At 40.8% G+C, this 121,896-nt stretch overlaps 2 long non-coding RNA genes and 1 pseudogene across 3 annotated transcripts, besides 1 other annotated feature; all 3 read left to right on the top strand.

Annotated features, from left to right (window-relative positions):
• The first annotated feature begins 257 nt into the window (after window positions 1-257).
• On the top strand, window positions 258-95,476 carry LINC00596 (long intergenic non-protein coding RNA 596). Of its 2 annotated transcripts, XR_429343.4 has the most exons (4): window positions 31,260-31,624; window positions 39,274-39,670; window positions 79,440-79,539; window positions 94,799-95,476. It is a non-coding gene; the product is annotated as a long intergenic non-protein coding RNA 596 (long non-coding RNA). The 2 variants fall into 2 exon arrangements; XR_001750659.1 differs by lacking the exons at window positions 79,440-79,539; window positions 94,799-95,476 and adding an exon at window positions 258-452 and having other exon boundaries at window positions 31,487-31,624; window positions 39,274-41,120.
• On the top strand, window positions 4,185-6,285 carry LOC105370411 (uncharacterized). Its single transcript, XR_943618.2, has 2 exons — window positions 4,185-4,993; window positions 6,178-6,285. It is a non-coding gene; the product is annotated as an uncharacterized LOC105370411 (long non-coding RNA).
• Window positions 36,022-36,552: an enhancer, noted in NCBI's record as "NANOG hESC enhancer chr14:24366856-24367386 (GRCh37/hg19 assembly coordinates)". NCBI's record gives its function as "activates a minimal SCP1, AML or CMV promoter by ChIP-STARR-seq in naive H9 embryonic stem cells {active_cell/tissue: H9 hESC(naive)}" and the evidence as "EXISTENCE:reporter gene assay evidence [ECO:0000049][PMID:30033119]".
• Window positions 106,825-107,006, top strand: LOC728667 (dehydrogenase/reductase 4 like 2 pseudogene; annotated as a pseudogene).

Here is a 121,896-nt window from a genome sequence, read left to right as displayed (position 1 = left end):
TTTCACCATGTTGGCCAGACTGGTCTTGAGCTCCTGACTTCAAGTGATCCACCTGCCTTGGCCTCCCAAAGTGCTGGGATTACAGGCATCAGGCCACTCCACTGGGTTTTGAGAATCAGTCAATTTTATGTGTGTTTAGGTTACTTAGCTGCATTCCTAAAGTCTCTGAACCAGTCAGCCAGGAGCTTGGATATCAAGACCTTGGAGGGAGTTTGGTGTCAGTTTTCAGCATCAAACTCCCTCCAAGGTCTTGATATCCAAGCTCCTGGCTGATCTGGGAGCCACAGCAGGGGTCAGGGCCCTGTGATCCCCAGCCTGAAACTGGCAGTCAGATTTCACAGGCTTCAGACCACAGAGGAGCACTAGGACCCCACCAGAGGTGGTCCGGAGGCTGACCTGAAGGCCCTGGGGATGGGCTATGCAAGCTGATTGCTCACTGCGAGTAGCAAGAGGTGAGTGTTGCTGGGACTCTAGAGTTCAGCAGCAAAGCGTTGCTTTCACATGGGGGTAGCATGAGACAAACCTCTGACTGGAGGGGGCAGCAGGGGTGGAAAGGAGATGGGCGGTCAGTTTCTGGTTTGCCTGCTGTTCCCGAAGAGTTAGATGAGAAAGAGACTTTTGGGCTGTTTCCAGGAGGAGCTCTGCTAAATTCCAGCAGTGAGGAGGCCCCCTCCCCACTCAGTATTCTGTTTCTGTCCAATTTTCAAGGTGGGTGGTTCCCATGAAGCATAGCAGGGCAGGATGTGGGGGAGAGCTTTGGCTCATAGTGCACAAGTATTAAATATTTTAAGCTACATGATATTCATACAGTACTTCAACATAAACCTTAACTGTAATTGTTGCAAGGATACACCATTTTCCTCCCAAGCAGATTCTAATTAATCAACAATATGCTGATCAAGCATCTGCAGGAGAAGCAGTGTGCTAAACACTGTAGAAAATTAAAGATTTACAGCATAAACTTCATCTTTGCACTGAAGGAATTTACAAGCTAGCTGAGGAAATAGGACGCATCAGTGAAACACCTAGAAAACAACTGCCAAAAAAAGCACTAAACTAAGTGGGATTCATCAGCACCTCTTTTCCACCCTTCCACTGCATCTCTCCCACAGAGTGGCTCAACCTTGCCCCAGTCGGCAGAACTCTGGGACCACGAGGCAGATCATATGAATCTTCCCTCCAGTGTCCCACTCTTTCTTTATCCCATGGAACATAGTCACTGTTGGTAACTAGTTCCTCTGCACCCCTTCACTCCTTCCCACAGGGCTCAGTGGACTGAGGGTGGGAGAGTGTGAGGGTGATGAGGGGAGAAGCTGGTTTTGTGTGGATATATCCAGAAAATGGACACTGCAAAGGCGATCATGCTAGATAAAAATAGGTTTAATTTCTTCGGTTGTCTTCTGCTAAAATGGAATGGGTCTGGTTAGTTGGAGGGGTCAGATATCTCTTGTTAAATTGATAAGCATCTGCTGTATCTCATTTGTGCAGAAGGAAGATAAAAGGCCATCGGGAGACCTGGGTGTGGCCTTCTTGGGGCTCTTCTGGTTGCCTAGTAGCTTTTCCATGTTTTCTCGCTATGTCTTTATACCCATGTCCTTTCAATATACATTTCTCCCTCGTTGTGCTGATGCTTGTGTGACTGTCATCATTTGTGTACGGTCCTCTGAATTAGACAGGTTCAAGAGAGTGACAAAAGTATTACTGGAACCTACTTTTGCTATTAGGCCAGCCTTTCTCAACAGGATTTCCAGGAAAGAATTAAGGTCTACAGAACATTATTTGAGTGACTGTCTTCTCAGTTTCTCTAGGATGTGACATAATTAGTTCCATTCTAGAAGAACGAGAAATATAAGTTAATTCATTACATAAAATAGATGCCTTTGGGCATTAGGGCTTAGTTTGCTCATGTAGCCCAGATTGAGAAGGGCTGCTCTGGGCCCTCATCCAAGGGTCTCAAGCAACATCAGAGCTCCCTCCTTTTCTTGGCCTGCCTCAGTTGCTGCAACTAACCCATAATGACTTCTTGAGTCATGAGTTTGACAGTGTACACTAAATGTAATTGGAGTTCAAAGGACAGACCAAGGCCCTGTGGGGGGTAATATGTGGAGTTATAATTGTTTAGGCATTCTAAGGTCATCTAATATTAACTTAGAATAGGCAGTGAACTTGGAGAGAGAAGACTTGAAACTTTGCTCTCTCCCTCATTCCTTATCGGGGACTCTGTAAGGCAGGACGGCGAGTAATGACTTCCCTCTGTGGTAAGGGAGTAGAAGTTCTCTGTTCAAAAAACTTTAGATCTTGTAAACAGTGATCTAAATCAGCAGTCCCCAATCTTTTGGCACCAGGGACTGGTTTCGTAGAAGAGTTTTTCCATGGACTGTGGGGTTTGCGGGTGGATAATTTTGGGATGATTCAAGCTCATTACATTTATCGTGCACTTTATTTCTATTATTATTACATTATATATTATATACATATATATATATATGTATATATATATATATATATATATATATATATGTAATTGTACAACTCACCATGATGTAGAATCAGTGGGACCCCTGAGCTTGTTTTCCTGCAACTAGATGGCCCCATCGGGGTGATGGGAGACAGTGACAGATCATCAGGCATTAGATTCTCATAAGGAGTGTGAAACCTAGATCCTTTGCATATGAAGTTCACAATAGGGTTCATGCACCTATGAGAATCTAATGCCTCTGCTGATCTGATAGGAGGTAGGGCTCAGGCGGTAATGCGAGTGATGGGGAGTGGCTGTAAATACAGATGAAGCTTCCCTTGGTCGCCCACCACTCACCTCCTGCTGTGCAGCCTGGTTCCTAACAGGTCATGGACTTGTCTGGTCTGTAGCCCAGGGATTGGGGACCCCTGATCTAAATAGCAAAGCTGAATAAAGTATGCCTATCCCATCTGATATAAATTGAGAGTTGTTAGGATTTGGCATGGCGCATCAGGGTGTTGAGTAATCTGGTGTTCATCAGTATTGACAGGTAGAGAAGATAAGGATGTTTTGAGCTCATCAAGACAGGAGCAGACACCTGTTGGGACAAGAGAGCACAGCAGCAGGCTGGTTCTCCCATCCTCGTACCCTATCATATGATGCTGGTCAGGAGGAGACTGGGGAAATATTGTGATATTATAGGTTAAATCTTTGGGAAAGCATTTTTTGAGTCAGGCTTGGTCTGGACATTGTCTGACTCCCGTGGCTTGGAGGTTGCCAGGGCGATGACACATTCCTTCAAGATTTTGGTTTCTTTCCTGGCCAGATCTAGCAGAGCCAAGTTTTCTTGGGTGCCTGCAGGCTGTCAGAAGAACTCCATCCTTGCTTCTCTGTCACTACTGTGCACTGAATCCTGCCTGAAATCCTCCACTTCCGCCTTTGGCTAGGAACCCTTCCTTTCTTCCCTGCTGGACCCAGGGAGGAGGAGAGGCAACATCACAACTTTCTGTGCTTCCATCATAGCTGTGGGACTGTCTCTGTGTAAAGTCCTGCTGGCCTAGAGTTTCTAGCTTCTAGTGTCACCTGTGGAACTACAAAATTTATCCTTATTCCAGGTTAAGTTCCTCTGCTATGCATTCTCATGTACTTCCTTTTTGAAATAATTATTAACTGAATGAGTGCTTATTTAATATTTATTTTCCTGAGCTAGACTATGAGCTCCATAAGATCTGGAACGAAGTCTGTCTTGGTCACTGCCATATTCCTATTGCCAAGCACAACAAAATCATTGTAGGCATTTCAAAGAGGGAATTTAAAACAGGAAATTGGTTACACGTTGGACTGGGCTGAGAAGCCAAATGGGCTGGTGAAACAACCACATATTAGTGGCAGCGGAAGCTGCTACCATCCTGAGGGCTGGAAGGACACAAGAAAGGAGTGGGGAACAACTTCATTCTGATTAACTTCATTCTGAATTATATGGAATTAAAAAATTTTTCTTCTGGTAGGAGTGCCCACAATACTAGTAAAAATGTAGGCCATTTAACATTACCCTATTTGAAATCCACCATAGCCTTCTTGAGTTTCAAATCTGAAATCTGCAGGGATAATGTTTCTCAAAATGACAAAAGCACCATTTCTGAGGCAAAGATCCAGCCTGTCCTGGGCAGGTTGGCCCTTGGTTAGGATTTCAGGTCACGCTTGCAGATAGATCCATCACGCTTCCATCTCAGATGGGCTGTGACCTTTTGGATGCAGAGAAGGCTGTAATGCCACTTTTGTCCACCAGAGGGCTGCAGGGTCTCCCCTCACAGTCCAAACGGCTGAGATTTGGTGACTCAACCATGCCTTGGCAGGGTGCTGCCTTGAGGGGTCTCCTCTTAAGTACCTCATGTGTTGGAGGAGATCTGGGGGTGCAGAGGCTGCCCTGATTCCAGAAGGGAGGAATTTTGTATTCGGTTCCCTCATTTTCTCTCTCCCGGCTTCATTTTATGTTTCATAACAATTGATTTGAACAATTTAAAAATCGGGAAATCAAAGTGGGGGTGTGTGTGTGTGCATTTTGTGGGCAGGGTAGCAAGAAGTGGGAATAATTCTGGTTACATTAATTCATGCCTGAACTCGCAGCTTAAACATTATTTAATGTTGTAGAAATTCAGAGATGGAAAAGTGACCTTGGAAATAATTTAGCATCCCTTCATTTATAGCCAAAGAAATGAATGCGGCCCTTGCCGCTTGCGAGATGCCTGGAAGGTTCAGAGCCTTTAGGAATGCAGCTAATATGTAAGGTTATTAAAGCGTTTTTGGTAAGATTTTATTTCAGTATTCCAATCTTTCTTCCCTTTTCTTAGACTCAGCCTGAGCCTTAACAGCAGCAACAAAGCACAAAAAGGCATTTTTCAGTTTTCCATTGAAAGTACTTGGCTTTCTTGTTCTAATCCCATAATTAGACTTTGGATTCTTTCCAGACTCCATTGAATCAGAAGATAGAAAGGCCTGACATGGTAGAAAAAAATTATCCGGGAAAATATTGGAGTGAGTAGAAAACCAGTCAAACTCCTAATTGCAAATTCTCTTAAAATTAATTGAAAAATGTTACTAAAGAATTTTCAGCAGTACAGCAAAGACCAGTCACTGAAGTAACTTAAGGGAGAATGCACTAAACTGAAAAAAAATCAATGTGGGTTTTCTAAAAAAGTTTCAAAAAACACCCAATGAGCCCACACAAAAAACTTTATTTTAATTAATCCCAAAGAAAGAAACAACCACAGGGAACCATACACAGAATTCAGAAAATGGCTGGAGCCTCTTTTCAAAGAAATCAAGTGGACATTACATCCTCCCTAGTGAAAGTCAGAATAAAAAAGAATGAAAGTAATGATTATTGCAAAAGACACATTGAAAATCATGTTTAAACTGCACAAAGCAGAAATGGCACTTAAATCAGTAAAGAAACCTGAGCAATAGATCCAGAATTTAAAGAAACTAAATTAAGAAATGAAACACTTCAGGAGGGCAGATCTGGGGAATAGATCTGAGTATTGCAATTTCTGAATAGTTAGACTTCCTGAGTAAGCCAAAGAAAGAAAAGGTCCTAAATCAATAACTAAAGATGCAGGAATACTTTATTCCAGAATCAATAAGAGATTAGACTTGAAATAGAGAAGAGTTACATGGTCTAACAGAATAGTTACGAACATTTAGGAAACAGTTCTCACACTTATACATCTTTTCATTTGATTTTTACAACAATGTGAGGTAGACAGATATTATTAATCTCCCATCTTACAGATAGAAATTAACCTCCAAGAAACTGAGTGATTTGCCCAAGGGATATAACTAGTAAGTGAAGAGTCCAAGTTCAAGTCCAGGTCCTGCTCTCCAAAGTGGGAGGGGTCTTATATATATTTTAAATAATAAGGGAAATACATCTTTGATGACATGCAAAAAGAGAAGATCTCTTAAAAGAATATACATTGGAAACACGATTGGATTTTCTAGTAACATAAAAAGAGCTCAGTGGATATGAAACAATGTTACCAAGGATGAGAGAGAGAGAGAGAGAGAGAGAGAGAGAGAGAGAGAGAGAGAGAGAGAGAATGCATCCCCACCATACTTGACCTTGCCAAACTGCCTTTCATGTGGGGCGCGACAAAGAACTAAAAGCTCTTTGAGGTCCTAGAAATCCAACCAGTCACTCACTCACATTATTCCAACAGGCTCTGAGGACTGCTTCTAACAGAAGTCTGCATTAAACACAGAAACCTAAAGAGAAGACATTGACCTGAGTTATTTATTTATTACAGAAATATATAAACAGAACATCATGAGGAAGCATTTTTTGTTGATAAGTATAATTATTGTATTTGATGGAACAAAAGTAAGATGTGTCCTTATACCTGTATGAGGAATTACAACTGCTCTGACCTTTCTAAGAGAGTTATTTGGCTAAATGTGACATGAAACATTCCTTAGATTCAATACTACCACTCCGGGAACTTGTCCTAAAGCAATAATTCAAAGAAGAAAAAATTATAGATTGTTATACTGATATTTACAATTGTGAAAACTTGGAATAAAAACTGAAGAACTGAGTTTTACCCCAAATGAATATTATGTAGCTGTTAAAAATAATGAAGATGAAATATGTGTAAGAAATTAGCAATGGAAGTAGAACTAAACTTTTAACCATACTATGATTAAAACAATGAAAAATGTGTGTATGTAGATAAAAATTGGGATGCAATGTAGAGAAATGACATGAGTTAATTTAGGGTGGTGGAATCGAAGCTGAATTTTAAAAAATCTTTATATACTATTACATTTACAAATGGTTAGAAAGTTGCCAATGCTGCTGCTGAAACACTGGCAATCCCGCCCAAGTCAGAGGTTCACGGACTATGTCTGGAAGCATAAGAAACTGCTTACAGTTGCTGCCCCTGAGTAGGGGAAGCGGGGGCTTGTGGGCCTGGGGAAGAGGGCTAGGAAGTGACTTAATTTTACTATATGTGCTATATTCGTTGGTGCCTTTTGGATTTTGTATTCTTTGCGTGTGGTGCCAATGAAAACATGATGTCTAGGCACAATAAATCTACATATTTCTGACCTGTAAAATTTCCCCAACGGTCTGATGGTGGGACAGAAGAGTTGAAGTCAGTGTGGTGTTGGAAAATGCAAAACATTTAGTTACTGTGCCATATAAATGGAAAGGCAGAGAGTGGAGACAATGCCAAGGCTAAAAAGAGAACAATAGGTGGGAGTGAGCCTGCCTAGGAGTCCAGATGGAGCAGTGGAGACCAGGTAGAATCTTGGAGCTGTGGCCAAGGGAGCAGAAAACTGCAAAGATGGTGGCACAGACGGCAGAGGAAGAGTGTGAGTGGATGGCAAGGAGAGGAGCCGCAGGGTGGCGCCAAGGCAGGCCAGGACCGCTCACTGTGGTGTAGTGTGGACAGACACTGAGGTATGGTGCATGCAGTGGGTGGCTGCTGTGGCCAGACATGCTGGGTGCATAAAGTTGAGGCACCAGGGAAGCGTGGAGCCGGGGCGCCTCCTGGGATGGCTGCTGAGACCAGTGCGAGTTGGGGAGGAAGCAGACGCACAGGCTGGGCCCAGGGTTGCGGAGCCAGTGGGGTTGGGTTAGCTGCAGATCTTGAAGGCTTCTTCTCTTAAACAACGAGTAGCATGGAAAGAACAGGATTGGCAGTCAGAAGGCCGAGGTTCAAGTCCCGCTTTGAGGACCAGCTCTGTGACCTTCCTCACTATTTTGTCATCCTCAAAATGGGTAATATTAGCCGCCTCGTGGAGGCAAGAGTGAAAACATCTGCAAGAAATAGCAGACATAAGCGCTCTCTGAGCTGTAAACTGTAAAACCAGCATAACTCATCAGAGCAGAGAGGGGCCCAGTCACATTAAGGAGGTGGAGTGACTCCCAGGCCTGAATGAAGGTATTTTGTTAATTAGAACAAGAGCTAAAGACCCACAGACCCCAGGAGGAGGAGAGGCAGGCATACATGCTAGTCTATGCCCCGCTCAGGTGAAGTGCCCAGCCCAAGGCCATGGTGTCTCTGGGTCCAGAAACAGGCATTGTGTTTTTGTGGAAAAGGATGTTTTATGCTACCCTGACCCCCATCAAACACTTGAGTTACAGTAACGCTTTTCCGATTGCATGGTTACCACGTAACCTCTCATAGCGTTATTTGGCTTCCCTTGTAGCCTGCCCCTCAGGGATAGAACTTTCTGTCCTCCAGAAATTCTCATTGTTTACCAAAGTAGTTAAAAGCACTGATTTTGGAACCAGGTTGAGATTCTGGCTCTGCCACTTCCTATCGGTGACCTTGGGCAAATTATATGATGTTCTTTGTATCAGTTTCCTCATCTGTAAAATGGGATACTAAGAGTAGCTTCCTGTTCCTTGTGAGGAATAATGATAAATCATGTAAGGGCCCTCAGTGCCTGGCCTGGTAGGTGCCGTACACACGTTTGTGGGGTTTATGGAAAATCGCTGACTTGGCATTCTGATTCATCCACGGTAGACTCTGTGAACCTGCTCAGGGTGCTGCTGCCTAGAAGTTTGCTAGAGGAAGGGCATTCCAGGTAGAGGGTGTGGTTTGCTTGAGTCTTGGAAGGGTGAACAGGCTATAGGTAGCTGGGGTGGCTGCAACCTGGGCACATGGGGCAGAATGGTGGGAGATGAGACAGAGCAGATTGGGGCCAGATCCCTTGAGTATGGGCAATAACAGTTTGTGCTGTGCTAATACATTCTGATTTCATCCTATAGGCCATGGTGGTCCCCTGGAGAATTTTAGGCAGGTGAGCGACAAAATGGAATTTGTGTTTTAGATTTCAAGGTCCTTGACAGCGGGGCGGGGGCGGGGATGGAATTTGTGTTTTAGATTTCGAGGTCCTTGACAGCGGGGCGGGGGCGGGGGTCTTGTTCATCCTTGTGTCATCAGTAAGTCACCCATCTTTTGACTCATAGTAAGAAATCAATGAGCATTTGTGAAATGAGTGAAAGACAACGCCGGAGACTATGGAGGCCAGAGGGGCATCAGGGAGACAACCCAGGGCCTGTTGCACTAGCCTAGGTGGGAGCAATGAGAGTGTGGACAGAGGCAGCAGGAGGTGCTGGGGGAAGGTCACACTCCCCTCCAACTTGGGAAGGAGGGTCACAGTATTTGGTGACTGATGGGGGAGATGGATGAAGTTAAAGCAAAGATGACTTTATATTTTTAGCTAGGGTGATGGCAAAACTACTAAAAATGAAAGGAAAAGAGGAGGAAGACCAGTGTGCTTAAGTTTAGGACAACAATGCAATGTGAAGTACCCAGTGGATGTCAATGAGTTTTTTCTCTTAATAATTTGCCTGTAAGCAAGGCTGTCATTGCTAACACTTCTGATGAGCTCTCTTGAATCTTTGAGGGGACCAATAATTGCAGTTTCAAGGTGGGATCTGTAAAAAAAATCATGTGAACAGTTTTCACCCATATATGTTAGGTTACATATGTTATGAGACATGTTTGAAAAGGCACGTATAAGCAAATTTGTCTAAATTCAAATGTTACAAACACACAGCTATATACTTGTATACGTTGTGTGTGTATACCCAACTCTATACTGCTGGAAGTTGTGGAGACAAGCAGCACTATCTGACCCTTTCCCTGGGGCCTCTAAGTTGCCTGACAGTGAGCCAGCTCTCAGACTCAATGTCCCTTGGGATGGAGGGCTCCCAAGGTCTCCAAGTTCTGGATGCAGTGACATCTGAGAGACTTTTCCTACACAGTAGACATGTCAGGTTGAAACTGCTTGGTGTGTTATCTAACATGTTTATTCCCCCACGCAAGACTACCTTTATACATACCTCATTAAATGGAAGAATATCAAGGGGTGGAGTTTCCGTGCTGGCATCCCCATGGCACATTTATCCATTTGGCCCAAGCACACTTTTCAACAGGAGGCTGGGAGGGCAGGGACCTAGCTGGGCTGATCCTGCTCTCATGAGTTCCAGCTGCACCAGATGATGCTGGTTGGTGTCTACCCTGAGCCCTTTACACAAATACCAGTGCAGTCTTGTTTTAGATCCTGGGGAATAACAACTGATTTCTGTGGATGAGAAGTTCCACAGAACTTTCCTCTGCTAACTTATCACTTAGCAGAGGAAAATTTATTGTTTCATTTCTTAACGCATGTGTTTTAATTATTTCTGCCATCAGATTTAACAAAGCCCTAAAATGAAATTTGAAGTAGCATGAGGATTTTATGAAGATCTTGTATAATAAATTTCAGCTATATTGCCTTATTCACAGAATCTAAAAGACTGTTATTTGCTTTTCTTATTATTTTCAAGGGGAAAAAATTTCAAACCTTTTTCCCCAGGTCTCTTGAATAATAGTGGTGTATTTTTCTCTGTCATGGCATGGAGAAAGGCTCTCTTCTGCTGAGTTTATGGATTTTTTAAAGTTAATGATAATGGTTTGTTTGAAGTAGATTTTTGTATGTGTGTGTTTGAGGTGAAATTCATGCAAAGAGAGGTGAAATAGTTGTCCGGGTTCTTGCTGTGACCAAGAATGTTTTATCTCTTAATGGGAATGAAAATAACACTTAAAAATCTTAGCTGGCTCTGTCATGTAGTCAAGGATTAAAAAATAACAAAAACCTCATCAATGACATTACCAGATTTTTTGTTGTTGTTTTATTATTATTTTTTTGAGCACCCAGGCTGGGGTGCTGTGGCATGATCTTGGCTCACTGCAACCTCCCCTTTCCAGGACTCAAGCCATCCCCCGACCTCGGACACTTGAGTAGCTGAGACTACAGGTGTGTGCCACCACACCCAGCTAATTTTTATATTTTTTGTGGAGATGGCAGGGGAGGGGTGTCACTATGTTGCCCAAGCTGGTCTCGAGCCCCTGAGCTCAAAGCCATCTGCCCACCTTGGCCTCCCAAAATGCTGGGATTACAGGTGTGGACTACTGTGCCCAGCCTACAGCACTTTGACTTTCTAATTAGTCAGGATACACTCGATACTGGTAACTGCTACCTGCATCAGAGATACCTGAAAGTATCTCTGAATATAGTCTCTTAGGGAAAATGTTTTGAAAAAAGTGAAAAGCTGGGTGAAGAAGTACAGAATCACAAGTCGCATAGAAACAAAACAGAGCCAAAATATAAATAAAGAGTGTGTGTTCATACACACACACACACACACACACACATTTTTATATGCCTTATACTTTCTTTCTTCTACTCTGAAATAGAGAATATTATAATTCTCTTCTTTATATTCAGGAACGCAATAGGTAATTACATATTTTTAGTGATCCCCTAGAAATCTTGATAAAGTCGACCCAAAGTAAGAAACTGTAGTTAAGTTTTGTGTTAGTTTTGGTGGCATAAAATAAGGGAGGACTAGCCCAGGAAACTGTGGGTAGAGTCCACTAGCTACTTCTCTGCCCTGTGGTTCTATGTGGTCCTTGTAAAACCAGTAGATAACAGCAGTAACTAAGGGTGTAGACTCTGGAGATGAATCAGAAGGAAGCCTGGAGACTGTGAAGTGAGTTAGTTAAGAGCTCTACACCCAATAAGACAAGGAAGACAATACTAGCTAGCTCATTTCCTTCTATCTCCAACTTCTAAACATTAAAAAACATTTTTTCAGTATGTGTTTTTCTGGAAGGAATGATTGGAATATCCAAGGACATGAGGGGAGAAGAAAGCGGTAAAATGGCATTTGCTGTAAAAGAGTGGGAAAAAAATTGAATTACTCCAAGGTTCGTTGTGTTCTTCCAGCTCCATCTATGATAAAGAGAATGAACAACTAGGTGTTTTCCTTCTGGACAATGATTATGACACAGATTACTGCTGGGACCAGAAGTATTGCCACTTTGGACAACATGGAATAGAAGGATTATTGAGAATCACTTATAATGAGATGTTACTTCAAATTAGGAAAAATTTGATAAACAAATTTATAATACAAATGATTATAAAAACCTAAAGACCACTCGTGACAGAATTTTTAAAATGATGTGTTAATTATAAATACCAGTATCTTGCTAATTAATGTGCCTTGTTTGGGGCATATCAAGTGTATAGCCTATTAATATAATCTATCTGGACTGAAATGCCTTATTAAGACCCCATTCTGTAAGAGGTATTTTATTCCCTGGTTTTGGTACTTCCTGCCCACTACTAATTTGAATTTTTACTATAGTCATTCCTAGGAAATGTTCAATAAAAATTTTTAGATGAATTGCTCTCAAGCCCAATTCAATGCTTGTTAATTTGTTAAGAAGATAACTAATGAGTCTGCTCATCCAGAAAGGGTATGAAAATGAGGAATTGTGGAGTTGACAAATGATGCTTATGTAGGCAGCTAGTTTTTTTTTTTTTTTTATATCGTCATTCTTTTAGAGGGTCAGTTCAGTTTCTTTTTCTTTTATTTATTATACTTTAAGTTTTAGGGTACATGTGCACATTGTGCAGGTTAGATACATATGTATACATGTGCCATGCTGGTGCACTGCACCCACTAACTCGTCATCTAGCATTACGTATATCTCCCAATGCTATCCCTCCCCCCTCCCCCACCCCACAACAGTCCCCAGAGTGTGATATTCCCCTTCCTGTGTCCATGTGATCTCATTGTTCTATTCCCACCTATGAGTGAGAATATGCGGTGTTTGGTTTTTTGTTCTTGCGATAGTTTACTGAGAATGATGATTTCCAATTTCATCCATGTCCCTACAAAGGACATGAACTCATCATTTTTTATGGCTGCATAGTATTCCATGGTGTATATGTGCCACATTTTCTTAATCCAGTCTATCATTGTTGGACATTTGGGTTGGTTCCAAGTCTTTGCTATTGTGAATAATGCCGCAATAAACATACGTGTGCATGTGTCTTTATAGCAGCACGATTTATAGTCATTTGGGTATATACCCAGTAATGGGATGGCTGGGTCAAATGGTATTTCTAGTTCTAGATCCCTGAGGAATCGCCACACTGACTTCCACAATGGTTGAACTAGTTTACAGTCCCACCAACAGTGTAAAAGTGTTCCTATTTCTCCACATCCTCTCCAGCACCTGTTGTTTCCTGACTTTTTAATGATTGCCATTCTAACTGGTGTGAGATGGTATCTCATAGTGGTTTTGATTTGCATTTCTCTGATGGCCAGTGATGATGAGCATTTTTTCATGTGTTTTTTGGCTGCATAAATGTCTTCTTTTGAGAAGTGTCTGTTCATGTCCTTCGCCCACTTTTTGATGGGGTTGTTTGTTTTTTTCTTGTAAATTTGTTTGAGTTCATCGTAGATTCTGGATATTAGCCCTTTGTCAGATGAGTAGGTTGCGAAAATTTTCTCCCATTTTGTAGGTTGCCTGTTCACTCTGATGGTAATTTCTTTTGCTGTGCAGAAGCTCTTTAGTTTAATTAGATCCCATTTGTCAATTTTGGCTTTTGTTGCCATTGCTTTTGGTGTTTTGGACATGAAGTCCTTGCCCATGCCTATGTCCTGAATGGTAATGCCTAGGTTTTCTTCTAGGGTTTTTATGGTTTTAGGTCTAACGTTTAAATCTTTAATCCATCTTGAATTGATTTTTGTATAAGGTGTAAGGAAGGGATCCAGTTTCAGCTTCCTACATATGGCTATCCAGTTTTCCCAGCACCATTTATTAAATAGGGAATCCTTTCCCCATTGCTTGTTTTTCTCAGGTTTGTCAAAGATCAGATAGTTGTAGGTATGCGGCATTATTTCTGAGGGCTCTGTTCTGTTCCATTGATCTATATCTCTGTTTTGGTACCAGTACCATGCTGTTTTGGTTACTGTAGCCTTGTAGTATAGTTTGAAGTCAGGTAGTGTGATGCCTCCAGCTTTGCTCTTTTGGCTTAGGATTGACTTGGCAATGCGGGCTCTTTTTTGGTTCCATATGAACTTTAAAGTAGTTTTTTCCAATTCTGTGAAGAAAGTCATTGGTAGCTTGATGGGGATGGCATTGAATCTGTAAATTACCTTGGGCAGTATGGCCATTTTCACGATATTGATTCTTCCTACCCATGAGCATGGAATGTTCTTCCATTTGTTTGTATCCTCTTTTATTTCCTTGAGCAGTGGTTTGTAGATCTCCTTGAAGAGGTCCTTCACATCCCTTGTAAGTTGGATTCCTAGGTGTTTTATTCTCTTTGAAGCAATTGTGAATGGGAGTTCACTCATGATTTGGCTCTCTGTTTGTCTGTTGTTGGTGTATAAGAATGCTTGTGATTTTTGTACATCGATTTTGTATCCTGAGACTTTGCTGAAGTTGCTTATCAGCTTAAGGAGATTTTGGGCTGAGACAATGGGGTTTTCTAGATATACAATCATGTCATCTGCAAACAGGGACAATTTGACTTCCTCTTTTCCTAATTGAATACCCTTTATTTCCTTCTCCTGCCTAATTGCCCTGGCCAGAACTTCTAACACTATGTTGAATAGGAGTGGTGAGAGAGGGCACCCCTGTCTTGTGCCAGTTTTCAAAGGGAATGCTTCCAGTTTTTGCCCATTCAGTATGATATTGGCTGTGGGTTTGTCATAGATAGCTCTTATTATTTTGAGATACGTCCCATCAATACCTAATTTATTGAGAGTTTTTAGCATGAAGGGTTGTTGAATTTTGTCAAAGGCTTTTTCTGCATCTATTGAGATAATCATGTGGTTTTTGTCTTTGGCTCTGTTTATATGCTGGATTACATTTATTGATCTGCGTATATTGAACCAGCCTTGCATCCCAGGAAAGATCCAAAATTGACACCCTAACATCACAATTAAAAGAACTAGAAAAGCAAGAGCAAACACATTCAAAAGCTAGCAGAAGGCAAGAAATAACTAAAATCAGAGCAGAACTGAAGGAAATAGAGACACAAAAAACCCTTCAAAAAATCAGTGAATCCAGGGGCTGGTTTTTTGAAAGGATCAACAAAATTGATAGACCGCTAGCAAGACTAATAAAGAAAAAAAGAGAGAAGAATCAAATAGACACAATAAAAAATGATAAAGGGGATATCACCACCGATCCCACAGAAATACAAGCTACCATGAGAGAATACTACAAACACCTCTACGCAAATAAACTAGAAAATCTAGAAGACATGGATAAATTCCTCGATACATACACTCTCCCAAGACTAAACCAGGAAGAAGTTGAATCTCTGAATAGACCAATAACAGGAGCTGAAATTGTGGCAATAATCAATAGTTTAACAACCAAAAAGAGTCCAGGACCAGATGGATTCACAGCCGAATTCTACCAGAGGTACAAGGAGGAACTGGTACCATTCCTTCTGAAACTATTCCAATCAATAGAAAAAGAGGGAATCCTCCCTAACTCATTTTGTGAGGCCAGCATCATTCTGATACCAAAGCCGGGCAGAGACACAACCAAAAAAGAGAATTTTAGACCAATATCCTTGATGAACATTGATGCAAAAATCCTCAATAAAATACTGGCAGACCGAATCCAGCAGCACATCAAAAAGCTTATCCACCATGATCAAGTGGGCAGCTAGTTTTTTAAAGGTATGAAAGTTTAGAGTTCCATTTCAAAGGTTACCAAAACATGGAGTCCACATCAGCTGTTGGGAGGGGAGCCCACGGCAGGACCGTCTGAGGTGGCAGGGGTGCACACTCAGGCCATGGGAAAACACTTCTCAAAAACAAATGAGAAGAGGCTGAAGTGTGGGAATAACAAGATTTTACCCCCCAAGTTATTTTAGGGCTAGTAACAAGAAAGCATCAATCGTATTGAACCCACTGGGGGCTCACTGCTTGGTGCTAGGCAACAAGGTCTGAGTTTTGAGCTGTCCAAAGCCAGTGTTTTTTCTCCAATTTAGACAAATCTTCCCATTTCTTAGTTTTGGGACGAGAATTTTGTTTGTTTCTTCCTTAAACAAAGGATTCTTGGATTTGAAATTAAGAATGACTAAAATAAAATTTAGCATGCATTCTGTTTCAACCCCAGCTGGTCTGACACCACCTGGCATACTACAATTCAGTTCTGGTGGTAACCCCCTGGAGCTAGTGCAGACCCCATCAGTTACAGGCTCAGTCCTCCATAAGACTTCCTTCACTTTAGCTGCCAGCTGCAATTCAGAGGCCCCTAAGCCACCTGCACTTTTGACCAAGTGGCTACAAATTTGGGAGTTCTCACAACCCCATCAGGTTAAAAAATTCACTAGTATGTCTCACAGAGCTTGAGAAAACACTTTTAAAAAAATAATTACAATTTTATTATAAAGGATACAGATCAGGAGCAGCCAAAGGAAGGGATACACAGGGTGAGTTCTGGGAGAGTCCAGAGTGTGGAGCTTCTGTGCCCTCTCCTGTGGAATCAGGATGCTGTCACCCTTCTGACACATCAATGTGTTCACCATCCAGGAAGCTACACTAATATTTGGTGTCCAGAGTTTTTATTGGGGTTTCATTATGTAGGCATAGTTCATTAAATCAGTGGCCAACTGATTGAAGTCAATCTCCACCCTCCTTTCCTCTCCAGAGGTCAGGCTGAGCTAACATCACATTGCTCAGAGTCCCAACCCTCTAATCATGTGGTTGGTCTTTCTGCTGAGTCTTTCTGGTGAACAGCCCCATCCTGAAGCTATCTAGGGGGCTACCATGGGTTTTCTCATTAGCATGAACTCAGCTGGCTCATGAATAATGAAGACACTTCTGTCGCTTGGGAAATTCCAAGGGTTCTAGAAGCTCCATGCCAGGAACCCTGGACTAAGACCAGACAAATTCTTTATTAAACAACACCACAGGAATACAGGTAATGTGGTCATGCTTTCAGAGAATGAACTTTAAATGATGTACAGGGGGTTCTGATTTGTTTTCCAAATGGGCCAGGGTGGTCTTACCAAAACACATGTGTGCTTGAAACCTTTCAGTGGCCTCCCCCTATTCTCAGGGCAAAGAGTAAAATCCCTAACCAGGCCTTCTGGGTCCTGCATGGCCCAGCTCCTCTCCTGTCTGGCCTCATCTGACACAGCCCTTGCTCCTTGCTCTCATGGGCTAGCCCTTCAGTTTCTTGAATGCACTTGCTGTCTTGTCTGGGCCTCTCCCCTTGCTGTTCTGTGCTTGGATCTGTCGTCTCCCTAGCCTTTTGGTCTATGTGTTCCTACAGCACTTTGGCTGCTTTCCTTCATGGTCCTTGCTCTGTCTTCCCTATTAGCTGTAAGCTCCAAGGTCAGCTGTTTGTGCTCATGGTTGTATCCCTGCCCCCAAACTGGTAAGTTCCTAGTACAGAGAGGATGCTCCACATACTTTTGTTGAATGAATTAATGAAGTGGATTCACCCTCACAGGATTGGCAAAAACCCTTACCCAGGGCTGAGAGAATACTGTTTGCTCTGCCGGGACTTCCCTTGTTCTTGTGTTTTCATGTTCTGCTTATTTTTATTCTTGGTGTCTCTTATTATTTTTGCCCCATGTCATTCTGTACAGGGCTCCATCTGATGTCAGGGCCTTTGCTTATGCACTTGCTCAAAGTTTGCCTCTCCAGAGTCGTAATCGGTTGTAATCCCGAGGAGACTCTAATATGTTTTACAAAATCCCTGCTACTAAGTTACTCATCTGGGGAAGGCTTCTGGCTCTCCGTGGTGTGGGGATTCTGCCTGTGCTGCTGCTCTGCTTCAAGCCTTTTTAAAAAGCCTGCTTTCTTTGTACCACATCCTAGCCTGGTCTTTTAACTGCTGTGCTGTTCTAGGTCATTCCTTACCTTCGTTTTTCCTGTTTAACACCATTAAGCCTCTCCTGGGCAGTACCCGCCTGTAAGGTTGTTTCTGTTGAATGGCTTGATGCCCACTTTCAGGTATATTAGTCTTGGTAAGTATAATAATTCTGCTAGAAGGATATAGGAAACAGACACAGAGGAATTAAGTTAACGTTACTTGAGAACATACAGCTAGTTAGCAGAATAACTGGAATTAGAATGCCAAACTCCTGACCTCATATCTAGCTGTTCTTTCCACTCCACCCTGAATTGGCTTACATTTGTGAATTGGCTCACATTTGTGAATTGGCTCACATTTGTGAATAGGAAATTTTGTTGACTATCTTTCCACTTATCAAAATGTTTGGAACCATACCAAGCTACTTGGAATCCATATCGTATCACCTCATGTGATTCTTGGACTGCAGAAACTGGGAGAAGCAATTAATAGCAGTAAGCTCGACTTTTCTCAACTTTCCCCTTCAGATGTTCTGAACAAAGAGAACAAGGAACTCAGATCACAAAAAGCTCCAATTAAAGGGAACTTGACTGCATATCCATTTGTTAAAATTACTACCAACCCTCCAGGTTTCCCTTCAGTGTCTATGTTGTAAAAAATGGATGGAAAATGTATTAATATTAGCCACTGATATGTTCATAGAATAGATGAGAAGAAAACACCTCGGTATTCCCACCTGAGATAAGAAAGTGTTCTAAAAATATCTTGTTGGCTGGGCATGGTGACTCATGCCTATAATCCCAGCACTTTGGGAGGTCAAGGCAGTAGGATTACTTGAGCCCAGGAGTTTGAGACCTGCCTAGCCAACACAGGGAGACCCTGTCTTTATAGAAGTATTAAATTTTAAAAAAAATTTGGCGGGGCACAGTGGCTCACACCTGTAGTCCCAGCACTTTGGGAGGCCGAAGCGGGTGGATCACGAAGTTGGGAGATCGAGACCATCCTGGCTAACACAGTGAAACCCTGTCTCTACTAAAAATACAAAAAATTAGCCAGGCGTGGTGGTGGGTGCCTGTGGTCCCAGCTACTTGGGAGGCTGAGGCAGGAGAATGGCATGAGCCCCAGAGGCAGAGCTTGCAGTGAGCCGAGATCATGCCACGGCACTCCAGCCTGGGTGACAGAGCGAGACTCCATCTCAAAATAAATAAATAAATAAATAAATAAATAAATAAATAAATAAATAAAATAAAATAAAAAATGTATAAAACAATAAAATTTTAAAAATCTGATTATGAATGGCTTGTTTATGGTCATCACAAAGATTCATAAAAGATGAAATGTAGATATAATTTAAAGGAGATAAATTTTAGAGTTTTATGAGATTAAAAAATAAAAAAGGGCCGGGCGCAGTGGCTCACGCCTGTAATCCCAACACTTTGGGAGGTTGAGGTGGGCGGATCCCTTGAGCCTAGAAGTTAGAGACCAGCCTGGGCAACATGGAAAAACCTCATCTCTACAAAGAATACAAAAATTAGCTGGGAGTGTTGGCGTGCACCTGTAGGCCCAGTTACTCAGGAGGCTGAGGTGGGAGGATCACTTGAGCTCGGGAGGTGGAGGGTGCAGTGAGCTGAGATTGCACCACTGCACCCCAGCCTGAGTGACAGAGCCAGACCCTGCCTCATAAACGAATAAATAAATAAAGTAAAACATAAAAGATAAAAAGGTTGCAGAGAAAGAAAGTTTTCAGCTCTTCCAGTGGATCTGACAGGTGCTTGAATTCTGCTTTTGATCATCTTGTTTTTTGCCTGCAGTCCTTGTGTTAAAATGGATAAAATGGAGATGATTAACCCCGGACAGGCAGGTCATCTGATAAATTGGAAGAATAAACACCCGATGAGATGACCTGTCCTTCTAAAATGTGTGCATCTATCTCCTCCAAGGTTTAAGGACATTTTTTGTCTTCCCCATAAAGCGTCTCCAGTGTTATGAGTCCCGGGCCTTCCTGCTGTAGACCCTGCTTCCATAGTCCACACTTCACACAAAGCCACGACACTGTTTCATGATTTAGAAGAGGGTTTCCCTTTCTAAGGAGGATACGATTAGACTTGTTTGTTTGTAAAGCCCAAGTTAATAACCTTTCAAAACGGATCTCAAAATGGAATGGCCCATGCTGACAACTGTAGTCAGAATTCTGGTGCACAGAGTAAGCAGCCCTGTGCATCACAAGGCACTGCACCCCCAGGCATGTTTCTCAATACTTACATGTTGTTTTGTCAACCTTTTCCTGTCACAAATGGAGGAAGATGTTAAAGCAGTTCAGCTCCTTGTCCCTTTCCTCTGTTGGCTCCTGTACTAGGTGTCTTCTCTTTCCTTTCTAGATCCACATTTTACCTGTCCACTCCAGGCCAGGGAGAGAGGCTGGCCCAAATGAACATCATCAACAGACTTATGCTTTCTGGCTTCTAGCTGGGTTTGGCTAAAGGAAGTCATCAGCAGGCACTGGGAGGTGGCGTGCAGAGTGAGTTGGGGAGTTTATTACTGCAGCTCACTCCCTTCCAGTTCAAGAGGGTTAGCTCATCCCACTTCTGGTGGGTGGTCCTTTTCAGTAGCTGCTCTCTCAGGGTGCCCAAAATCTCTCTTCCCTGACAGCCTTCATGCTTAGAGATGGTAACCAAGGAACTACATGACACGTTGTTGGTTTCAGAAGTTCTTCCTACATATTTGTCATAGTCCCTTTATTAAAAATTCCTCAACTAGTCTGTGCACAAGCCATCAGTTTCTTGTGGGGACTCTAATTGATAGTACTTTGTTGTGTTTCTCTCTCACTTTTTCTCCCTCTTTCTTTTTTGTTCTCTTATTCTCCTTTGTCTCACTCCTCTCCTCCAATTTCCTCTCCGTGTCTACCATTTTTTCTTTCTATCCCTGTCTCCTCCATCTGATACTCAATTTTTTCTCTGTTGTTTTAAAGTATTACTATTAAAGTAATACAGCTGGGTGCGGTGGCTCACGCCTGTAATCCCAGCACTTTGGGAGGCCAAGGCAGGCAGATCATGAGGTCAGGAGATTGAGACCATCCTGGCTAACATGGTGAAACCCCGTCTCTACTAAAAATACAAAAAAAAAATTAGCCAGGCATGGTGGCGGGCGCCTGTAGTCCCAGCTACTGGGGAGGCTGAGGCAGGAGAATGGTGTGAACCCAGGAGGCAGAGCTTGCAGTGAGCAGAGATCATGCCACTGCACTCCAGGCTGGGCAACAGAGCAAGACTTCATCTCCAAACAAACAAACAAACAAAAACAAAAACCAAAAACCAAAACCAAAACCAAACAGACAAACAAAAAGTAATACTGCATTTATTTACCTTATTTAGGGATGGAGATGAGCTTCAATTAACGAAAAAAAAATAATTTGAATAACATAAAAACAAGATATGGTGGCTGCTGGGACTGTAAAATGGTACAACCATTTTGGAAAACAGTTTGACAGTTTCTTAAAAAGTAAAATACACATCGACCATGCAATCCAACCATTCCATTCATAGGTATTTATCAAAGAAAATTGAAAGCATATGAGGACTTTTACATGAATGTTCGTAGCAGCTTTATTTTAAAGAGCCAAAAAATGGAAATAATCCAAAAGTCTACTAACAGGTGAGTGCTTAAAATATATCTAAGCAATGGAATACTACTTAGCAACAAAATGGAATGAAATATTGATATACGCAACAGCACGGTTGGGTCTTGATAACTAGGCTGCGCAAAAGAAGCCAGACAAAAAAGAGTACATACTATATGACTCTATTTATACATAAAAGCAACTAATTTATAGTGACAGAAAACAGATCAGCTGTTACCTGGAAGGCAAGGGCTCAGGGAGGACCAAGAGTTACAGATTACGAGGTGTGTAAGTTAACTTTTGAAGATAATGAATATGTTCACTATCTTGACTATGATGATTGTTTCACGCATGTATACATATGTCAAAACTTATCAAATTGTGCAGTTTAAATATGTGCAGCTCATTTAAATATGTCAGTTACACCTCAATAAAGCTGTTAAAAATACACAAAATGGTGGGTTTAAAGATGGTATATTACTTTCCTGTTGCTGCTGTAACAAATTACCACACACTTAGTGGCTTAAAACAATGCAAGTGTATTCTCTCACAGTTCTGCAGGTCAAAGGTCCAACCAAGATCGTCTCACTGGACTCAAGTCAAGGTGTGGGAAGGGCCAATCTCTTCTGCAGCATCTTAGGGGAGAATCTATTGTATTGTTCAACATCTGCTTGCCACCTCTTTTCCTTCTCTGTGGCCTCTTCCTCATCTTCAAACTGAGTTACTTCAATCTCTGCATCACATCACCTTCTTTCCTCTGTGGTAAGATCACCTCCTCTTCTCTTCTCCCTCTTGCAAGTACATTTATTATAACTACATTGTGATTACATTTAGTGCCCACTCAGCCCAGGATAATCTCCCCATCTCCAGATCCTCAACTTAATCACACCTGCAAAGTCCTTTCCGCCACATAAGAAAACATTTGCAAGCTCTGGGGATTAATGTGGATATATTTGGGGCCATTATTCGGTCTACTGTAGATGGTATATTGTTCGCTCTGTGAAAATGCATATTGCTTAGTATCTAGGAAAGGCTTATCTCCTTCTGCTTTGCCCTGAGGTATTTATACGTAGTGTTGGCTCTTGAAGAGAGCGGAACAACTTCCAGGTTGGATACTATATGAAAAAGCTCACTGGGCAGAAGTCATCCACTTCCTGTATGGGATTATAAGGCATCCCCAGTATAGCAGCCTAAACATGTTAAGCCCTTTCTCACATGGGCCATGCTTTTTCTTGAATAAAGGGCTTAGGCAGCTGGGGGAAGGATGACCCTTTAGATGATTGTTACGATTTTGTGCAAAGCTAATCCTTAGCTCGAAGGCGTCAGTCTGCCCTTTGTTAACTCATCTTTAATCATATCTGTGGTCTGACCAGGGAGATGCTGGGAAAATCCTCACCACCTGATTGCTGAAAGCAAACATCAGGGCCTATGTGTGGAGCTACTTCTACGGAAGCCGCTGAGGTGATACTCTCATTCCTAAAGTAGGGTAGACCCTTGAGCTTTGTTGACCCCAGACCTTGACCCTGGTGAACATTCTCAGAAAAGCAGGGTGTCTAGAGATAGGGTGTATTATGATAGGGAACGGGGTCAGAGGGAGATTTTCCTCTTAAGTCCTGCAGGGGTAGCAGATGGAATTGGAGTGACACTGTGACTGCCTACACTCTCTAGAGTGGCTGCCTCTTGTCTGCAGTCTGGCCCACACCGACAGTAGGCCCAATTTGTGGAAGCAGCCTTGCCCAATCCAGAAATGTCTCCAAGACCGGGAATTCTTCAGTGTGATCTCCTTCAAAAGGGAGAGAGTCATAAACAAATGACAAATGCAAGACAAATAGAGACTGGGGATAGCTAGTGGTTGAGCTTTGGGTATCTCTCGCAATGCCTTCGAGGCTCACAGGATGGTTCTTGATCTGTAAATTGACAGGGATAGCCCACATTTACAGAGTACTTTCCTATAGGCAGGGGAGAAGGTCTTATTTGTTCCTATTGTTGCTCTGACAGGCCAGGTTTCCTCCATATAGTTTAGCATCTGGGGACTCTGTCTTTCTAATGCAAAGGACCAGGTGAAGGAGGTGTGGGAGCCTGGGGAGATGGGAATGAGCTCTGTGATTGCGGACAAAGCTGAAGTTCCTTCCCTTGCCTGAAGGGGCCAGCAAAGGCCCAGATAGGGTGGAGACATCTTGACTCCCAGGAGGGAAAAAAAATCCCAGGAGACAGACAGCTCCTATCCAGCAACTGTGTGATTTCTCTGCCTGGACATTGACAGATCCTCCCACAGCGTTCCCTACCTGCCTGGAGATACTTGGGCTGGCCCTAGATGTCGGAGAATGGCAGTCTATGTGGGATTCAGGAGAGGGAGTGCACCCAAGGGCCTGGATGGAAGGGGCCACGAGGGTGTAGAATCTCCCACCGAGTAGCTCTGCCCTCTTGGATATTCCTGGGATGTCTGTGCCCCAGCCAGAGCCTGTGATCAAGCCATCAAAGCTAATAAGATAATTTCTGCATTAAATGAAATTGTGGATGAAGGATAGGGATGCAGGAACAGACTAATGGCTCTAATGTTTTTCCCCAACCTTTCACATCTCAATATAGTGCAGTCATCAGACTCCTTGTTCACGTGCTAGGAAAATGATGACTCCTCGGAGAAGCTGCTGGTAATGATCATTTAGTTTCTCATTCTTTTGTGTTTAGTTGGATGGGGTCAGGCAGGATAAACCATGGTAGAGGAGAACAGTAAATCACAATCTGCTCCATAGATAAGCATCTCTTTTCCCACCCAGTTTCACTGGTTGCCATGTTTTCAACAATCAAGAATATTCTTATTTTTTATTTACAAAAGTAAATTCTTCTTATAAAAAACAGAGAAAAAACAAAAGCCTCCTTTTACTTTACTCCTCCCATCTACACCCTGCCTCAGAAGTATCTATCACTGTTGATTTGGAGAATATCTTTCTCTCTATAGATAGTGTTTTAAAAATATGTCCACAACTATTTGATATGACTTCTTTCAAAAGGTGGAACCCACTCCCCTCACCTTAAGTGCAGGACGGACTTAGTGACTCACATTTAAAGCATAGAATGTGGCAGGAGTGATGATTTATGATGTCTGAGACTAGGATGTAAGTGGTGTTGAGGCTTCCTGTCTTGTTCTCTCCAACCCCTTGTCCTGGGGGAAGCCAGCTACCATGTTGTGAGGACACTCAAGCCAACCCAAGGAGAGTGCTGTGTGTTGAGGAACTGAGGCCTCCCGCCAACAGCCACATGAGTGATCCATAAAGAGATTATTGTAATGGATTCTGCCACCTGTGAGGGCATAGGCTCCCAGATGTCAGAGATACTCTGAAATTCGGGATTCCCAGGTACAGGAAAATGAGCAGAGGACAGAGCACACAATCCCCAGGCACATTTTTATATTGACACACAGTACCTAAGGGTGTATATAACAGGTATGTCTATTTTCAGTAACTTGGGTTTTGTGGTGGTTGCTGATATTTGCTACCCAATCGCCCTTCAGGGTTAGAGGATTTATTATCCCAGCTGCTGGCAGTGCTGCTGGCAGAGAGCCCTCACCCATCAACCTCCTCTGTGATTTCCTAAACTGAAGAGAGCCATCATGCCCAGGGTCATGCCCCTTCCCAGTAGCCCACATCCAGGATTGACTAATGAGTGGTATAGAGCCCAGCTCTTACACCCCAACTCAGGAGAGCTCTGATGGCCACCCCATCTTCGGAACTCTCTGCAGGATTGGCTGAGGCATTCATTGAGACTGCATTGCAGCTGAACTTCATCATCTGCCCATTCCCACGTCCCTCCCTTCCCTTTCACAGGTGTTGATACTCAAAGCACTCCCCAGTGAGCCTCCTGCATGCTAACCTCCATCTCAGAGTCTGCTTCCTGGAAACCTAAACAGGGACAGTGTGTTGTTCCAGGGATGTTCTTGGAAAGCAGATGAGGAGACAGTGTCTTAGAGTGGGATTACCAGCCACCCAGCTGGCATCACTGGTGGTAGATGGGGCATCGATAGCTAGTAGCAGAAGGTGGTGGTGCAGTCGCTCACTGGTGATGAGCTGCGATGGTATACTTGTGGAAGGGAGTGCATTAACTGGAACAAGGTATTAGGCATTTGAGAAATATGGGGGGTGTGGTAACTATACTGACACTCAGGAAAAGGATAATAAAAAGCTGAAAGTAATTAATCAGGTATTACAAGCTAAGTGTTGGCTGGGCATGGTGGCTCACACCTGTAATCCTAGCACTTTGGGAAGCTGAGGCGTTGGGGGGTGGTGTGGATCACTTGCGGTTAGGAGTTCGAGACCAGCCTGGGCAACATGAAGAAACCCTGTATCTACTAAAAACAAAAATTAGCCCGGCATGGTGGCAGGCACCTGTAATCCCAGCTACTGGGGAGGCTGAGGCAGAAGAATTGCTTGAACCCAGGAGGTGGAGGTTGCAGTGAGCTGAGATTGCACCACTGCACTCAAGCCTGGGTGACAGAGCGAGACATCGCTAAAGAAAAAAAAAAAAACTGTCAAAGCTGGAGGACCTTTTAAAAAAGAGTAGAGGAGCTCCAAAGGAGGTTAAACTCCCACATAAGGTGGGTCTGCTATGCCAAGGACAGGGGATCTGGGTGGGAAGAAGTGGGACCCTGACACATATCAGAGTTGATGCCCCCAGATCTTGACTTTCCAGTTTCCCTGGGAACCAAGGGGTAGAAGCAGAAGTGGCTCTGTTTACCATCATGCCCAGTGGCCAACTTGGGGACATCCCCCACCCCGTACCCTGCTGCATTCCTACATCTGTGGACTCTGTTAATTTAGAGGTCTTAGATCTCAAAGGGGAATGCTTTTATTTGGGAATAAGCAAAAGCCTTATTCAGCTATAATCTATGGCTGCCATTTGGTTATTTTGAGCTTCTTGTGACAAAGAACAGCAGGGAAATAGAGAATTCTCATCCTCACAGGACTGAATGACCCTTGTCATTAAGTGGGGTCAGGAAGGAACACATTGAGAAGGCAATATGGGGAATCTCTTCAGGTATACATTGATATAAGTCCTTGACACAGAAATCTACTTTATGGATGTACAGCTAGTCATCTGTATCCATGGGTTCTGCACCCCATGGATTTGACCAATGGCAGGTTGAAAATGTTTTGTTAAAACTTGCATCTGTACTTAATATGTACAGACTTTTTTTCTTGTCATGATTCCCTAAACAATACAGTACAACAACCATTTACATAGCACTTACATTGTATTAGGTATTGTAAGTAATACATAGATGATTTAAAGTATATGGGAGATTGTGCTTAGGTTATATGAGATTTTGGCATTTGCAGGAGGTTAATAACATTTGGAGGTGGAGCCTTTGGGAGGTAATTAAGATTAGAAAAGATCATCAGGGTGGGGCCCCCATGATAAGACTGGTGGTTTCATAAGAAGCAGAAGAGAGACCTGAGCTGGCATACACACTTCCCTCTCACCATGTGATGTCCTCTGCCATGTTATGACATAGTGAGAAGGCCCTCACCACCAGCAGCCTCTCAACCTTGGAACCCCCCGAGAAATGTAAGAAATAAATTTCTCTTCTTTATAGATTACCTAATTTTTGATGTTCTGTTATAGCAAAGAAAATGGACTAAGATAGTGAGTCTGGAGCACTTGGTTATCTGTTAGGAGGAAATGCTCCCACCAGAAAACACAATAAAGGTTACCCTGAATCTAAAGGTATGATTACCCTTTGATTATTTTGGAAATCTCATACTAGTAGAACAACAGAGATATAATTGCCTCTGATCACCATAAAGAAGTTGGATACCTGATACTAAACGGTGACACAGAACAATATATCTGAAATTCAAGGGATCCATTTGGGCATCTGTTGGTGGTCCCATGCCTTGTATTAACCATGAACAGACAATTGCAGGGATGGTGGCCTGACAAAGGAAAGCAAGGGCTCTGATTCATCCAGGTTAAAGGTCTGGTCACCTCCTAGGGCAAGCAAGCCTTGTTACATTAAATTTGAGGTGCTAAGAGACTATACAAGTGGAGATGTAGAGTAAGCAATTGGATACACAATTCTGGAGTTGGGAGAGGTCCAGGTTAGAAGCATATATTTAGGAGTCATCATCATATAGAATAGATGAGTCTACCTAGTAGGTGAGTATAAGTTACAAAAAGAAGACTTGAGGTCTGGGTCACACCAATGTTTAGAGAACATGACCTTTCAGTATTTGTTTGCAGAGGTGAGAGGTGGGAGGAAAATCAGGCATTTGGCATTCTCAAAGCCAAGTGAAGATAGTTTCCAAGGAGGAGAGTTATCAGCTGTGTCAGATGCTGCTGATAGTTGAAGTAAAATGAGGATTGAGTATTGACTCTTGGTTTTTGTGGTGTGAAATTTATTGGCGACCTTGACAAGATAGGTTTCAGTGGAGTGGGAGGGGCACAAAACTTGACTGAACTTGAAAATGGGGAGGAAACAAATAAGAGACAGTAGATGTAGACAACCCTTTCAAAGAGTTGTGTTGTTTTAAAAAATGTGGGAGTTGGGGGAGAATAGGCCAATGAGGAGGATCCCAGTGATCCAGGATAGAGGGTGAGCTGGTCAATGCAGGGGTGCAAGGGTAGACCAGTGAGGAGCTTCCTGGGATAGGCAGAAGGAGATAGGACCAGAATACAGGGTGGGGGTACTTTTAGCCAGGAGCACCTAGAATCTACCTAGAGTCAGTGGAGAGAAGAGAGAGTGAATGGGAAGAGATGTGTTTGGGTGGAGAGATATGTGGTGAGAGCTTGGAAGTTCTCTTCTAATTGCCCAATTTTCTCAGAGAAATAGGAGGAGAGGTCATCAGCGGAGAGTGAGGAGCTAGAGGCTTGAGGAGACATGGGAGGATGCACATAGGCTATATGCAAATAACATACCATTTTATACAGGGGACTTCAGCATCCATGGATGAATCACACAGTTGTCAAGGGAATGGGAGTATGAATGCAGATAAAGTGTGAAGCTGGGCAGCATCAATGGGCCACCCAAAGTTAGGGATTGTGGAGTTGGATTATGGATTTCATGATGTGAATGGGTAAAATATACTTTCACTACCTTGCTGACTGGTCTATATTGGCTCTGAAGAAGTCAGGTAAAAGTTTTATTCTTGGCCTTTATCCAACATATCTTGAAAACTGTGAAAGTGTCACTAAGCAGTTGAGCTTCATCTGTCCAAAGGTGATTTTTCCCCCGGTTAATAACATAACTTATCAGTGAGCGTTGAGAAGAGCTGAAAAGGATTGCACACATTTAAATACCTGGAAAAGCTAGTTGCAGCACTAAATGTTGTGTATCCATGCTATCATTGCTCATCTCTTGTAGAACTTTCCCCATCTGTGTTCCTTGATAAGAGTTGAGGTGTGGAAAGGTGAGGTCCTTAAAGGATAATTGTCAACACATCCACTGCCACATTCCACCATATATCCAAATTCAGAACATCTCAACACAGATTAAAACACTTAATTTCTAATACCAAGCTACACTCTTAACCAAATTAAGATAGGGAAAGATAAGAAGCCCTAAGGCATTAATCATTAAAAAAGGCATCCCAGTAACCAATATTTATAATGGCCTTTCCGTTGGCAACTTGGAGGTTTCTTCACTCGAGTTCACACACCATAGTAAAATAAGGATAGGAGCAGAATAAGACTCTCCTCCTTTTTGAGCTTGGCCAATTAAAAGGGGAGGTAGTAAAGTGAATTTTACATCACCTTGAACACAGGTGCTTTCTCAGGCAGGTTATTAGGAAAGACCACACGTGGAAATTGAAGATCTGAAAACTGATTTCTTGTTTTAAGAAACAACTTTATTGAAGCGTATCATAAAATTTAAGTCTACAATTCAATGATTTTTGTAACTTTACCAAGAGGTGCAACCATCACATTTGGTGAGTTGTAGAGCATTTTCATTGCTCAAATGAGACCCCTCATGCCCTTTACAGTTGATCTCTGTTTCAAGCCCCAGACCCAGGCAACCTTTATCTATTTTGTCTCTATAAATTTTATAAATTTGCTTTTCTGAATCTTTCATACCAATGAAGAAATTGAGTTTTAAAACATATATATGCCTACTTACCTCTCGGAAAGTCGTTGCATATATACTGTTCTATAGCATTCTCTTGCCCAAGGGATGGGACCCCTGTCTCAGGTCTATGGTATTTTTGGAAGAATATCTATTCATATCTCTGTATCTCTATAGATCTATTTATATAAAATATTCAATATACAATCTTCTTACCTTTATGATGAGTCCCAGTTGCTTTGTCTAGGGCACAGAGGGAATCCCAGCAACAGGAGTAGCTCAAGATTGGGCAGGTCCTGGGGTGTCTGGGCAGCTACTGTTCTCTCTCCTCTCTAAGTCAGGGCATCCTTTCCTTTCTCCTCCCCCTAGGACACACCAGGAGGTCTCCCTGCCCTCTTTCCAGACTTCACTTTGTTGAGTCCTCAAAGCCCCAAACCAGGATGGAGGCTTATACTGAAAGACACCAAATCACATTCTGTCCATCATGCAGGGCCTCTTTCACAGATTTGCTTACCGCCACAGTGCACAGGGACCCGTCTGAATCTCTATGGACTGTGCACATCAGCTCCCAGGAACTCTGGTCCTTTCCTTGCATTTTCTATGTTAACATATGGGCCCACTATCCATTCAGTTGTCTAAGCCAGAAACCGCAGTCAGCCAAGATCCTTCTCACTTCTTCCATATGCAATTGTCACCAAGGCCTGCTAATATGATATCTGCTAGCTTTTAGTTGATCTTCTCCTGATTCCTCAGTCACTGCATTTTGTTGGAGTGGTCATCTGTCTTTCCTGGAGTGTAGCTGTAGCTCCTGTTCTGCTCTTACTTCCAAACTAAGCTGGAGGAGTCTTTCCAAGGTGAAAAGCTGATCAAGTTCATCTCATTGTGGAGATTCAATGGCTTTGATGATAAAATGTACATTTCTTGGCTTCCTACACTGGGATTTTGTTGATTTGTCCCTGACTCCTCTCCCTTGCCTTCACAAGCTCCTTCTACTATAAACATAACAATGTTCTTGCATTTCATGCTTGCATCTTCTCATTCCCTGGATTGTTCCTACTCTTCCCTCAGACTCAGCAAAGGCATCCCTACTTCAGGGAAGCCTTATAAATACATCTACTTGGTTTTACATGGCTGTCTCTCCAACCCAACTTTCAGTGTTTCCCCTGCCCCTCCTCCCACTGCCACCAGGCTGACAATATCTTAAGGGCAGAGTTCGTATTTTATACTTCTCCAGAGTCATTGCACGTGATAGACGTCATTCAATATTTGGAGTTTCTTAGTCTCTTAAAAAAACACACCTTTTTTTGGAGAAAGGGAAACATGTACACTGCTGCTTGGAATATAAATTAATTTGGCCAATGTGGAAAGTGGTTTGGTGATTTCTGAAAGAACTTAAAAAACAGAATCACGATTCAACTCAGCAACCTTATTACTAGGTATATACCCAAAGGAATATAAATCATTCTACTATAAAGACACATGCACACGTATGTTTATCACAGGACAATTTATGATAGCAAGGACATGGAATCAACCTAAATGCCTATCAATGGTAGGCTGGAGAGAGCAGCCTGGCCAACATGGTGAAACCCTGTCTCTACAAAAAATACAAAAAAAATTACTGGGCATAGTGGTGGCCGCCTGCAATCCCAGCTACTTGGGAGGCTGAGGCAGGAGAATCGTTTGAACCCTGGAGGCGGAGGTTGCAGTGAGCCAAGATCACGCCATTGCACTTCAGCCTGGGCAACAGGGTGAGATTCTGTCTCAAAAAAAAAAAAAAAAAGGTAGCCTGGATAAAGAAAATGTGGTATGTATACATCATGGAATACTATGCCGCAGTAAAAAGAACAAAATCGTGTCCTTTGCAGCAACATGCATGGAGCTAGAGACAATTATCCTAAGAAAACTAATGCAGGAGTAGAAAACCAAATACTTAATGTTTTCCCTTATAAGTGGGAGCTAAACATTGAGTACATATGGATACAAAGAAGGGAACAACAGACATCAGAGTCTACTTGAGGGCGGAGGATGGGAAGAGGGTGAGGCTGGAAAAACTACTCCTGTGACATGCAATGTACCTACATAACAAACCTGCACATGTACTCCTGAACCTAGAAAAAAAGTCACATCTCTGTCTTAATGTCTGTCCTCTGTAGATGCCTTGAGCCTCTTATGGGATCATGAGGATTGTGTGCTGGGATCCCGGCAGACAAAGCTGAGATTCAGCTGGATAAAGCAGGCTGTAGCACAGCTGATGTTTGTTCTCTGTGGAAATCAGGCTCTTTTCTCCTAAGGTGAGTTCTAGAGCAGTTATTTCTACTATTAGTCCATTTTTTTGGCGTATATTCTATGTGCCTAACTGAGGTTCATTTGGTGTTTTCATCTTCATGCAAGCCCACTGAAGTGGGTGGTACTATCCCTGCTTGACACATAGGAAACTGAGTCATATACAAGTTAAATAACTTGCCCAACAAATATAATCATTATTCATTAACACATAGATTTGTCTTTAAACCCCATGCTCTTAACTTTTTTTTTTTTTTTTTGAGACAGGATCTCACTCTGTTGCCCAGGCTGGAGTGCAGTGATGCCATCTTGGCTCATTGCAGCCTCCGCCTCCCGGGTTCAAGCGATTCTCCCACCTCAGCCTCCTGAGTAGCTGGGACTACAGGCATGCACCACCATGCCAGGCTAATTTTTATAGTTTTTTTTTTTTTTAGAGACAGGGTTTCACCATGATGGCCAGGCTCCCATGCTCTTAACTTCTAAGCCATAATGTTTTATGAATTCAGTTATGAATTGGATACGTGTTGTGAACTAAAATTCAAGCAATTTTGTATTCTAACCCAACATGAACATTGAAGTTAGTGGGGTGCCTAAATGCTGGCTGAGGGTGGGAAACCAAGTTAACTACAGAGCCTCTTGCCTGGTCCTGCCTTCAAGTGCACCTTCCCAGTCTCAGCCTGGGCTGCTCTGAACAGGTTTTCTTGGACTTGTCAGCAAGATACAGGCTTCCATTGACAGTTTTGGAGTCAGGCTTAAATATGTGGAAAATGCCTCTATGTCAGGCAATTTCTTTCCAAAGTATGCTTAACTTCTTCTGGCTTTCATAGTTGTGAATCTATAAATTCTTTTGAGTAGAAAAGTGGTTTGCATCCTTGACAAAGTAGTTGGCATTAGAACCTAGTCTCGTCAGTGTTTGTTTGGCTTTTTGATTTTTAAAATTCAGAACAAATTGTAATGTGACTCAGGTCTTGAACGTATAACTCAGTGTTCCTGCACCAGGAGGGAAGAAGTGTGCTCCTCTTTAGGTAGAGAAGTTCTAGGAATACCACATAAAATTATATATATACACATATACATGAATATACACATACATGTATGTATACATGAATATATATGTGAAAATGTTTTGGCAACTGTAAATTGCTATACAGATGCTGGGTATGTAACTTTGTTAATTTTGTCATTTTGTATATAGCAGCTCTCATACTATTTGCTGTATTTAGCGGTTTTATTTTTCTTAAAATTCCTTGCCTTTTCAAAGCTCTTAATGAGGCATTTTTTCCCTTCTGTTCTTTCCCTGACATGCCCCATCCCCACAATTTGCCCTAAAGAGGAAAACAAAAAATTTTCTTTATGACAATCAGCACTTTCAACACTTCCGTGACCAAACGAGTGGCTTCCCCCAACACTCCCCCACACCAACCAATTCTCCCATTCTTTGGATGCCAGCTGGGCATCCTATAGTTCAATTGTGACACCAACTACCTGGAGTTAGTGTTAGTATAGGTTAAGGGCTCAGTCCCACAAGACTGTCCCTGCTCCAGAAGCCAGTTGCAAGTGCTGAATCCCCAAGTTACCCGCACTTCTGTCAGCCTTCGCTACAAAACCCAGGACCTCCTCTTCAAGTTTGACAATTTGTTGTGTTGGCTCTCAGGACTCAGGGAAACACTTTTGCTGGTTTATTATTAAGGATATGATAGAGGATACATATGAATAGCCAAATGAAAACATATATAGAGCAAGGTCAGCAAGGGTCCTGAATGCAGGGGCTCAGTCCCCGTGGAGTTGGGGTGCACTGCCCTCTGGGCACATGGGTGTGTTCACCAACACAGGAGGTCTCTGAACTCTGTCTTTTAGGGATTTTTATGGAGGCTTCATGTAGGCGTGATCAATTATTAACTCAAACTCTATCTCTTCTCCCCTCCCTAAGGATGGGAGTGGAGCTGAAAGTTCCAAGCTTCTAACCACGGCTTGGTCTTCCTGGAGACCAGCCCTCATTAAGGAGCCCAGCAAGAGTCACCTCATTAGAAGAAAAGATGCTCCTATTACACAGGAAATTCCAAGGCATTTAGGATCTCTGTGTCTGAAACTGGGGTCAAAAATCAAATATTAGAACAAAAGACACTCCTAGCACCTTTATGGCTTAGACAATTACAAAGGTTTTAGGAGCTATGGCCAATAGCTGGGAAAGAAGATCAAAATGTAAATTTCTTATGTCATAATATCACAACTTTTAGTTTCCCCTCTGTGTCTCTGAACATACAATCAGACAGGAACTCATATAATTACATCATTTGGTACGTTTACATAAATGTATTTACATGCTACACATCATTTGTTAACTTGTCTTTTTCATGTTAATGTGTCTCAGATATATTTTTGAATCAGCACATGGTATATTTACCTCATTGAAGAGCAATTCTGCACTTTTTGACGGAAGGCACTCATAAGAATACGGGGAGACTAGCAGCCATGTTTCAATCCTGCAGTGGAGCTGACGCCCGACTGGGCACTAGTGCTCTACTTGTGCAAAACGATGTCATAACAGATCCTGCCTTTTGAGTGGCCTGGGGTCAGTGGTCAGTAGACCTTTGCTCTTCAGAGTCCTCGGGAATCAGAACATGAGCAAACGAGAAGGCACAGAAACCCAAGTCACACTGACACAGTGGTAGTAGGTTCTAGTCCATTCTCAATCTTTCTACTTTGAAGAAATGCTTGAGTTAATTTTCAGGTCTCCGGGAATCCCTGCATAAATATAATTACATCTAAAGCTATGGGTCATTGTTATGAGAGTGAGCTATGGATGTAATAACCTACTATTATTTGTCAGTGTTATTTTTTATAGGGACTGATATTTTTCAGTGGATCTATTTACTGTAGCCAATCTATCAGCCTCCTCTTTTTGTGTGTTCCCCCTCCCCTCTGCCCCACAAAGGATATCCCTTCTACTGCAAGTCAGTAATGTAGGTGAGGAGACTTCAGTTTCTTCTTTTAATAAATTCCTACCTGATTTTTGAAAAATTTTATCCAAGTAGGCTTCAAAGTTTTATCACACATTCATAGTATAAGACACACTAATGAGGTATGGGACATGGTATATGATATATGCAAGAGTAATTATTTCTCCTATTTAAAGCTAACTTTTTTTTAACCAACCTGTGTTGAATAAAATCAGGTAGCTAACGACTGGATAACTTTGAAAAATCCATCTCTTTCTTTTTCATAAATTTTAAAAACCCTTAAGATAAACATAATATATTTCTTCTAAATAACTGGCTTAGCTCTCAAAAAAAAAAAAAAAAAAAAAAAGAAAAACATCCCTCTCCCTCTCCCTCGTCTCCATCTCCCGGTTTCCATGGTCTCCCCCTCTTGCTCTTCTCCGTCTCCCGCTTTCCACGGTCTCCCTCTGTTGCCGAGGCTGGACTGTACTGCCACGATCTCGGCTCACTGCAACCTCCCTGCCTGATTCTCCTGCCTCAGCCTGCCGAGTGCCTGGGATTGCAGGCACGCGCTGCCACGCCTGACTGGTTTTTGTATTTTTTGGTGGAGACGGGGTTTCGCCCTGTTGGCCGGGCGGGTCTCCAGCTCCTGACCTCGAGTGATCTGCCCGCCTCGGCCTCCCGAGGTGCCAGGATTGCAGATGGAGTCTCGCTCACTCAGTGCTCAATGTTGCCCAGGCTGGAGTGCAGTGGCGTGATCTTGGCTCGCTACAACCTCCACCTCCCAGCCGCCTGCCTTGGCCTCCCAAAGTGCTGAGATTGCAGCCTCTGCCCGGCCGCCACCCCCTCTAGGAAGTGAGGAGCGTCTCTGCCTGGCCACCCATCGTCTGGGATGTGAGGAGCCCCTCTGACCGGCCACCCAGTTTGGGAAGTGAGGAGCACCTCTTCCCGGCCGTCATCCTGTCTAGGAAGTGAGGATCGTCTCTGCCTGGCCGCCCATTGTCTGGGATGTGGGGAGCACCTCTGCCCGGCCGCCACCCAGTCTGGGAGGTGAGGAGCGCCTCTGCCCGGCCGCCACCCCATCTGGGAAGTGAGGAGCCCCTCCGACCGGCAGCCACCCCATCTGAGAAGTGAGGAGCCCCTCCGCCCGGCAGCTGCCCCATCTGGGAAGTGAGGAGCCCCTCCGCCCAGCAGCCGCCCCGTCTGAGAAGTGAGGAGTGTCTCCGCCTGGCAGCTGCCCAGTCTGGGAAGTGAGGAGTGCCTCCGACCGGCTGCCCCATCTGGGAGGTGGGGGGCGCCCCCGCCCGGCAGCCACCCCGTCTGGGAGGTGGGGGGGCGCCACGTCTGGGGGGTGGGGGGGGCCCCTCTGCCCTGCCACCACGTCTGGGAAGTGAGGAGCCCCTCTGCCTGGCTGCCACCCCGTCTGGGAGGTGTACCCAACAGCTCATTGAGAACAGGCCGTGATGACCATGGCGGTTTTGTCGAATAGAAAAGCGGGAAATGTGGGGAAAAGAAAGAGAGATCGGATTGTTCCTGTGTCTGTGTAGAGGGAAGTAGACATAGGAGACTCCATTTTGTTCTGTACTAAGAAAAATTCTTCTGCCTTGGGATGCTGTTAATCTATAACCTTACCCCCAACCCCGTGCTCTCTGAAACATATGCTGTGTCAACTCAGGGTTAAATGGATTAAGGGCGGTGCAAGATGTGCTTTGTTAAACAGATGCTTGAAGGCAGCATGCTCGTTAAGAGTCATCACCACTCCCTAATCTCAAGTACCCAGGGACACAAACACTGAGGAAGGCCGCAGGGTCCTCTGCCTGGGAAAACCAGAGACCTTTTTTCACATGTTTATCTGCTGACCTTCTCTCCACTATTGTCCTATGACCCTACCAAATCCCGCTCTCCGAGAAACACCGAAGAATGATCAATAAATACTAAAAAAATTAAAAAAAAAACTACCAGAAAAAAAAAGAAAAACAACAATGCTCTATACATTATATGAATTACATTTCTCTCTTTTTATAATTAATTTTTTATACAACAAATGTACATTTATTGTCTAAAAATTCTAACAGATTCTAACAGTACAGAGGTATACAGGGTACAAAAGTCAAAATCTCAGTTCATCTCTCCTCAGGCCCGATAGGGTTGAGACTCACCACAACATACTTTTTTTTTTCTGAAAACATGTCACGTTCATAAGCACATCATACTTTCTATGGGAAGCAATGATTAGCTGTTCACAGTGGACCCTTCCAGACTTTTTCTATATATCTGTATCTATTTACACATATAGGTGCTATGAATCTTTTATGTTTTTATTACATATGTTGGATTGTATTAAACATATTGTTCTGAAAAAAAAAATAGCTGGCTTAAACCAAAAAGCAAATGAATTTTGAAAAGTCAGCTTGGTAGACTTCTTTAAATAAGGATTATAAATTTATTTTAATTACTGTTATTTACTATATAAAAATTTTTGCAAGTATTGAATAGTAAAGCAATTAATCACAAGCCAAAGCAAAATGAGTAAGAATATAGTTTAAGACATTATTTTATTAAAGATTTGAAGTTTTTTTCACTGAGTGACATGATAAAGGTCAAATAAAGGTCTAGCAGATGCAAAATTATTATGCACATATATTAGTTTCTTGATTTCCTTTATAGGCTTATATGTGCATACAAAGTGTTTTTCTGAGGTTAAAAATATAGAATGAAATTCACATCTTTTATCTAAAACATATCCTTACTTTTTACTGCATAAATACATACTGAATTCTGGGCCAAACTCGTGATAAGCACACATGGATATCATTTTCACCTGAAACGAGGCGACATCTGTCCCAGTTCTTGATGGTTGTTAAACAAAAGAAAGCTTGCTTACACGTGTAAGAAATTAAAAACTTCAGCAGATTGTTCATTGTTTTCTTATGAGTGGTAGGATCCTCTTACAGAAATACAAAACTTTTCTAGGGCAGATCAGGAAATCTCACGTGGTTTACTTCACAAAGTTCTTCCTCTTTCTCAAAGTCAAATTCTTGGGATGAGCAGAATACATAGATTCGGAGACAGGATCCTTATCCTGCAATATGCTTGTGTGGAAAGGAAGGAAAATACTGTTAAATTTTGTTCTGCAGTTTTCCTGATGGTTTTCAATAAGGCTTGAGACTTTCTGTATAATAAATAATTTAACTTTATCCAAAAAGATGTCTGACCACCTTTTTTTTTTCCCCTTTGCTCTCAGCTTCTGGGAGGTGGTCTCTAAGCCCTTAGAATGTCCTGTCTGGTAGGAGTGGCTTTTTAATTGATCTTACAAATGCTTTTTCTGTCTCAATCCTAAAAGGAATAAATTGGAGTTTGCCTTTCTGTGAGAATGATTCCAATTTACATTTACCGAATTGCTATAGGTACTGTCATAAACTGGTGAGAGGAGGTTTGGATTGATGCAGGTTCTGAGTGTAATATTACACTATGTTGATGATATCATGATAATGTCTGAAACTGAAGACCAGGATGGACTGACCTAAATGGGGGATGACACACTTGACCAGCACAGGATTGTTGATAACTCCTGCAAAAGTCAAAGAGCCTGCTCAATTGGTGAAATTCTTAGGAATAACCTGGGTAGGAGCCACCCATGACATTATACAGGTGACTACAAACTGCTGTCAATATCTATTCCTAGATCTAACTAAGAATGTTAGTTATAATCTAGTCCAACTTTTGTGTGGTAGCTTTGAGTTTTGAAGGATGCATATTCTACATTGGGTATATTGCTAGCTTTTGTCCATACAACTACCCCCAAAGAGGGCCATACTTGAATGGGGACCCAAACAAAATCAGGCCATGTCAGAAGTGTGAAAAGTATTTTCTCTCCAGATGCTTTTGGGCCCTTATGTTCCACACTCATACATGATTTTGGAAGTCTCTGTAACATACTTACGTGGACTGGAGGTTACTGTAAAAGCTTATGAGTGCCACCCAGAGGGGGCCAATGGAATTTTGTACTAGAACATTCTTGGATGGCGTGGTAAGATATATGCCAGGAGGGAAACAACTTCTAGTTTGCTATTGGGAATTAATGGAGACTGCCTCTATGACTGAAGGATGTAAAATACTCCTGAAACCTGAAATATCCGTAATGTCTTGGGTGATGTCAGAGAAACACTCTAATAAAGAAGGCAGTGTCTGGAAGTGTTCCATGATAAAATGGAAATGGGTTCTATAGGAACATGTTACTGGGGGAATGCAGAGGGACTCATTGTATCTACAAGCAGGTAGGCTCTTTCCCTCTACCACTGACTTTGGAACTGTTGTCAGTGGGCTGGTTCAGGTTCTTGACTTTGCCACACAAAAGAATTTCAGAATGAGTCCAAAGTAAGTAGGCAAATAAGTTTATTGCAAAGTGAAAGTACACCATGAGTATTCATAAAGTACTGGTGAGGGCAAATATGCAAAGGTGGACCTGCGATTGGCATGTGTGCTCAGTATCTACATGCTCTAACATGGATCACATGTATCATTAGCATATAAAATCTCCACCTAGGGGTGTGTTTTTTACTATCAAAATGAGGAAAAAGCCATTATAAACTAAACCTGAGCCTAGCTGCTCATGCAGGACCCTTGAGAAGTGCCTATTTCCCCTAAGGCAGAAATTTGATTGGCTGGAGATTGGGGAAGCTACATCAGGAATAAGGGGCTTTTGTTCTCTTTCCCAGGCTGTACTGGATATCAGGAACTTGTAACTATCTGGCAGCTGCTGGTATCCTGGAGGACTGCTTATCTTGCACAATATATTAGGTGCTGATGCACGAGTTTGCAAGGGATGCAGAGTCTGCTGTGAAAAAAGCCCACAGGGCTTCACACAGGAGGACAAGTCAGTATGGCCTTCTAACCTTACTTATCCTGCCTCAGAACCACCTGAGAGGCTGCTGGATCCGATCACCACCTGGACAGTGCCCTGTTAACAGATCTGCGTTAACCAACAAATACAGATCTGTATTAACCAAAGAGCTGCTTGGTTTGCAGATGACAGTTCCAAGATGGATGAATGGCATCCTGTCTGGAAGGCCACCACACTAAGACTGGCAGATTGAAAGGCTCTGTTTGAAGAAGGTAACAAATTAACTCAACAGACTTAATTACATGCTGTTTTCCTGGCAGTGATGGGAGAATTGAACAACAATAAAAAAGCCTTTAGGTTTGGGTTTTTACTGACTCATGGGCAGTGGCCAGTGGCGTGGCTATATGGTCAAGTAGATGGGCAATGGAACACTGGTCTATTAAATGGATGCTCACATAGGGCATGACCTTATGGAAATTAGGCAAGTCTCCTCTAAGAAAGACTTGGTCAGAGACCAGGGGGTGGCCAGTATATTAAAATATACCCCTGAGTATTTAAGGAGTGCATTAAAATAGGACATGTTGATGCCCACAAGAAGAGCTCCTTTCTAGGGTCAGAAGGTAATTAGAATTGACAAAAATATATCCTGGTTTGCTGCTTGATGTGGCTACTTGGGTCCCTGAAATGAAAGGATGTGGAAGTATTACAGCAATGCAGAGATGGACTGAATCCAGCCATTTTCCTCTTGCAGAAATTGCCAACAAGATCTGGTCTGGTCTGTGTGCCAATAAAAGAGACAAAGACTGCAGATGGCTATGGGACAGATTTCCTGGGAGAGGGTCCTCCCATAGCTGACAAGTTGATTACAATTCTTCTCCAGATCACCTCATTTTTTTTTTTTCTGTATCATTTCAATTTTCTTTTTTCCTACTTGATGTAGTGATCCCAGCACCAGAGCTGTGACTGCAGATTCAGGAGTCAGGGATGATCCCTAAGCAGGAAACTGTAACTGTACTTTGAAACTTTTAGATCAGAATTCCTAAGATCCTGATGAAATGAATTGTGCCTTCACCCCATCCTGCAGAATTGGGGTTGACAGTGACTGCAACAATATTGCCTAGTGGTAATGATGCCCCACTAGTTCTGTGCCTGTCTAACCCTACCCTATGTCAGCAAGAGTGAGCCGAGGGTGTGACACCTGCTGGACTAATCTTGTTGCTGGACATCTGGATCAGGACAGTGGCTGAACCTCACGTCTCTCAGAGGTGGCAAAGGATGGGTCAAAAGATAAAGGGAGAGAGGAGGAATAGCAGTTGAAGATGAATGAATAAATGAGCTATGTAATGAGGAAAATCCACTATTACATTTGTACCTCAAGAGAGGCTCAAAGCAAGAGATGATATTGTCTCTCTTAGCTCAATCATATCAGATGTCTGAAAGGGTGAGGCCATTTGTTGCCAAGACCACTTCTGCTTTTGGAACCTGACAAACTAGAATAGAAGCCTGCAAACCTGAGTGGCATTGCTCTGGGAGACATTTTGGGCATATGAATTAATGATAAACTGAATCAACTGTTAATGACTGAGTGAGATTCTGGTAATCTACCATTCTGCAAAAACAGTATGACACTGGTATTGCTGGTAAGGTTGTAAACTGATACTGATGATCAATGTATTGGTGTGTCTGGAATTGGTGGGTTCTTGGTCTCATTGACTTCAAGAATGAAGCCACGGACCCTCGCGGTGAGTGTTACAGCTCTTAAGGTGGCGCGTCTGGAGTTTGTTCCTTCTGATGTTCAGATGTGTTCTGAGTTTCTTCCTTCTGGTGGGTTCGTGGTCTCGCTGGCTCAGGAGTGAAGCTGCAGACCTTCGCGGTGAGTGTTACAGCTCTTAAGGCAGCGCGTCTGGAGTTGTTCGTTTGTCCCGTTGGGCTCGTGGTCTCGCTGGGTTCAGGAGTGAAGCTGCAGATCTTCGAGGTGAGTGTTACAGCTCATAAAAGCAGCGTGGACCCAAAGAGTGAGCAGTAGCAAGATTTATTGCAAAAAGCGAAAGAACAAAGCTTCCACAGTGTGGAAGGGGACCCGAGTGGGTTGCCACTGCTGGCTGGGGCAGCCTGCTTTTATTCTCTTATCTGGCCCCACCCACATCCCGCTGATTGGTAGAGCCAAGTGGTCTGTTTTGACAGGGTGCTGATTGGTGCGTTTACAATCCCTGAGCTAGATATAAAGGTTCTCCAAGTCCCCATCAGACTAGTTAGATACAGAGTATAGACACAAAGGTTCTCCAAGGCCCCACTAGAGCAGCTAGACACAGAGTGTTGACTGGTGCATTCACAAACCTTGAGCTAAACACAGGGTGCTGATTGGTGTGTTTACAAACCTTGAGCTAGATACAGAGTGCCAATTGGTGTATTTACAATCCCTGAGCTAGACATAAAGATTCACCAAGGCCCCACCAGAGCAGCTAGATACAGAGTGTCGACTGGTGCATTCACAAACCTTGAGCAAACACAGGGTGCTGATTGGTGTGTTTACAATCCCTGAGCTAGACATAAAGACTCTCCACATCCCCACCAGACTCAGGAGCCCAGCTGGCTTCACCTAGTGGATCCCCCACCAGGGCTGCAGGTGGAGCTGCCTGCCAGTCCCGCGCCGTGTGCTCCTACTCCTCAGCCCTTGAGTGGTTGATGGGACTGGGCGCCGTGGAGCAGGGGGTGGTGCTCGTCGGGGAGGCTCGGGCCGCACAGGAGCCCTTGGAGTGGGTAGGAGGCTCAGGCATGGCGGGCTGCAGGTCCCGAGCCCTGCCCCCACGGGAAGGCAGCTAAGGCTGGGTGAGAAATCGAGGGCAGCGCCGGTGGGTTGGCACTGCTGGGGGACCCAGTACACCCTCCGCAGCCGCTGGCCCGGGTGCTAAGTCCCTCATTGCCCAGGGCCAGCAGGGCTGGCCCGCTGCTCCAAGTGCGGGGCCCGCCAAGCCCACGCCTACCCGGAACTCCAGCTGGCCCGCAAGTGCCGCACGCAGCCCCGGTTCCCGCTCACGCCTCTCCCTCCACACCTCCCTGCAAGCTGAGGGAGTGGGCTCCAGCCTTGGCCAGCCCAGAAAGGGGCTCCCACAGTGCAGTGGTGGGCTGAAGGGCTCCTCAAGTGCCGCCAAAGTGGGAGCCCAGGCAGAGGAGGTGCCGAGAGCAAGCGAGGGCTCTGAGGACTGCCAGCACGCTGTCACCTCTCATTGGGAAATGGGGTTAAAGCTCCTTAGAATGTAATGTTGATGGAAAATGACTGCCTTGTGGAAGAACTGGAGTTAGCTAATCATAAGCTAATTTTTATGTTAAATAGTTCTGCACAAATTTATCACAAGATACAAATAGTGGTAGATGAAGGGGGGAAATGTAACCAAATCAGTATTAATATATCAATTGTATGCAATGGCTTTATAGGATGGATTAACTGTTTCTTGTAATATATTTCTATCCCTTACTGGCTCCTCCAAATATTAAGGTTATATTTGTTTTGCTCTAAGAGAGACTTGGTCAGAGACCAGGGAGTGGCCGGTATATTAAGGGATGTAATCTTGCCCCTCAAATGCCTGTCCTTTGCCTTCAGCTTCTATAATAAACTGTAGTTTGTGAGGGTCCTCTTCCTGATTTGTAGAAGGACACCTTCTTGCTTGTATCCTTGTATGATGGTGAGGAAGAGCAGTCATCTCTCCTGTGCCTGCCTTTCTCCTTTCTCTTTCTTTCTTTCTTTCTTTCTTTCTTTCTTTCTTTCTTTCTTTCTTTCTTTCTTTCTTTCTCTCTTTCTCTCTTTCTCTCTTTCTCTCTTTCTTTCTCTCTTTCTCTTTCTTTCTCTCTTTCTCTCTTTCTTTCTTTCTTTCTCTTTCTTTGTTTCTTTCTTTTTCTTTCTTTCTCTCTCTTTCTTTCTTTGTTTCTTTCTTTCTCTTTTCTTTCTTTCTTTCTTTCTTTCTTTCTTTCTTTCTTTCTCTCTCTCTCTTTCTTTCATCTTTCTTTCTCTCTCTTTATCCCTTCCTTCCTTCCTCTCTCCCTTCCTTCTTTCCCTCCTTCCCTCTCTCTTTCTTTCCTTCTTCTTCTTTTCCTTCCTTCCTTCCTTCCCTCCTTTCTCTCTCTCTCTTTCTTTCTTTCTTCTTCTTATCTTTCTTTTCTTTCTTTCATAAAAAATTAAATAGAAATAGGGTCTCACTATGTTGCCCAGGCTGGTCTTGAGCCCCTGAGCTCAAGTGATCCTCCTGCCTCGGCCTCCCAAAGTGCTAGGATTACAGGCATGAGCCACTGCACCCAGCCAGCTTGTGTCTTTTCTTATAAGGGCAGTAATCCCATTCATGAGAGCTCCACCTTCATGACTTAATTATCTCCCAAAGGTCCCACCTCTAAATACCATCACATTGGGGATTAGAGCTTTCACATATGAATTTTGGGGGCACACAAAATTTAGTTCCTAGCACAACTTTTTGTATTAGTGCACTGAAGTGATCTAGATGACTGCAGTTCTTTCCCATAAATCTTGTCAGCGAGAGAATTACAAGAAATTGAAAGAAGTTCACAGTACATTCACTTCTAGCTTACATAATTCAAATTTTTTTAACATTTAGAAGAGTAAAGCTCTTGTGGGGCAGCTGCTGGGCATGAAAGTTTGCTCCTGATTTTCTATTGCCCCTGTCGAGCATGTTCACTACTGTCAGGGAGTCAGTTGTTTATCAGGGAAGGTTAGGGAGGAAAATCCAGGGGGATATACTGACATCGGCAGCCTACCCTCCCTCCTTTTGTGCAATGCAGTGCTTGCCATTTATCAATACCCTCTTTTATCTTACATTAAATATTGAGAACGGATGCAACCAAATGACCACAGTTCTGCATCTCACTGCCGCACAGGACAGAAAGCTTTCTAAAAAAATTGCCAACGTGGCTGCTCTGTCACTGCCCTTCACTGGAAAACCTCAGTATCACCCAAACTGCAAAGTTCAACAGCTGATTTTTTTCAATCATTTTTTCTTCTCTTATTTTCAAATATTTAATTGACAATTTAGATTGTGTATCTCACATTCGAAGTGTACAATGTGACGATTTTATATATAAATGCATTGTGTAATAATTATCAAAATCAAATTAACACATCTGTCACCACCCATGCTGTATTTTAACTCTCCAGAACTTGTTTATCTTATGACTGAAGGTTTGTCCTCTTCGATCAACATCTCCCTATGTCTCCTTAACCCCCATCGCTGGCAACCATTATTCTACTCTCTGTTTCTATAAGTTCAACTCTTTTAGACTCCACATATAAGTGAGATCATACAGTATATGTCTTTCTGTATCATTTATTTCATTAAACATGTTGTCCTTCAGGTTGATTCATGTTGTCACAAATGGTAGTGTTTCCTTTTTTAATGGCTGAATATTTGTCATACACACACACTCACATATATATAAACACACACCACAATTTCTTTATGCATTTATCCATCGATTGACACTTAGTAGTTTCCAAGTCTTGGCTATTGTGAGTAATGCTGAAATGAACATGGGAGGGCGGGTATTTCATCGAGCTACTGATTTCGTTTCCATTGCATATATACTCAGAAGTGAGATTGCTAGATCATATGGTTATTCTAGCTTTAATTTTTGAGGAAACTCCATACTGTTTTCCATAATGGCCATATCAATTTACATTTCCACTAATAGTGTACCTGTTTCTCTCCATCCTTACTAACATATATCTTTTGTCTATTTTGATAACAGTCATCCTGACATGAGAGGTGACATCTCATTGTGGTTTTTATTTACATTTCCTTGGTGATTAGAGATGTTGAGCACCTGTTCATGTAGCTGTTAGCCACTTGTATGCATTATTTGGAGAAATATCTATTCAGGTTCTTTGCCCATTTTAAAATTGGATTATAAGTTTTTGTTATTAGGTTGTATGACTTCTTTGTATATTTTAGATATTAATCCCTTATCAGATATATGGCTTACAAACATTTTCACCCATTCGGTAAGTTGCCTTTTTGTTTTATTGTTCTTTTTTTTGTGCAGAAACTTTTTAGCTTGATGTAGTTACTTATTTATTTTGCTTTGGTTACTTTTGCTTTTGGTGTCATATCCAAAAAGTAATTGCAATGACTAATGCCAAGCAACTTTTTTTTCTATTTTTTTCTAGAATTGTTATGGTTTCAGATCTTACATTTAAAAGTCTTTAATTCAAATCAAGTTAATTTTTGTGAGTGGTGTAAGATAAAGGCCCAATTTTATTCTTTTGCATGTGGACATTCAGTTTTCCCAGCACCATTTATTGAAGAGATGATCCTTTCCCCATTGTGTGTTCTTAGTACCTTTGTCAAATATTAACTGATTGTATATGTGTGGGTTTATTTCTGGGGTCTTGATTCTGTTCTATTGATCTATTTATCTGTTTTTATGTCAGTACCATACTGTTTTGATTACAATGCTTTTGTAATATACTTTGAAATCAGGAAATGTGATGCCTATAGCTTTGCTCTTCTTTCTCAAGATTACTGTAGCTATTTGGGGTCTTTTGTAGTTCCATACGAATTTTAAAATTGTCCTTTCTATTTCTGTGAAGAATGCAATTGGAATTTTGACAGGAATTTGATTGAATTTGTAGATTGCTTTGGGTAGCGTGAATATTTTCACAATACTAATTTTTCCAATCCATGAACATGGAATATCTTTCCATTTATTTGTATATTCTTCAATTTCTTTCATCAGTATCTTATAGTTTCCAGTGTACAAGTCTTTCACCTCCTTGGTTAAATTTATTCCTAGGTATTTTATTGTTTTCGATGCTATTATAAATGGAATTATTTTCTTTATTTCTTTTTCAGATATTTCATTGTTAGTGTATAGAAATGCAACTAATTTTTTTGGTGTTGATTCTGTAGCTGCAATTTTACTGAATTTGTTGATTAGTCTTAATAGTTTATTGGTGGAGTCTTTAGAGTTTTCTTATATAAAATCATGTCATCTTCAAACAGAGACAATTTTACTTCTTCCTTTCCTATTTTGATTCCTTCCTTCCTTCCTTCATTTCCTCCTCCTCCTCCCTTTCCTCCTCCTCCTCTTCCTTTTCTTTCTTTCTTCCTTTCTATCTCCTTCCTTCCTTCCTTCCTTCCTTCCTTCCTTCCTTCCTTCCTTCTTCATTGCTTGGCTAGGACTTACAGTACTACGTTGAATGGAAATGATGAGAGTGGGCATCTTTGTCTTATTCCTAATCTTAGCAGAAAAGCTTTTGACTTTTCACTGTTGAGTATGATACTAGCTGTGGGCTTGTCATATATGGCCTTTGGTATGTTGAGGCACATTCCCTCTATACCTAATTTGTTAATAGTTTTTACCATGAAAGGATGTTGTGTTTCATCAAATGCATTTTTTTTGCATTTATTGATGTGATCATATGATTTTTAGTTTTCATTCTATTAACATAGTGTATCACATTTGTTGATTGTATGTGTTGAACCATTCTCACATCCCAAGGATAAATCCTTCTTGATCATGGTAAATGATCATTTTAGTAGGCTGTTCAATGTGGTTTGCTAGCATTTTGTTGAGTATTTTTACATCTATGTTCATCAGGGATATGGGTCTGAAATTTTATTTTCTTACAGTGTTTTTATCTGGCTTTGGTGTCAGAGTATTGCTGGTCTTATAAAATGAGTTTGGAAGAGTTTTTTCCTCTTCAATTTTTTGGACAATTTTGAGTAGGATTGGCATTAATTCTTCTTTTAATGTTTGGTAGAATTCACCTGTGACACTAGCTGGTCCTGGAATTCTGTTTGTTGGGAGATTTTTTTTTTTTCAAGAAGTAAGCTTAAATCTCATGTTGGGAGGTTTTATTAAAAATTATTAATTCAGGCTGGGCACAGTGGCTCACGTCTGTAATCCTAGTACTTTGGGAGGCTGAGGTGGGCAGATTACCTGAGGTCAGGAGTTCAAGACCAGCCTGGTCAACATGGCGAAACCCCGTCTCTACTAAAAATACAAAAATTAGCTGGGCGTGGTGGTGCATGCCTGTAATCCCAGCTACTTGGGAGGCTGAGACAGGAGAATTGCTTTAACCTGGGAGGCAGAGGTTGCAGTGAGCCCAGATCGTGCCACTGCACTCCAGCCTAAGCAACAGAGTGAGACTCCATCTCAAACAAAACAAAAAATTATTAATTTAGTCTCCTTTATTTATTTATTACTTACTTGTTCCTGCTCTATTCAGATTTTTAAATTCTTCATGATTCATTCTTGGTAGATTATATAATGCTAGGAATCTATCCATTTCTTTTAGATTATCCAACAGAAGGAAAATTGGAAAATTTACAAATATGTGGAAATTAAACAATGCAACTCCTGACCAATAGGTCAAAGAAGAAATAAAATGGAAAATCAAAAAAATCTTGAGAGAAATGAAAATGGAAACAAAACATGCCAAAACTTTTGGGATGTAGCAAAAGCAGTTCTAAAAGGGAAATTTATAGCTATAAATGCTTACATTAAGAAAAAAGAAATATCTCATATAAGCAATCCAACTTTACATCTCAAAGAACTAAAAAAAGTAGAACAAATGAAGCCCAAAGTTAGCAGAAGGAAGGAAATAATAAATATTAAAGCAGAAATAAGTGAAATAGAAAACAGAAGAAAAAAAGAGAACTTAAATAAATATAATTAAAAAAAATCTTAATCTCTCTCACAACCATGGTAGAGAAAACCAGACTGCGAGATTAATATTACAAGTGTAACCAGTTTTGCCAACTTAATAAAGAAAGCTATTATTTCTCCAGTATTCTCCAAAACCCAAATAATTATGAAGTCTACTTCCCCTGAGGAGTTCCCTTCCCTGATATGTCCAGAAAGCACTTGATAGTTACCTCAAGGCTCAGGACCAGCCTGGGCTGCTCACCAGTATCACTAAGAACTTCCTTGATGTGGAAGGATCCAACAGGCCCTACCAGAATGCCACTGCCCTGGAAGTTGCCTCAGCTGGGCTGCTATGGCTGTTGCCACCAGCACTTCTGCCAGCTCTTCATTTAAAGTCTTCGTTCTGCCTTTAAGTTGCAACTGTCTCAATTACTCTCCTCCTCCCGCTTCACCTCAGTCTAATCAATCCTCTCAGAAAAGCACTTAAGCTTCCAAGTCACAAAATAAAATTTAAAATATTTATTCTCTAGAAGCCATAAAGGAGCAGATTGATAAATTTAACTGTGTTAAAATTTAAAACTTCTGTTTGGCAAAAGACAAGACAGACTGAAAATGTAATTGCAGAACATATGATAAAATGGCTAATTGCCTTAATTTGCAAAATAACTCATGCAAATGAATGAGAAAGTAAAACAACTCAGAAGAAAATAGACATGTTATAAGAACAGACAGTTCACAGGAAAAATATAAATGGCCTGTAAAATTATGGAAATATACTTAGTCTTGCACGTATTTAAAATATGGAGATAAAAACATCAGTAAGATAGAATCTTTCAACTTATAGATTGGTAAAAAATTTAAAAAACCTTTATACTATCTAGAGCTGGAAAAAGTATGGAGCAATAGGTACTTTCAGATTTTTTGATGAGATTTTGTATTGTTGCAACCTTTGGGAAGGCAATTTGGTAACATCTATCAAATATTTAAGTGTATGTGTATTTTGACTGTTTTGACTGAGAAATTTCATTGCTTGGGATTTACATTGTGAATATGCTTGATAAAATTTCCTATTAGTGTATGTGCAAGAATATTTGCAGAGGCATTGTTTTAAAGGAAACAAAAATGTTATTCCCAAATATACATTTTAGATGTATTTTAAGATGGTTATTCAGAGGGCCTGCAGACAAGAATAGCCCAGAAAAGCTGCCTTTTCTGGAGGAGATTTCATCTGTAGAGAAAAATCTACATTAGTGAAATAAAGCTAGGCTTTCTCTGAGGCACCCTTTTTTAGTCCAGATCTAGGAAATATTAACTCAAGCGCAGGCTACCGTCTACTCTTTCTGAGAGCTGCTACCTGCGAGGTTTCATCTACCTAATAAGACTGCCTTTGGTAGCCATGCCTTTCCTCTTCTCTACCTCCCATAACCTGTATTGCGGTGCTCCAAGCTCTTTTCTTTCTGTAACCTCAAGATGGTATAAAAGCATCAACAATCTGGCTCTTTGAGTTTTATATTTTGTATGACTCCTGTGAATACATGCGCATGTTAATACATTTTGTATGCCCTTCCTCCCTTAAGTCTGCCTTTTGTCAGTTGATTTTCAGTGAACCTTCAGAGGGCAAAGGGGAAGTTTTCCCTTGGTCCCTACGGTTTAATAGTGTGATCTGAGAGCCCAAAATAAATGCCCCTTTATCAACTAAGATAGACTCTAAGGTTAAGGAAACAAAGTTACCTACGAGTGGAGCATTCAGAGCCCAGCTGGCACGGCAAATTTCTAAATTCCCAGGACTCTAAACTTCCTAACAATAGCAGCCATTGGACCTCTCCTAAATCTGATTTATAACCCAGACTACTGTAATTCTGATTGGACAGAGGACTGGCCTTACAAACACTCTTTTCTGATAAGCTACTGTAAACATTAAGCCAGTTTCAGTCAGCTTATAGAGGCTGTGGACAAACGGTCTTTGTGCCGTACGGTTAACCTTTTGATGTAAAGAGCCAAATTCCACCTCATTTCAGTGCTAAAACCCTGTTTCAAAGTAAACTTGAGATGTATGTAACGTGTGTTTACTCGTTGCTCATTTGCTCAGCTCCCCTCATAAATATGTATAGCTTTTCCCCAAACCTGCTGAATATGTATGGCTCTATTGTGTAACACAGACCCATGAGGAGTAAAACCCAAGCTGTTCCCTCCCCCTACAAAGAGAGACCACCGTCAGTCCGTGCTGGTTTGCTGGTTTCTCTTCCCAACTTACAAACCAATATCACCAATAAAGCTCTCCTTTCTGCTATTTAACCATCGTGGTGGTCTTTTGAATGGCAACAGCGAACAATTTAAAAAGCAAACTCGTTTAATAGCAAGCAACTTAAAAAGCCAAGCTTAAGTATCTATTGATAGGAAAATTAAATTGGAGTATATAAAAATAATACAGCTGTTTAAAAGTGAGGTAGATTTGTAAGTGCTGAAAGGGAAAGATGTCCAAAGTATATTATGAAACATAAAGAACAGGGTACAGAGTAATATGATGTAAATGAGAATTACATGGCCATAAAGACATGCTAGTAGATGCATTCAGCATTTTTCTAGGAAATGTACAACACACACACACACACACACACACACACACACACACACATTAACAGCAGTTGCCATGGAGAAAAAAGCCATGGAGGAATATTTTATTTGAGCTTTTTCTTCTTTTGGACATACAGGGTTGGGTTAAACACAGTCTTCAGTTCATGGCATGCCCCGTCATTGGTTTAGACAGGCCCCTTAGAGAATGACAGGCCTCATTCTCCACTTTCATTTGCCTCCTTCTCCTTTAAAGAAAACCCTTCTGTTTAATGTATGTGGTATTACTTGCATGTATTCTTGTAAAATGTGTATTGTCTGTTTGGTATGTTGTATTCATTTTTATAACTGATATGTGCGATGGATCCTATTTTTTCACTCAGCATAATGCATGACACTCTGGGTGTGTGTAGTCGTTGCTTCTAACTGCTGATGGTACTCCACATTTTTCCTATCTGCTTTATTCTAGATAGATATCTGGGTCACTTTCAGTTCCTCTCCATCACAGTGTGAATAAACATCCTCATACAGGTACTCAAGTAAGCTACAGTGTGAGGTTTTTTTTTTTTTTTTTTTTTCCAGTACACATCCAAAAGTGGATCTTGATGGTCATGAAGCACAATGATATAGAACTAAGAACTGTCAGATTGCTCTTTAGGGTGGCTGCGCCTGTCTACATGCCCACCAGTAACATAAGAGGACACTTCTGTCCTCACATTTCTGCTAATACTTGGCATTGTTCAGCTTTATAATTTTTGCCAGCATAATAAAGTAATGTCGTGTTATTTTAAAAAGTTGAATTATTCTCATAGCCAGTTTGGGCCTCTCCTTATATACTTGCCAGCCTATTTGATTTCCTCTTTTTGCAAATTGTTTATTTCCTTTGTTCATTTTTCTTTTGGATTTTCTGCTTTTTAATCTTAATTTTAATAGCTTCTTGTATATCTTAGATACTGTGTTAGTTTTTAAAAAACATTAGGGATAGCAAATAACACAAAATTTGTCACCTGTTTGTTAACTTTGATCATGTTGTACTTCCTTGAATAAATTTTCTTAGTTTGATGCAATTGACTTAATCAGCTTTGGCCTTATGATTTGTTCTTCTGCTGTTCTTTAGAAGTCCTTCCCTGCCTGGTATTGTTAGGAAGATATTAACCCACAATATTTACCATTGACTTATAATCTTTTGCCTTGAAGTCTTTAATCCTTCTAGAGATTTCCTTGTATATATACTCTGGTAAGTAGGGATCCAGTTTGATTTTTTACCTCTAATGAGACAGTTTTTCCAACATCATCTCGTAAACAATTTGTCCTTTTGTCAATCAACTGTGATGCAAGATTTACTGTATATCAAGTTCTTATTATGGGTACAAACTTTTTCTCAGTTCTTTGTTATATTCCATTGTCCATGTTTTGTCCTTGTGCCAGTATCATACATTATTTAATTTTTTATCATGAGATATAAGACAAAGAAAAATGCACAAAACATAAATCTCCCACTTAGTGATTCAAAATGAGCGCCTAGCTCATTACCACTCAGGTTAAGAAAGCACACTGCCAAGAACCCAGAAGCCCCTGTGTGTTGCTCAATTTCTGATGCCTTTCCATTATCTTAAGGCAATCATCCTCCCAAAGTAACTAGCACCCTGACATTTATGATGATTAATTTCCCACTTAAAAATACTTTATTAAGCATATATTTATAAACCCTACACTTTAGTTCTGCCTGTTTTTGAACTTTATATAAAAGGAATTATACAGTATGCATTCTGTGTAGCCTGGCTTATTTCACTCAACATTATTGATGAGATTCATCCATGTTGTTATGTGTAGTAGCAGGTTATTGTTTTTCACTTCAATCCCAGTTTTCAGTGGTAGATTAAAGAAACACTCACAGTCCTTCACTCTTTCCAATACCCATGCCTTTTGCAATGTGACTTTAGAGCTCCTCCCATGAAGAAATGGGGTCTAGTTCTCTTCCCTGGAATCTGGGCTGGCATTGTGGCTTCCTTTGGCCAATAGAATATGGTCAGGGTGACCACACGCCTATTCTGAGCATAGGCCTCCAGCAGCCTGTGTGCTTCTGCTCTGTATTTCAGGACTCCTGCCTCAGCCACATGAAAAAGGCTGGGCTAGACTGCTGGAGAATGATGTATGTGGAACACAGCTGAGTAAGCTTGGTTGTGTGGGCTAAGCCCTCAGAAATTAAAAGAATCTCACAGATGCATGAGGCAGCTCAGTTGAGACCAGAACTCCCCAGCTGAATTCAGTCTAAATTGCTGATCCATAAAATTGTGAACTCAATGAAAAGTCACTAAGTTTTGGGGTAGTATGATAGACAACCAATACATATTTCATTGATGTCTGTACCACAATTGATCCATTCTACTGTTGATAGAAATGTAACTTGTTCCAGTTATATAAATTGCACTTCTATAAATTGTGCTGCTATAAAACATTCTTATCATGCCTCCTAGGGCATATGTGCATGCAGTTCTATTGGGCATATATCCAGAATTGAAATTTCCTAAATTTTTTTTTTTTTTTTTTTGAGATGGAGTCTCGCTCTGTCGCCCAGGCTGGAGTGCAGCGGCACCATCTCGGCTCACTGCAAGCTCCACCTCCTGGGTTCACGCCATTCTCCTGTCTCAGCCTCCCAAGTAGCTGGGACTACAGGCACCTGCCACCACACCCAGCTTATTTTTTGTATTTTTAGTAGAGATGAGGTTTCACTGTGTTAGCCAGGATGGTTTCAATCTACTGACCTTGTGATCCACCTGCCTCAGCCTCCCAAAGTGCTGGGATTACAGGCGTGAGCCACCGCGCTGGGCCAAAAAATTTTTTATAGCTACATAATAGTTTTACATATTTATGGGGTTTGATATTTTGATACAAACATACATTGTATAATGATCAAATCAGGGTAATTGGGGTGTCCATCACCTCAAGCATTTATCATTTATTTGTGTTAGGAACATTCCAATTTCACTCCTCTAGTTATTTCAAAATATACAAAAATTACTATTAACTATAGTTGCCCTATTGTGTTACCACTGGATCTTACTCCTTCTATCTAACTGTATTTTTGTACCTGTTAGCCAACCCCTCTTCATCCTCTAATCACCTCCACAGTTCCCAGCTCCTGGTAACCATCAACCTACTCTCTATTTCCATTAGATCGACTCTTTAGCTCCCATATATGAGTGAGAACATGTGATATTTGTCTTCCTGTGTCTGGCTTATTTCACTTAATATAATGTCCTCCAGTTCCATCCATGTTGTTGCAAATGACAGGATTTCATTACTTTTTATGGCTGAATAATATTTCATTGTTGTATGTGTACCACCATTCGTCCAATGATGGTTACTTAGGTTGATTCCATATCTTTGCTATTTGTGAATAAACATGGAAGTGCAGATATCTCTTTGATACACTGATTTCCCTTTTTTTTTTTTTTGGATATATAGCCATCAGTGGGATTTGCTGGATCATATGGTAGCTTAATTTTTAGTTTTTTGAGGAACCCCCATATTGTTTTCCGAAATGGCTGTACTAATTTATATTCCTACCAATAGCGTATGAGCATTCCCCTTTCCCCACATCCTCACTGGCACCTGTTGTTTTATTGTCTTTTTGATAAAAGTCATTTTAACTGGGTTTAGATGATATATCACTGTGGTTTTGGTTTGCATTTCTCTGATGATTAATGATGTTGCACATTTTCTTCACATACCTGTTGGCCATTTGTATATCTTCTTTCAAGAAAGGTCTGTTCACATCTTTTGCCCATTAAAAAAATTGGATTACTTGTTTTCTTGCTGTTGAGTGGTTTGAGTTCCCTATATATTCTGGTTATTAATCCCTTGCCAGTTGAATAGTTTGCAATTTTTTTCCCATTCTATAAGTTGTTTCTTCACTTTGCTATTCGTTTCCTTTGCTGTGAAGAAGCTTTTTAGTTTGATGTGATCCCGTTTGCCCATTCTTACTTTGGTTGCCTGTGGTTTTCAGGTCTTACTCAAGAAGCCTTTGCCCAGACCAATGTCTTGGACAATTTCCCCAATGTTTTCTTCTAGTAGTTTTATAGTTTCCGGCCGAATTGGAATTTTTAGCTCATAGAGTATTATATCTTTACCTTTAATAGTTAATGACTTTATTTATAAAATAGCTGTATGAATTTATACTTCTATCATCAGCATATAAGAGTTCTCATTGCTTCACATTCTGTGCCAACACATGGAATTGAAGAAACATTGAAAAGTTTGCCTTTGAGTTCAGGAACAAGACAAAAATGCCCACAAATACTACACCTTTTCAGTGTTATACTGGAAATCCTACCCAGTGTAGTAATTCAAGAGAATGAGTAAAAGGCATAAATATTGGAAAGGAAGAAATAAGGTGTTATCATTCATGGATCATCTGATGATTGGATATTTAGAAAATCCGAAAGACTCTATAGATAAATTATCAAAATTAATACATTTAACAAGTTGACAGAACAAACTTCATATTTGAAAATAATTTACATTATTATATATTAGCAGCAAAGAGGTAGAAAACAAAATAAAAAGAAAGATGCTATTAATAATAGCATAAAATATTAAATAATTAAGAATAAATAAAGCACAACATGTGCAAGCCTTTTGTGCAGAAGTCTATTTAAATTACAAATCTTACTTAATGGAGGGAGGTATTATGTCTGTGGTTGGATGACTCAGTATTATATACATTTTCCTTAAGTTTGTCTACAGATTCAATGCAATACTAACAGGTTTGTTGAATTGTTTCTAATGCGAATATACTATAATTCTCTTTAAAAACCTTTGTATGTAATATTTCTTTTAGCTCTGACTGCCTCCATGATTTCCTTATTATCTTTGATACACAGAAGTTTGAATGTCATCTATCTAGGGGTAAGTGTGTGTGTGTGTGTGTGTGTGTGTGTGTGTGTGTGGTTTTATTTGTTTTTATTTTGCTTGAGGTTCTCTAAGTTTCTTGTACCTCTGGTTTGATATCTTTATTGATTTCAAAAACTTCTTGGCTGTTATGCGTTAACTATTTCTCTTCTGCTCTATTGTCTGTCTTCTCATTTTGGCCAATTACACATATGTTAGACAGATTATATTGTCCCACTACTTGTGGATGTTCTGTTCTTTTTTTTTTTTTCTTTTTTTGAGACAGAGTCTCACTCTGTCTCCCAGGCTAGGGTGCAGTGGTGTGATCTTGGCTCACTGCAACCTCCACCTCCTGGGTTCAAGTGATTCTGCCTCAGCCTTCCAAGTAGCTGGGATTACAGGCACACGCCACCACGCCTGGATAATTTTTGTATTTTTAGTAGAGATGGGGTTTCATCATGTTGGCCAGGCTGGTCTCAAACTCCTGACCTCAGATGACCCACCCACCTTGGCCTACCAAAGTGCTAGGATTACAGGTGTGAGCCACTGCGCCTAGCATGAATTCTTCATCTTTGATGTCATGTTTTCATTTCTAACATTTCTACTGGACTCTTGAGGATAGTTTCCATCTCTCTGCTGAAATTCCCCATCTACTCATGCATGCTAGCTACTTTTTCCAATAGGCCTTAAAAAAGTATTAGTCACAGTTATTTTGAAGCACTTGTCTCATAGTTTCAACATCTAGGTCATCTCTGAGTTTGGTTCTGTTGATTGCTTTATCTCCTTGCAATGAATTATTTAAATTGACATATGTGTGTCTCATAGTTCTTGATTGCATGGTGAACATAATGTGTAGAACAGTAGACACTAAGTTAAATAGTATTTATGTATGGAAATAGACATGCCTTTTCTTCTGTTAGACAGTGTGGGAGGTTGAGTCAATCTCGTCAGAAATGGAGGTAGGCTTGGGTTTTTGTTTTGTTTTGAGACAGAATCTCACTCTGTCTCACAGGCTGGACTGCAGTGGCGTGGTCTTGGCTCACTGCAACCTCCACCTCTGGGTTCAAGTGATTTTTGTGCCTTAGCCTCCGGAGTAGCTGGGATTACAGATGAACATCACAACACCTAGCTAGTTAAGCTTGGGTTTTATTGTTGCTCTCTTTACTTTTTTTATACCACTGAGTTAAATCCCTCTAGTGCTGTGCTTTTGTTGCCTTCTGCTTAAGGTTGAAGCTGAGGTCAGAGGATTTTTCTCGGTTTCCATACTTCACCTTCAGCATTTAGCCATCCCTATATGCTCGTGCAAAAGAGGGTTTTCTTTTCATTCTCTTTCCCCTTTCCTAGTGGCAGACTACTACAGTTTATTATTTTGTGCTACGCTTGTGGTGAGGGCAGGGGAAATTATCTGTTGTCCTGGTTCTGTTTCAGTCTTGGGTACGCCCTCTCTGTGTGCTTGGGCCTTAATGATGGGGCTTTCTCAGCATTGCTGTTCTTCCTTGTGGCAACCAAACTCAGATTTAGATCTAAGGTTGGTCTTGGGCAGGAGTTTCCCACTCCTCCCATAGTAATAGCAAATATGTTTTTTTGTTTGTTTTTTAGATCGGATTTCACTGTGTTGCCCAGGCTGAGTGCAGTGACATGATCATAGCTCATGGTAATATCAAACCTCTGGGCTCAAGCAATCCTCCTGAGTAGCTAGAACTCAGACTCCTGAGTGGCTAGGACTACAGGCATGGGCCACTGAAATTTTTTTTCAGGGGTGGGGTCTTGCTATGTTGCCCAGGCTGGTATTGAACTCCTGACCTCAGGCAATTCTCTCCTGCCTTAGCCTTCCAAAGTGCTGGGATTACATTCATGAACCACCATGCCTGGCCATAGCAGATCTGCTATGTTGGGAGCATGGGCTTCGCTCTCAGTAGCTCTGTGGAGTGCCGAGGGCTTGGAAACCAAGCACACAAGCCCCAGGCACATTCTTATCCTGACAAAGAGCCCTTATAGGTTTATACAACTGTCATGTCAAGTTTCATGAGCTCATGCTCTAAACAATGTAACCAACACACTAAGATGTCAACCCAAATTCTGTCTTTAAAACAGAGCAGCTGGATAGCAAAGCCTCAAGCCCATGGAAAACATTTATAAACCTCCATGACAAGCCATCTCCACAAACCCCGAAATAGAACTGGTGACAAATCCCCAACAGCTACAAGACCTGCATGGTAGTAACATCTGTGTGAAAAGAAGACAGAAGTAATGGGGCAGTGTCAATGAAGGATCTGAGAAGAGAGAATTCCAAAGAGCTGACAATAGTTCACCGGCAAGCACAGTGGACATCTTTGGAAACAGCTGATGAAACTGGGAGGGGCTTTGTTCAGCCCAGTGTTGGGTGACTGCGAGGAGTGCCTGGTAGACTATGAAGGGGCTGGCATTGTCCAGACCCTGTGAACTTTGAAAAGGACCTGCACAGGTTTGTTTCTAGGGCAGAGTCCCACATTGAGGAGAGATTGCCAGGAGTGGAGGCAAAATTGAGCCGGGCGGGGGCAACATGGATGAAGAAAGAGAGGGCCAGGTAAAAGTAGGGCAATGAGAATAGAGCCGGGACATTTTAAGGGACTATTTTATTTTTAAATAATGCATAAAACCATGGACTATGGGGCAGTTTGAACTTATACAGTTTATCATGAACGATGTTTCCTTCTAAAAATTCAGGAAAACAAAATTCACATAAAATTAGTATAGGAAAAGATCACAGTCAAATGTCATTTAAAGTTATTATTCAAAAACATAAAGAAAATGTGATACACATACGCCATGGAATACAATGTAACCATAAAAAGGAATTAAATCATGTTGTTTGCAGCAATGTGGATGCAGCTGGAGGCCATTATCCTAAGGGAATTAATGCAGAAACAGAAAACCAAGTATTGCGTGTTCTTACTTATAAGTGGAAACTAAACATTGGGTACGTATGGACATAAAGATGGAAACAATAGACATTGGTGACTCTAAAAGAGGTGACGACAGGAGGGGGGAGAATTGCTGACAAACTTCCTTTTGGGTACTGTGTTCACTCTTTGAGCAACAGGATCAATAGAAGCCCAAACGTCACAGCATCACACAACATACCCTTCTAACAAACCTGCACGTGTACCTCCTGAATCTAAAAGTAAAAAAATATAGTTATTATCCAAAAAGATATGTGGGGGAGAATAACATCCCCACATATAGTTATGCTTCATTTACACAAAGAAAGAAAATGTGAACAAAGGGTTTCATATCCAGTGATACTGACTTTCAAGTAGTCATGCTTCACTTTATTGTTTTTCACAGATACTGTGTTTTTCACAAATGGAAGGTTTGTGGCAACCCTGCATCTAGCAAGTCTGTCGGAGCCATTTTCCCAACAACGTGTACTCATTTCATATCTCTGTTGTATTTTGGTAATTGTCACAATATTTCAAACTTTTTCATTATTTATTACATCTATTATGGTGATCTCTGATCAGTGATCTTTGGTCCTGTTGAAATTGTCCTGGGGATCCACAAACTGCACTCATGTAATACAGCAAACTTAAAAAAATTTTAAATGGTAAGTTCAGGGGTACAAGTTCAGGTTTGTTACATAGGTAAACTTGTGTCATGGTGGTTTGTTATACAGATTATTTCATCACCCAGGTATTAAGCCTAGTACCCATTAGTTATTTTTCATGATCCTCTCCCTCCTCCCACCCTCTACTCTCAGAAAGGCCCCAGCACGTGTTGTTTCCCTTTATGTATCCATGTGTTCTCATCATTTAGCTCCCACTTAGAAGTGAGAACATGCGGTAATACAGCAAACTTAATTGATAAAGTGTACATTCAGACTGCTCCAGTCACTGGCTGTTCTCTTGTCTCTCTCCCTTTCCTCAGGCCACCCCAATCTCTGAGACAAAACAATATTGAAATTAAGCCAATTAATAACCTTACAGTGACCTCTAAGTGTTCAAGTGAAAGCAAGAATTGCATGTTCTTACTTTAAATCAAAAGCTAGAAATAATTAAGCTTAGTGAGGAAAACATGTCGAAAGCCAAGATAGACTGAAAGCTAGGCCTCTTGCGCCAAACAGCCAAGTTGTAAACACAAAGGAAAAATTCTTGAAGGAAATTAAAAGTGCTACTTCAGTGAACACACGAATGGTAAGAAAGCAAAACAGACTTATTGCTGATATGCAAAAAGTTCTAGTGGTCTGGATAGGAGATCAAACCAGCCACAATATTCCCTTAAGCCAAAGCCTAATCCAGAGAAAGGTCCTCTCTTCAATTCTGTGAAGGCTGATAGTGGTGAGGAAGCTCCAGAAGAAAAGTTTGAAGCTAGCAGAGGTTGGTTCATGAGGTTCAAGGAAAGAAGCCATCTCTATAACAAAAGTGCAAGTGAGGGTGCAGCGGCTCACACCTGTAATCTCAGCACTTTGGGAGGCCAAGGCGGGTGGATCACCTGAGGTTGGCAGTTTGAGACCAGCCTGACCAACATGGAGAAACCCTGTCTCTACTGAAAATACAAAATTAGCCAGGCACATGCCTGTAATCCCAGCTACTTAGGAGGCTGAGGCAGGAGAATTGCTTGAACCTGGGTGGTGGAGGTTGTGGTGAGCCAAGATTGCACCATTGCACTCCAGCCTGGGCAATGAGAGCAAAACCCCATCTCAAAAAAAAAAAAAAAAAAAAAAAAAGAAGTGGGAGGTGAAGCAGCAAGTGTTGATGTAGAAGCAGCAGCAAGTTATGTAGATCTAGTTAAGAGAATTGGTGACAGTGACTACACTAAACAACAGAATTTCAAGATAGACAAGCCAGCCTTCTATTGAAAAAAGGTGCCATCTAGGACTTTCATAGCTAGAGAGAAGTCAAGGCCTGGCTACAAAGCTTGAAAGGACAGGCTGACTCTCTTGTTAGGGGCTAATGCAGCTGGTGACTTTAAGTTGAAGCCAGTGCTCACTGACCATTCCCAAAATCCTAGGACCCTTAAGAACTACCCTAAATCTACTCTGCCTGTGCTCTATAAATGGAATAACAAAGCCTGGTTCACAGCACATCTGTTTACAGCATGGCCTACTGAATATTTTAAGCCCAATGTTGAGATCTACTGCTTAGTAAAAAAGGTTCTTTTCAAAATATTACTGCTCATTGACAATGTACCTGGTCACCCAAGAGCTCTGATGGAGATGTACAAGGAGGTTAATGTTGTTTTCATGCTTGCTAGCACAATATCCATACTGCAGCACATGGATCAACAAGTAATTTCAATTTTCAAGTCTCATTATTTAAGAAATTACATTTCATAAGGCTGCAGCTGCCAAAATAGTGATTTCTCTGGTGGATCTGGGCAAAGTAAATTGAAAACCTGGAAAGGACTTACTATTCTAGATGCCATTCAGAACATTCGTGATTCACAGGAGGAGGTCAAAATATCAACATTAACAGAAGTTTGGAAGAAGTTGATTTCAACCCTCATGGATGACTTGGAGGGGTTCAAGAGTTCAGTGGAAGAAGGAACAGCAGATGTGGCAGAAATTGCAAGAGAACTAGAATTATATGCGGAGCCCAAAGATATGATTAAATTGCCACAATCTCATGATCAGACTTGAATGTATGAGGAGTTGCTTCTTATGGATGAGCCAAGAAAATGGTTTCTGGAGATGAAACATATTCCTTGGGTGAATATGCTTTGAAATGACAAGAAATAATTTTTTTTGAGTCTTGCTCTGTTGCCTAGGCTGGAGTGCAGTGGCATGATCCTGGCTCACTGCAACCTCTGCCTCCTGGGTTCAAGCAATTCTCCTGCCTCAGCCTCCCATGTAGGTGGAATTACAGGTGTGCACCACTACACCCTGCTAATTTTTGTATTTTTGGTAGAGATGGGGTTTCACCATGTTGGCCAGGCTGGTCTCGAACTCCTGACCTCAGGTGATCCACCCGCATCGGCTCCCAAAGTGCTGGGATTACAGATGTGAGGTACCGTGCCCAGCTGACAAGAAAGGATTTTGAATATTATGTAAACTTAGTGGATAAAGCAGCAGCAGGATTTGAGAGCAATGACTCCAACTTTGAAAGAAGTTCCTGTAGGTAAAATGCTATCAAACAGCATTGCATGCTACAGAGAAATATTTAGTTAAAGGAAGGGTCACTGATGCGGCAAACTTCACTGTTGACTTGTTTGAAGAAATTGCCACAGGCACCCCAACGTTCAGCAACCACCACCCTGATCAGTCAGCAGCCATCAACATCAAGGGAAGACCCTCCCTTCATCAGCAAAAAGAGTATGACTTATGGAAGGCTGAGATGTTTGTTAACATTTTTTAGAACTAAAGTATTTTTACATTCAGGTATGTACTTTTTAAAAAGACATAATGCTATTGCACACTTAATAGGCTACAGTATACTATTAACATAACTTTTATATGCACTAGGAAACTAATACATTTGTGTGACTTCCTTGACTGAGATATTAGCTTTATTATGTTGTTCTGGAACCAAACCCGCATATCTCTGAGGTATGCCTGTATCACACAGAATATTTCTTCCTGTCCTAAAAATCCTCTGCTCTCTGCCTATTTGCTCCTCTCTCCCCTAAAACCTCTGGCAACCACTGATCTTTTCACTGTCTATGTTGTTTTGCCTTTTCCAGGATGTCATATAGTTGGAATCATACAGTAGGTAGCTTTTCAGATTGGCTTCTTTCACTTAGTAATATGCATTTAAGATTCCTCCATTTTTTTTTTTTGTGGCTTTGTAGCTCATTTCTTTTCAATACTAAATAATATTCCATTGCCTGGAAACTGTATATCACAGTTTATTTATCAATTCACCTCCTAAAGAACATCTTGGCTACTTTAAAATTTTGGCAGTTATGAATAAACGCCCAAGTGTAGGTTTTTGAGTGGACATAAGTTTTCAGCGCCTTTGGATAAATATCAAGAACAGTTATTGCTAGATTGTGTAATAAGAGTGTTTATGTTTTGTGAAAAACTACCCAACTGTTTTCCAAAGAGGCTGTACCATTTTGCATTCTCACCAGTAATGAATGAGAGTTCCTGTTGCACTACAGCCTCACCAGCATTTGATGTTGTCTGTGTTCTGGATTTTGGTCATTCTAATAGGTGTGTAGTGGTAATACCTTTTTGTTTTAATTTGAATATTCCTGATGACATATGACATGGAGCATCTTTTTATAGGCTTATTTGCCATCAGTATATCGTCTTTGGTGAGGTGTCTGTTAAGGTCTTTGGCTCATGTTTTAATCAGGTTATTTATTTTCTTATTGTTGAGTTTTAAGAGTTCTTTTTATATTTTAGTATAAAAAGAACTCTTAAAACTCAACAATAAGAAAATACATTTGTATCTAAAAATACAAATCCTTTATTAGATATGTATATTGTAAATATTTTCTCCCAGTTTCTGGATTATCTTCTCATTATCTTGACACATTTAATTTTTTTTTATACTTTAAGTTCTAGGGTACATGGGCAGAACGTGCAGGTTTGTTACGTAAGTATACATGTATCATGGTGGTTTGCTGCACCCATCAGCTCATCATCTACATTAGGTATTTCTCTTAATGTTATCCCTCCCCTAGCCCCCCACACCTGACAGGCCCTGGTGTGTGATGTTCCCCTCCCTGTGTCTATGTGTTCTCATTGTTCAATTCCCACTTATGAGTGAGAATGTGCGGTGTTTGATTTTCTGTTCTTGTGTTAGTTTGCTGAGAATGATGGTTTCCAGCATCATCCATGTCCCTGCAGAGGACATGAGCTCATCCTTTTTTGTGGCTGCATAATATTCCATGGTGTATATGTGCAACATTTTCTTTATCCAGTCTATCATTGATGGACATTTGAGTTGGTTCCAAGTCTTTGCTATTGTGAACAGTGCTGCAATAAACATACGTGTGCATGTGTCTTTATAGTAGGATGATTTATAATCCTTTGGGTGTATACCCAGTAATGGAATGGAATGGAAAATATCACAGTGCTTTGAAACTATAGTGAAAGTGAAAATTTCTTTATGAAATTTTTGTTTTATTCATGTGTGTGTGTGTGTGTGTGTGTGTGTGTGTGTGTGTAGCAGATTGCAATAGAAAATGTACTTCTTTCTATTGGTTGAAGTAAAGGAAGAGGTAGGAGAAGGAGGAAAGGAAAAGTTGGAAAACACTGCTTAAGTGAAAACATTGCACAGAACTTGATGCAATTTACCTTCTTTCTTTCTGATACTTACACAAGTCTTGTTTAGTGACTAACTGGCAGATTCTTAATCATGTAGGAATACAAATATTAAGAAACAATTTTTTATAAACAATGACCTTCGATCACTCATTAAGCCAATATTTATTTAGCATCTATTGTGGATTAGACTTCAGTGAAAGAATTTGGAAATTTCAGGGAAAAAACCTCAACTAATCTCTTTTGAATGGATTAATAAAATTAAACAAGATATTTGCACAGGGATTTAAACTGGTTTATAATAATAATGAACAGAAAGATGCCAACATGAGAAAACAGGGAACAATCAAGCATATTTATCAAGGCACTGTCTCTGACTTGGGCAGAGTGGGTTGCTGGGTTGGATTGCAAGACCAGAACAGGCTGCCATGATGGTACCACAGTTCCATCTCAGCAGTTCCCACCCACTGCCCCTTGGTGGGGACGTGAACCTTCTGGGGTCAGAAAATATTCTCTCCACCTGGATAGGCTTGGTTTTGCTTATATAACGGACTCAAAATGTGTTAGGGGGTGGGAAACAGTGACGATTTTCATTTGGAAAGTTAATTTTTGAAAAGGAATGAATGGTGAAGGAAGTGAGAGAGGGAGGGAAAGGAGGGAATCCATATGGAAGGTGACATTGGCAGGGATGTGGAAGAGTCATCACTGAAGGACAGTCTGTGCCATGCCACTGTCATTCATTGGTAGTGATTTAAAGTGAACCACTGGAAACTTGGAAAAATATGCCAGTTTATAGCTGAGTTGAAAGTTCTGGAAAAGGGACAATCTCGGAATGAGAATAAGTTGTAGATATTGTGGTATCTGACCAAGATGGCCTTAACATTCCCCTCAGCTTCACTAAATTTTGGACAGGCTTCTTCCTGACTCTGGAGCCCCTTGACCTCCCTTTTCTTGGAGCACTTACTTTTGAAAACCTGTAATTGTAAATACCTTCTCTGCCCCTTTGAGAGGTAAGTATTTTTTTTTTAAGCCTCTTGCTAATTTTATAACTCAGGAATGGCCTTCTCAAGGACCTTGGAGCCATCTCTTTGAAATGTAAGCATCAAGGGAGATAGTGCCCTATCTTCCAGTTTCTGTGGGGAGTGGGAGGGAGTGGGAGCCTCACTTCAATGGGTGCCTTGCTCCAAGTTGTAAAACTAACCTCCTGTCATGAAGATATGAGAAAGTTTGCTTTTTGTTTGGGTAAAGTTGGTTAGCAAACATAGATGGCCTATAATACTCCTCCCTACCCCATCTCTTAAAAACTCCTTTTGTTTCAGCAGAATTGTGTTCAGACTGAGTTCTGGCCTCTATCTCCTATTGCGACAACCTTGAATAAAGCCTCCTTTGCCTATTTAACTTTGGTACAATTTTTGTTTTGACATAGCCATTATCTAGTCAGGAAAAAATCCACTTGAACTTAGAGTAGAAAGCTGAATCAAGGTTCTTCCTCTGCTCCTAAATTACAGGGACTATGGACAAAATTCATCTCACTGAGCCTGGAGATTTAACCTGGAAAATTTACAGGTTGAACAAGATGGTCTCCAAGACCTCTTCCAGCATCAAAGTTTTTTTTGATGGCCAGATGCACTTGATTGACTAGGGATACATATTTATGTATTTTATATATAGTATTATATAATATTTACATATTATATATAATACATTAATATATTAAAACATATAAAATAATATATAATGTATAATATATATAGTCAGAGAAACATATAAATGATTTAAATCCAGGTGGGTTGTCTTGAGTGCTGAATAACAATTAAAAAACCATTAAGGACTAATTGGACCATACACTGTAACACTGCTCTTCTCTTGTCCTTAGAAGACTGAGGGGCTCTTTAGTAAGCATGAATGTGGCCACCAGATGGAAAATCCTTGTGTCTGGAGGAATGACAGGCCCCCAAGTTGCTGCTCTCTTTGACTTCCCAGAGATTTGTTTCTAGGAAGGTACTTTTGAGGCCATTTAAAATAGCCATTCTCTACAGACTCTCTTCAGTTGTCATAAAAACTCATCTGTCCTATCCTAGGTCAGACACCGAGACAGCTGGTGGGGATTTGGAACAACAGGTCCGAGGAGGGACAGGGACCCAGCCAGCCAGTTAGGGAATTGTGATGACCACTCCATACTACTTAACTCACTTTGCATTTTTATCGTACGAACCCATCACCTTCCACCCATTCTCCCAAAATAGAAGTATCATTCGTTCATTTATCCAGAAGAAACATCAAGAACATATGATGTGCTAGACACTGAGCTGGTTACTGGGAACAAAGCTACTATAATCAAGGTAGCCATGGTCCCTGCTCACATAGATCTTGCAGTCCAGTGGGGAGCCAAACGTTAAGCAAAAAATCATAAAAATAAACATTTAAATTTCAACTATGATAAGCTCAATGAAGATGTGGCGAGGAGCAGGGCGGGAGTAAGCTTAGTAAAAAGGGTCAGAAGAGGCTTCCTTGAAAAAACTACAAATAAGCCGAGGTGCTGAGAATATGGAGACAATGGAATTCTTGTGGGAATGTAAAATGGTGCAGCCACCGTGGAAAACAGTATGGCATTTCCACAAAAAGCTAAAAACAGAATTACCATACGATCCAACAATTTCATTTCTGGGTGTATATCCCAAAGACTTGAAAGCAGGGACTCAAAGAGACATGTACACCCATGTTGACAGCAGCATTTTTTGTAGTAGCTAAAATGTGGGAGCACCCCAGTCTGTGAATGGATGAATGGATAGGCCAAATGTGATACGTACATACAATGGAATATTAATCAGCCTTAAAAAGGAAGGAAGGGAATTCTGCAATATACTATAACATGGATGAACATTGAGGACATTATGCTAAGTGAACTAAGCCAGTCACAAAATGAGAAATACTGTATGAGTCCATTTTATGAAGTAGTTAGAGTGGTCAAATTCATAGAGACAAAGTAGAATGGTGGTTACAATAGGCTTGGAGGAGGACAGAATGGAGAGTTACTGTTTAATGGGTTTAGAGTTTCAGTTTGACGAGATGAAAATATTCTGGAGATGGATAGTGGTGACAGTTGCACAACCGTGTGAATGTACTTAATGCCTCTGAACTGAACACTTACAAATGGTTACAATGGTGAGTAAATTTTATGCCATGTATATTGTACCATAATAAAAAAAATAAGCCAAGGCTTGAAAGATGAGTGTGAGATAGACAAGGAAGAGGGCCAGAAACAGACTTCTAGGCACAAGGAAAAGCATACTCCTGTCTTGGGTGTAGACATGAATATTTATGAGAACCAGAAAGAAGGCCAGTGCTGCTGGAATGTGGGGCAGGGTATATGGCAAGAGATAAAACTGAGGGGGTGCTCTCACGACTCTCACAACCAACCAGCCACCAGAACCCACAGGTGCAATCAGAGCAACCTCCCCTGGATCCCTGCTGCCACTGCTTTAGCCTAGACCCTAACCATCTTTTGGTGGCACAACTAAAACCTAATTTTTCCCCACATGGCTCCCAGTGTATCATGTGGATGAGACCACAGGCTCTGGAGGCAGACGGTCTGGGTTTGAATCCTGGCTCTGCCACTTACTAGCTATGACTTTGGGGAAATCACTTGGCATCCTGAAATGGCCATGGTTACGTGTGGAATAATAGTCCCTAGCCCATAGCGTCTTTGTGAAGATTTAAGACATGGACTGCACGTACAAAGCTCAGGCAACAAACTCAGCTGTTCGAGAAATGTAGCTTTATTCTCTTGTAACGAAGCTTAAGTTTTATTTTGAGCCACTGTTCTGATAGCTTCCAGAAAGTTATCCGTAGTCAATTCAAGGCATCCTCAGGGCTTTCGTTTCTGAGGACCTCCCAGTGCCACAGCAGTAGTTGAGAGGAGCTGTTTGATCAGACTCTTAAGAGTGAGATGGAGGGCAAGCAGTCTATTTCAGAGGCGACCCCAGGAAGCTCCAGCAAGGAGCTGGGGCACGTGGAACACAGAAGGGCAGGAAGCCAGTACAGGGAGCTCTAATGAGCAAGTGACTGCTTTGGACTCCTGGTAGGTTTGGCAGATAAAATACAGGACTCCTGGTTAAATTCGTATTTCAAACAAACATCAAATAATTTTTTAATATGTGTATGTCCTGAGTATTACGATGGACATAATTATACTAAACATTATTCATCATTCATCTGAACTTCACATTTGAGTGGGTGTCCTGTATTTTTGTTTGCTAAATCTGGCAACCCTAGCTACTGGGGCTCAGTCTCCCCAGAGAAACTTTCATGGAATTTGACTCAGAGACAAAGCAGGCCCCAGATTTGTCCCAGTGGTGGGCAAAGACGATGGGATTATTTATCTACCTGCTCCAATCATTAGTTGAGCATATGATTAGTTGAGATATGAGAAATGCCAGGCCAATCCCCTGGCATTTCTGGCCTCCCCTGCTCCCAAGCTGAATGTCCTTTGGCCAGCCAAAGCCCTCGAGCATAGCCACAGGTACTTACCTTCAGCTGCCGTCTGTGGGAATGTCGAATGCAGAAAGGGAAAATAGTTGGGGCACCAGCAGTGTCTGCTGCAGTGGTCCTCATCATATAACAAGGCTGGCATACACTGAGACATCCACATCCCCACGTCATCCTTAGTTTCCTCTATCCCTGACAATCAACTTCCCTAAGGGCATATTTGTGTTAAAAACAAAGGAAATATGAGATCTGTGATAATGGACAAATTCCTTGTGTGACACATACACTCATATCTGTTTGCTTGAGGAAGCACTCCCCGTATGGCTTAGAGTCTAAGAGTGGATATCTATCCCTTTAATTCTGCATAATTCACTGCAAATATCTTAGACTGCAGCCAGATCATGCATTAGCCAGCTAGGTCCTCTTAAGTGAAGTACCTTAGTCATGCTGAACTCTAGCCAATGGAAGGCCACAAGAGGAGAAATAAAATCTAATCCTATTTGTTCTGCACCACCAGGGGTGACCGCTATTGTACAGAAGGGGTCTCTGGTCACAGAGATGGAGGAATTATCTAGAAGCTGCCTGCTCTGCTATACTGAAACATTTGCTAGGAGTTCTTACTCCTAAAGGTTGCCCCCAACCACCACTATGATCATCATGAAGTGACGGGAGATGGGAGGCTGCAGCACTGTTCTATCAGTCAGGGTTCTCTCAGTGAAAGAGAAGCACATCTGCATTGCAAGGAGAAAGGGTTTTAAAATAGGAAATCAGAAGCTTACACAATGATTAGAGGGGTTGGGGAAGCAATATGGAAACTGCTGCTACCTTCATGAAATTAAGAAGGGCTGGATTCCAGTAAAGCTGCTAAAAATAACCCCAGCTGTCTACAATACCAAAGCAGGTGATTCTCAGGAGGTTGCCCGGAAGTTGGAGCAAATCGTATGCCTGTCATATGTCCAAGCATCTGTTCACAGCTGACAACAGGGATACTGACTTCTCTTCTGCTTTCCAAATGCCTCGTGAGTGCCTTTAATTGGCAGACTCTAACCCAAGGCCATACAGGAAAGTGACACTGGGAAATGATGTTCCAGACCTCCCTGCAATGCAGAGGAGAATGCAGAAAGGGTAGGGATGATGTCTAATTGACAAAGACAATCTGGTATAAGCAAATTAAACCAAATACTTATGTCAAGGGTGGAAGGTACACAGGATACTATCAAAGTCCTGTGACCCCTTGTGTATTAGTAAAGTGTCTTATGGATGCTATTAGCAGAATCCTTAGGGTAAATTAAGCCTGGGCAGATGTCATGGCTCAATAATTCAGCCAGCATCTATTTCCTTCTCAAATCTCAGACTGCCTAGAAGTCTCAAATGTGACTCTGACACACACATAATTCTCATGTGGCATAGTCTATCTTTCCCTTGCAGCTTGGTAGTGCCCTCAAGCATAAATAGACTCTTCAAAGCCCAGATCCAACAGAGTGAGGTCCAGAAAGGGCAGGAGCTTCCTCTTTTCCATGTCTAAGTCCTTCCTGGGGCAGCCCTTTGCAGGGCCCAGAGCCTCCCTGATGACTCATACAAAAAATCCATGGCCATCTGCTTTTGGTAACCAAATGGCTATGGCCTGAACCTACGGCCCCATGTCGCTACAAAAAACCTACAACCCTAATTCACCATACAAGACATATGGTTTAGATGTTTGTCCTTTTCAGATCTCATGTTGAAATGTAATCCCCAATGTTAGTTGTGGGGCCTGAATGAAAGGTGTTCGGGTCATGGAGACAGATCCCTCATCAATGGCTTTGTGCCCTCCTTACGATAATGAGTGAATTCTTGCTTTGAGTTCTGGTTGTTTAAAAGTGTGTGACACCCCACCCCCCAATTGGTCAGAGAGTAGGAGATCTGGGAAAAACACAGGTGGGTGGATCTGTGGCAGTGGGGACAAATTGTGCAGATGTTTGTGTCTACATCAGTGCCCACAAGAGAGCAACCACCATAGAGAAGGCATGCAGAAACAAAATAAACAGAACAACTCCCTTTGATTACTCAAGTGCTCATGCAATGGCCAGTGATAGCCAGGGATGGAGGCTGTGCATGAACCCAACAGCATGTACTCCCTTTCATTAACACTGATCTAGCTATCTGCACTACTGAATTCCCAACTTCCCAGAAGCAGAGACTGGCCCTGTATACCCTCAGTATAAAACCATTCTTCAAGGAGAGCAGCCAGCCTCCTGGGCACAGGTTGATTGCACTGGACTCCTACCCTGGAGGAGGCAGTGATTTCTCCTTCCTTAATATGTTCTGCCTTCTTACTTTCATGGTTCTTCCAGCACTGCTATCTTAGGGTTTACAGAATGACTGAATTGTCAGCACTAGATTCTGCACAACATTGCTTCAAATCAAGGGACTCATTTAATGGCAAAAGAGGTATGGTCACAGAGATATTACCATAGGATCCACTGGTCCTACCATACACTGGAAGCCTTCCATCTGCTAGAACAATGGAAAGGCCTTCAAAGGCTAATCTAAGTCACTAGCTGTGGATAAGACACTGTAGGATTGGAACTGTCCTCAGTCAGTATGTACACTCATTATATATGGTATATATATGATATACACCAATATCTAGAATACATGGATCTGCAAACTGATGAGTAGAAGTAGTAGCAGCCTCTCTTATGATCAAGCCCATTGACCCACTGTGGACTGCACACTTCCTGATCCCATAACCTCAGGCACTGCTGAATCAGAAGTGCTAGCTCCTGGACAGTGGCACCAGGGGGACACTTTCACAGGAGGAGTCAGTAAGGGTCCTCTGTACTCAAAGCTGTGAGTACCACCTCATCATTCTGGGCTCCTCATGGCAATGGGTCAATAGGAAAAGAAAGGAATCACGACATAAGAGAGGAAATTGACCTCAAATTACCATGAGGAGCTAGGCAGCTGCCACACAATTAAGAAATGAGAGAGCATCGTAATATGTTAGCCAGAGTCTTCTACGAAGCAGATACCAAAATAAGATTAAGGGTGCAAGGACCTTATTAGGACAAATACTTGTAAGAGAAAATGAGGAAGGATCCAGAGTGCTGGGAGAGCATCAGACTGCCATGTATGTTTGACTCTGAATAAAAAAAGAGAGAAAAGGAAAGCTAGGTGGAATTGTTCTATACTGCTGTACAGTCTAGGAAAGTTCAGCAAGGCTGCTAGGAGTCCTCAGGCCCAAGTCTGCTGTCAGAGGAGCTCTGCATCTCCCAGGAATAAGCCTGCCTTAGTGTCCCTGCTGTGATCAGTCATTGGCTAGGAGTAGCCAGGAAGTAGGTGGGGTGGGAGAGTGGGGCAGAGGGAGGGCATAGATCCCCAGGAAATGCCCAGGTGGATTTCAGAGTGCAGCAGTCGGAGCCTCTGCTTAATTACATTCCCTGTTATTGTAGACCTTCAAGGCACATTCTATTAGTACCGTGGTAGATAGATGAATGGGTGGATTATAAGGTAGATAAGAGATACATAGGTAAAATATGTATATATATATATAATCTCTGTATTTATTGTAATTTGTTCAGCCCTTGAGGAGCAACTGCCTCAACTTCCCTTTTCTCCCTTCATTTCAGGCATTTTAATCAATACTCTTTTAAGACTGACAATCTAATTTTCCAAGCCACAAAAGAATGATCAATTTTATTATGAAAAAATTTAAAACTTGTAGTTGGTAAATGGCAAGACAAATTGAGAAATATTTTTTGCAACATATATGATAAAAAGACTAAATCCTTTAGTGTGTGGAAGTAGAGGCAAATGAAAAGTGTTAACAGTCTAGTAGAAAAATGTGTAATGTGGAATAAACTGAATTACCTTCCTGTGAAGATTAAGGGGTCATTCTACATATCACCACGACCTGGTAAATCTCAGTGCAATCCAAAGTTTTATACACAAACTTGAAAGTCATCACAAGTTACAAAGTGTTGTTGCAGGACATGGTTCACAGTAAAAAATGCAAAAGATTCTTAAGCAAGCTGTAAGGAGAAAGACAATGCAAATACTTGGTGCCTGATATAGTCTAGATATTTGTCCCCTCCGAATACCATGTTGAAATGTGATCCCTAATCTTGGAGGTGGGGCCTGGTGGGAGGTGTTTGGGTCATGGTGGGTGGATCCCTCACTATTGGCTTGGTGCCATGCCCTTGGAGATAAGCGAGTTCTCACTCTATTAGTTCATGCAAGAGCTGGTTGTTTAAAGGAGGCTAGCACCTCCTTCTTTCTCTCTTGTTCCCTCTTTCACCATGTCACATCCCTGCTTCCTCCTTGCCTTTCACCATGAATAAAAGCTTCCTGGGACCTCACCAGGAGCTGAGCAGATGCTGGTGCCATGCTTGTACAGCCTGCAGAACTGTGAGCCAAATAAATCTTTTTTCTTTATAAATTACCCAGTCTCAAGTATTCCTTTATAACAGTGCAAAATGGACTAACACAGTCTCCTTAGAGAATCTTAGTTGAAATGAACGACAAATTGGTTATCGACTTGAACAAAGTGTCTCCTAAAATAGTACAGTTCTATTTACTGAACCCATATTTTCCAAGCAAATTTTTGATAAGAATTGTGTTCTCCAGTCAGATTACTCTCCTGGGGAAAGAGGCTCTGACTGGCTGACATGACATCATTAACCCTTCAGTTGATAAATTTATGGGAATAGAATGTCCTGACACAAATCTGTTTCAATAAGGTTATAAGCTGGAGGCATTTTCCAGTGGTCTGATCACTCATGAATAAGATGACAGTGAAGATATGAACATGCCAAGCTAAAGGAAAACTTCAGACTGGTGGTTACCCTACTAAAGTGAGATACTCCAGGAATCCCAGCCCCAACGAGAATCTGGGCCCCAAGTATTTATGGCTTCTCCCTTGGAGATACTTTATTTCATTATGTTGTACTTATGAAGAGGAAAAAAGCCTGGACAACCCGCTGTGAATCTCAGGGCTCCCCTTTCCACATCACCATTGCTGACACTGTGGAAGCCTCAGGCCCATTCTTCATGAGTTCTGTCCTGAGGTTGGGACTGAAGATTAGGACAGCAGGGTTCGCAAGGTTGTGAGTTTTCATCCAGGGGCCTGAACCACTAATTTGGGCATGGGGTGGAAGCAGGAAACACAAAAGGTCTCTGCTCCAGTAAAAGCTAGGACAGGATGAATTTCCTGGAGAGGCTGGAAGATGACTGAGTGGAATTATATTCCATCAAAAGAAGCTCAAGGCCCTACAGGAACTCAAACTCACAGTCAATGCTGATGCTCATCCATCTTATCTGGGCACAGCCAAGATACCTTCTACTCTAAGAAGCTGAAATCTTCCTTGTTAGTATTTGACAGGGAGAAGAGTAGAGGGGAAAGGAGAGTTCAGGTTATGGGTGGGGAAGGCAACAGAAGGGAAGGCCAGCAGTTCACAGCTACCACACACCCTCTCTTTTTCCCCCTCACATGGCTCTCCTGTCAGACAGAGGTACAACTGCTTCTTATCAGAGAATAATCATCTCGCTGGCTCTGCAGGGATAAGAATAGTGATAGTTGTACAGACTGAATGCAGCAAGAAGGGTTGGGAAAGAGAAAACCACTCTAAACCTCTTATTTTTGTTTTAGGGACCACATTCATATAAACTGAAATATGTTTTCAGGTGACTGTGAGAAGATGTGATGGTAATCCCAAGGGCTTGCATGTGCCAATTACCTTGTGTGTCTCATAACATTTGAGTGATTAATTTAAATGGGGCCAAAGTAAATTAAAAACCTGGAAAGGACTCTTATCTTTTCCATATGCACGGACTATGAGAAGACAGTAACTCTGTATATGGGATCTTTATAGAGATAAGGATTAGGGCCAGTGGTGGTTTACAGGTTCCTGTAGAGGGATGGCTTACTGCAAATATGAATGGCTGAGACCCCAAGGATTTGAGAAGGTAGAGAGCAGAGTCATCAGGACTGTCGGAAATGGAGAGGGAGCCCAGAAAATGGAGGGGGAGCCTGGAATCCTGCTCAGACTCAAATCTTCTCAGCTGTCCACCCAGAGGAGATGCTTTTCCTAATTTGAACAACAGTGCCACCCAGTCAACAAGCTGTGCATCCCTAGTACTTTGCCCAGACAGGACTCTTTTCTAATTCACACTAGGGTAAATACTAATTGCCCAATCTCAAAAGCAGCTCAGAATGTGGACAACGGGTTGGGGAGGCCCAATTAAGATAAGACCAGCTAGGATTTGATTAAGTCCTATGCGGCCTCTGCCTGCACATAGATATCCTCCTGCTTCTATAGGTGCTTGAGGGTTCAGTATTCAACATGGATTAAATTTGAATTCACCATATTTCATCTACTCATAATTGAACTCCTAGGAGTGACATAGATGTTATGAACATGGGCTTTAAAGATAATCAACCAACCTAGTGGATTAGTGCCACCAACCTTACTAATCCAGTGAGGTTAGTATGAAAATGAAATGAAAAAATGAGTTAATGGATCTGAGGCCCATCCAAGGCATCTCTTCATATGTCTTTCTTCTCTCTAGGCCCTACACACAATTCATTATGATGTAATATAAGACTGGGTTCTCCTAAAAATGACCTCTCTTAAGCAAAAGATTTGTGCTTTGGAGAAGGATTCAAGGAACTCGCAAACATATAATGGCTAACCAAAACTGCAAATATGGACTCTTTAGGAAAGCAACAAATTTTAACATCTTATCCTTAATGCATTTGTAGTCAAATTCAGAAAAAAAATTGGGGGAAATGAACAAGACAAAGCAGTAGATGAGGTTCAAATGAGTGGTATTCATTTGTTAGTTCAGCAGACATTTATTGAGCATCTGTTTTTAGACTATGTACTGGGCTAGATGCTGAAGATACAGAGTGTGGTTGAAAGGACAGACAAGCAAGGAAAGCTTTCTCTCAGAAGTAATCACTTCCAGAGGAGGTGATGTGGGCTCTTGATAATTCAACCAAGTGAAGTCTGGAAAGAGGGCAGGGAGACGTCATGGGTTTGTCCTGGGAGGAGGAGAAAGGGAAGGATAGCCTGCCTTTAAGAGCAGAGAGAGCAACAGCTGCCCAGACACCCAAGGACCTATCCAACCTTAAGAATAACTCCTGTCACTGGGATCACCTTTAGGCCATAGTCAAAACCTATGAACCAATCACCAATTTAAGAAGAGATTAGCTACTGCTCAACAACTTTCCTGCCAAATTCAGGTGTCATGCCCCTTGGCAGGCCTATGCTATTACTAGTTAATTGCATGTGTGAGTATGTGTTCCACTCTCATATCCTTTCCCACCAAAGAAAAGAAAATGGTGCCATGGAGTGTTCTAATGTGGGATATTGACCAATGCATTGAACGCTGAACCAGTTAACTCCAAAAGACACCAAGTCCTTGCACTGAGATGAGCTTTAGGACATTTGGCAACTAAATATAATTATTATCTAATATAAATCCAAATATTTGAAAATGTAGGATGTTAAGAACATGATTCCTGCTGTCAACCTAAATAATAAACACAGTGAGAGAGGCTTTAAAAAATTATACATTTTTTAGAATAGGGCATTGCAATGGAAATATGCATGCCATAGTAAACTACATGCATATTCAGGGAGACAAAGGAAGACAAAGATTTTTAAAGAAAAAATGAGGATGATTTCATAATTGCTTTAAGATAATTATCCTTTGTTACAAGGATCAATAATAAGAGTGATGCCAGTCCAAGGTTGTATAGGCAGTTGCTGGGCAGATTTTCTTGCAGATGTATTTTTTTTTTTGTAAGATTTCAATGGCCTTTGTGCAAGACTGCAGTTTCTACAGAATCTTTTGTGATAGTTTTTGTTATTAGGCATTGATGCATAAGAACCCTTTCTTTCTTCTTTTTTTTTTTGGAGACAGGTTCTGGCTTTGTCGCCCAGGCTGGAGTGCAGTGGTATTATCTCAGCTCACTGCAACCTCTGCCTCCTGGGCTCAAGGGATCCTCCCACCTCAGCCTCCTGAGTGGCTGGGACTACAAGTGTGTGCCACCACACCCAGCTAATTTTTTGTAGAGACAGAGTTTCACTGTGTTGCCCAGGCTGGTCTCAAACTCCTGAGTTCAAGCAGTCCGCTCACCTTGGCCTCCCAAAGTGCTGGGATTACAGGTGTGAGCTGCCATGCCCAGCAAAACTCTCTCTTCATTGCTTTCTCTAGCTCTATTTGTCAAATTTTGTTTTTGTTTTTTTGTGTTTAAACATAAGTGATTCCATTTTGATTCTGACAAATTTCACATTTTCCCCATTTGATCAAGATCTTTCTCCAAAAGCATCACTAATAAGTCATCCTGTAATGAGGTTTTGATACTCTTTGGTGCTGAGATAAACCTGTCCTTGGTTGCTGGTCTAGACGGTTCCATGTTGGAGAAAGCGAATGACAGTGAGAAGTCAGTGTTAAAACCCTTTTAGCCAAAATTTGAGCAACAAAAGAGGTTTGAAGGGAGTGGCTCTCAGGCTGAGTATACCTGGAGTCCATTGTTAAGTTTATTTTTGTGTTTCATAGGCATTTGTTATCATTTTAAAGCGCTAAGCCAGCATTATTCTGTCAGGAATTGCACTTCTGCAAAATTTAGCAATAACAGATGCAAAGTTTAAAAAGAAAAATACAAAGTAAAATTAATGGTAGTATGACAATACCAGTTTGCATAATGGCTTTGAGCCATGAACCTAAGTAACCAATTGAATAAATCAAATGACCATTATCCTGTCAAATGAAAAAGGTAGGCATTAAGAGGGTGAGAGTCTCATTACAATATAGAGTCTTATTCTGATGTCTTGGGAAAAGCTGTTAACAATATGAAAAAGTCAACTTTTTGGCCAGGTGTGGTGGCTCACACCTGTGATCCCAGCACTTTGGGAGGCTGAGGCAGGCGGATCACTTGAGGTCAGAAGATTGAGACAAGCCTGGCCAAAATGGTGAAACCCCATCTCTACTAAAAATACAAAAATTAGCCAGGTGTGGTAGCACACGCCTGTAATCCCAGCTACTCAGGAAGCTGAGACAGGAGAATCACTTGAACCTGGGAGGCAGAGGTCGTAGTGAGCCAAGATCATGCCACTGCACTCTAGCCTGGAGAACAGAGCAAGACTGTCTCAAAAAAAAAAAAAAAAAAAGAAGAAAAAGAAAAAGAAAAGAAAAAGAAAAAGTTAACTTTTCTCATCCTGATTTGCAGTTTGAATGTCTCTGGATATAGCACTGGGTAGTTTGGTGAACTTTCTGTGTGGCATATACATTAGGCACAGGACTCGTTTTTAAAAATTTGTCAAGTTTCAGCTTATAGGGCTTTAGAAACAGAGAAGTTACTGTTTTTAGTAATTTCATGGAAGAAAGTTGGACTGGAGGAATCTAGACAAATTCAGGGTCTAGTGTAGTCTATAGGCAGATAGCAAGAACTTGAAAAAGTGCAGCGCTACAACCCAATAACAGATGTTTTAGCTTTTTGTTGGAAACATAACTTTTTCTCTCCACATAGATCACGTAAGAATCTCAGATTTAAAAACCTCTTGACGTTAGAAAGCCAAACCAAGGCAGACTTTAGATTTTAGTAAAATCTAAATTAAAATCTAAATCTAAAATTTAAACTATTAGGGTTCCTGAGTATTCCAAGAAGTGATCGTTTTTATCTACTCATGGTAAGGCTGGAAACCAGAATGCCTGGGAAGCCAGGCATTCCATGCACATTCTCAAAATGACATTTCCATCAAAGCTTTGACAATATAGCCAATGTTTCTAATTGTATCCTGCTGTAAAGAGAGAGCAGATTTTCACTGGACTTATGCAAATAACCACATTGCCATAGGAATACTTATGAATAGTTTCCAAATTTTGGAGGAATCAAGTGGAGAGAAAAGGCAAATGCATCCATCTTTATTCACAAAAGTATACTTTACCAAGTTGCTGTAAGCTACAGATAGCTTGAGAGAGAAAATTTCTTTAAATCTGAAAAACAAAACATTCAAGTAAAGGATCAAAAATGTTTTATTGTTTTGTAGTTTTTTTTTTTTTTTGCTTTTTTTTTGAAATGGAGTCTCACTCTGTCATCAGGCTGGAGTAGAGTGGTGCAATCTCGGCTCACTGCAACCTCCACCTCCCAGGTTCAAGCAATTCTCCTGCCTCAGCCTCCCGAGTAGCTGGGACTACAGGCACGCGCCACCATGCCCAGCTAATTTTTGTATTTTTAGTAGAGATGGGGTTTCACCATGTTGGCCAGGATGGTCTCGATCTCTTGACCTCGTGATCTGCCCACCTCAGCCTCCCAAAATGCTGGGATTACAGGCGTGAGCCACTGTGCCTGGCCAAAAATGATTTAAATAAAGAACACAAAAGCATTATCTTTGTCAGTTATTCAGTCTCACATAATTAATTTTTGTCTTGCTTGATCTTGATTAGCAAGTTCATGAACTCATCAGTTTCTTTACTAGAGTTCTGGGAAATTTTAATCTAGTCCATTGATCTTAAAGTTATTAAAAACCTGTATTTAAGAGTACTTCTAGAGTCTTTTCTATGAAAAGTAATTTTGGAGTGTAGCTTATTTCAAGTGCTTTTAGAGAAAAATCAAAACAATAACTGTGGATGACCCAAACTTAGACTAGTCATGATTAAAAATCTGATGAAAGTTCATTGTAATCAGCAATTGACAAGGAAATTCAGTTATTTTTGTTGCATACAACATTATATCCAGAATTATGACTGATGACAGATTTCTAAGAGTCTTATTAAGTTTCAGAACATTCATATCAAAAACACACTCATGAATGCAACTGAAAGAAGATCTAGCATCACTCATCATTTGACAGTGTTCCCTATAAAATTTACCAAATAAGCCTAATCATTTAATATCTCTACAAGATGAGAAGTATATCCTTTGAGACTCTCCAGGGGCTCAACTGGAAAATTCCAAAGTGAAATCTAGGTCAAAATGATTTAATTTAGAATTTTGATCCTGGGGAAGCAAGCCAAAGACGGAAAACAGTTTTGAAACAGTTGATCAAAACAGGATCATGGGTCACTGTAAATTAATAGCCATGCATTTAACCAGAGTGATAAACAACTTCAAAAGCAATACAGAAAGTTATATGGATTTTTAAAAACCTTAACACTTTCAAAGCTCAGTTTTCCTAAGTAATCAGAAACCTAGTAAAGACAACACAGAAAGTTATCTTGATAAAACATAAGTTCTCTCTCCCTCTCTTTTTTTTCTTTAGGTCAGTGCCCAAAAAGGTAAAGAAAACCTCATGCAGTGTGCTTGCTTCTCCTCATGGGCAGCCCATTTGGATACCCTGGAAATTGAACCTAATTTAAAAGGTATCTGAATCTAATCAGTCACAGGAAGAATGTGTGTATACCATATTATAGAGGAAGGTAAATAAGAAAACTAGTATCTTGAGTAGGGGAATATAGTACTCTTAGCAATAGCATGGGAAGTTTCCTGGTTATGTGGAACAATTCAGATACATCAAGAGAAGCCAAGAGTACAGGATAAAGTTATACTGGAGGAAAACATCACTTTTTTAGGTCTTCAAGATAAACATTTCAGCAACAGGTCACAAAAGCAGAGTTAGAACTGGAGAGAATAAATTACAGTAGCTGATGAAAAAGTTGAAAGAGAGATTGTTATCATCCCAGGCTTTTTCAAAGGGAGAAAGAGTTGCAGGCAATGATGCATGACCTGCAAATCATGTGCTGTGAAATACATCAGAAGTTGAAGTTTGAAGATATGAATATGAGAAGCTTCAAGAGGAAAACTCTACCTCAAGAAATAAAATTACCATTCTGAATGAAAAAGACATATTTCTAACCTGAAAATAGGGAAATTAAATTACTTCTATTAAAAAAAGCAGCAGATAATTAAAAATAAAAACATCTTGTAAATTTTACTAAGAGCAGATCAATACACAACAAACAAGCAAACACCTTGTTGTTTTAATATAGAGTACCAAACCTTTAGTTTTCTGTTAGCGTATTTTTTTTTTTTTTGGAGACAGGGCATTCCTCTGTCACCCTGGCTGGAACGCAGTGGCATAATAGCTCACTGTAACCTCAAATTCCTGGGCTCAACTGATCTTCCTGCCTTTGCCTCCCAAGTATCTGGGACTACAGGTGTGCACCACCACACCTGACTAATTTTTAAAACAATTTTTTTTGTGCAGTTGGGGTCTCACTATGTTGCCCAGGTTGGTCTTGAACTCATCCTGGCCTGAAGTGATCCTCCCACCTTGGCCTCCCAAAGTGCTAGGATTATAGGTGTGAGCCATGATGCCCAGGCTTATATTAGTGTATTTTTAAATATCAAAGCTCAATCTTTAGAAAGACTTATAGATAATTCCTTTCTAATTATGGCCAACTTGCTCACACAAAATTCCCTTCATAAATTTATCCTTCACAAACCTTATCACAACTTACTCAGGTCTTTGACAACATACTTAAATTTTCTGCTTTGTTTTAAACTTCCTCTTCCTTAAATACCCAGTCATTTTACTTTAGGACAAAAATTTGCCATGCAAGATTCTTACTCATACAAAATTATTCTCTTTTCTTTTAAACCTTCTTTACTGAAATTTATTCTCATACGCATAACTGTTTTTATGTCTTTTTCTCCTATTTACTGTTCTTTTTTATTTCCTTTTAAAATTTACTTTTTGGAACAACCTTTAAATCACCTTTGAATTAAAAATTATTTTTAAATACATTTTTATGTCTTTCTTATAATTTTTAAAAATAAAACATCTTATTTTTGAAATACATTTTACATACAGAACTATATATATATTAGAATTTTATCCCTTAGTAACCTTAATTTTTAGCAAGCAATTTTGAACTGTGTCACATCAGTATTTTATAGATGAGAATGATTTTATAATTTTTAGGATCATATTTTCCCATAACATAATTTTTTATGTGTATTAATAGACCCAAAAATATTCAGTCTCTATAAACTTTAAGAAGCCAAGGAGAAATGTACATTTATGTTCAGCGATTTTTTTCAGTTTTTTTTTCTTATGTGGGAATGACTCAGACATTTAATGAGTATGAGAGCCAATCATAATCCCAAAAAACATAATCCAGAATGCCATGATCCTGAATGTTGAAATCCCAAAAGATCAAATCCTCAAACAATAATTCTGGAAAAAAACAATTAAAAATTAAAAGATATTTATTTACATTTCCAAAAGGGGATTTATTTGAGAAACATACAAAAACTTGACAGAACACTTTATAGGCCACTTTACACAATAAAATAGGCAATAATAACATACATATTTTTGCAAGCATAAACACTCAGGTATACTAATGACAATCACAGGGGCATAACATTTATCAGCAGAAAAACCATATTCAAAAAGAAATAGGCCAAAAAGTGAAAGGTATAAATGCATATCACTATGGTTGGTAATTGTGTACACCCAGCTGTATAACTGCAGTCATCTGAAATACTGTGAAGGGAAGTCTAAGTCCTTTGATGAGAGTGATTAAAAACCTGAGATGTGTCACCGCCGTATCATCACCGCACCAGTAACCCAAAAAGCCAAGATCTCCAGAAATTTTATCTTTCACAAATGCAAATGTACAAAAAAGAACATCTCTTCATTACTGAGGACATTTCAATGTTTTTGTGTACAAGCACAATGCTTACACACAAAGCCACTGTTGTGTTAATGCACTTTCATGGAGTCACATTTGCGAAAAATGCACAAAATGAATTAGAACTCTCTAAAACTCCTTAATTTATTTATATCTCCAGTACTGGAAGTGATGTGAAGATAAAATACATCTCATAGTGAATTACAAAAAATAATGCTGATAATTTAAAATAGTAAAACAAAAAACCTTAAAAAGAATAAAACAAAAAAATTCAATATATGAAAAAGTGCACAGGCATAGACTATGGGCAGTTGCTTGGAAATAGTCCATCAGAGCTGGCCAACTTTCATGATTATTAACTATGTTTAAAAGTTTTACATCTCGAGGAATAACTGTTTTTCTTTTCTTTTAGGACATGGCTCTCCTCAGAGATTATGTTCATGTTCATTTCTACATGGCACTGCTCTGTTTGAAATTCTGTTATTTGATGTACACTGACTTGAGCATCCCCTGTTAAATTTTCCCATCTTCTGTGCCATAGTTCTATGTTGTTTCAGGTGTGCAGAAATCCATTCTTCATGTGCTAATATACAGACCACAAATTTGGCAGAAACAATAATGGTGACCAAACAGCAACACCGTTGTGCGAGTGTCTTCTCATTCTACCAGGAACATAATTATTTTTGAACCAGTCAGTAACTTTGCTGGCTTCTTCAGGCAAATGTGACTTTAATTTATTAAAAGCTCCTCAAATAACATCAGCTGGATAGAATACTAATGTGAGCAAATCAGGCAATTTTAAACTAAAGTTTTTGTTGTTGCCATATTCTGTGGCCAACTCAATCATCTGAATTTTATGCCAAATGCATTGGGCTGAGTGGAAAAAACAAAACTTTGTTGGTAACACCTTCAAATTTGCTTTTAGAAGCCTTGATTGTACCTAATTCCAAATATATTATTGTGGTTTGGGGATTCAAATGAAATCCATTTTCTTCCACATAAAGACAACAACAAGGTAATACTTCCATCTAACATGATGCAATTTTCCTGTAATTGTGATTTTCAGGATTTTAGACATTAGGGATTTAGACTTCAGGGATTTTGATTTTTTGGGATTTTGACATTTGGAATTATGGCATTCCAGATTGTGTGTTTTGGGATTATAATCCAAATTCAATGAGTCTCTATTACTTGATTTAACATAACTTTAAGATTTCAAATCACATAAATAGGTCATTTATGAAATGTATCCCATTTACATTTACCAAATGTATTTATTTCTAACAATTGTGTCTAGATTAATCATGAAAACTAAGTTAGACAAAGCTAGTCATCATCTTGTTATTTTTCTGCTAGCCATTTTATAACCTGTGAATATCATGTGTTCACCTAAGTAATAACCTTAAAGTTAAATATATGGTATTTTGCCAATAACTCAGAAGTTACAGCTGTTTTTATTAAACCAATAATATTAGTCTTACATATCAAAGAATTGCACAAAGATCATTTTGTTTTAAGCTCAGTTTACAGTTTTATAATCTTTATGTCAAACTCTAACACCTTAAAACTTTTGGTAGAGATGACTATAAAGCTGTCTGACCAGTAAACACAGGCAAAAATGTATGCTGAAAAATTTTAAGGCATTTCTATTTTTCATTTTAACCAACATTTAAAAAACCAGCTTACTTATCAAAGATTTGCTTAAGTCATATAAACTAAAAGGTATTTGGGTTAATTGCTACATATTTTATATGAGTGCTCATTTATTAAAGTCAATCTGAATATAATTCCTTAAGGGATTTCTGGATGAGTATGCCAGATTATAACATGTAAATATAGCATATAACATAATATATGCACATATGGGTAGATACACCTAGACATATATACATACACACAGAGATCTTATAGCTTTCACTTTAGAATTTTAGGCATGAGACACAAAACTTACAGATTCGCCAGTTTTGACAGTTGGGTCAAAATTATATTTTTGGCAAGATGGGATCTGTTCATATGGCTAAACTTTATTTGCCCTTATAGGTAATCTAATAAGGCTGCAGACCAAAACTGTGGGTGAAGCAATGTGGTTAAAAAAAAAAACAACCCTCTTTCTTTTTTTCTATTTTTTAAGGTTTCAAATGAGTTTAGGGTTAAATTTTCAATGTTTACTTTTTAGCTAGGACTGGCTGAATTTTATAAGAAAAAAACCCCCAAATCTCCAAATAGTCTTTTTAGCAACAAACCTATATTTTGTTTGCTGGTTTGGTTTGCTTGACAGTTGATGCAGGTGGAGAAACATTTTAGCAGGTTTTCTTTGCTTCTTTTCTTTTTGGCCTCTGCATAGCAGACAATGCAAAATTTACGCCCGACAAAGACACCTTATATTATTGCACTGAGCTCAAGAATTTGACCTGTTTGATCTGAGAGTATAACTTTCAAAAACATTTGTCTAGTTCTTCCCTTTCAGACTATCAATCCTTGGATGAACTGTTCCATCACCATAAACAACTGCTAGTCAAGCAAACCTAAATATGCATTTCCAAAAGGTGTCTAGGTTGTTGGTTACCATGGAGCTATTTTAATTAGTAAAGCCATTAAACGGAAAGTCCTGTGAGACTCTTTTAAAACCTTGGCTGAAATGCCACAAGCAATGAGTTTTATCTCAACATCAGTAGAAAAGTTGACAAATTAAAAGTCGGCAGAAAAGAAATAGAGATAGGGAGGTTAGAAGGCTCTACATGTTAACTCTATAGTTGCAAGGTTTTTTAAAAAACAGCTTGAGTAATGATAATTTGGGCTCTGAATTTTTCTTGATGTAATTTGCCCATCAATTTTTAAATTGCACATGAGAATAGGCCATAATATGTGGACAGTGGGAGTCCCAGAAAACTTGGCATGCTTTAATGTTTGAAAATTCTGTTTCTTATTAATTTCTCAAAAACAAAGAAAATGCTATAAATTCTTTCATAAAATATCAAGAATTTGGACCAGTGTTTTAGATGATGGGGACCACACTAGTGGCTTTCAATTAGCTATCTTGCATACACCATCTAGAATGTTTATTTTTGCTCTTGGATGATTTTTAGAAACAAGCAAGGGAAAAGGGCCAAATCATTTACAGATGGGCATAACCAAGCCAAAATGGAACCAAGATAAGAGTGTTCACAAAACTTTTAACCCAGGCATGCAGATCAAACAAAATATTGAATTAGGCTTGCAAAAAGGACAAAAAGTAAATTTATCAGAAAAGATAAGCCTTGTAATAACCAATGGTATGCTGTTTTCAAGAGACCCATCTCACACGTAGTGATACCCTTAGGCTCAAAATAAAGGGATGGAGGGAAATCTACCAAGCAAATGGAAATCGAAAAAAGCAGGGGTTGGAATCCTAATTTCAGACAAAACAGACTTTAAACCAGCAAAGATCAAAAAAGACCCTTTACATGGTGGTAAAGGGTTCAATTCAACAAGAAGACTTAAGTATCATTAATATATATTCACTCAACACAGGAGCACCCAGATTCCTAAAGCAAGTTATTAGAAACCCACAAAGAGACTTAGACTCCCACACAATAATAGTAGGAGACTTTAACACTTCATTGACAGTAGTAGATGGATTATCAAGGCAGAAAATTAACAAAGGTACTCAGGAGCTGTACTCAACATTGGACCAAATAGATTTGATAGACCTTTACAGAACTCTCCACATCAAACCAACAGAGTATACATTCTTCTCATTGCCACATGGCACATACTCTAAAATTGGCCACACAACTGTACATAAAACAATGCTTAGCAAATGCAAAAGAACTGAGATCATACCAAATACACTCTTGGACCACAGCACAATAAAAATACAAATGAAGACTAAACAAATTGCTCAAAACCATGCAATTACATGGAAATCAAACAATCCAATCCTGAATAACCTTTTTGTGTAAATAATGAAATTAAGGCAGAAATCAAGAAGTTCTTTGAAATTAATGAGAACAAAGATACAACATACCAGAATCTCTGGGACACAGCTAAGGCAGTGTTAAGAGGGAAATTTATAGCAGTAAACACCCACATCGAAGGTTAGAAAGATCTCAAATTAGAAACCTAACATCACAATTAAAAGAAATAGAGAAGCAAGAGCAAACCAATCCCAAAGCTAGTAGAAGACAAGAAATAACCCAAATCAGAGCTGAACTGAAGATTAAGGCATGATAAACTATTCAAAAGATCAATAAATCCAGGACTTTTTTTTTAAAGTAAGTTTTTTTAATTAGTCTAGATGCTAGCTGGATTAATAAAGAAGAAAAGAGAGAAGACACAAATAAATACAATTAGAAATGACAAAGGGGATGTTACCACTGACCCCTCAGAAATACAACCACCAAAGACTGCTATGAACACCTCTAAGCAAACAATCTAGAAAATCTAGAAGAGATGGATAAATTCCTGGACACATACACCATCCCAAAACTAAACCAGGAAGAAATTGAATCCCTGAACAGACCAACAATGAGCTCCAAAATTGGATCAGTAATAAATAGCCTACCAACCAAAAAAAGTCCAGGACCAGACATATTCACAGCTGAATTCTACCAGATGTACAAAGAAGAGCTGGGACCATTCCTATTGAAACTATTCCAAAAATTGAGGAGGAGCAACTCCTCCCCAACTCATTCTATGAGGCCAGTATCATCCTGATATCAAAACCTGGCAGAGACACACACAAAAAAGAAAACTTCTGGCCAATATCCTTGATGAACATTGATGCAAAAATCCTCAACAAAATACTGGCTAACTGAATCCAGCAGCACATCTAAAAACTAATCCAACACAATCAAGTAGGCTTTATCCCTGGGATGTGAGGTTGGTTCAACATATGCAAATCAATAAATGGGATTCATTACATAAACAGAACTAAAGACAAAAACCACATGATTACCTCAATGGATGCAGAAAAGGCTTTTGATAAAATTCAATGTCCCTTCATGTTAAAAACTCTCAATAAACTAGGTATTGAAAGAACACACCTCAAAATGATAACAGCCATCTGTGACAAACCCACAGCCAACATCATATCGAATGGGCAAGAGCTGGAAGTATTGCCCTTGAAGACTGGCACAAGGATGCCCTCTCTCACCACTCCTATTCAACATAGTACTAGAAGTTCTGGCCAGAGTAATCAGGCAAGAGAATGATATAAGAGCCATCCAAATAGGAAGAGAAAAGTCAAATGATCCCTGTTGCAAATGCCATAATTCTATATTGAGAAAACCCCACAGTCATGGCACAAAAGTTTATTTAGCGATAAACAACTTCGGCAAAGTTTCAGGATACAAAATCAATGTACAAAAATCACTGGCATTCCTATATATCAGCAACAGTCAAGCCAAGAGCCAAATGAAGAATGCAATTCCATTCACAATGACCACACACATAAAATATACCTAGGAATACAGCTAACCAGGGAGGCGAAAGATATCTACATAGAGAATTACAAAACACTGTTCAAAGAAATCAGAGATGACATAAATGGGAAAACATTCCATGCTCATGGAAAAGAAGGATCCATATTGTTAAAATGGCCATATGTCCCAAAGCAATGTATAGATTCAATGCTATTTCTACTAAACTACAAATGACATTCTTCACAGAACTAGGAAAAAAACTATTTTAAAATTCATATAGAATCAGAAAGGAGCCCAAAGAGCCAAGGCAATCCTAAGCAAAAAGAACAAAGCTGGAGGCATCATGCTGCCTGACTTCAAACTGTACTACAGGGCTACAATAACCAAAGCAGTGTGGTACTGGTGCAAAAACAGACACATAGAACAATGGGACAAAATAGAGAGGGCAGAAATGAGGCAACACACCTGCAACGATCTGACCTTCGACAAAGCTGACAAAAATAAGCAATGGGGAAAGGACTCCCTATTCAAATAACTGGTGCCAGGATAACTGGCTAGCCATATGCAGAAGATTGAAACTGGACACCTTGCTTACACCACATACAAAAATCAATTCAGTACAGATTAAAGACTTAAACGTAACACCCAAAACTATAAAAACCTTGGAAGACAACCAAGGCAATACCATTCTGGACATAGGAGGGGGCAAAGATTTCACAAAAAAAGACACCAAGAGCAATTGCAACAAATGCAAACATTGACAAATTGGATCTAATTAAACTTAAGAGCCTCTGCACAGCAAAAGAAACTATCAACAGAGTAAACATAACCTATAGAATGGGAAAAAATTTTTGCAAACTATGCATTTGATGAAGGTCTAATATCCAGCATCTATAAGGAACTTAAACAAATCTGCAAGAAAAAACAAAAACAAAAACAAAAACAACCCCATTAAAAAGTGGGCAAGGGACACGAACAGACACTTTTCAAAAGAAGACACACATGTGGCCAACAAGCATATGAGAAAAAGCTCAATATCACTGATCATTAGAGAAATGCAAATCAAAACCACAATGAGATACCATCTCACACCAGTTATAATGGCTATCATTAAAAAGTCAAAAAATAACAGATGCTGGCGATGTTGTGAAGAAAAGGGAACACTCATATTCTATTGGTGGGAGTGTAAATTAGTTCAAGTATTGTGGAAAGCAGTGTGGTGATTCCTCAAAGACCTAAAAACAGAACTACCATTTGATCCAGCAATCTCATTACTGAGTATATACCCAAAGGAACATAAATTGTTCTACCATAAGGACACATGTATGTGTATGCTTATTGCAGCACTATTCACAAAGCAAAGACATGGAATCAACTTAAATACCCATTAATGGCAGGCTGGATAAAGAAAATGTGGTACATATACACCATGGAATACTATGCAGACATAAAAAGAATGATATCATGTCCTTTGTGGGAACATGGATGGAGCTGAAGGCCATTATCCTTAGCAAATGAATTCAGGAACAGAAGACCAAAAAGTGTATATCCTATCTTGTAAGTGAGAGCTAGATGATGAGAACATATGGACACATTGAGGGGAATAACACACGCTGGGGCCTACTTGAGGGTGGAGAGTAGGAGAAGAAAGAGGATCTAAAAAATAACTACTGGGTACTGGGGTTAGTACCTGGGTGAGAAAGTAATCTGTACAACAAATCCCTGTGAGTTTACCCATATAACAAACCTTCTCATGTACTTGTGAACCTAAAATAAAAGAAAAAAAATAAGATAAAATAAAATGAGAAAACTAAAAAGGAAAAAGAAAGACAATTAAAAAGAAAAAAGAAGAAAAGAAAAAAGAAAATAAAAAAAGATATGTCCTGCAGACAAAATGAAAATTCTAGGGAAGCCAGAATACTCAAACTAGAAGGATATTTGTACTTATAGCAGAAAAGAATTGCTAGAAAATACAGTCTTTTATCCCTCCAGAGGGATGTAAGCTCCTTTATTTAAGGGGGCCTTATAACAAAATCAAATCCCAAATAAAGTGAAAAGCTACTACCAAAAGGAGGGAGGCTCAGCCTGAGAGAAGTCTCACCAGAGCAGAAAAGGTGAGCCGTAAAAGTGGAGAGCTCAAAGGGTTAACACATCAGTTCTGCACACTGGCGTACTGCACACCAGTTCCAAGAATCACTGATTCCTTCCAATAGTGATTTTTCTTCAGATCCCAGTTGTGACACCATTTATGCCAACCTAAATAATGAACACAGAGAGAGCAGTCTAAAGAAAACATTTCCTATGATAATGATATCCCATTGATATCTATACCTCTGTATGATATCTATACCTCTCTATGATATCTATACCTCTGTAACCCTATCCTATGTCAACAAAAGTGAACTGAGGGTGAGACACCCACTACACTAGTCTTGCTTCTGGACATCTGGACCAGGACAGTGGCTGAAACCCACATCTCTTCAAAGGTCAGAAAGGATTATTGATTATTGGAGAGAGGAGGAATACCGGCTGGTGCATTCACTGTCAATCCCAATTTTAGCAGATGGGGTGAAGGCACAATCTACCTTATCAAGATCTTAGGAATTCTGATCTAAAAGTTTCAAAATACAGTACATTTTCTTACTTAGGGATCATCCCTGCCTCCATTATCTATAGTTGCAGCCCTGGTCCTGGGATCACTGCATCAGGTAGGAAAAATAAAGTCAAGGTGATGCAGGGGAGAATTGTCTGCTCACACCAACATCCTTCCCCATGGTAAGGTTTCTATAGTCATGTCATTATGCTCTCTCTCCTCTTATTCAGATCCCCTAGAACAATAGAGGAATCTATCTAGTGGGGACCCTCAGTAGCCCCTCCCATGTATAATTTGAGCACACATTTGTGAAGGTGTGTAAGCCAGCCTTTTATGCCTTTATTTTCCTCCGTTTTAGATAACAAATTTTCAACTGACCATTTGAATTCTCTATCAAACCCTAACTCTAAGGATGAGACTATGTTGTTTGGTCTGAAGAAATGTGTCTTGGTTCATATTGGTATAATATTCTTTTCTCAGTCTTTTTATAGTATTTTTAATATTTCATCTACCACTGGTTATGCAAAACCCAATCCAGAGTAAGTGTCTATTCCTGTCAGGACCCATTAATTGCTCCCAAGTCTACCCACACTGAGCCAATGAAACTGACTTGCCAGCTGTGTTAAGGGCTTTTCCCCTCAGGAAATCTGTCCCAGAGCCATCTGCAGTCTGTCTTTCTCACTGGCACACAGAACAGATCTTGTTGGCATTTTCTGCAAGAAGAATATGTCTAGATTCAGCCCATCTCTGCATTGCTGAAGTACCACATCTACTCATTTCATGGACCCAGGTGGCCATCTCAAGCAAACACAACAGGATATACTCTTGCCAATTCTAATTGCCTTCTGACCCTAGAAAGGATCTCTTCTGATGAACATTATCATATTCCACTTTAATGTGCTCCTTAAATTCCTATAGTAATTTCCATGAGGTTGTGCCCCATACAGGCGTCTACTTAATAGGCCAGTGTTCCATTGACTATAGAGCCAGGTCATGGGCTACTGTCATAAGTCAGTAAAACCCAAACTTAAAAGCTTTTATTATTGTTCAATTCCCCCTTCACTGCCAGGAAAACAGCATGCGACTCAGTCCGTTGAACTAATTTGTTATCTTTTTCAATCAGAGTCTTTCAATCTGCCAGTCTTAGTGTGGTCCCTTCCAAACAGGAGGCTATTCATCCACCTTGGAACTGCCATTCATGAACCAAGCAGCTCTTTGATGGTTAATAGAGATCTATTAACAGGGCACTGTCCAGGTGGCGATAGGACCCAGTAGTTCCTCAGGTGTCAATCCGAGAAGTCAGTCCTAGAGGGAAAGAGTCTACCTGCTTGTAGATACAATGGGTACCTCTGTGTCCACCCAGTAACATGTTTCTCCCATTTCCACTTTATTATGGAACTCTTCTGGATGCTGTCTTCCTTATTAGATTGTTTCTCTGACATAACACAAGACAATCTCAGTATTTCAGGTTTCAGGAGCATTTTATGTCCTTCACTCACAGGGGCTTTTACCATTAATGTCCAATAGTAAGGTAGTAGCTGTTTCTCAAATTGTGTGTATCTTACTATACCATTTAGGAATATTCTGATACAGAATCCCAGTGGTCACCTATGAGTGGTACTCACAGGCTTTTGCAGTAATCTCCAGTCTACATATAATAGGCATGTGTTACAGACACTTCCAAGATCATATATGGTATGGAAGGACAAAATAAGCATTGAGAGAGGAACTACTTTTTGCAATTCAGCCATGGCTTGCTTTTTTGGTCCCTCATTCAAATACAGCACTCTTTGGGTAGTTTTATGGATAGCAGTGTGTAACATTTCTAGATGTGGAATATGCATCCTCCAAAATCTAAATAGACCAATGAAACATTGGGCTTCTTTGTTTATTTCAAGGAGTAGTAATGAGATCAGTTTATTTGTGCTTACCTATGGAATGTCATGGGTGGCACCTGCCTAGGTTATTCCTAAGAATTCCACCATTTTGAGAGGCCTTGACCCTTGCTAGACTTATCAGCCAGCCTCTGCTGGTCATGTGTGTCACTGCTGCATTTAGGTCATTCCTCACCTGGTTTTCAGTTTCAGATATTATCAGGATATAATCAATACAGTGTATTATTACACTTAGAACCTGCTTTAATCCAAATCCCTTTTAACCAAATTATTGTAGAAGCTGGTGAATTTAAATAATCCTATAACAACATAATCTTTCCATGTCAGGGCAAACTGCAACTGGTTTTTTTCTAAGATTGACATAGAACAAAAAAAGCATTTGCAAAATCAGTCACTAAGTACCAGACTCTTTAGCCTGCTGTACTTTTTGTGGCATTGAAGCAATATCAAGACTACTAGTGCTATGGGTGGCACCAGTTTATTCAAGCCTCAATATTCCACTATTAGTCCAGATGAGCCATCTGCTTTTTTCACAAGCCATACAGAGCTTTGTATAAAAAATTCATGTATACCAGCACTTCAGCTACTAACATATCATTGATTTCTTTTTGTGCACTGGATGTCCTATAATGTTTCAAACTAAAACCTATGAGGGCTTGAGCAGCTCTAGTTGTTCCCAATTAGCATGTCCCATCAAGACTGGCAGACTTGACTGAGGGCAGACTTAGATGCTTTCTGTTTTACAACAGTAGATAGGGAAAGTGTTCCATAGTCAGACTAATACCCATACCAATAACACATTTAGATAAAGGAGACATGAAATCCTTCCAAACATTCCGATTCTTTTTTTTTTTCTACTGGACAATTTCAACAACACAAATGTAAAACATTCTAACTTATATTCGACCTTTCACCTTAATCCCATGAGCCACTGCATGTCTGTGCCCTCCCAATCTAATTGTAGCTCCCATTAAGACTTCATTAACAGGTTTTGAAATCACTATGTATTGGGGTCCCTAGTCAAGGAGTCCTAGAAAAGTCTTCTCTACTCCTGGTCATTTTGCCCCACAGAAGACCTAGTTTTCTAGTCAATCTTCATTTTGATTAATCTGGCAGACCATTGTGACAGGTAATTCAAGTTCAGGTTTATCACTGTCATCTTTGTCCTTTGTTGTTGTTTTTTAATTCCTCAAAACAGGGGTAAATAGAGCAGAGTTACTTAAGGTCCTTTAATATTGAGGGGTCAGGAGGGTTTCCCATTGGCCCACCTAACTTCCACAGTGTTTCATTAAGACCTTTGTTTTAACTCCATCAATGTCAGCTTTATTCATTCCATTTCTTCATCATTTAAATATTTCCGCTCTGCTGGGACATGTCCCTTGACTCTTCCATTTGTCTTTCCTCACTTTCTTGTGAATCACCCTAATTTTCTAAGCATTTGTAAAGCCCATAAGGGTAAGCTAAGATAACACATCTGATGAGGTTTCTCTTACCATTGTTTGATTTTATAGCAGTAAGATTATATGGGGTCCCAGGCAAAAGGGTCCCCCTTAAATCTTGATATTTACCATGACGTAGGTAAGGGCTATATTTAGTGGATAAATAACCTGATCATTATAATGTTAATCCAACATGGCTTGCATATGAAGTATATCAGCTCCTTTATTTGGAAAATTCCATTTGGCATTTTTTTTTGTAGTAAAACAATCCCCCTTCTTAATGTAAACACATTTTACAGTAGCCTTTATCCAGTCCTCCAGGCTACCTGTACCTGCTATGTGTCTGGATGATACACATCTACAATGTTCAAAAGAGAGCTGTGGATTTTACAGCAACCCAAACATGTTCTTCTAATCTGCAGTGTTCAAAGTCAAGGATGCTGCCACTATGTTAGTCATTTTCACAATCATTTCAGTAAAGGCTTTACAAAAAAATTGACGGTAATGATCCACAAAATGAGACAAGTCTTTCACACTATCCCCTGGTTTCAGCAGTTTCTTGTTTTTACCCTCCCTCCACCTGGACAACCTCCCTGGTGACCAGAGGTTGTAGACATGATGTCTGTTGTCCCAGCATAATTTGTCCGTTATTTCTTATTATTTTGCATTTTCTTGCATATCAAGTAAGCCAACTCCTTGGGAGCCGGGTCTACCACTTCTAAATTTCATTGATTACTTTTGCCGCTCATAACTGATCACAGTGCAGTTATAGTTCCACACCATGGATGACCAGATAGCCACCTAGAATTAAAGGTTCACCAATCCCTGCCCTTATTTCCTTTCTCTATCCAAATCACATAGTTCAGTGAGTCAGGGTTGATCTAGTGAATCCTGGTCCAGAGGCCAACTGCAAAAGTTACTTAACTATGAAGTTGGGAGAATAGATCATAAGACCCCCTCACTTCTGACATCAGTTGCAAGTGTGAAGATCCCCAGAGCACCCTCAGCTTCAGTCATTCACTAGAAAGACTAACAGAACTCACTTAAATCTATTATACCCACAGTTACAATTTATTATAGGCAAATAACACGCATAAAAATCAGCCATGGGAAGAGATACATAGGGCAGAATCCAGGAAAGTTACCAAATATGAGAAGCTTCTTCTCCCCATGAAGTAAGGATAGCATTGCTTTCCTGGCACGGGTGCATAACAACACACACAGAATACCGGCAATGAGAGATGCTCATCCAATCCTTGGTGTCTAAAGTCTTTACTGGGACTCATGTAGGCATGCTTGACTTCCCAGTGGCTGATGTCAGTTTCCAGTCCCCAAGGAGGTCAACTACTGTGTGAAGTAAAGCCCCCACCCTAAATCACATTGTTGGTGGGGCTCAAAGCCCCCACCATAAATCACTATGTTACTGTCTGGCTCACCCAAGACCCCAAAGCAAACAAAGCCACTCCCAGGTGGGACATTCCAAGGGCTTAGAGACCACCTCCCAGGAGCAAAGAGTGGGGGGAAAAAGCAGTCAGACATCTTTTGGACAAGGTTAAATTTTTTACTACGTAGCAATTCTCAAGTGTTATTAAAAAACAAGTAGGAAAACTACAGAACACAATTTAATAGTATTTTCCTCCTTTTTCACACAAGCTTATGGCCAAGTAAAGGATCCTGACTCTAGCTCTGGATACAGTATTTGGCTCATTCTGGGAACCTGACTTTGATAAGAAGATGAAGAACTTTGTGAATTGAAGTAAATCACGTGAGAATCACTGACCTGACCTAAGAAAAGTTTGGATTTCTGTGAAACAGTATTCTACCACTCCTAAAGAAATATGCATTTGGCTGCAGTTTTCCACTTTTCACATAGGGGAGTGAGCTTTCTCTTGTTTGAACAACCATCAAGAACTGGGATATTATCTCATTTCAGGTGAAAATAGTATTCATGTATGCTTATCACAAATTCAGTATTCAGGGTTCAGTATTTGCACAGAGGAAAAGTAAGCATAAGTTTTAGATGAAAGACATAAATTTTATTATTTATTTTTAACTTCAAAAATATTATTTTCTATGCACATATGGACCTATAAAAGAGATCAAGAAATTAATACATGTATATAATACATTTATAACTGCTAGACCTTTATTTGAGTCTGATCATGTTACTCAGTGAGAAACTTTTTTTTCTAAGTCTTAATAAGATGTCTTACACTATATTTTTATTTATATTGCTTTGGCTTGTGATTAATTGCTTTGCTATTCAATACTGGCAAAATTTTTTATACAGTAAATAACATTAATTAAAATAAATTTATAACTTATTTAAATAAATCTATCAAGATGACCTTTCACAAATTCAATTCCTTTTGGTTTAAGACAGTTATTTAAGGGAAATGTATTATGTTTGTCTTAAGAATTTTTTAAATTTATGAAAAAGAAGGAAAGATTAATTTCAAGAAAGGTTATCCAGTCTTGGAGCTACCTGATTATATTCAAGACAGATTGGCTTAAAAAATTTGTTAGCTTTAAATAGCAGAAATAACTACTCTTGCATGTATCATATACCATGTCCCATACCTCATCAGCATGTCTTATACTATAAATAAAACTTTGAAGTCTATTTGGATAAGATTTTTTGAAAATCAGGTAGGAATTTATTAAAAGGAAAAACTGAGATCTTCTCACCTACATTACTGACTTGCAGTAGAGGGGTTATTCTTTGTGGGGTGGAGGGTAGGGGGACCACACAAAAAGAGCAGGCTGATAAATTGGCTACAGTAAATAGATCCATAGGAAAATATCAGTCCTTATAAAAAATTATTTTGGTCATCTTCCCTGGTCAGAACTTGGACAGAGCTCGTGAAACCTTTGTAATTTCCCAAGTGATAAAGGTGCTAGGAGCATATTTTGTTCTAATGAGGTGACTCTTGCTGGGTTCCTTAATGAAGCCTGGTCACCAGGAAGATCAAGGCATGGTTAGAGACTTGGAACTCTCTCTCATCCCCCATCAACAGGTAGGGGAGAGGAACTAGAGATTGAGTTTATAATTGATCATGCTTATGTGACAAAGCCCCCCCAAAAAATCTCTAAAAGACAGGATTCAGAGAGCATCCAGGTTGGTGAACACATCCTATGTGCTAGGAGGGGGTTGCATTCCAACTCCATGGGGACAGAAATTCTGTATTCAGGACCCCTCCAGAGCTCTCTCTATATATCTCTTCATCTGGCTGTTTATCTGTGTCCTTTATAATATCCTTAATAATAAACTGGTAAACATCTTCCCCTGAGTTCTGTGAGCCATCATAGCAAATCATCAAAACTGAGGAGGGAGTCGTGAGAACCCTCCATTTGTAGCCAAGGCTGATAGAAGTGTGGGTAACCTGGGGATTCGCTACTTGAAATTGGCATCTGAAGTGGGGGCAGTCTTGTGGGACTGAGCCCTTAACCTGTGGCATCTGCACCAACTCCAGGTAGTTGGTGTCACGGTTGAATTATAGGATGCCCAGTTGGTGTCCAGAGAGTAGGAGAATTGGTTGGTATCAGGAAAACTCCCACACATTTGGTCACAGAAGTGCTGAAAGTGTTGCATGTCATAGAGAAATGCTTTCCTTTCCTCTTTACAGTAAACTGGGGAGAGAACAGAAGCAAAAAAGTTGCTTCTTTAAAAGCCATGGAAAGGAAAGGAATTTTAAGAAAAATAAAACTCTTAAATATAGCAAATGGGATGACAGCTGCTGTATACAAAATGACAAAATTAACAAAGTAATATACCCATTATGCGTACAGCAATTTGCAGTTATCAAAAAATTTTCATATATAATGCATGTGTGTGCATATATATGTATAGACTATGTAGACTATATAAATGTGTATGTGTATATAAATTCTCTTCCTGAAGATAGAATCAACTGGTTCTTTCCTGGGGCAAGAACACTGAGTTATAGCTTCAAGACCTGAGTCATATTACTATTTGCTCTGAATTTAAAAGTTAAAAAGTCAAACAAATTTGCAAGACTAGGTTCTAATGACAATTACTTTGTCAAGGATGCAAACCACTTTTCATTTCAAAAGCATATGCGGACTTAAAGCTTGTGAAAACCAGATAAAGGTAGGCATACTTTGGAAAGAAACTGCCTGGTATAGAGGGATTAATTGTTTCCACACATCTAAGCCTGACTCCAAAACTGGCAATGGAAGACTGTATCTTGCTAACAAGTCTTAGACATGTAGTACTTGAAAAAGAACAGGTAAGGCCAGGCGCAGTGGCTCATGCCTGTAATCCCAGCACTTTGGGAGGCCGAGGCAGGCGGATCACGAGGTCAAGAGATCCAGACAATTCTGGCCAACATGGTGAAACCCTGTCTCTACTAAAAGTACAAAACTTAGCTGGGCGTGGTGGCACTCGCCTGTAGTCCCAGTTACTTGGGAGGCTGAGGCAGGAGAATTGCTTGAACCTAGGAGGCGGAGGTTGCTTTGAGCCAAGATCGCGCTACTGTGCTCCTACCTGGCGACAGAGCGAGACTCCGTCTCAAAAAAAAAAAAAAAAAAAAAAAAAAAAAGAAAGAACAGGTATATTCTATACCAAGGTGTTTGGAATGGAGACCAGGAAAATGATAGGAACGAAAATATGTTCAGAGCAACCCAGGCTGAGACTGGGGAGGCACACTTGAAGACATGACGGGGCAAGAGGTTTCGTAGTTCACTTGGTTTCCCACCCATAGCTGCATTTAGACACTCTACTAACTTCAATAGGCATGTTGGGCCAGGATGCAAAATTATTTGCCTTTTAGTTCACAATATTTTATCCGTTTCATAACACATATGGCTTAGAAGTTGAGAGTATGCGGCTTGAAGACAAATCTCAGTGCTAAGGAATAATAATTATAATAGGCCGGGCAGGTTATTTAACTTCTCTCTCTCTGATTGCTTCCTTACGTTTCAAGGGGGGATAGCACCACCCACCTCAGTGGGTTTGCATAAAGATAAAAACACCAAATGTGCCTTAGTTTGGTACTTAGAACATACTACAAAACACGGACCCATTAGTAATAAAAACAGCTGCTCTAGAACTCTCCTTAGGAGGAAAGAGCCGGGTTTTAACAGAGAACAAACATAAGCTGTGTTGCACAACCCCTTTCTCCAGCTGAATCTTCACTGTGTCTCCCTGGGTCCCAACACACAATCCTCGTGACCCCATAGGAGGCTCAAGGCATCTACAGAAGGCACATGTTAAGACAGAGATGTGATTATTTTTTAAGAGACTAAGAAACTCCAAATAATGAATGGCTATCTATCATGTGCAATGACTCTGGAGAAATATAAAATACGAACTCTGCCCTTAAGATATTGTCAGCCTGGTGGCAGTGGGAAGAGGTGCAGGGGAAACATTGAAATTTGGTTTGGAGAGACAGCCATGTAAAACCAAGTAGATGTATTTATAAGGCTTCCCTGAAGAAGGGATGCCTTTGCTGAGTCTGAGGGAAGAGTAGAACAATCCAGCGAATGAGAAGATGCAAGTATGAAATGCAAGAACATTGTTATGTTTATAGTAGAAGGAGCTTGTGAAGGCAAAGGGAAAAGAATCAGGAACAAATCAACAAAATCCCAGTGTGGGAAGGCAAGAAATGTACATTTTATCATCAAAGCCAATGGAAAGCCATGGTTGAATCTCCACAATGAGATGAACTTGATCAGCTTTTCACCTTGGAAAGGTTCCTCCAGCTTGGTTTCGAAGTAAGAGCAAAACAGAAGCTACAGCTACACTTCAGGCAAGACAGATGACCACTCCAACAAAATGCAGTGACTGAGGAATCAGGAGAAGATCAACTAAAAGCTAGCAGATATCATATTAGCAGGCCTTGGTGACAATTGGGTATGGAAGAAGTGAGAAGGATCTTGGCTGACTGCGGTTTCTGGCTTAGACAACTGAATGGATAGTGGGCCCATATGTTAACATAGAAAATGCAAGGAAAGGACCAGAGTTCCTGGGAGCTGATGTGCACAGTCCATAGTGACTCATAGAGGTCCACGTGCACTGTGGCAGTAAGCAAAGCTGTGAAAGACGCCCTGCGTGATGGACAGAATGTGATTTGGTGTCTTTCAGAAGGAGTCTCGGTCCTGGTTTGGGGCTTTGATGACTCAACAAAGTGAAGTCTGGAAAGAGGGCAGGGAGACCTCCTGGTGTGTCCTAGGGGGAGGAGAAAGGAAAGGATGCCCTGACTTAGAGAGGAGAGAGAACAGCAGCTGCCCAGACACCCCAGGACCTGCCCAATCTTGAGCTACTCCTGTTGCTGGGATTCCTTCTGTGCCCTAGACAAAGCAACTGGGACTCACCATAAAGGTAAGAAGATTGTATGTTGAATATTTTATATAAATAGATCTATAGAGATACAGAGATATGAATAGATATTCTTCCAAAAATACCATAGGCCTGAGACAGGTGTCCCATCCCTTGGGCAAGAGAATGTTATAGAACAGTATATATGCAAAGACTTTCCAAGATGTAAGTAGCCATATATATATATTTTTAATCAATTTCTTCATTAGTATGAAAGATTCAGAAAGGCAAATTTATAAAATTTATAGAGACAAAATAGATAAAGGTTGTCTGGGCCTGGGGCTAGGAAGAGGGATCAACTGTAAAGGGCATGAGGGGTTTTACTGGAGCCATGAAAGTGTTCTACAACTCACCGAATGTGATGGTTGCACAACTTGGTAAAGTTACAAAAATCATTGAATTGCAGACTTAAATTTTATGATATGTAAAATGTATGTCAATAAAATTATTTCTTAAAAAAGAAATAAATTTTCAGATCTTCAACTTCCATGTGTGGTCTTTCCTAAATATGATTTGCCTGAGAAAGCACCTGTTCTTGCTTATGTAAAATTCACTTTGCTAGCTCCCCTTTTAGTTGGCCTACTCAAAAAGGAAGAGAGTCATATTCTTTTCCTATCCTTATTTTTACTATGGTAAAAATGGAGTGTTGAGTGAAGAAACCTTCAAGCTGCCAACAGTAAGACCATCCTAAATATTGTTACTGAGATGTCTCCTTTAATGACTCATGCCTTATGGCTTGTTATCTTTCTCTTTTTTACTTAATTTGGTGAAGAGTATAGCCTTGTATTAGAAATTAAATGTCTTAACCTGCTTTGGGATGTTCTGAATTCGGATATATGGTAGAATGCGGCAGTGGACGTGTTGACAATTTTCCTTTAAGGACCTCACCTTTCCATACCTCAGCTCTTATCAAAGAACACAGCTGGGGAGAATTCCACAAGAGATTAGCAATAATAGCATGGATATACAACATTCAGTGCTGCCACTAGCTTTTCCAGGTATTTACATGTGTGCAATCCTTTTCAGCTCTTCTCAACAGTCACCCATAGGTTGTGTTATTAGCCAGGGGAGAAAAGTCACCTGTGAAAAGATGAAGCTGAACCACCTAGTGACACGGGTTTAGTGACTGCCAAAGTTTTCAAGATATATTAGACAAAGCCATGAATCAAATTTCAAATGACTTCTTCAGATTCAATATGAATTAACCAGAAAGATAGTTAGAGTTTCTTTCATCCAGTCACATCATGACGTCCATAATCTGCCTCCATGATCACTAATCTCAGGTGGCCCCAGGACCAGGTTATTTCCTCCTTTGCCATCTGCTCATAGGGGACACCGCCTTAAGACCATGTAACACATATGGCTTAGAAGTTGAGAGTATATAAGCTGAGAGGGAGGCATCCATGCAACAGGGGTGGGTGGCATGGGAATCGGGGCACCAGCTTATGTGATTTGTGTAAACTACTTTGGTATTACTTAGACCTGATCCCTATTGTATCACTTCCTTCAAATGGTGGGTTGCTGCTGTGTCCTCCTAACTTTAAGACTGAGAAAGCCCAGGTTATGATGAGTAGCTCTAGTCACACCATCCTTTGAAATTCCATGGTCAGGCTGGGCGTGGTGGCTCACGCCTGTAATCCCAGCACTTTGGGAGGCCGAGGTGGGTGGATCACCTGAGGTCAGAAGCCTGACCAACATGGTGAAACTCTGTCTCTTCTAAAAATACAAAAATTAGCTGATCGTGGTGGCACGAGCCTGAAATCGCAGCTACTCGGGAAGTTGAGGTGGGAGAATTGCTTGAACCCCAGAGGCAGAGGTTGCAGCGAGCTGAGATCATGCCACTGCACTCCAGCCTGGGCGACAGACTCCATCTCAAAAAAAAAAAAAAAAAAAGAAAAGAAATTCCATGGTCAGATACTCAGTCTCTACCAGGGATCAGGTGCTACTTGCTACTTTTCAAATGTTTTATTGTTTCGTGCTGCATTTAGCATTGCCTTGCACTAGAACCCTAGGGTTCTGTGCTAAGACTCCCTATTGGGGCTTACCAAGGATTACTCAATAGAGCTTTATTGGCACAAATATCTGGGACTCTATGAGATCCATTAGGTCCTGTGGCCCAAGTGGCAGGGCTGGTTATACAACATCTTCACCTGCCACAGAGCCTTCTCTTACCCTGGGCCCCACTCAAAACTGACAGCCTTCATAATCACCCAATAAATAGGTTGCAGCAGAATTTCCAAGAATGGTTTGCAATGTCCCCCAAACCTGAAGAGCACTACCAAATTTTCATTGTCTTTCAACTCTGAATGAAAGTCTCAATATGCCTCAAACCACTGGAATCCTAAAAACCACTCATGTGATGGGTTTCTGGATCTCTGTAGGATTTACCTCTCACCCTCTGAGGCACATATGTATTACTTAGACATTCAGAGTTCCTTTGACTTCTGCTCATCATGTCCAGTTAACATTATGTCGTCAATATAATGCACTAACATGAAATTCACATTTTAAGTACTCAGGTGCCCAAGCTGGAAAACTGGGCCTCGTTTTTAGCTCCTTTTGCTCCGAGGGTGACCAATTTCTCACGAAGGGCTGATAATTTTAACTAATAAAGTTAGATTTCCCAAATCTAACTTATTTTCTGCATCTATACTACTTCTGACTAGTTCAGGGCCTGGCTGGATACCTTCTACTGGCCCCTCCAGGCGCATGCTCCACTCTGTTCCATGCTCTTGGAGGCTGAGCTGTGTGGATGACATCTCACTTCCAGAAGGGTTTTGCTAATAGAGAACCCGATAGATCAGAGGAAAGGAGGGAAATGCGGTTGTGGTATTTATTCACATGGTTTCCTTCTGCAGGGGTGTCTCTGGCTTACTATGACACTTAACCAAAGGTCACAGCCCCTGACAGGCAGCCGTCTGTTTTTGTCCTTGTTGGGGTAACTCACTTCCTCCTCTTGCACTTTCAGGCCTGGATGGTATTAAAACCTCCCTGTGCCTGGCTCCAGTGCTGCACTATCTCTTGTGGTTACCCCATACTTTGCCTCTTAAATAGCCCCTTCATGAAACTCTCTTCAATTTACCCAATTTAAATATGCCATCTATTTCCTGACAGTATCTGATGGGCACAAGACCTTAGTATCTCTTGCTGCAAGAATCTCCTGGCTGCCACATCAAATAAGTGCACCTGCATATACACACATGCTAACGTTGTCTCTATATGGCAAAAATCTGACCATATCAATATCTGACCCCTTTGCATTTCTTATTAAATTTCAGTAACTCCCATTTGCCCTCTACGTAAAGTCTAAGCTTTTTGTTTTGGCATGCAATAACCACCACTATCCAGCCCTTGACCAATTCTATAGCTTCATCTCCAGCCACTCCCCATCTCATACTTGCTGTTCCAAGGATAACAAACTCTTGGTAGTTTCTCTCACTCTGCGCTGTTTTTCTCCCCCTTGCCCTTACACGTGCTAACTTCCTTGCTTGGTATGGCCTTCTATATTTCCAAACTCCTTACTCCATTCTCCTTCAAGAATAAGCCCTGAAAAATTTAAAAAAAAACAAGTCATGTATACTGTGGTCCCATTCATGCAAAATTGAACACATAGCTATTATATGACAATGGCTATTTGGAGAGGTGACTTAAAGAATGGCAAAATAATAATAATAGTTAACAGTGAAATATCAAATTTTTTCTTATGTTGGATAATTTTTGAGAAGGTAAGATAATGACTCCCATACAAATGTAAAATGAACAAGTGTCAACATTTAAAAAACTCATTAATTAATGAGGGGAACCACAAAGCCATTACAACTGATTCAAAGGTAAATTCAAAGAACCACACATATATAGGACAAAGGGAAGAGTAAAATAAGTTTGTTTAATAGATGCAAAGCTGATTTCCTCCAGTGTAGAAGGAAAATTGAATCTCCTCCAGATGAAATTTATATGCATCTATGGATAGATGCAAATATTTATTAGTTATCTAAAACTCTTGAGTTGTAAATAGCTCAAAGGCAATGTAAGATACAGAGACCCCACAGAATCAGGTCACCTAGAAGAGTAGCTAGATAACACCTAGTTTTTCACTGAAGATACCCAGAGTCCATTTCAAAGTCAGGTCTGTTTTAGAGTCTTTTGCAACTTTTCCCTCAACTTTCTTATACATTTTTACAAATATTTTACAAATATTTTAAAACCAATTTATAATGAACATATATCCTTTTTTAATTAAAAAAGCATGCCTCCTAAAAAACAAACAAATGCAATATTAGAAGCTCCTTTTCCTCAATTGACTTAGGTGTCACCTTTTCCAGATTATTTATCTAACCACTGCCACCCCAAGGTTAAGTTAGGCGCCATTCCTTCTCCTGTGCTCCCATAAAATTGTGTGACTCATATGTTCCTCCTACCACAATGTATTATAGTCATATTTTTCTGCAGGCCCAGCTCAGGCTGTGAGTGCTTTGAGTACCAAAATCATGAGTCATCTTTGTATTCTGGCCGCCCAGCCCATAGCAGGTTCCCAGTAGATGCTCACTGAATGAATGAAGAGACTAGGGCATGCATAGATTCTGTATATTTTGCCAAAATTATATATATATATATATATATATGACTGGGGCAGAGAAGGAGAGAGAGAGAGAGAGAGAAGGAGAGAGAGAGAGAGAGAGAAAGAGAGAGAGAGAGAGAGATGCTTAGCTTTTAAAAATAAACTGTTTGGAGTGACATTAACAAAATGTTGAGTAGGAAGAGAAGGAAACCCAACACTGTTTTGAATCCTTGGCTACAAGGGAGGTAGGGAACCATAATGAATGAGCAGGGATTGTAGGAGCCAAATTTCAGAGAAAAAAAGAATTGTGAATTTATCTTTAAAGTTTGCTTCAAAAGCATTTATCTGCTCTGATATTTACCTAAGATTTACTAAGGTTGAAGTACTTAAATAAGGGAATTGGGTTTATGTAAATAAGTTCATAGCTACAGATTTGTGAAGATTTGAACAGAGACTCAGTATTCTAAATATCAGGAAAGCACTAGTTCACAGTGTACACAATGCCTGATGCCCCCCAAAGCCTGAATACTTAAAAATCAAGAATGGGTACTTTACGATAAATGCTTTAAGACCAGAGCTGAACTGACACCACTGACTGCACAGGGGAAGGGTCTGACATGCAGTAACTAAGGAATTTGACCTGTAGGTCCAGTGAGGCCCCTAAGAAACCATTACATCACTGCAGCCAAATCTGCATTCATTCATTCATTCATTCATTCATTCAACAAATACCTATGAAGCCATTGCTAGGTGCCGGGCACCCTGCTAGAAGTGACAAATGTAACACGGTCACTTAGAGTTAGAAAGATGAATGTGAGGAGTAAGCACAGGAGGGCATCAGGTCACATGGAGGAGACAATGAATCAGCTTTGGGGTGTCAGGAAGACTCCCCTCATGTGCTGAAAATGAAGACAAGTCTAGAAGAAGAGGCTGAGGGATGAAAAGCAGGCAGAGCAGAGAGCACTGGGAGCAGGGAGTCAAATGTGTCTTGAAGCTTGAGGCTAGAGACTCATGGAGGACAAAATGATAAAACACATCACTCTTAAGCAGCTGTGGAACTTTAGGCACTTGATAGTTTACAAAGCCCTCTCACATCTTAATTTATTTGGGCCTCTCACAACAAACCTGTGAAGTAGATGTTCATTATCCTAGTGGTTCTCAATGAATAAATATTTATTGGATATGTTGACCTAAGAGAATGAAGCTGAGGCAAAATTAATACAAGCAGAGAGTTTATGTGGGCCAAGCCTGAGGATTGCAACCCAGGAGCATAGATTCAAGTTGCCCTGAATATACGCTCCAATTAGCAGAAGTTACAAGTGGATTTTTAAAGGCAAAAAATGGGGAAGGAAATGGACTGTTACAAAACTGTTTGTCAGAAATTCTCATTGGTTTACACAAAGAACATTGATTAGTGACTGGCTACACATTTATAAACTACAGAGTGTGTGTTATAGTGTCTGGTGTGGCATTATTAAGTTAATTTCCAGCTACTTGTGGCAATAGCAAGCAGTGTCAAGAGATGAATACTTAGCTCAAAGAGGGGAGTAGGGTGTGGGATTGTGGCCTCCTTTTAATGTCTCTCTGGGCCTAATAATTAAAAAGATTTGTATTCCTCAGATAAAAATTATTTCTTTTCTCAAACCTATGTGTGCATATGCCAGAATTTGATACCAGATAACAGAAGCCACTCAAGCTAATTTAAAGAGAAGAGATTTCACATATGAAATTCTGTGTTCATAAAATCACTGGAAAGGCTAAAGGAGCAGGCTCGAGGTTGATCTTCCGGGAGCTATTCCCAGACCCACCCAGTTCTAGCCCAAAACTGCTTATTGCTTACAAGAACTGCTTACTGGAACTGTGATTGCCTTTTTAGAGGCTCCCTCCTTGGACTGAGTTCAACAAGAGGAAGATCAAACAGAAACCACCATGTTTACTTAGACCTCTGACCCTGGGTTGGGCGGCCTCATGTCCCCCGTGGCTCCACTCTGCATGAGAAGCACCAGCAGTGGAGCCAACTATAGGCTCAAACTAGCCATCAAAGCTGCCATGATCACAGGATCTACAAACAGGTGAGAGCAACTCTTTGGGAATTTGGGAACTGTGGGTATCTTTGGGTCTTGTTGACCTCATTTTCTTAGGCTCATCCCCACAAAGCAAAGCCTACTAGATTTAACTGCTAGTAGATTTTTGGGAAGGTGATCTTAATGAGAAATATTGAGGAAAAGGAAAGGAAACTGGAAAAGGAGACAAAACCAGTGCAGGATGTGTAATGGAGTCGGCCCACTATAGGCCACTGGGTGATGGGTTTCAAAGGTCTTCTAGGAAGCAGGAAATGCATCTCAGAGGCATCTATCAGTGGAAGAGGAGAGAATTCCTCCGTCAGTCAAGAGTTGCCCTATGTGGGTTAATGCCTCACACTTTCAAGCTGCATGCCGGTGAGCACTCAGTGGTTTCACATGCCTGAGGCAGGGAGCTCTCTGGTTGCAGCTGCAAAGCAAACCAAAGCCTTGAGGAACTGAGAACGAGTTTTCATAGTAGGGATTCTAGTGGGAGGGGAGGCCAAGAAGATCTGATGTGGACATAGGAGGTTCAATGCATCTGTGGACTGACCTATTTCCTCTTTATCTCTTCTGGTCCTCTGACCATCCATAGTACAGCATGAGGTTAGCTGCTCTGAGTTAGTGGAGAGAATTCATTTGGTGCCTCAGGGCTAGAAATGCAGCAAGAAAAGTCTCAGTCCTAGTCTAAATTGTCACCTCCTCCTCATCTCTGCCCCCAGGTTCGGCTTCGCCATTGCCCAGCGTCTGGCCCACGATAGGGCCCACGTAGTCATCAGCAGCGGGAAGCAGCAGAACGTGGACTGGGCTGTGGCCACGCTCTAGGGGGAGGGGCTGAGCATGTGCCAGACACCCTGTGCCACACGGGGAAGGCTGAGGACTGGGAGTGGCTGGTGGTCATGGTGAGAGGCATAGAAGGAGGTGCAGACAGGCTCAGGGATTCTGATACTATGACCCACAGTAGGGCAGAGGGATAAAGGCACCATCACAGGAATCGGGTCAACTATGTGTCACTTGAGCCTTGTCCACGAGGCCCAGTCTCCAGTTAACAGACCTGGGCACAGAAAGGACCAGTTCAGGGAGGGCGTCCTTTCTCCACCCAGGTTTGTTCTCTCCCTCAGGGAGAGAGGGAGTGCATGTGGCCTGGGACTCAGGGAGATGTTGGGGTGGGGACCATGCTGGTAGGAAAGAGGAAGCTGGCTTCTCCACCAGCTCCGTGGAGCCAGCCAGGCCCTCCTGGAAGATTCCTGAGGAGGAGTCTGAGGGGACAGAGATGTACAGAAGGAAGCCCTCATCTTACAGTCAGAGGTAGAGTGTTCAGGGAAATGGAGAGGGGACAGTGAAATTTCAAGACACAGTGCAGGTGAGAGATGTGTTTGGGGACGGGTAGCAAACAGTGCCTGGGACTAGAAGGAGGATGTGAAAGGGTACTGGGTGATGCTCCACCGCTTTTTATCCAGAAGCTCCGTACCTGGCTCCTAAAGGAAAAGAGATAATCTCCATCCTCACATGATATTGCTCTCCTGTGCTTTGAACTTGACCTAGGTACAGCCTCTGGGACATTAAACAGGAGTCACCTTCCACTGCTGCAGACACCTTCCTCTTCCGTAACCTTATTCCTTTATGTCCCTTTCTCACTCTCAGGCCCTGGAACACTGTGGGGGTGTGGACTTCCTGGTGTGTGTGGCAGGGATCAGTCCCTTGGTGGGAAGTGCCTTGGGGATCAGTGAGCAGGTCTGGGACAAGGTGAGGTCTGGGGAAGCCAGGAGGGGGCAGGCCGGACTTCATCCTCACCTTCCTGCCATGTAACCCTCTCTCCATCTAGGCTCACACATCCAGAGCTGATCCTCAGCTCTCACACATCCACCTTCCCATGACAGATTCATTGATGCAGAGTGAGGCCTGGGGCTTGGACTTTCTGAGCCTCAATTTCCCCATCTGTGAGATGGATGTAGGAGTGTCTAAGTGGCAGTTTTGGTCCCCACTGTTCAGGAGCTACCAGTCTGCAGGGAATGTCCAACCAAAAACCAAATAGTCACAAAAAATATGGGGCACAGAGAAGGGAATGACAGCCTAATCCCTAACACGGGTACCTCCTGGCTATCACCCCAAAATCTAGCCTTCCCCAGACTCAGCTATTGATGCCTCCTCTGCTCCAGATGAAACTGGTGTGCTTGGAAACATGGGGAGACAACCCATAGACTCTGGGGTCTTCTGCTGGAAGAGTCTTCAGCCTAATCCACTTACTCCTGTATCTTCAGGATGCCCCCATTTCCATGAATGCACAGGAAAGCCAACACTCCACCCACATTATGGGTGTCAGAGGCCATCATGCCCACATCCTAACCTGGTACATTTCCTAATATGGTGAGACTGCTGGACTGACTGCATCTCCACTCCCCCATCTCCTGTTTGCTCTGATTTCAGATCCTAAACATCACTGTGAAGGCCCCAGCCTGCTGCTGAGCCAGCTGCTGCCCCACACGGAGAAGATGGGGTGAGGGTGGGAAATGGGAATAGGGAGGTAGCTGCTTGATATCAAACAGGCAGCAGGGGAACTAGAGTGAGAGGGGGCCGATTTGAGAGTTAGACATTCCTACTGGGAAACAGGCTTAGCTGAGCCGGTCATACAAGAATGGTGAGTGTGTGGCTTTCATGCTTCTGGGTCAGCTAAAAAAAAAAAAGTTCTATCCATTAGTGTCAATCTCTCACATCTGGAGTGCCCAGGGGGTCTGGCAAGGACTTGACTGGAATAAGGAGGAAGGATCCACAGACAGAAGGTCCCAGAGTCCTGACAACAGTCTTGGAATCAGAGACCCTTGGGCTACAGGAGCTCTGGCCACAAGAGTTCAGGCTGATGACCCTGAGACACCCCATAGCCGGCCTGTAACTAGAGCAGTTGTTTCCCAGTCCCACTCAACTCTTATCCCTCCTGCTTCCTCTTACACCTGTCCTACCCGACCTTTTCCCAGCTCCCACCAGTCAGTTCCCAAATTAGGAAGCCTGCTTCCTTGCTGTCCTCACAGCCCGTGATAGAAGCATCACCTGTGGGATGGGCCTACGGCTGTCTCTCGCTGTCAATTCCCCACTGGTCTTGGCGACTCGGGATGTTCCCAGATGTTCTCCCCATGCCATTTGTCTTAGGGTTGGAACAATCTGCCTGTGCTCCTGGGAGTTCCTTTTTCATTCTTGGATTTCAGCCCAATCATTAGAAGGTTTCATTTTTCTGACCACCTTAGGAACACACCTTAGGCCTGTCTCATTCCTGCTCTAAAATAGATCCCTCTGGCCATGCCCCAGCCTCTTAAACATCTCCCCTCACTTAGCCATGCCTCCTCTGAAGGTCAGGGCCACCCAGTTATCTCCACCAGCATTGCCCTCACTCTCTTCTTTAAAATGGTCAGTGGAGGTAAAGTGAATTTTCCTCAGTCTCAGGTAAAGTGCTTTGCAGATAGATGTAGTTTTAAGACTCTTTTCCCAACTGTTTTGCTTCCCTTCAGTTCCCGTATTGACATTCTGGAGCAGCCACTGAATTCAGCAAGCATGTACTGAGCAGCTAGTATAGACTGGGCTGCTTCTCTGGACTTGTGTGATCATCTGTGAAACACAACCAGGACTTCTAACTAATGAGGACTTCTGAGGCCCCTTCCAGTGCTAACACAGACATGGTGTGATATTAGATTGAATCTCAGTGGTCCCGAGTCACTGAGAACAGTGGGGAATTGACAGGAAGAGACAACCCTAGGCCCATCCCACAGGTGATGCATCTACCATGGGCTGTGGAGAGAGCAAGGAAGCAGACTTCCTAATTTGGGAAATGACTGGCAGGGGCTGGGAAAAGGTCGAGGAGGACAGGCCAGTGTAAGAGGAAGTGGGAGGGACAAAAAATATCATTTTTGTTGATAGAAAATGGCCAAATACAGTAATTTATGTGGTTGAACACAATACAATGGTTTTCAAATTGTTTTTAATGGCAGAAACCTTTTGTCAAAGAATAACCTCCATAGGAGTCCAATATATAAAACAGACAAAAGCAGAAATGCCCAGCTTAAAATTGGAATAGGGGCCTGGTGCTTAACCATCTGGTCCCTATTCCTGGTACTGGGCACCTCTTGCAGAATCTGGCTTCACAAAACTTGTTGCAAACTACAAATGTAATGAAGACAGCATGGGCTTTGGAGTCAGAGAGACCTACCTTTAGAACCCTGCTCTGTCACTAGCTACATATGCTTGCTAACTAAACTCTCTGGGCCTTTGTTTCCTTACCTATTAAGTGGGATAATGATGCTTGGCAGACCTCTTGTGGACATTAATTGGCATGATAAAATATGTTGATTATGCACATAGTAAAGACTGTGTCTATATATATTTACTAGAGTAAATAATAAACATTGGCCGGGTGCAGAGGCTCACATCTGTAATCCCAACACTTTGGGAGGCTGAGGCAGAAAAGTCGCTTGAGCCCAGGAGTTCAAGGGTGCAGTGAGCTATGATCACACCACTGTACTTCCAACTAGGTGATCAAGTGAGACGCTGTCTCAAAAAAAATTATTGGAAAATGAATATTATCATTTTCACAGCTACAAGAACGTCACAAACTAAAGTTCTTTACAAGTGAAAGAACTTTACATCACAATTAAAAGAACTAGAGAACCAAGAGAAAACCAACCCCAAAGCTAGCAGAAGACAAGAAATAACCAAAATCAGAGGTGAACTGAAGGAGATTGAGACACAAAAAAACCATTCAAAAGATCAGTGAATCCAAGAGTTGGTTTTTTGAAAAAACTTAATAAAATAGACTGCTAGCTGGACTAATGAAGAAAAAATCCAAATAAACAAAATTAGAAGTGACAAAAGGGGTCATTGACCCCACAGAATACAAATAGCTATCAGAGAATATTATGAACACCTCTATGCACATAAACTAGAAAATCTAGAAGAAGAGGATAAATTCATGGACACATACACCCTCCCAAGACTGAGCCAGGAAGAAATTGAATCCCTGAACAGACCAATAATGAGCTCCGAAATAAAATCAGTAATAAATAGCCTACCAAGAAAAGCCTAGGAATGACAGATTCACAGCTGAATTCTCCCAGCTGTACAAAGAAGAGCTGGTACCATTCCTACTGAAACTATTCCAAAAAATTTAGGGAGAGGAACTCTTCCCCAACTCATTCTATGAGGCCAGCATCATCCTAATACCAAACCCTGTCAGAAACACAGAAAAAAAATGTTAGGCCAATATCCTTGATGAACACTGATGCAAAAATCCTCAACAAAATACTTGCAAACTGAATCCAGCAGCACATCTAAAAGCTTATGCACCATGATCAAGTAGGCTTTATCCCTGGGACGCAAGGTTGGCACAACATACACAAATTGAGAAATGTGATTCATCACATAAACAGAATTAAGGACAAAACCACATGATTGTCTTAATAGATTCAGAAAAGGCTTTTGATAAAATTCAACACCATTTCTGTTAAAAACTCTCAATAAACTAGGTATTGAAGGAACATACCTCAAAATAATAAGAGCCATCTATGACAAACTCACAGCCAACATCATGCTGAATGGGCAAAATCTGGAAGCATTACCCTTGAAAACTAGCACAGGACAAGGATGTCCTGTCTCATCATTCGTATTCAACATAGTATTGGAAGTCCTAGCCAGAGTAATCAGGAAAGAGAAAGATATAAAGGACATCCAAATAGGAAGAGAAGAAGTCAAACGATCTCTGTTTGCAGGTGATATGATCCTATATTGAGAAAACCCCATAGTCTCGGCACAAAAGCTCCTTAAGCTGATAAACAACTTCAACAAAGTTTCAGGATACAAAATTAATGTACGAAATTCACTGGCATTCTTATACACCAACAACAGCCAATCCAAGAGCCAAATGAGGAATGCAATTCCATTCACAACTGCCACAAAAAATACCTAGGAATACAGCTAAACAGGGAGGTGAAAGATCACTACAATGAGAACTACAAAACATTGCTAAAAAAAAAATCAGAGATGACACAAACAAATGGAAAAACATTCCACACTCATGGATTAGAAGAATCCATATTGTTAAATTGGCCATATTACCTAAAGCAATGTATAGATTCAAGGCTATTCCTATTAAACTGCAAATGACATTCTTCACAGAACTAGAAAAGGAACTATTTTAAAATTCATATGGAGCCAAAAAAAGAGCTTAAATAGCCAAAGCAATCCTAAGCAAAAATAGCAAAGCTGGAGGCATCACGCTACCTGACTTCGAACTATACTACAGGGCTGCAGTAACCAAAACAACATGATACTGGTACATAAACAGACACATAGAATAATGGAACAAAATAGAGAGCCCAGAAACAAGGCTACACACCTACAACCATCTGATCTTTGACCAAGCTGACAAAAACAAAAAATGGGGAAAGGACTCCCTATTCCATAAACAGTGCTGGGATAACTGGCTAGACATATGCAGAAGATTGAAACAGGATGCCTTCCTTACACCATATACAAAAATTAAATCAAGATAGAATAAAGACTTAAATTAAAACCCAAAACTATAAAAACACTGGAAGACAACCTAGGCAATATCATTCTGGATGTAGGCATGGGCAAAGGTTTCATGACAAAGAAGCCAAAGTAATTGCAACAAAAGCAAAATTGACAAATGGGATCTAATTAAACATAAGAGCTTTTGTATAGCATAAGAAACTATCAACAGAGTAAGCAGACAACCTACAGAATGGAAGAAAATTTTTGCAAGATATGCATCTGACGAAGGTCTAATATCCAGCATCTACAAGGAACTAACACAAATTTACAAGAACAAAACAAACAACCTCATTAAAAACTGGGCAAAGGACATGGCCAGATGCTTTTCAAAAGAAGACATAGATGCGACCAACAAGCATATGAGAAAAATCTCAATATCACTGATCATAAGAGAAATGCAAATCAAAACCACAATGAGATACCATCTCACACCAGTCATAATGGCTATCATTAAAAGGTCAAAACATAACAGATGCTGGTGAGGTTGCAGAGAAAAAGGAACACTTAAACACTGTTGGTGGGAGTGTGAATTAGTTCAACCATTGTGGAAACAGTGTGGTGATTCCTCAAAGACCTAAAAACAGAACTACCATTCCATCCACCAATCCCATTACTGGATATATAACCAAAGGAATATAAATCATTGTATTATAAAGGCACATGCACACGTATGTCCATTGCAGCACTATTCACAATAGCAAATACATTGATGTCCATTAATGTCCATTAATGGCAGATTGGATAAAGAAAATGTGATAAATATACACAGTGGAATACTATGCAGCCATAACAAAGAATGAGATCATGTCCTCTGCAGGAACATGGATGGAGATGGAGGCCATTATCCCTAGCAAACTAATGCAGGAATAGAAAAGCAAATACTGCATGTTCTCACTTATAAGTGGGAGCTAAATGAAGAGAACACATGAATACATAATGGGGAATAACAGAGACTGGGGCCTATCAGAGGGTGGAAGGTAGGAGGAGGGAGAGGATCAGGAAAAATAACGAGTGGGTACTAGGTTTAATACCTGGGTGATAAAATAATCTGCACAACAAATCCCCATGAAACAAGTTTACCTATGTAACAAACCTGTACATTTACCCCTGAACTTAAAATAAGAGTTAAAAAAAGTAAAGAAAATAAATATTAACTACAGTATAAATTATCACATAAGTAGTATAAATAACATTTAATAATAATTTAATTGGTTTCAATATTTACAATAAACGTTATTAATATTATTACTACTACTACTACTATTAGTTGTGAGATCTGAGCAAGTAAAAGATTGCTTTCTCCAACCTTGTGGATAAGGCAGGACTTTATGAAGGAAGCTCCACTTAAGTTGTTTCTATTTATTCTTATCTACTTGCCAAAATCCTATTATTCCTAACCCAATTTAAATGGCGATTCCCATATGCTAAAAGAATATAACCATCAACCTAGAATTCCATATCTATCAAGTATATCTTTCAAAAATTAGGGCAAATTTATAACATTTTCAGAGAAATGAAAACAAAGTTTACTACCAGAAGATCTTCACTAAAGGAAATTTTATTTTTTTATTTTTTATTTTTAAAATTTTTTTATTATACTTTAAGTTCTAGGGTACATGTGCACAACATACAGGTTTGTTACATATGTATACATGTGCCATGTTGGTGTGCTGCACCCATTAACTCATCATTTACATTAGGTATATCTCCTAACGCTATCCCTTCCCCCTCCCCCCACCCCACAACAGGCCCTGGTGTGTGATGTTCCCTTTCCTGTGTCCAAGTGTTCTCATTATTCAATTCCCACCTATGAGTGAGAACATGTGGTGTTTGGTTTTTTGCCCTTGCGATAGTTTGTCATGTCCCTAAAAAGGACAAGAACTCATCCTTTTTATGGCTGCATAGTATTCCATGGGGTATATGTGCCACATTTTCTTAATCCAGTCTATCATTGTTGGACATTTGGGTTGGTTCAAAGTCTTTGCTATTGTGAATCGTGCCACAATAAACATATGTGTGCATGTGTCTTTATAGCAGCATGATTTATAATCCTTTGGGTATATACCCAGTAATGGGATGGCTGGGTCAAATGGTATTTCTAGTTCTAGATCCCTGAGGAATCGCCACACTGTCTTCCACAATGGTTGAACTAGTTTACAGTTCCACCAACAGTGTAAAAGTGTTCCACTAAAGGAAATTTTAAATGGTACTTTAGGCAGAAGGAAAGAAATGATTTCATACGGAAAATCTAAGATGAAAGTAAGAATGAAAAACACAGAACATAGTAACATGAACAAATTAAACCACTTCTTGTAAAAAGAAATCGTTTTGTGGAGTTAAAAAAATTAACTCCACAAATAGTTAAATATGCAAAAACAATATTTAAATCAGGAGATAGAAATAGAGTTAAGGTGTAAGAAGATTTTTATGTTGTTAGAGAGAGGGTAAGGATATTAATCTTAAACTTTGATAAGCAAAACAGGCCTGTTTAACTTTATAGGGCAAAGCTACAAGAATGGCAATGGAGTATGAAGTATATTTTCAAATTAATAGAGAGGGAAGTGGAAATGGAAAAAATAATCTAAAAAAAAGCAAGAAGGGACAGAAAACAAAACAAAGAACTGGGGGAATATTTAAAAAGTGCAAAATTGGATGCTAGACATTAATCCTAGTATATCAGTGATGACAGTTAAAATATAAAGATTGTCAAGCTAGATTTTTAAATCAAAAATTTTAAATCTGATTAGACAGAAATGACATATTTTATTAAATTTTTCATTTCTGTTGAATGAGTTTATAGAAATTTATTTATAGAAACAGCTCTAGGAAATGTATAGTTCTAGGAAAGGCTGGCAATCAAGAAATTGAAGTAGGACAGATAAACCTCAAGCACATTTACAATGTGTACTCGGCTCAACTGCTGTAGTTAAAATGCACATTTTAATCCTTCTTTACAGAATTAAAGTGTATCTTTCTTGATGGTAACCAAAGTATTATATTGTCAATGCTAAGTAAAAGTCAAAGCTGAAATGTTCAGGAGAGAAAGCACTCAGTATGAAAAAAGAAAAAAATGTAGAGCAGAAATCAATGGAAAATAAAACAAAATACAATATAGGGATCAAAAAAACCAAAAAAACCCTATTTTTTAAGAAAATGAATGTTTCTGGCAAATTTCCAATGGGATTGATCAAGGAAAAAGAGGAAAGACATAAATAGCCAATATCAGGAATAGAAACAAAAGATACAGATCCTGAGAACAATAAAAAGGCATGAAAAGAATGATAATGCCAAAGAGAAATTTTTACATCAAACTTATGTTTATGCTGAAGTTATAATGAAATAGAAAAAAATTTTAAACTTATATATCTTACCAAAACTGACTCAAGAAGAGATAGAAAACCTGACCAGTCCTATAACCATTAAATAAATGTAATGTATAGTCAAAGTTTTTCCTACAAAAACAAAATCCAGGGACCGGGCACAGTGGCTCACTGTGACATATGCTTCAACACAGTGGTGAGGACCACGGGTAGCTCCTGTTCCTATCCCCTGAGCAGTAGTGTACCTTTTCCTTCCAGGCCATGTGCCACAGAGAGCTGGACTCTCTGGCCTGGACCTGTGGACTTTTGCTCTGATATCCACAGCCTTTGGGATCAGCAGCAGAATCAGAATCAGTTCTTTGTGAGAGGCCACCCCAACAGTTCTTTCACAAGGACACAGGCCTGCAAGATGCACAGCCTATGTGATGTGACTCCATCTGTAGGAGTGGCACTGACTTTTTTACCTTTCCTGTAGCTACTTGAGGACCTGGTCTTGAGGGATCACACGAAGAATCTCTTCAGAGTACAGAGGTGAGTTGCGGAGAGGCAGTATCCCTTGTAGAGCTGGATTAACATGACCTCAGAACCTTCATGATGAGTGAAAGATCACACACTATCCCTCACAGCCTTACCCATTCCCCTTTCTGGGGTCTGACAGTCCTCTCAGGCCTGGGATGACCTCTGCAGGTCCCTGCAAAGCCCACATCTCTTCACTTACAGCCCTTTGCTCACCCCCACAGGGGTCTTGACTTCACAGCATCCCATGGGAACCCAGGGCTCATGAGGAAGGTGTAATTAGTCTCAGCCCCACCTCCTTTTTCCATGCAGAGTGGGGTGGCGTGGGGACTGTGTGGGGCTTGTGTCCTTCCTGTGCTCTCCAGACACCGGCCACATCACTGGAGACAACATTGTGGTGGCCAGCATTTCCCCTCACCTCTGAGGGTCAGGAGCTCTGAGCTTGGGCTTGTGTCTGGTGCAGGAGCTTCAGGGGGTCCTTGGGCCACCCCACTGCAACACCTTGTTAACAGTGGGTCCATGCTCCAAATACACACTTTGATTCAAAACTGTCACAGGTAGAAATAGTAAAGAACATCAGAAAGATGTCATATCACAAGAGGGCTTGTGCTATGAAACTATCATTAAAATCAGAGAGAGTGATGTCAGCTTCACCAGAAACTAAATGGTGTTCTTGGGAGTTTTAAGGAAAGGAGCTAAAGTCAGGCAGAGAGAGAGAGCTGAAAGGAAGGAAAGGAAAAAGGCATTTTGAACATGCTGCTGGATGCTGTCATGTGGATTGTCTCCTAAACATCTCTGTGAGCCTGATGACTTGGAGCAATTTAAGGAAAATGCTTTGAGGGCACATGGCTAGGCCACGATCAGAAACAGAACCCAGTGTGTTGGTGCAACAGGAAGGGATCAGCATGGAACCTGTATTTGAGAGGAAAGATCAGCCCCTGCAGTCCTCATTCTTCTCTCAGATCCTTATCCTAAAAGTCTGGCTCTGGTCTACCTGCATTCACACAATTCAGCCTTCCACAGATAAGTGCCATGGCAGTAACTATCATCTCTCATACAATTTAAACCCTTGTTGCTTGAAAGTCAGGAACAGTGCCAGACCTTGAGTGCCCCACCCATATCCCTTTGGCCCACATTGGGATCAAAGACATCTTTGGTGAATAACTGCCAGATACACGGAAGTCTCCCCACCTCAAGCCCTCGTGTTTCTCTCCTGGACAGAGATAGGCCTGTATAAAGGGGCACAAACCAACATAACATGTAAGTAAACTAGAGACTTGCTCTCATCGGCCCTTCCTGAGAAATTCCCCGAAAGTCAAGTTTTCGACAACCAAAATAACTACAGGGACATTGACGTAAGGACTGACAGTGAATACTATAGTTCCTTGAAGAACTAAAACAAATGAGTTTAAAAGGAAGGCAGTGTGATGTATAATGGCTTTCTTCTCTGATGGTATAGATACAGCAGAACTATAAAAAAACTAAATATTGGCCAGGTGCAGTGGCTCATGCCTATAATCCTAGCCCTTTGGGAGGCTGAGGGAAGAGGATTGCTTGCGGTCAGGAGTTCGAGACCAGCCTGGCCAACATGGTGAAACCCTGTCTTTACTAAAAATACAAAAAAATTAGCCAGGCATGGTGGTGTGTGCCTGTACTCCCACCCAGCTACTGGGGAGGCAGAGGCATGAGAATCACTTGAGCCTGGGAGGCAGAGGTTGCAGCAAGCTGAGATCGTGCCACTGCATTCCAGCCTGGGCAACAGAGTAAGACTCTGCCTCCAAAACAAAACAAAACAAAACAAAACAATAAAACTTAACATAGTTACTGTATTAGTCTGTTCTTAGGCTGCTAATAAAGACATACCCAAGACTGGGTAATTTACAAAGAAAAAGAGATTTAATTGACTCACAGTTTCACATAGCTGGGGAGGCCTTACAGTCATGGTGGAAGGCAAAGGAGGAGCAAAGTCACACCTTCCATGGTGGCAGGCAAGAGAGCTTGTGCATGGGAACTGCCATTTATAAAACCATTGGATCTCATGAGACTTATTCACTACCACGAGAACAGTAGGGGAAAAACCACGCCCATGATTCAATTATCTTCACCTGGCCCGCCCTTGACATGTGGGGATATTACAAATCAAGGTGAGATTCTGGTGGGGACACAGCCAAACCATATCAGTTACTTATAGAACTAAAACTAAATGAGAGTTATAAGAGAGGGAGTATGGTATGTAATGGCTGTATGATTTGATAATATAGGTATAGTACAACTGTAAAAATGAAGGAGAGGTTGGAGATGGCACTTGCAAAGGAAAATTGTAGCTATTTTCAAAAATAGTGGTAATAGAATAGTTTTGTATTCCTCAGGCCTTTGTGTGGTTTCTAATTTGACTCGGGAGTGTCACTAAACTCATGATAATTTTTTTCTTAGCTCTATCCAAAGAAAAAGCCTAGAAACATCAACCAACCCAAAGCGCTTGCATCCCTGGCATTCAGATTATGGTCTTAGAATATCGTTTCCCACCAAAAGACCCCATCTTCTTAGAGATGCGCCTGATTCCAGGTCAGGGGCAGGAAATGAGCAAGATGAGTAAAGAACTGTGATCTTTCATTGTTGCAGCTGACGTCACTCTTCTGCTCAGCTGCTCTGTTTCTCTGAACACCATAGTCTATTAGCCATTGTCATAAATCCCTGTGGCTCAGAGTCCCATGTCTACCATTCTAGTTTTTCTGCTTAATAGAGTAATTAGAACTGATTGGCCTTTCCTGTTTTAGATTTCTTTCATCATACTGATAAAAGGGACATGAGCTCCACAGATGCCTTCCTCCTTGTCATTCTTTGCTTACAAAAAAGACCCTTGAGCTTCTCAGCAATGCAGTCTCCCTTTTCTAGTTGATTTCTCATTCTTTTAGTAAAGGGAGTATCCTCTGTATCACAGTCAACTTACGCATTCTCTGGTCTTTTAAATAAATCCATTCCTGCATGTCTACTCTGTGTTTCAGCATTTGGGGATAGGTGTTCCCTGAGATTTTGTCTGACTATGTAATTCATGTTTCCTGTTTCAGGTCTGGTCTCCACACACTCTTGTCCTGAGTCTTAATTCTCCTTCTTTTTTCGACATACCACCCATCTCATTTATCCATTTTCTTCTATATTCTCTCATGGCTTATGTTTCTCTATAGGGGTCAAAGCCAGCTTCACTGGAATGGCAATAAGTTGTATCTTGCAGCTCCTTCCAGATGATGATGCTTCCTGGCCCAGCTGAGGTTGCGAGACAGTGAGGGTTTGTGTTAACCATCTGAGAGTGGGTGGAGTCTGGTGGACTCTGGAATTGGGTTTTGAGAAAAGAAGCATCAATTCTGTCATGCTGAATACTAGAAGTGTAAAAAATTTAGAGGGAGGGAAAAAGCAGGAGTCGTGCCTCAATTTGGTGTATAGCTTAATATTAAGAACATGGGCTTTGGAATTGGTGGACTGGATTCAAATCTTCTCTCTATTGCTTACTATGTGAGTGACTTTGGTAAAGTTAAAGTCTCAATTTTTTTGTCATCTATAAATTGATGATTAAATGATATGTGTCTGATGATTAAATGACATATTAAGCATTAGGTAAATTTACCTTTATTAGTAATAATTGTATGAAGAACCTAGTAAAGGTCTTGATGATCTATCCTCAGTGGCTCCAGAATTTGCAATCAGGACTAGTTTGGGAGCTGCACACTGCCTTGCTGTGGGTGAATGGTAGTGGAGGGGCCTAAAACTGTATTTATAAGACACTTTACAGAAATTGAGAAAATAAATAAAATGACTCTGGGAGATGTTTCTTGTCTGATGACCAAAAGTGATTGAGAGGGAACTGGGAATGCTTAGCAGAGAGAAGGCCAGGCAAAACTGGGATAGGTGAAGATAACATAACCTGTTTCATGGTTTGAAGGGCTGTCATAGAGAAGAGAAAATTGACTTGCTCAATAATGCTCAATGTTGGCTGGGCACGGTGGGTCATGCCTGTAATCCCAGCACTTTGGGAGGCCGAGGCGGGCGGATCATGAGGTCAGGAGTTGGAGACCAGCCTGACCAACATGGTGAAACCCTGTCTCTACTAAAAATACAAAAATTATCTGGGTGTGGTGGCACGCACCTGTAATCCCAGCTACTCAGGAGGCTGCGGCAGGAGAATTACTTGAACCCGGGAGGCAAGATCACACCACTGCACTCCAACCTGGGTGACAGAGACTCTCTCTCAATAATAATAATAATAATAATAATAATAATAATAATAATAATGCTCAATGATGTAAGTACAAGGGATGCATCTAATACCAATGGGAAGAAGCTGTATATGGAGAAAGGTTTCTGCTCCTATTAAAAAGATATTTTCCTTGTGATAGTTTGCTGAGAATGATGGTTTCCAGCTTCATCCATGTCCCTACAAAGGACATGAACTCATGGGGCCTGTTGTGGGGTAGGGGGAGCGGGGAGGGATAGCATTAGGAGATATACCTGATGTTAAATGATGAGTTAATGGGTGCAGCACACCAACATGGCACATGTATACATATGTAACAAACCTGCACATTGTGCACATGTACCCTAGAACTTAAAGTATAATAAAAAAATAAAAAATAAAAAAAAGATGTTTTCAAATCCCCAAAGAGGAAATATAGCCATGGGTAATAGGAATTTCCCATGTCACGAGAGCTTTTCAAGAGAGGATGGAAGGTCTACTTTGCTGTAAGGTTGCAGAGGGAATGAACCTCCGACAGGTTTTAAGTAGATAATCCAAAGACAGTTCCACACCAGAGAGTCTCTGATTCTTTATTGAGGTATCCTGTTTTTAGAGGAATATAAGAATGAACTTGTGGGAAAGGGTCAGAGCAATCTCAAGGATTATATGAGAGTAAGAGCCAGAACGTTGAAGTGATTTGAACTGAATAAAATGAACCAATAATGCTTTTAAGCAGTGTTATGCCCACAGAAAAGTATGAACCTATATATTTATAACCTGCCAAATTTGTGCATACTCTGTATTCCTGAAATAAACTGCTCTTTTCTTAGTTGACTCCTAAATAATATCTCCCAAATGACTCTTTAGGAATAAAACTTCTTTAGAGCAAAATTGTCCAAAATGGAAAGGAAATCTTCAAAAGACTAGAAACATTACTTTTGGCTGGACATGATGGCTCACACCTGTAATCCCAGCACTTTGGGAGGCCAAGGTGGGAGGATCACTTGAGGCCAGGAGTTTCAGACTAGCCCTAGCAGGACAGTGAGACCCTATCTCTACAAAAAATAAAAGTAAAAAATTAGCCAGGTGCCGGGCATGATGGCTCACATCTGTAATCCCAGCACTTTGGGAGGCCGAGGCAGGTGGATCACGAGGTCAGGAGTTCAAGACCAGC

This window comes from Homo sapiens, chromosome 14 (genome assembly GCF_000001405.40).
Source record: "Homo sapiens chromosome 14, GRCh38.p14 Primary Assembly".
Lineage (NCBI taxonomy): Eukaryota > Metazoa > Chordata > Mammalia > Primates > Hominidae > Homo > Homo sapiens.
Note: the sequence above shows the minus strand (reverse complement) of the source record. Positions and strands in the feature narration are given on the sequence as shown.